The sequence below is a fragment of the Malania oleifera genome, chromosome 2, assembly GCF_029873635.1.
Source record: "Malania oleifera isolate guangnan ecotype guangnan chromosome 2, ASM2987363v1, whole genome shotgun sequence".
Classification (NCBI taxonomy): domain Eukaryota; kingdom Viridiplantae; phylum Streptophyta; class Magnoliopsida; order Santalales; family Ximeniaceae; genus Malania; species Malania oleifera.
In genome coordinates this window covers 23,925,002-24,069,180 of record NC_080418.1, presented here as the reverse complement: position 1 = coordinate 24,069,180, position 144,179 = coordinate 23,925,002, and the positions used below count along the sequence as shown (strand labels likewise).

Genomic DNA, 144,179 nt, shown 5'->3' with positions numbered 1-144,179 from the left:
CACGTAATCTGTGCTGACTGAAATAGCCGACTATTTAAGGCAAACAGTCGACTGTTTGGTGCTAAGAAAATAGTCCCGCGTACTGTTTGAAACTATTGACGATTTGGCCCAAGTCAACGGCTCAGTGGTGCAGACCCCTTTCATAGAATTGTCCCTCGCTTCACATAACTTTCTCCAATACATGTGATCCGCTCCGAATATGAGCCACATCTCCAACAATCTCCACCTTGGTGAATATTCACCACCTTGGAAATCTGAAAGCACAATTGCTGCTCCTCCCGAGCCAAAAGATTGGGTCTGTCTCCCCTCTAACTCTTGGAGACGTTGATCAAGTCCAAGCAATGCTTGAACTTGTCCATCGTGACCGGTTTCGTCAACATATTTGCCCCATTATCAGACGTATAGACCTTCTCAAGGAGAAGTTCCCCTGAAGAAATTAGTTCCTTAACCCTGTGATACCGCACATCAATGTGTTTCATCCTCGCATGGTACACCTGATTCTTCATCAAGTAAATGACACTCTGACTATCACACTATAGACGATCTCCACTTTGCTGGAAACCCAGCTCTCTTACCAATCTCGTAAGCCACAATGCTTCCTTGACAGCCTTAACCACTACCATGTACTTCGACTCAGTAGTAGACAACGCCACAAGTGACTATACCATAGAGCTCTAACAAATGGGCCCCCACACAAGGGTAAATACATACCCCATGGTAGACCTCTTGTCATCCAGGTCTCCTACGTAGTCAGCATCCATGTACCTCACCACTATCGGATCACTCTATTGTGATTCGAACTCTATGCCATATCCGATTGTACTCCTGTACCTGAGAATCCACTTCATAGCATCCTAGTGATGTTGACTTGGATTCGAGAAGAACTTGCTTACCACGCTGGCAGCATGTGCCAGGTTCGTCCTCGTACACACCATGGCATACATCAGACACCCCACTACACTAGCATAGGGGACCCTTAACTTATCCCGAACCTCATCATTCGTACTTGGGCATTAGGAGGTAGATAGCCTGAAATGACTCACCAAAGGCGTGCTCACCGGTTTAGCATTGACTATGCTAAACCTCACCAACACCTTCTCCATATAGCCACCCTGAGATAACCATAGTCTCTTTGCAGCTCTGTCCCTACAAATCTCCATGAAAAGTATTCTTTTGGCTGCACCTAAGTCTTTTATGTTGAACTCTTTTCTCAATAGAGTCTTCAACTGATTTACCTCAGTCATGTCTTTAGCAGCAATCAACATATCGTAAACATATTGTAAGAACCCGACTCGAAATCAGTGTATTAAATAAATGAGGAAAAGAGAAGGTAAGTTTAAAAGGCAAAAATATGCAGGGCTCATCGATGAGACTTCTTTGCTCGTCGACAAAGCCTCTTGTTTAGCTCGGCAATGAGATTAGTAGCTCGTCAACGAGGGGATGCTGAGAGATTTTAGGAAATTTTGAAATCTCAAGCTCGTCGATGAGGCCACCTTGGCGTCGATGAACTTCCTTCTGCAGTCCGTCGATGAGGACGCCGTCTCATCGACGAGGCTGGTCGGGTTAAAGGCTTATAAATATCTTTTTCACTTGTTTAATGGCTAAGAAAGCTTAAACCTTTCTCTCTCTCTAGAACTCGAATCTTCTCTCTCTCTCTCTCTCTCTCTCTCTCTCTCTCTCTCTTTCTCTCTCTCTCTCTAGGATTTCAGGCCGTCAGTTGTCAGAATCAACGATCCAACGTTACCACGTGGATCAAGAGGAGAATCTCTACAATTATAGCGGATTAGAAATTCGTTCGAGGATTTTTGGGTTTTGACCCAAAACCGTGGCAAGGGTCCGATTTCAGTTTCATTTCGGTATATATGCAGTAGTAAGAATTGTAGTGAAGTATAGTTCTTGGATATTTAGGTTTTTGGGACTCGGTTCATAGTTTTGGAGCCGTAGAGTTCGTATTTTGGTATTCGGGAAAAGGTAAGGAGATTTTGTTTATATCAGTTATTTTGGAAATCAGGATCGACAAACCTGTAGTTTACGATCGTATGTAGGTTTTGGCTACTTATTTGGGAAAATCTATCAAGTAAAAATGTGGGATTTTTAGGTTACAGTTTTTGAAAAATTTAGGGATTTCGAGTATCATATCTATTTCTGTAGGAAAAACTATATGTTATATAAAACTGTAGTATTGAGATGATCGTACCTGTATTTGTATTAAACTATATTTCTAGAATTGAAAAGGATATGATTTGTTGTATACTCAAATAAGTGTTGAATGAAATACTGTATGTAAAATGTTCTAGAGTTTTGTAAAACAGCTAGGGGCGGCTAATTACCATATGCTGATGAGTATAGGGACATGAGTTCCAAAATAGTTCTAGGTTTTGTAAATCAGCTAGGGGTGGCTAATTACCGTACGCTAACACCGTGTCTCGGCTAATTACCATGGGCGAGAGTGTCCGGTTCTATATCCAAGGGTGTGAAATATCGCCTGTTTGTTCTGGTTGGTCACCGATGGGTGTGAGTGGACACCGTACTGGAAACGGTATCCCTGTGAGGTTTCCATTATCGTAGGGTTTTGTGTGCTTGAGTGTGACGACACTAACCGTATATTTGGTATCGTATGTACTGGAACTGAATTGTGAAAATACTGGAACTGTATCGTGTTATGTTTTATGTTGAAATAACACTTGTATGCCACACACTGATATAACCTACTTTCTTCCTTACTGAGAGGTGTCTCACCCCGAATATACAAATGTTTTTCAGGTCTTTTAGGTAGCCAAAACTAGCATCCTAGCGTCCGGAAGTGTGGGTGTTAGTTAGCTACATTTAGTACCTGTGTAAGTACAGGTTTTGTAACCAGGTTGTCAGTATTGGGTTTTTGTAGACATCTGGAGTATGTACTGTATTTTGGGAACGTATATTCCAGTTATGTATAGACTCTAGTATGGTATAATGTATGTATAGAAATAACATTTTCATTACGTATTTGATGTGTATGGACATATATGTAATTGTGTATAGGGTTTACGTGCACACCACGGGGTCGTACCCTTATTCAGTATAGCATCATGTATGTTTTAAATGATACAGAGATAGGTTAGCTTACTAAAATCACACCTGGGACTCATCTACGGGTTTGGGGCGTGACAGCTTTGTATAAGAGTAAAACTAGGTTGTTAGGTCTTATAGACTTGGTTAGGCGTAGCTTTGTATACATACCAGAGTATAGGATGTAGGAAATGGGTAGAGTAGGTTGAGAGTTGTTTTGTTTCTAGACAGGGATTCATTGGTGGTGTTATGTGTTTTTCCTGGAATGACGATTTCAGTAAAGCCATGGTAAAACATTGATGGCTTCGTGTCGGTGTGGTAGGACAAACCTGGACCATTGAGAGTAGTAGTTGACATGATTAGTTTTCAATGATTGTGTTAACAATGTAGGATATAGGAATTCTAACCGATTCCTATCTTGTTTTCAAAATGGAGCCCAAGGATAACAACTTGGATAGTAGTTCCGAGGGGACTGCGAGTGATGGGTCTCCTTCTGTGCCTCGGGGTTTGACAAGGCGGGTTATGCAAGAGATCAGGTGAAGTGTTAGAAGACGTGGGCACTCTCCTACTGCTACAGGTTGTACCATAGAGAGGTTCACTCGCATGCACCCTTTGACGTTTACGGAAGGACTCGATCTGATAGTGGCAGAGAATTGGGTGCAAAAAACCGAGAATATATTGGAAGTTCTGCACTGCATCGACCAGCAGAAGGTTCTCTATTCTACCTTTCAGCTGGCAGGAGAAGCGGAAAGATGGTGGATGGCGGTGAGTCTGCTAGAGAAGCAGAGAGCTGGTCCATCTAGTATGACTTGGAGCCGTTTTAAGGAGGTATTTTTTGAGAGATACTTTCCAGCTTCCACTCGTGATGTGAAGGCTGATGAGTTCTAGAGCCTAACTTAGGGAACCCCGACGGTGCAGAGATATGCTACCAGATATATTGAGCTATCTCATTTCGTGCCGTATTTGGTCTCAAATGAGTATGAGAAGGCTCGGAGGTTCAAGAAGGGTCTGAGGAAGGACATCGGCAAGCTTATGGGAATGCTGTAGATTCAAGAGTTTTCTGTTCTAGTGGATAAAGCCACCATAGTCAAGGCTGACCTCCAAGGAGATGAGGTAGTACAGGAACAGAAAAAGATGTCGATATCTTCTGGTTCTCAGACTGGTCCTCAATAAGGATAGTGGAAGAAGAAGAAGAACTATAGTTTGGGGTATCATCAGAATACCGAACGACAGAGTTCTCAGGGGGATCTATCCTCCTCACCATGCACCAAGTGCCATAAATGGTATGAAGGTGAATGCCAGCCGTTCTAGGGCAACTGCTACAATTGTGGCAAATTGTTCCACATATCCCGAAACTGTCAGGCACCGAGGAGCGATATGCCTGCACAGAGTTAGAACCGTGGGAGTAATCAGATGCCTCATGTAACGACCTGAATAATAATGGTATTTAAATAATAAAGAGGGAGGGAAATGGAATCAGTAGTAGAAAAAGGCAGCTGACTTCGTCAACGAACGCTTCGCGTTCATCAACGACATTGCATTTTGGAGGTGATAATTCCAAGAAAATTTCCCAGGTCTCGTCGATGAACACAGGGGTTTCGTCAACGAGGGTTCTTTGGGATCTCATCGACGAGGTTCTGTCTCGTCGACAAGAAGATACCGAGAGAGGATTTTTGAGAAGTCTGAAATTCATCGACGAGGATGCAGGTTCGTCGACAAACTTTCTATAGGACTCGTCGATGAGGTGACGTGGCTCATCAACGAATCCCGCAGTATAAATAGTGCTAAACTCGGATTTTACGCAGAAAATTTCAGCCGAGAAACGCTCTCTTCCTCCCCTATGGTTTCCCTTCTAATTTTCTTCGATTCTGGCCCCGTCGTTCGCCGGATCAATGATCTGAGGCCACCACGACGCTCCTGGCGGAGTTCTCTTCAAGTCTGTTGGGGTGGATCATCAGTGGAATCAAGTTGAATTTCTCCCCAAAATCAAGGTAAGGCATTTTTGTTGAAATTTAGCTTTCCAGCAGTTGTAGGAAATGCTATAGACGTAGAAATAGTGACGTTTTGTTCGGGATATATGGTTTTCAGGGTGTTGAGTGGAGAATCTTGTGGGTATAGGACCCATCTTAGTAGAGGGGTTTTTAGCAGAAAATAGGTAAGAGAAATATGCTATGCTAGGCAAATTTAGTATGATTTTCAGTATAGTATATATATTTGTACCAAATTATTATTCATAGCTGAAATTATACAGTTTATCAAGTACATTTAATATGTTTTAAATTACTGTGTGACTTGAGAATATAGATATAATACAGAAGTATGTTTTGCAGCATTTTCAGAGTATGTTATACAAAATATACAGATAGTGAACATGTTTTACAGCAATTTCAGAATATCATGATTATACAAATTTACAGCTTATTACAGAAATACAGTTGTTACAGATACAGTTTACAGTACCATGACATACAGTTTTACAGTTCATTTTAGAATTACAGTTGATACAGATACAGTTTATTACAGCGTCATGGTTTATACAGTTATTACAGAATCATGATAAAACAGATAATTGTATATAGAGATGTATTATATAGTATCAGACCCTACTGGACCATACAGTTTACAGAACACGGTACCGTAGTTACATACAGTATATAGAGTGCAACCACCTATTTAGATAATACGTGGTATAAAGGTCGATCGTATAGAGCCCACGAGTGGACAGGCTCCCCATCAGATATAGGTTGAGGATGGCTGATCAGACATATGAAGTATAGTGATTTATTCCTTGTTGGCTAGTTAGGGTAGATCCCGCCTTCGGACCGCACAACCCTATCATGAGGGGTTAAATCATGACACATAGTTATCCACCGAGAAGTTTTCAGTTATTACTATGTTTATATAGATTTACAGAGACAGGAAATATATATATATTAGATGTATTTTGTGTAGAAACCTAAAGTACATATATGATAAAAGGGAAAAGGTGATGTGTATATTACTGGTATTGTTTTTACAGATTCTATGATACATGATTATATAATAATAGATTTTCACAATATTGTAACTCAATTGCCACACACTAGCAATAGCATATTTCGTCTTACTGAGCGTTGACTCATCCCATTATTTTAACATTTTTTTTTCAGATGATCCAAGTAGGCGAGCAGACCAGGCTCGCAGTTAGAGGGACCTCAATATTGCCCTGATATTAGAGTGAGTATTTTTGGGAGTGTTTTTGTATAGCCTTAGCCAGTTGAGGGTATTTTTGGAAAACAATCATATATGTATATTTTGGGAAACATTTTAGCACTCTGGTATTTTATATAGTTATATATGGCTATGTTATTTTATTTTTGCTTCTCGCTGCCTAAGTTATTGATTGAGTTTAATCCGGTTTGCTATCAGAGCATGATAAATGTTATAGTATTAAAAAAAAAAAAACCAATTAAATAGCATCTTGTTACACCTCAGGAAAACTATTAGGCAAATACGGCTCTGGCGAGAGTGTACTCCTTTACTCTAGCAGATGCGGAACATGCTGGGAACATAGTGACAGGTACCATGTTATTGCTTTCGAATAGAACTATTGTTTTATTTGATTCGGGAGCAACTCATTCGTTTATATCTACCATTTTTGTGAAACCGTGTGGGGTTGAAACCCAAGTGATGGATGAGTGGTTGTCCGTGGCTACACCGACTGGGAGTGTAACGATCTGTATTAAGATGTTGGGAAACTGCCCAGTGGTTATTTAGGGAATGTTGCTACTAGGGGACCTAGTAGTGTACGACATGTATGGATTTGACGTCATACTGGGGATGGATTGGTTATTCTTTAGTTATGCGGTGATTTATTGTCGTAGGAAAGTAGTAGTGTTCAGACCTCCTGGGGAGCAGGAGTATGAGTTCGTGGGATTGTGTGTGCGTTCAACGCCACAAATTCTATCAGCTATTCAGGCAAGAAGGTTACTCTTGGAGGGTTGTCAGGGGTACCTAGCTTATGTGAAGGAACCACCTAAGGATGATTTGAGACTTGAAGATATCTGAGTGATTAACAAATTTCTAGATGTATTCCCGGAAGACTTACCTAGTTTACCTCCTGGTCGTGAGATGAAGTTCACTATTGATCTGCTGCCAGGTAAGGCGCCGATTTCTAAAACTCCATACCGGATGGCTCCAGCTGAACTTAGAGAGTTGAAGGAGTAGTTTCAGGAATTACTGGACAAGGGCTTTATCAAACCTAGTGTTTGGTATTGGGGAGCTCTAGTATTGTTCGTGAAGAAGAAGGACGGGTTGATATGGATGTGCATTGATTGTCGTAAGATCAACAAGGTAATAGTGAAGAACTAATACCCGTTGCGTCGTATAGATGATTTGTTTGACCAGCTGTAGGGAACGCTGGTCTTTTCAAAAATCAATCTACGGTCAAGGTATCATCAAGTGAAAGTCAAGAAGAAGGATGTTGCGAAGACTACTTTCTGAACTAGATATGGTCACTACAAGTTTCTGATCATGCTTTTTGGGTTGACTAACGCTCTATCGGTATTTATGGACCTAATGAACAGGGTTTTCCATGAATACCTAGATCAGTTTGTAGTGGTATCGGGTACACAGACGTCACTAAAGTAGCACCTCGGGCCCCACGTAGTAGGTTGGGACGTTACAATATACCTTAATTATATCACCTACCCTAAAGAGAAGGCATGCGCCCAACATTAATGGGAAAAATCACCTACAAAGTCAATCGTTCAACCAAGCCCTTTAATGCTGGCCATATATTGATTAGAGTGATCCATACTCGCACTATAATGATCAGAGTGATCCATGCCAAATGCTATAAATGACAGATCTACCAGAGTCAAACCTGGCAAGTATAAAAGGGGTACTACGGAGAGGCTAAGGTATCTCATTTTAAACCCATTTTACTATTGCTTACAACCTCTCTTGAGCAATCCCTTACTTAAGCATCAGAGTGATCCCCTAGAGTACACCACATGTCCTCCAAGTCACGTTTGTTTTTTTTCTTTTTAGAAAATCAAGATCAGAAAGCTTGCTGGAGGTCAGATCAATATTTTTGGCAGCAACAGTTGGCGCCGTCTGTGGGAACGCTTCTGCGAGGTTTTAAATTTTCGATCTTCGATCCCTGCATCATGACAAGAACCACCAATTCTAGGTGTGACCCTGCTGCAGGTGATCAATCACCTCATTTTGTTCATTCTGCACCTGGAGACCGTTCGAGAGTGATAAGGGAGGAATTCCTTGTCTTCCAAAGGAGAATGGAAGCCTCCTAGAAGAATATGGAGGTCATGTTCAACATGCTCTTACAGCGAATGAGTCATGGAGAACTTCCCCCCCTCCGCCAGCAGCTGGTTGATCCTGATTCACAGAAGAAAACGAAAGACCCAAAGGAGAGTAATGGAAAAACCAACCCCAGAAAGAAGGTGGAGGACGCAAATAGCGTGGGAGTTAATGAACAAAGATCGAACAAACTGGAGGAGAGGATCAAGAAGATTGACCAAATAGAAAAGATGATAAAGGAGGATCGTTCCAACCTGTCTTGCAGGGAGACCTCGTTGAAGTCTTTAGATCCACCCTTCATCAAAGAAGTGATGGAGGTCCCCTTGCCAAGTAAGTTCAAAATGCCTACCTTAGAAAGGTATGAAGGCTCGACCGACCTGGTTGATCACCTGGATACCTTTAAGATGTTAATGCAACTGCAAGACGCACCAGATGCTATCATGTGTCGTGCATTTGCCGCCACCCTTAAAGGGAGTGCTAGGGCATGGTACCAAACCCTAAAACCTGGATCCATCAAATCCTTCTCTAAGATGGAACAACAATTTTCCAGACACTTCATTAGCCGCCGCAAGATGGTAAAGACCTCAACTCATCTGTTAAACCTGGTCCAAGGAGAAAGGGAAACGTTGAAAAAATTCATACATCGCTTTGTCACTGCTACCTTAGAAATTCGCAACTTGGATCATGGGGTAGTATTGGCAGCCCTAACCACGACCCTCTAACTTGGGGACTTCTTGTACTTCCTAGGGAAAAGGCCTCCAGATGACATGGGGGAACTAATGGCACGAGCACAGAAGTATATCAATCTGGAATAAGTAATGGACACAAGGAGAGACCGAGTTGATTTAAAAAGAAAGAGCTCAAGGGATACGAGGGAGGCCTCCAAAACAGGGAAGAAGTAAGAAAGTAGCAAACTGCAGAGCAGCCCTAGGGGGTTAGGACATACAAGTAAGTTCTAATTCTACACTCCCCTAAACGTCTCGCGAACCAATGCCCTAGGAGGCTCTGACCCAATCTAGCATGCCCAAAAAGGATATTGTTTCATAAAATTGCACCTCTGTCAGTTATATTTTCGAACATTTTGAGTGCCTCTATTAAATTATCAAACTTTGCATACATATCTATAAGTGCATTTTTTGTCATGCTAATCGATTTCAGCACAAAAGATTAGCACAACTCATTAGGTAAAAGAAAATTGGCCTAATTGACGAGCAACACTTGTGAGGCCAGAAGAATGCCCAACAAATGAGCACTGCTTATTAGGCAAAATCGGCTCAACTGATGAGCAACACTCGTGAGGCCAAAAGATTGCCCAACAAATGAACACAACTCATTAGGCAAAATCGACCCAAATGACAAGCAACATTCCAGGAGGTTAGAAGACTGCCCAACAAATGAGCATAACTCATTAGAAAAAATTGGCTCAATTGACGAGCAACACTCGTGAGGCTAGAAGACTGCCCAACAAATGAGCACAACTCATCAGGAAAAATCGGCCCAATTGACGAGCAACACTCATGAGGCCAAAAAAGTTGTTCGACAAGAATTCCCCATAAAGGGCAGTTTAGCAAGAATGCCCCCACTAAGGGCAGCTCGACAAAAATGCCACCAATAGAGTAGCTCGGCAGTTCGGAAGAATTCCTCACAAGGGACTGCTTGAAAAAAAAAATACCACTAGAAAAGCAGCTCGACAGCTCAGCGGTTCGGCAAAAATGCCACCAAAAGAGCAGCTCAGCAACTTGGAAGAATTCCCCACAAGGGACAGCTCGATAAAAATGCCCACAAAGAGCGGCTCGCCAACTCGACAAGAATGCCCATGTAGAGCCGCTCGGTAAGAATGTCCATATAAAGCAGCTCGGTAAGAATGCCCATGAAGAGTAGCTCGACAAGAATTTCCATGCAGAGCAGCTTGACAAGAATGCCCATGAAGAGCAGCTCAGAAAGTATTCACATGAAGAGCGGCTCGGTAAGAATGCCCATGTAGAGCAGTTCAGCAAGAATGCCCATGTAGAGCTGTTCAGTAAGAATGTCCTTGTAAAGCAGCTCGGCAAGAATGCCCATGAAGAGCAGCTAGACAAGAATGCCCATGTAGAGCAGCTCGACAATAATGCCCATGAAGAGCAGCTCGACAAGAATGCACATGAAGAGTGGCTCGGCAAGAATGCACATGAAGAGCGGCTCAGCAAAAATGCCCATATAGAGCAGCTTGAGAAGAATGCCCATGTAGAGCAACTCGGCAAGAATGCCAATGTAGAGCATTTTGGCAAGAATGCCCATGAAGAGCAGCTTAGCAACTTGGTAAGAATTCCAAATGAAGAGGTAGCTCGACAAGAATGCCCATGGGGAGCATCTCGGCAGAATTTCCATGAGGAGTAGCTCAACAAGAATGCCCATGAAGAGCAACTCGGAAGCTCGGCAAGAATTCCTATGAGGAGCAGTTCGGCAGAATTCTCATAAGGAGCAGCTCGACAGTTCGGCAAGAATGCCCAGGAAGAGCATCTCGGTAGCACGGCAAGAATGCCTCATGAAGAGCAGCTCGACAGCTCAGCACGAATGCTCCACAAAGACCTGCTCGGCACGAATGCCTTATGGAGACTTGCTCGACATAAATGCCTTATGGAGACCTACTCGGCACAAAATGCTTGACGAAGACCTACTCGGAAAATCATCTCAGGTGAGCCGAAAAAACTCGACTCAGCACAACTCGCACACAGAAGCATCGGCTCAAATGAGACGGCATGTTAGTACATTCGGCTTGGAAAGCCACACCCAAATCTAACTCGACAAATCAGTTCGATAAATTCGTACGCCTCCACCTAGGTTCGGACTAGCCAACTCCCCCTTGAGTTTGGCTCGGCAAAGCCAGGAGCGCCACAAGATCGGCTTGGGTAAGCCGAGCATGCCCTAAATCCAGCTCGGCAAGCCGTAGATAAAGAAGTAGCTGAAGAGGGTGTTAAAAAAGTTTTCCCAGGGGTGTTGCCCCCGGACCCCCAAGAGTCTCATCCCTAACATGGACTAAGCTTGAGCAAGAAATCTCCTATTAAGAAACCATGCATCATTACTTTGGATTGGTTCATCATTCGAATTAAACACAACTAGGCTCCACAAAAGCCCAATAGGAACAACTTTCGAACTTTGGGAACAAGGTTCAAAACTTCGAAACTAAGGGGGAGGGCAACTGATATACCCCAAATATATCACCTACCCTAAAGAGAAGGCATGTGCCTAGCATTAATGAGGAAAATAACCTACCAAGTCAATCACTTGACTAGAGCCATTGACGCCGGCCGTATATTGACCGGAGTGATCCACACTCGTACTATAATGATCAGAGTGATCCATGCCAAGCGCTATAAATGACAGATCTACCAGAGTCAAACCTCGTCAGTATAAAAGGGGTACTACGGAGAGCTTAAGGTATCTCATTCTAAATCCATCTTTACTTATGCTTACAACCTCTCTGGAGCAATCCCTTACTTAGGCATTAGAATGATCCCTCGGAGTACACCCTGGGTCCTCTAAGTCGCGTTTGTTTTCGTCCTTTTCAAGTGATCAGGATCAGAAAGCTAGCCGGAGCTCAGATCGACATTTTTTGCAGCAAAAAACATAAATATTATTTAAATATTCCAAAATAGTGTAATTCATCCCTCAATTATGAGGGATGAATTTTTTTTAGATATCCAAATATCCAAAATAAAAAATGCAATCCCCATTTTGTAAAAAGAGAAATGAATATCTAGTTGTTATCATGCCATTTTAAACCCATCAAGGGTAAAAGAAATACAAACCCACCAACTATTTGAAATTCTATTTGCAAAAGAATTTACTATAAAGCTACCTCTTTGCTCAGCAATTTTGATACTCAGGTTAAAGATACTGCAACCATTTCAATTTCCTTCCCATCACATGCACTTATGGAAAGAAGCCAATCAGGAAGCATTAATTCACATGTGTTTATTTATTTATTATTTTTTTTATGACCCTAAACTCCTCTCTAGACAAAGCCTTCTGATCCACTTAGGCAAAAAATCAAACTTGAGATTTTGGAATCACCAAGACTCAACTTCACTCTTATCACTTGAACAAATCTAACTTGACAGTGTCTACGGAGATTAAAACACCATTTTTGGTTGCAAAGGCGTCAAGAAATTACTCTCCCAAGTGGAAGGTTGGGCTATTGTGAGCACGCAAGATTGGAAAAGATTTTTGAGATGGTTGAAAATTACATTTGTCTTTGCTGCCTAAAAAATTCTTGAAGATATCTATATTATATATTAAAGCAGGTTATCTAATTTGTTAACACCGAAGGAGTCCATAGGTGTGCTTGATACACATGGGTGAGCACCAACTTGACCCAAAAGCTTAAACCTATTGGGTCTTGAGCTCAACCATATATATAAGTACTCATCATTGACTCACTTTTTTTCTATGTGAGACAAACTAACAAGTAGAATTTTCAACAATCTCCCTCTTGTAGAATAACAAATGTATAAAATGTTGTAGAATAGAAAATGCCTCAAGGCATGTTGCAATGTCGTTTTCCTTAAAACGTTATTTGCCCCCACCAGATCGGTGTGTATTGAGTCATCAAATACATTTTTAGGATACAATGAAGTTTAGAATATAATCTAATATCAGTTTGCATTATACACAAACGAAAAACTGATCACAAACACCCTTAGATAAATCTAAACAAATTTCTGGAATTCTATTTTTGCAGAAAACAGAACCCATGATTGAATAAAATATAATTTATGAAAGCCTTATGAGAGAAAAAGAAAGAGAGAATGATTGAATATTTCTATATATTCATGGAGTAAATTCTGTCTTTAAATAGACAAAATTATGTCTTTTCTGAAAGGTTACATATGTTCAAATATGTTTCATTAACAACCATTCGCGAAGCAGATTTTTGAAGTCGAACAGGCGTGGACCTAGTCGTGCCTTGGTCGAGCCTTGGTCGACACATTCTGAAAAGTCGATTATTTTTTCATGTTCAGATGATGGTACCATCGACCAGATCGCACTTCCAAGGTCTCTCAATCGAGGCATTCTAGAAAATCAATTATTCTGAGAGTTAGATTATTTATATAGTTCAAATCGTACCACTTGATCTTATAAAAAATATAAGATTAATTTTAAGTCATTTGATCATGATCAACGGTCAAAGTGCTAAGTGCTTATGCGCCAATTAAAGGTGTCACTAGTGCCCTACAACGCATGCCACACACGCGAGCGTGCGTGTGCGTACGGTGCGAACTCACACTAGCACTATTTCTTAACTAACTTTAAGAGATTATTCCACCTTATCATTTATTAAGGACTTTTCCTTTCCCACTCTTTCCAATGTGGGAAAAATCAACATAACATTAAATACTCCTCATGAATGCTTTAGAAAATTCATAAATGGAGGACTTTGAAAACCCATAAAATCTATTATTTTAGAAAATATTTCAACATTTTCCCACCATTTTCAAAATATAGATGAAAAATAAATTATTTAGATATGAAAAAATTTATGCATAAATGAAGGTGTTTTTAGAACTTGACCCTTCACTTAGTGAATACATATCAAAGTTAATTAGGATTACATAGTAGACAAACTTTGAACTAGCAATCCTTTTTTGATTAACCGGATACATATCACACACAAATTATCAGATCTTTGGGTGTTACCAAAAGTCGACGCATGGATTGACCTTGTGTCTATATCCCAGTTTGATAAGTGCTTTAGAGATAAATCCATTTCTTATAGGAAGCGGCACCACTTCCAACACTTATATAGGTAGGTTTATCAAATGTACCTCTGTAATTAAAGTACCTCACAGAACCTATTATAATCCTATTAAAAGCTTAAGCTCAACCTTTACCTTTTCACATTACAGGTGCAAAGCACTATTTTCCTTGGGATGGATTATGTGACACATATAAATTTTAGTGCTTCCAATCACTACATATGATGTACTTTACTCATTGAACTCAAGAGCTTGAAAATTTCAAGTATTGAGTCGAGTTTCCATCATTGATGACTATGGGTTATGGATTTAAGTCCCATCCCCTTTGATGTTTTCCAGACCATGTCTCTTGCAAGTCTTTTTGTTAATGCATCAACCAAATTTTGGCTTCATCTCACAAAATCTATGGTAATTACATCATCAGTAATTACCTGTCTCACATAACTATGTCTTAGGTCAATATGTCTGGATTTACCATTATTTATATTAGTATATGATTGTGACAAAGTTGCGTGTCACAATGCAAAGACATAAGTGGCATAGGCTTTGGCCAAATTGGAAATTCTAATAGCAAATTCCTAAGCTACTCCGTCTCTTTGCTACAAGAAGCTAAAACCACAGATTCTGACTTTATTAATGACTTTTCCTTTTCCACCTTATCATTTATCAATGACTTTTCCTTTTCCACTCTTCCAATGTCGGACAAACCCACATAGCATTAAATACTTCTCATAAATGTTTTAGAAAATTCATAAATGGAAGATTTTGAAAACCCATAAAATTGATTATTTTAGAAAATATTTCAACACCCCTCACTTATAAGTTCCAACTGTTATCCCATGAATGGAAGCTCTCACTTGTGAGTTCCAACTGCTCCCCCTTGAACGGAAGTCATCTTCTCTCCCATGAGACTAATTCTCCAACAGTTTGCTCAAGTGGGCCTTACCACTATGTCTTACGTGTCTCAGATTGTATTCCACGTGGGCCTCCAAACCAATCCTACCTCCCAAGTCTTGACCCTATTTGGATCCATCTTCCAGGCAACCTAAATGATTCTTATTGGCCTCAATCACACACTCCCTCACCCAGAATTATGAACCGTTAACTCCAATATCACTTGTTAATTCTGGAGGAATCTATAGATGTACTTGATACACATGGGTGAACACCAATTTGACATAAAAGTTTAAACATGTTGGGTCTTGAGCTCAACCATGTATATAAGCACTCATCATCCATTCACTTTTTTCAATATGGGATAAACTTACAAGTGAAATTCATAATACTATCCTCATAGGTCTTCAAAACTAAATCAAATTTTATTAAAATTTTAACATTTTTTGTTATATAACTAATGTCTTATTAGTTAGTTTTTAACTCTTAAAACTCTTTTTAACTATTTGCATCAATGCCTCTCCAAGATTTCTTACTTGGTGTGCTTTTGTTCATGGTTTGCAATGTCATGCATATTATTTGTTTAGAAAATTTGAATCTATTTTATGATATGAAGTTTATGTCAACCTAAGCTTCAATTCTAGAAATAAAAAATGGGAAACTAACTATTTTGATCAGGGTGATGATGACAATAATGCCTTTCTTATATGAGGTAATTGATATTTATCATGTTTGTGATTAAATATAGTTATAATGATACTTCAAATTAAAAACTTGCTGTTGCAAGTGTTGATTATAATTAATTTGTATTGTCGTCACTTTAGTAATAATATATGACAAAAAACATGAAAATAATATTTAATTGAATTTACCATTTTACATAAAACTGATAATAGAGTTTTTTTTTAATATTTTATTACTGACATTAATGAGTATAATGTGTGTATTTCACAATCATTTTTTCTTTTTTGATAATACACCGCTATTGAAACTATTGACGTTTTTTATAATAATTTATTATTAAGGCATCATTTTACATAAGACTCATATAACAAAATTAAAATTAAATGATGGTAAGAATTCATCCTTAAAAGATTGAAAATTGACAAAGTATGAGCATTAGAGATATTTGCGGAAGAGAATTATATCGAAATATTGCAACGATAATGTTAAGGTTTTAGTTATGAGAGTATTAATAATTGAATTAATAATTATTAATTGAATTAAAAATATTAATAGCCATTGTTAATAAATGAATTAGTTTATAAAAATAATAAACAAAATATTTAATATTTTTAAAACCCCATAAATCAAATAATTGATATTTTCAAACTTCCCATAAATGTATGATTTAATTTTTGCAACTGCTAACAATAATTGGATTAATATTTTTGTAACTGCTAAGGATAATTTAATCAATAATTTCTCTAATCATCAATAATAATTGATTAATAATTTATGTAACCATTTATAATAAATGAATTTGAATTACTTTATGAAACAATAAATAATTAATATATGATTATTATTATTTTAAAACTCTCCCATAGATAATTGATTTTTATTTAAAATCTCCTTAGTAATATTTTTTAGTCACCATAATACTTATATTATTATATTTTATAACCACCAATAATAATTAATTTATTAATATAAATAAAAATAAATTTACTAATATTATTTTAATGACATAATCCATGAAAAAACTATTAATATCATTTCATAACTATTTTTAAATTTTTAATTGCCTAATTATATAACATAATAAAATATTTTGAGAACCCTCGTAAGTGAATTGATTAATATTTTAAAAGCTCCCCATAAACTTATAATTGAGTTTTTAAACAACTAATAATAGTTAAAATAATATTTTTGTAATCTCTAATACTAATTGAATTAATAATTTCTCTAATAATTAATAATAATTGAATTAATAATTTTTAACTACATACAATAATTTAATTTGAGTTACTCTATGTTAGCTTTGATGTATTCCCAAGAGGGGGGTGACTTGGGTATTTAAAAAATTTGTTCCTAGGTTAACCAATCTAACAACAACATTACACAAACCTAGGGTCTTTCTATTTAATTATAAACTCAATCAACACATATACTACGTATAATAAATCAAGCATACAACATACATGCACTGAAAAATAAAAGTGTGGAAAATAAATTTGCAGAAATATAAATAACACGCACGATATGTTATTGGAGTTCGGCCAACTGTGTTTACGTCCCCGCCTCTAACTTGCAAGCCCGAGGATTCCACTAAAGCTCACTTAGCGGGTGGAGCGCCACCGATTACAATCAAGTCAATTAGCGGAACTGACCTCAACCAACACGTCTTACTAGGATGACCCACCTAACTTTCCTAACCAAATCTAAACCAGTCCGAGACTATTCGACAGGGTTAGTCTCCATCTTCAGACCCGTACTTGGAATACAACAAATGTGTATAAAATTTGTACACGGAAATACGCTTCTTATACAAGCAAATTATGTACCACTAAGTACAGTATAATCAATGCACTTTAAGTATGTATGAACTATAAGCTTGGTGCTTTACGTGTGCAATCAACACTCAATATTATGGATAATCTCAAATATGCACAAGAGTGTATAAACAAGGTTTTCTTTGAAACTCAATATAAAATATTTCAATGTAAGCTTAGGGTTTCAAAGATGCCAATCAGAGTATTCAAATAACCTCAAAAATATTTTCTCAAATGTATCTAGCACAAGAGTTATTTGAAATCTAGTTTTGTAAAATATTTTTGCACATAAAAGAATAAGCCCAAATGAGTATTGCAATGATAATGAAAACTCACTTAGCTATGTGATTTTTCCCAACTAAAGATTTATCAAATGAAATCGGGGGAAAAATCTAGCTCAACCCTCAATATGAAAATCAAATGTGTAATATACAAGTGAGGGTTTCTAGCACAATATAACAAGCAATAAACACTCACAAGGTAAGATCTCTCAAAGGAATGAAGGTATTTGAGTGTTATGGACTTAGTCGGAGAAAATAGGATTTGAAATTTTTCAGAGAATTTTGGATTAATCCTATTTGCTAATCTTACCTTAATTTTGCAAATGAAAAGATATACATAGGCAAAGACAAAATTATGACCGTTGGGGACACCAAGGGTATTATTAAATTTGTTCTAAAAATCATTAAGAAAATTAACCCTATTTACTTAATTTTAACCCCGATAAAAAGTAATTTAACCCACGAGATTCGGGTGCCCGACTCAAAGTTCGGTCGCCAGAACAGACTCAACCAAAAAAGTGCTTTTTTGAAGTTTGAGTGCCCGAGTCTGGGACGGTTGGTTGAACAAAAGACATAATGTTTCTGTCTGCAGTTCGGATGCCTGAAGCTAAGTTCGGTAGCCCGTACTTGCCAATTCGGTCGCTCGAAGCATATTTGAACGTAATGTTCAAACGCCCGGGTTAGTGAAAAGGTGTCAGTTTAGGGATTCGGTCGCTCGTGGACGATGCGGTCAGATATGTTCAGTTGCCCAAATCCAAGTCAACATGTTGACTTGTCCACAGTTCGAGCGCCCGAGGCATTTTGAACGCCACAGATTCGGTCGCCCGACCTCTCTCAAGTTTTTCAATTAAATCCAATTTTTGTTTCAATTAATTTCCATTGACATGTAAGTGATATGAGGATTGTTTGTGCATTTTTTTAGGGACCTAAGGTCTTTCTGTCCTACTGGAAAAATCGGTCTTCCCTAAGGTCTCTCTAAAGTCTTGAGTTTATAAGTTCCTACATGCATGCAATGCAAATTATTACAGGCCTTTGCCTTATGTTACTATTACAGACTCGAATAAGACAATAATATAAAGTACAATAATGAGAAAGCTTCAGAGTCTTTGTTTCTTCAAGTTTTCATGTGCCATCAACTGATTTCGCCAATATGAACCTGCACACAAATTTGGAAAACATTAAATACCAAAAATATTTGTCATTATCAAAACTAGGAATGACCCATAGGATCAACACTCTACAAAATAATAAATATAATAATTATTATTTTAAAACCATCCATAAATAATTTATTTGTGTTTGAAACCTCCTTATAGTTCTATAATTTTATTTTTTAATTATTAATAATATTTGAATTAATATTTTTATAGTTACTATTAACAATTAAATTATTAAATTATATAACCACCAATAAAAAATGTTATTTTATTAATACACTCCAAAAAAACATATTATATCATTCCATAACTATTTTTTAAATTTTCAAATATTCAATTAAAATAATTACGTTCAATTTTGTACTCAGTATCATATAATTATATTTATAAATTTTTAAATCTATGCATAATATAGATTTCTGGTACTTCTAAGTGAATTAAGCATAAGATAGCATTGCAGTGCTTATAATAAAAATATTTGGTCACTTCCATACTTTTCTTGTGTAATTTCTTACATGTTAGTTGAAAATAAGATGATCTAACTCATTCTCCGATATTCGAGTGTTACTTTTACTTCTTGTACTTTTAAATTTGAAATCTCTTTAAGGCTCTTTTTGATAGAAATTGTATCTCTCTAAACCTATGAATTTATTCTTAACAACAATTTTTTAGAATATTTATTTTTTAAAAAATATATCAAATGCCAATAGAGATTTGTGAAATTTTTAGAATCTTAGAAAAGATTCGCATCTTTTAATTAAAAGTCGTGAAAGATTAGTATCTTTTAGTAAGTGCTCATTTTAATCCTATTTTCATTTTTTTAAAATAAAATTTTAAAAGTTTTATTTTATGTTATATGTGCGCGCGTGTGTATATATATATAACTTAAAAACTTTGATGCCAAAGACATGTTTGGTTAGAAAGAATTGAGACTTTGCTTAATTCCAAACTTAATTTTCTTCTATTGTTTAATGATTCATTAGATTAAATCTTTGATGCCAAAGACATGTTTGGTTAGAAAGAGTTGAGGCTATGCTTAATTCCAAGCTTAATTTTCTTCTGTTGTTTAATGATTTATTTGATTAAAAACTTTGATGTCAAATGCATGTTTAGTTAGAAAGAATTGAGACTTTACTTAATTTTAGGCTTAATTTTATTTTATTGTTTAATGATTCATCTGATTAAAAACTTTGATGCCAAAGGTATGTTTGGTTAGAAAGAGTCGAGATTTTGCTTAATTCTAGGCTTAATTTACTTTTGTTATTCAATGATTCATCTGATTAAAAATTTTGATGCCAAATACATGTTTGTTTAGAAAGAATTGAGACTTTGCTTAATTCAATGCTTAATTTTCTTCTTTTGTTTAGTGATTCATCCGATTAAAACTTTGATGCCAAATACATGTTTGGTTAGAAAGAATTAAGGCTTTGTGTTAGGGGGTGACAATGTAATGGGTTAAATTGGGGAGAGAGATGACTTTACATGTATTTTTCAGGGATTTATAATGAATATCTAAATTACTCGTGACAATGCTTGTATGGTTATTCTTTTGAATGAAATAAAACAAGAAGTCCTTTTCATTGTTATGTCTTGTTAACTGAGATGCATCTTATTATGTTATGAATATCCTTTATATATGAATGTCTTGTCTATATGTTCTATTGTCGTTTATATTGACACTGTTCTCATTTCTAGTGGTTGTCGAGACTTATCTAGTACTCATATATGTACAGTTGAACTTGTGACTGTTATTAGCGATATATTTACTTTCCATTTAACACAATATATACTTTCCATTTTTTTCCAATTCTCTCATGTATATATACCCTTGTAATCCTTGTGTTATGAGTGAATTAAGAGAAAAACACTTTTCTCCCAATTTTAACATGGTATCAGAGCAAACCTAAATTTTTTTTTCTTCTCTTTCTTGCCTTGCCGCGCCGCCCCCACTATTGTTGGTCTGTCTCTCTTTGTCGTCACCCTCGCTGTCTTGCTGCCGCCACACCCTTGCCGCAACCTTGCTGCTGCCGCACACATCCAACAAGTTCTTGCAGGTTCCGGCATCAAAGACCACACTCCGGTCGTTCCAACGTATCTCAGTCGCTGTTCATCAACGTCTTCTTCGGTGTGCATTTTTTTACGGCTCGTCTCTCCGACGCTCACAGTCTTCTCAGTCTCTCTTTATCTGTTCTACCTTCGTTGTTCGCCATCACCATCGTTGTCATCGTCTTCGTAGTCATTCGAAACTCCTTCTCCCTGCAGTTTCCGTTGTCGTTTGGAACTCTTTCTCCCTGCAAACGCTGTCGTCGTTTGACATTCTCTCTGTCCTTGATTTCTAAAGCGGATCTGTCCCCTCATCGTTTTTTCTTTTCTTTTTCTAACTATCTCTCAGCTTCTCCACTTCTGTTTTGACATGCGACCGTCTCTCAATTCCTGGCATCATCTTCATCCTCTGCAACTAACTACTCCGGTCGTCTTCTCCGACGATCCCGTATCATTCAGGTCTCCGGCATCGTCATCTCTGGCATTTTCTCAGTTCGGTGAAGTAGCGGTCCGTGCAGCAGATCTCCGACCTTTGGCTCTCTCTCCCTCAATTCTCCAACGCTCCCATATCATTGAAGTTCTAAGTCTCATCTCCGATAGCTTCTCAGTGCTCTCAACTCTCTTTGTTTTTTTTAGAGTTCTCTTGCCTTCTCTGGTGTGTTATCGTCTCTCTCTGTCACACCGCTGCACTCTCTGCACTCAAGAATTTGTCACTTCATCTCCGTGTTCCGGTGTCGCTCTCTGCTCTCTGTCGCGCTTCGTGCTTACAGCAACTTTCGGCCAGAACATCTCCATTCTGGCTGTCTGGGTCTTCTCCACTCCGGTGTCTTCTCCAAAGTTCTCGGTTCATGTCTTCGTCCTCGGACAGTTTCTCAGGAAAGGGCAAGCAGCAGTCTTGTCCAACCATATCTTTTCTTTTTCTAGCTAAGTCTCCCTCACCGATGCTCATTGTATTTCTCTAGCGTGTGCTCAAGCAATCTCTCCGGACTTTGTTTTTCTCTCAATTCTCAGTTACAATTCTTACAATGCAATTATTATATCGAAGGTTCATTTTCTAGTCGTCGCAAAGATCGGCTTTAACTTGATTCGGTAACTTTATTTATCTGAACTATCTGACGTTATGGAAGCATATGATTCTTCAATGGCTACAAATATTGTCACTGGTTCTTCAACCTCTTCTGAGATTGCTATCACTGGTCTCGCCAGTGAATAATGTCGTCAACTCTTGGATCTTTTATCACCCTTAAACACCAACTCTTCCAATTTTGCTGGTAACCTCGCCTCTTGTCATTTTGCTTCTCTTTCTAACACTGAATGGATTGTTGATTCAGGTGCCTCCGATCACATGACTTCCAATTTGTCTTCTTTTGATAATATTCAACTCCTCAGTCGGCCATGCCCCATTAAGCTTCCAAATGGTGACATTGTTTCTGTAACTCATACCGGCACTATGCGATTTTCTCCTGCTTTCTCTCTTTCTAATGTTATTTATGTGCCTTCATTTAAATATAACTTATTATCCATTAGCAAACTTATCACTGATCTCAATTTTGTGGCTATATTTTTTTCTATCTTTTGTGTCTTTCAGGACCTATCAGCAAGGAAGCTGATTGGAACATATGAAGTATGGGACGGGTTTTACCACTTTAAAACTCCCTCTGCTTCAGTTTTTCACTCTCAATGTGTTTCTGACACTACTCTTTGGGACCAACGTCTTGGTCACCCTTCCATTTCATGTATTCCGAAAACCTTACATATTTTTTCTTCTCATTTTCCTTGTGATGTTTGTGCTCGAGCAAAGCACACTCGTTTACCTTTTTCCTTGAATATACATAAGAGCACGTTTTGTTTTAATCGGATTTATTGTGATATATAGGGTGATTATCCTATAGCTTCACTCTCTGGTGCACATTATTTTCTAACAATTGTGGATGACTACTCATGTGCTACATGGGTCTATCTTCTGCGCATGAAATCTGATACTTTCACTCGTCTTAAAAATTTTTACGCCATGGTCAACAATCATTTCAATTGCACTGTTAAGCATGTGCGTACTGATAATGGTCACGAATTTCTATCCACCCTGCTTCAAACTTTTTTCCATGATCAAGGCATTCTTCACGAGCACACATGTGTGGATACACCTCAACAAAATGGTGTTGCCGAGCGTAAATATCATCATCTTCTTAATGTGGCTCGGTGTTTACGTTTCCAAGCCAACATTCCCATCTCTTTTTGGGGCGAATTCATTCTAACAACCACCTATTTAATTAATCGCACTCCTACACCCAGCCTTAATCATAAGTCCCCTTATGAACTTCTTTTTTAGAAACCACCATTGTATACACACTTGCAAGTGTTTAGGTGCTTGTGCTATGCCCAAACCACTCGCCAACATCGATATAAATTCTCTCCTCATGCTCTTCGATGTGTTTTTTTGGGTTATCTTACTCATCATAAGGCTTATCGTGCATACAACCTTGAAAACAAAAAATTTCTCATCTCCTGTGATGTCACTTTTCAAGAGCATATCTTTCCTTATCATCTCATACCTCCAACTCCTACCTCTTCTCCCATCCTTCCCTTTCCTATTCCTGACATACACCCTTCCTACACACTTGCCCCTAGCCCCCTACCTCTCTCTCCTTCTCCTTTGGTATCCTCCCCGACACCCTCCCCCTCGCCCCCTCCACCAACCCCTCCACCACCCCCTCCACCCACCTCCTCACGGCCCAAACGAGCTGTCACACATCCCTCTTACTTGGTTGATTATATCTGCCCTACTTTACTAAAGTCCTCCATGACTTCACAAGTTTCAAGATGCTCCTTAGGTACAGTTCATTGTCTCTCCTCTTTTTTATCTTATCATCGTTTCTCTAATCAACACTTGGTTTTTCTTTCTGTTATGTCCCAACATCCTGAACCCACCTCTTATTCTTAGGTTGTGTTGCACCCACATTGGCGTGATGCCATGACTTCTGAAATCCAAGCCTTAGAAACCAATAATACATGAGTTCTCCAACACCTTCTACCTGGCAAAAAACCAATTGGCTGTAAATGGGTGCTCAAAATAAAACTTCGGGCCGATGGATCCATAGAGCGACACAAAGCTCACTTGGTGGCCAAGGGCTTCACTCAGGTAGAAGGTTTGGATTATCATGACACTTTTGCTCCTGTTGCTAAACTCGTTACTATTAGGTGTGTTCTTGCAGTGGCTGCAACTCGGAATTGGCATCTTCTTCAATTGGACGTCAACAACGCTTTTCTCCATGGTGACCTCGATGAGGAGGTCTATATGCTCCCTCCACCGGGTTATTGCAAACGGGAGGAGACTCGTGTTTGTCATCTTTCGAAATCCCTTTATGGCCTTAAGCAAGCTTCTTGCAATTGGTTATCTAAATTATCTTCTGTTTTACTTGTTGCAGGTTTCATCCAATCTCAGGACGATCACTCTTTTTTCACCCGCTCTCGGGGTCAGTCTTTTACTTTTATACTTATTTATGTTGATGACATTCTCATGACAGGCAATGATCTCTCCGATATTCAGGACGATCACTCTTTTTTCACCCACTCTAGGGGTCAGTCTTTTACTCTTATACTTATTTATGTTGATGACATTCTCATGACAGGCAATGATCTCTTCAATATTAGTTCTTTCAAACTCTCAGAAATTCAAACTCAAGGATCTTGGAAAATTGAAATTTTTCCTTGGCCTCGAAGTAGCTTGCTCTCCTACTGGCATTTTTCTTAACCAACGCAAATATGCTCTTGACATCCTCATTGATAGTGGTCATCTGGGTGCTCGTCCTACCCACTTTTCTATGGAACAAAATCTGAAGTTCAATAATATTGATGGTGATCTTCTCTCTGATCCAAACTCGTTTCGGCGACTCGTTAGACGTTTGATCTATCTCACCATCACTCGTCCCGACATTGTATTTCCAGTCAATATTCTCTGTCAATTTATGCACCAGCCCAGACAACCGCATTATGATGCTGCTATACGTGTTCTTCGATACATTAAGGCTTCTCCAGGTCAAGGCTTATTTTTTCCTATTGCCAACACTCTTCAAGTCTCCGCTTATTCTGATTCAGATTGGGTTAGTTGTCCACTCACTCGTCGCTCCACCACTAGGTTTTTCATTCAGTTGGGCACTAGTCCAATTTTCTAGCGCACTAAGAAACAAACTACAGTCTCTCGCTCCTCCATCGAAGCTGAGTACTAGGCACTTGCTTCCACTACATGTGAACTTACATGGCTCAAAACTCTTTTAAATGATCTTGGCGCATCGCATTCCTAGCCTATGCTCTTATATTGTGACAACCAAGCAGCTTTTCACATTGTCCAGAATCTTGTTTTCCATGAACGTACCAAACATATAGAAATTGATTGTCATATTGTTCGTGAAAAGTTATGAGCTAGCCTCTTCTTCACTAAACATATTCCTACCCACAGTCAGCTTGCCGATATCTTCACCAAAGCTTTGGGTCGTGAACATTTCCAAAACTTATCCCGCAAGTTGGGCATTACGGATCTCCATGCTCCAACTTGAAGGGGAGTATTAGCGATATATTTACTTTCCATTTAGCACAATATATACTTTCCATTTTTTCCAATTCTCTCATGTATATATTCTTTTGTAATCCTTGCATTATGAGTGAATTAAGAGAAAAAAAATTTTCTCCCAATTTTAACAACTATCAACTGACTCGGTTGGGGGAGAGCTCTCGACAAGTGTCGTGCAACCCTTCATTAAGTCTTATTTGGGGGTCCGTGACAGTTGGTATCAGAGCACAATGTGTACGAGCACCATTAGTGGTAGCATGAGAACTTCGAAATTTGAAAAAGGACTACTTTTTTATTTCATTCAAAACAACAACCATACAAGCATTGTCACGAGTAATTCAGATATTTATTATAAATTCTTGGAGAATACATGTAAAGTGTTCTCTCTCTCCCATTTAAGCCATTACATTGTCCCCCCTTAACACTCTACTTAATTTTAGGCTTAATTTTCTTATGTTGTTTAATGATTTATCTAATTAAAAACTTTGATGCCAAAGGCATATTTGGTTAGAAAGAATTAAGGCTTTGCTTAATTTCAGGGTTAATTTTCTTCTGTTGTTTAATGATTCATCTGAAATCTGCAATTTTTTTTACCTTCTCAAATAAACAACCATTCGACAATTCAACTTGAGGTAAATTCAGTCAGTTTGGTTCAGTTAAAAATTTATTCAATTCGGTTTAATTTTCATTTTTATTGAATTTCAGTTTTTGATTTTCGATTCGATTATTTCAATTACTGAATTAACGGAATAGTATAAATTAATAGTAAATAATTATATATATATATTATATATTAAAATATTTTATATATTACATATACTAAATTTTATTTATATTTTATATAATATAATATGTTAAAATTTTGTATATATTATATATTATTTATATTTTATATATATTAAAAATCTATATTATATAAATATATATTATATATATATATTAAAATATTAAATTGACTAAAATCAGTTAACCGATTTAACCGAAATTCGATTTGATTGATATTGAGCTACATATGAAATTTTGATGGGCAATTAATAAAAGTTTTTAATAAAAAATTTTCCATTAATTCGTCAATTATCCGAACTGAACGAATGCCCTGCTCTTCACCGAAATAGGCTCCTGACTTTTTTCCTAAAGACCAAAATGTCCCTTTAACAAAATTTAACTCCTCGCAAAATGTCTCGCCAATCTCCACAGCCGCAGCTTCTGCGTCGGCGGTGGCCACATCTATCTCCGTTCGTCTAGTTTATTCCAGGTGCGTACTATCGTTCTCTCTGCCTCGATTTCTCTCTTTCTAGGTCTTCATTGTAGTTCGACTTGAATCTATGCATTTGCACTCGGACTCCACTTGAATACATGAATCTCTGATTTGTGCTTCTACAGCTTCTTCTTTTTTTTCTCTTCATATATATTCAATCATATATATGCATTGACTTGTACCCTCATTTCAAAAATTTTAATTTAATTTGCTTGTTTCTAGACAAGGTCAGGAAGAACAGTGTATTGCTCTTCACGTGAATTCTTGATGGTATTGTTGTGACTGCATATTGCTTTCCACATGAGTATGAATATTAGTATTAATGGTATTGTTGTGAGTCTTGTCACTGCATATTGCTTTCCACATGATGAATATTAGTATTGATGGTATTGTTTTTATTGCAGAATTGCTCTATGTTACGAGCTAAGCTTGTTTAGGACATTATGTTTGCCTGTGACCGCTTATTTCGTGTGCTTGGGATAGGTTTTCATCATGTAAATACTAGTGTAGGGTTATTTTCCGCTAGTAGTGTCTTTGTATGCCAAATAAGGTAGTATGACTCCTTGGTCACTTTGATGTGTCCTAGTGCCACAATGATAATTACATAAAAACTTCTTTAGGAAAGGGTGAGTGTTCATCAATCATTGTAAAACTCACTAGCAATTGTTAACGTGCTTAGCCTACTTGCCTTCCTCGCTAAATACACCATGTCAACGGAGGATTTGTTAATGAATTACGTTTTCTTCAATGTTTACTGCTTGCTTACCATGACTTTCATGAATTGATTACTGTTTCCGCTGCTATTTGAATGAATGCTAATGAAAGTGCTTCGTGGATGAATGTTGGTAAACGATAGGTTGGCTAGTTAAACAAGAGTGTTTTAGCTAGCGCCGCACGGCCCTTCACTACGGTGCGAAAATAGTCGGACCGTGACACTCTGCAATAATAGGAGCCACAAAGACAGTTATAAAAGGTGCCAAGGTTGTACACAAACAAGAGTAGGGGAACTCTTTGAAGTTATTGCAGAACATAAATCTGTGAGTACTAAGAACCAGTACTGTGTTTTTTGATTGTTTCAAACTTCCAATTGAAGTAAAAAGGAACCAGCACTGAAGCTGATATTTTGTAAATCTTGTTCTACATGAGATTTGTACATTTCATTACATGGGAATATAGAACAGTGGTCTGAGTCTGAAAAAATCTGGGGAAGTAAATTGTTCATTCTCCATTGCTGGGGCTCTAGCTATTATTATACAGAATTACAGATAGGGAGTGAAGATATCCAAAAAAACTTGACTAACCCAATCACTATTTCTCCTAGTTTCGTATTCCCCTTTCAGTACTTTAGAATATGTGGTAGCAGAACTGGAATCAATGAATTTATTGATTCTAGGTGACAATTATAACTATTAATGTGTGTCTGAAACTTCGAATGGAGAATGAAATTTGTTTTGCTAGGAAAGGGGAGATGGGGTTGAGTTACTAGGTTGGAAATCAACCTTCAGACACTGAGGTTCATTTGACAAATTATTTACCAAATGAGTGATAGCAATTAATCTCAAGTAAGAGAGATGGAGAATGGTTGGGTCATTGGCTGTTAACTTGGTTTTGCTGGAGAATCTCTTTATCAACTGCTTTGCTTCTTTTCGAGTTTGTTGAAAAATTTATTCAGGAGCTTTCTTGCGTAGCCTTAATTTTTCATTTAGATCATATTACGAGCATTTGAGAGAGTTTCAAACTTTGTTCTGCGCAATTTCTCTTTTTGTTTGGTTCCAGGAATACTGACAAGGAGAAATATATATATGACTGTAAAGGCAATCTAATCCTATTTTATTTTTTGGAATATAGTGGGTTGCAGGTTTACCTTTGTTGTCGTAATAGCTAGTATACCTTGTCTAAAGGCCTTTTAGTTCAGCTTTATAGGAAAATATTATTGTAAATTATATGCAGCAGTCATTATAAATCAGCATTTGTGGTTATAAAATTTCATCTCATGCTTTAAAGGACTGAGCTTCTCTGGCATACAACGGAATTGGCTATTTTTGTTGGTTTGATTGATGCTTTTTCCTCTGTTTTTTCTACTTTTTTGTTCTTTCTGTTCTGTGTGGGAGGATTTCTTATATCCTTTTTGTACATTCTTTCTTATTTAATGAAATCATTTCTTTTTGTTATGAAAAAGAAAAGAAAAGAAAACAAATCAAAATCCTCTCATGATTGTATTTGAAAGTTTTTTTTTTTTTCCTTTTTGCTCTCTCAATTTTGGACACACTATAGGTAACACAGATTCAGAACTTGGGAAAGTGAAGCCTTTTTGTCTTTGTTTCCATTTGAGGATGTACACGAATTCCAGTTTGAAAATTCTGTAATTAAGCTCCTTTTATATTAAGCATGTATTTCTGTAGCCAAAAGCATTATTGCAAATACTGTGAGCCTGTATTATTAACTAGATTCCTGTGTAAATGTGCTATGTGAAATAATTTATAATTCCATAACTACAGTGTATCTTTCTGATTTTTTAACTAGCATAGGTTTTTTTTTAGAAATTTATTTTTAATCTTTTCCCCAGAATTGTTGCATGAATTTTTGTCTGTCTTGCAGGTTTGTTATAGTTCTTTTCTTTTTCTTTTTTATTTGTTTTTTTTGCAAAATTTCCTAAATTTATGAAAGATATGTTGGTATTACATTTGATCTTCCTTCAGCGGTTTAAGCTTTTTACACATGATCTTTGCTTACCAAATCATATAGTGATTGAAGTTCTAATCTCTAGTTCTTAGTTTATTCTATTTAGAGTTTTATTGTTTTTGTTCCATTGCCTTTACGGGCTGTGGCATTATCCAACCTGATGTTGCTAAATTGTGCTTCGCTTGTTACTCTTGAATAGTTTTTTCCCCTCTTGAATTGAGACAAGTTGTAATCTTTACCTTCTTAAGATGGTTTATTCCAGTCATATCAGAGTTTTACCTTGCTTCAGTTCATGTTTTACGTTGTTTAAATCATGACTATATTTACTGAATTATTGCTTTGAAGAACTCAATAGATGAGATTAATCATCATCTCGGAATATTGTAGTTTAGTTTTGGTAGAATTCAATTGGGAAATGCAAGGTCTATTTTCGCAAGTTGCAAATTTGTTCCTTGTTCTCAACTGTTCTTAAATTTCTAATCTAATCCTAACAGAGGATATTCATGCAAAGGGTTTTGGACTTTTAGGTAGTATAATCCAAGTATCTCATCTGTTTTTTCTTCAATATAGTAGATTGAGTCGATTTTAAAGTACGGGTGATCATCCTTTGCTAATATAAAGTTAATTGGGTCATGGCAATGTATAGACCTCATTTGAGTATTAATAGTGAATAAATTGAGGGATAAACTGATAGTTAGTAGCTTGGTTGGAGATACCTTTTGAAGAAGTGGAAGTGATGGCCACAGTCTCTAGTATGAAGAGGGATAAAGCTCTAGGGCTGGACGGGTTCAATATGGCTTTCTTTCAAGATTGTTGGGAGATGGTTAAGGGTGAATTGCGTAAGGTTTTTAATGGATTTTATGGGAATGGGGGTTTAAGTAAAGAGTATTAATTCCACTTTTATAACTTTAGTGCCGACTGCCGAAGAAGAATATATCCATCGAGATTTTGGATTATATACCTATTAGTTTAGTTTCTAGCGTTTATAAATCATCACTAAAGTTTTACCTAATAGGTTGAGCGGGGTGCTTGGTTGGACTATCTCTAAGGCTTAGGATGCATTTGTGGGGAGTAGACAAATTGTGGATGCCTTTTTGGTTCCCAATGAGGTTGTGGAGGATATTCTGAGAAGGAAGAAGAAGGGGTTCAATTTTTAAGTTAGATTTTGGGAAAGCATACAATAGAGTGAGCTGGAATTTCCTGGATAAGATTTTTGAGAGAAAAGGGTTTGGAGAGAGATGGTGTTGATGGATAAGAGGATGTTTGCATAATGTGAGCTACTCAGGTTTAGTGAATGGTGAGCATAAATCTTGGTTTCAGACTACGAGAGGGATTAAGCAAGGTGACCCTCTCTCCCTGTTTTTGTTTGTTTTAGTGGCTGACATTTTGAGGAGGTTGATGTATAGGGATGTAGATAGAGGTTTAATGAAAGGGTTGGAGGTGGGGAGGGAGGGGGTGATGATTTCACACCTTTAGTTTGTAGATGATGCTATCTTCTTTTTAGAGGACCATAGAGCCTCCTTTTTGAATATTTTGTGTCTTCTCCATATTTTTGAGAAGGTTTTTGGGCTTAAGACCAATATAGGGAAAAATAGTATTGTGGCTATTAATGTGCCTGATGAGAGCATTAGGGAGTGGTCTTTGGTGGTAGAGTGTAGTGTTTTGGGTTGGTCGCTGGTCTATTTAGGGGTTCCTTTGAGGGGAAACCCTCGATTTGTTAGTTTTTGGGATCTTGTTGTTGAAAGGGTCTCTAAACGTTTAGATGGTTGGAAGAGTGCTCTTTTTTCTCTCAGCAGTAGATTTACTCTCATATAGGCTTGTCTTTCAAGTATCCCATTATGCTTTTTCTGTGTTTTTAAGATTCCTGTGGGAGTTGCTAGTAAGATTGAGAAAATAATGAGGGATTTCTTGTGGTTGGGGGAAGGGGGCTTTAGGGATCATTTGGGGGCTGGGAAGTGGTGTGCATGTTTAAATGGGAGGGTGGTTTGGGTCTCGGAAATTTGGTATCTACAAGTGGCTTTCTTGGCTAAATGGCTTTGACATTTTCCACTAGAGAATTCCTCCCTGTGGCATAGAGTTGTCAAAGGTAGCTATGGATTAGATGAGAATAGTTGGATTCTAATTTGGGATTTAGATGTTCTTCAAAGAGTCCATGGAAAGCTATCTCTCAGATTTATTCCTTTTCATTCCCCTTACTAAATTCTGTTGGGTAGGGGTTGTAATATTTGTTTCTAGAAAGATCCTGGTTGGGGATTGGAGCTTGTCCACCTTCTCTCCTCATCGCTTTTGCTTGAGCTCAGGGCAAGATGATTCCATTGCTTCTTTTGTTTTCAATCCTGGTGGTTCTTTACCTTCATGGGATTTTCACATTTGAAGGTCATTGAATGATAGGGGGTTGGTAGAGGTATTTTCTTTGCTAGCCTATTTAACTACCTGTCAGTTTTCCTTGGAGGAGGATCATCGGTCTCGGTCTTTGGATCCTTCAACGGTTTTTTCTTGCAAAACTTTTTGTGAATTTTTTACTAGATGTAATTCTTCTTTTTCACTCTATGGATCCATTTGGAAGGCCAAAGTCCCGTCTAAATTAAGGATTTTATTTGGTTGGTTGCGCTTGATAGAATTAATACCAATAACTTGTTGCAGATCAGGATACCTTAGAAGGCGCTCTCTCCAGCTGTTTTGTACTTTATTTTAACTGTTCAGAATCTGCATCACATCTTTTTATACATTGTGATTATGCTTGGAGGGTATGGAATAAGTGACTTGGTTTGTTAGGAGAATGATGGGTGAATCCAGCAACAGTGGAGGACTTTTTGGCAGTTTGTTTTGTTGGTTTTGGCAGCAAAAAGGAAAGAGCAGCGCTCCGGATATGTGCTTTCTTTGCAATATTTTGGGGGCTGTGGATGGAGCGCAATGTGCATACTTTTTCAGGGAAGAAGTCGCATATTTGCTGGTTTGGGAGAAGGCACATTATCTGGCTTCTCTCTGGTGTGTGAGTCATGGAGTTTCAAGGGGGTGAGCTTTTCAGATATTCAGCGTGACTGGTGGTATTTGCTTGATTATTAGATTGTGCTGGTTTTATTTGTTCTTTTTAGTTTTCAATTTTTCTGTTTTTGGTTGGTTTTTTCCAGCCTTTGCCAAGGAGATGTCTTACTCTTCTTGTTTTAAATTATAAATTGTGAATAATATTTTTATTTTCTATAAAAAAAACTGGTAATTATCACATTTTAGGATATATTTTTCATTTAAAAGTTGCAAGGGCAAAATAGGAATTTTGTAGTGTAATTCATGGTTTAGTCTTTCAGTAAAATTACTAGATTTAATAGGTGGGCTGGATGTACCTAAAATTAATGTGTTGGGTTGAATATGTGTATTAAGTAATTTTATTAAATGGTTTGTGAATGGGTAATAGCCACTTAAATAGGCAGGTTGTGGGTATACTTAAAATTAATTGGTTAGGTTAAATATTTTCTGTACAGAAGGATTTTATTGTAAATTTAATGTAAAAGTGTTAACACTTGATATACACCGTTGGCTTACAACTTAATAGCTTAAGCTTTTAGGTGAAGTGGTAATCCTATGTGGTATTAGAGTTGATTCCTAGGAGGTCCTAGGTTCTAATCTCATTGCGCACATTTATTATGTTGTGTTTGGAGTAAAAAGAAAAAACTGCAATGGGTTTAAACTTAAGGAGGTTGCTTCAAGTGATAATCGAAATTATCAAATTTTTACCAATTTTTTTAGGAAAACAAGAATTGCAAGCACTCCCAGCACCTGTTTGATTAAACTTAAGGAGGTTGCGTGTGGACATACTGCTTGGTCAAAAAAAAAAAAAAAAAAATGTAAAGTCACAAGAAGACGAACACAAACAAGAAGTTAATTCACCTATAAATTTCATGCACATTGAACTCAAGTCTCCTCAATGCTCAATGTCAATGATAAAATTCTTGATCTGGTACATTTGATAAAGGTGACAAGTTTTAATTGAAGCTTAAAAAATAGAGGGTATTTTTTAGCATTTAGGTTGTGATAACAATCAAATTTAAACTAAATTTATTTATTTTTGGAACTTAAAAGCATTTATTTTATGCAATTGAAATCCATGGGTGGATTATATTTGGGGTTTAAAATTTTTTAGATATATTTTTAAATTTTATATGATAAAATTTTCTGATTTTTTTATTTTAAATTTTTATATATCAGTCGCTACAATGCACTCAACCTTTCTATCTATTGAATTAAAATACTAAACCTATATGCAGGCCTATCCTCTATTTATATCAAACTACTAAAAGTTTGCTTCATGGTTTAAAATGGCTGTCACACCCGTTATGCGACTACATTATTTATACAGTTTTTGGGTCCCCACACTTCCCTATACCATTGGGAAGAAAAATCAAAATTGTAATTGTTAGTAATACTGAACAAGTATTATTGTATTTCTTGTGTCTAAGAGTATACATGGGTGTCTATTTATATAGGAGGCACGAAGTGCTGTACAAGTAAATAAGAGTACAGTACAAGTAATAAGAGGTACAAGCAGTATAAGTAATAAGAGTGTAGTACAAGTAAATAAGGGTTGGGCTTTAGCCTAAAGCCTAATACATGTTAACAGCCCCCCTCAAACTCAAGGTGGGTGGGAGACCAGCTTGAGGTTGTCAACCAAAGCATGATGACATCCCTTAGGATGTGACTTGGTGAAGATATCTAAAAACTGATCTTTAGAAGAAATTGAGAAGATCTTGAGAGCACCATGGACAAGATGATGATGGATAAAATAACAATCAATCTCGATGTGTTTAGTTCGTTCATGGAAAATATCATTGTGAGTAATGTGAATGACGCTTTGATTGTCAAAATAAAGAGGAGAGAATGTGGACACACCAAAGTCCATGAGAAGCCATCATAGACAATGGAGCTCAAATGTGGTATCAGCAAGTGCAAGATATTCTGCTTCAGTACTAGAGCAAGCCACAAGGGTTTGTTTCTTACTTCGCCAAGAAATCAGAGAAGTGCCAAGAAAAAAACAATAACCAGTGGTGGACCTGCGATCAGTGGGATCTCCTGCCCAATCAGCATTAGAGAATGCACAGAGAACAAGCGGAGACTGAGCAGAGTAGAAAAGGCCATGAAAGAGAGTGCCCTTCAGATATCGAAGAATGCGCAGAATAGTAGCATAGTGAGCCGAATGTGGAGCAAACAAATACTGGCTCACCTGGTGAACAACATAGGAGATGTCTGGATGAGTGACAGTGAGATAAACTAGGCTGCCAACCAAGTGTCTGTAAAGAGAGGGATTAGACCAATGGTTTCCCCCCTGAGGGAGTCAGATGCGCATTAAGTTCAACTGGAGTGTCAACAGTCTTGCTATCAGTGATTATAGCTCGAGACAAGAGTTCAGATGCATACTTGGTCTGAGAAATGTAAATACCATCTGTGGAATGAGTGACTTCAAGACCTAAGAAGTAGCTGAGATGACCAAGATCTTTCATCTGAAACTGCTAACTGAGAAAATCCTTGAGTTCTTGAATGCCATTGAGGTCATCACCAGTTATGATCATATCATCCACATATAGGAGAAGCAAAATGGTGCCTTTGTTTGTGCGACGAAGAAATACGGCAGAATCATAAGGACTGGAAGTGTAACCCAAGCGAAAGATGGTGGAGCTGAACTTGGCAAACGAAGCTCGTGAAGCTTGTTTAAGACCATAAAGTGCACATCGAAGGTGACAAACCTTGTTTGGTTCAACAGAGAGACCAGGTGGAGGTTGCATATAAACTTCTTCACTTAACTCCCCACTAAGGAAGACATTTTTGACATCCATCTGAAAAAGGTCCCACGTACTAGCAGCAGCAACAACTAAGAGGGCACGAACAGATGAGATACGTGCAACTGGAGCAAAGGTCTCCTCATAATCAATCTCGTACTCCTGTGTAAAACCTTTTGCAACAAAACGTGCCTTATAGCGCTCAATGGACCCATCAGAGCGAGTCTTGATCTTGTAGATCCACTTACAACCAACAACAAACTGTCCAGGAGGGAGAGTAACCAAATCCCAAGTATGGTTTTTAGATAATGCATCAAGTTTCTCTTTCATTGCAATCTGCCATAAAGGGTTAGTGGAGGCCTCACGATAGGTGTGAGGCTTGTACAGTGTAGCAATGGTAGTATAACAATGATAGTCAAGTAAGTGAGTAGGAATGGATCTTACCCAAGTTGAGTGACGAGGTGAAATGTCTTCTACAAGATCTTCAGGCGGAGCAGGAGCAGGAGACCCAAGCTCAGGGTTTGGTAGCCCATCGTCTACCTGTTCATCTTCCACTTGTTCATGAAAGGGTGAACTAGGAAAGTGATCAAAAGTAATTGGTGGTTGGGTAGAGAAGTCTATAGGAGGGTCATGAGCATCTATAGAGGAAACAGGCGACTCATTTGGAAAGATTTCTGACACAGAGGAGGTAGACAAGGAAGAACGAAAGTGAGAGAGAGCTCAACAAAGGATCGGTGTTCCCAAAAGACAACATTATGGGGGACACAAAGAAGATGAGAGACGGGATCATAACACCGATACCCCTTTTGAGTTTCGCCATAGCCAAGGAAACAACAAAGTTTGGATCAAGACTCAAGCTTGTTGTGCTCATGTGGTTGAAGAAGAACAAAACAAGCAGAATCGAAGGAGCAAAGGTGATGATAGTCTGGGGGTGACCCAAAAAGACACTCATATGGAGTTCGATTTTGGATGATAGGACTAGTAATGCGATTGATAGTATGAACAACATGAAGAGCAGCTTCACCCCAAAAAGAAGCAGGAATTTTGGCAGAGAGAAGGAGAGCACGAACAGTGTCCAAAATATGACGAAGTTTTCGTTCAGCTCTACCATTTTGCTGAGAGGTACTTGGACAAGTTAGGTGATGTACTGCCATAGGAATGCAAAATGGCTTGAAAAGCATACTGAGTATATTTAAGAGCATTATCAGATTGAAAAATCTTGATATGTTTGGAAAATTGTGTTTCAACCATTTTTGCAGAGTTTCTATAGTTTGGTAGTAATTCAGAATGAGATTTCATGTGAAAAATTCAACTATAACAAGAATAATCATCAATAAAGATAACAAAATATCAAGATCCACCAATACTAGTAACATGAGAAGGTCCCCAAACATCAGAATAAATTTACTCAAAAATGCTATTAGTGCTAGATTCACTATTATTGAAAGGTAAAGCTGGTTGTTTTCCTTACTAGCATGAAGTACAATCAAAATTGTCTTTGGACACAAAACTTAACAAACCCTTAGAAGCTAATTGTTGTACCCGAGAAGAGGGTGCATAACCAAGACGAGAATGCCAAAGTGCGAGAGAAGGTAAAGAAGAAACCGCAGCAGTTGCAGCAGCAACAGAAACAGGAAGAACAAGTGGAAGATGAAGGTTGTCCATGGGAAACATACGCCCAACTCTAGGACTGGTCCTAAGCTCCTGCCCCGTCCTTGGATCTTGCACAAGACATCCATAATAGTCAAAGGTAAGGCGATAACCTAGTTCAACTAATTGTCCCACTGAGAATAAATTATAGGAAAGGTCAAGTACATGAAAGACCCCAGGAACTGAAAGGTTGGAGGTCGAAACAGACCCTAGACTATTGCCATGTAAAGTGGAACCATCAGCTATATGAATATTTAGAAGGTGTGGTGCAGGATCAAGTTTAGAAAATAAGGATGAGTGAAGTGTCACGTGGTTGCAATAGGTAAAATCAAAGAGCCAAGATTGAGACTTACCAGGCAAGACTGAGAGAGCAGTGGAAAGAGATGCATTACCAGCCATACGAATAGCCTGAGCTATTATGTCCTGTAGTTCAGTTGAGGAGAGATGGATAGAGGATCCAGAAGACTGGGACTCAACTGAAACGGAAGGCATTGACAGAGTAGACTCAGAATTGGCAACAGCTGCAGTGGATTTGTTGCGATGGTAACAAGTCTCAATAGTGTGGCCAGAACACTTACAATAGTTGCAAAACTTTTTGTTGGACTGCTTGCGACGATTGCCAGAGCTAAAGGCATCAAACCCTGATTGCGAAGGTTGCTTTGTGGGAGTAGAGGGAGCCATAGCCAGAACATTCAGCTTGTTCTGGGCTTGAAGGGTTGCAAGACGAGCTTCTTCTCCAGCCAACTCATTTACAGCAATATCAAGAGAGGGAGGAGGACTACGATTAAGTAGTCGACCTCGAATGGGCTCATAGGCTTTGTCAAGTGACATCAAGAACTCATAGAAACGGAATTCATCTCGAACAGCAACATATTGTTGAGCATCTTTTGAGCATGCCCAAGTTGGATTAGAAAGGTCAATTTGGTCCCAAAGGAAGCGAAGCTGATCATAGTAGTCATTGATAGATTGCCTTGGTTCTTGCCGGAGCTAATGCAACTCAACCGTTAACTGATATTTCATGGATCCATGAGAAGTGGAATATCGTTTGGCCAACATATCCCATGCAAATTTTGCATCATCAAAGCTGCCCAATAGATTGGAGATGGAAGGAATGGAAGTGTTCCGAAGCCGAGGATCATACGGTTATGACTATCCCATTCAACTATTCGAGCAGTGAATGCAGTAGCTTTTTCAGCTGCCCCCTTGACAGGAATAGTGATTGCACTAGCACAATATTGCCAAAGCATGCGACCCTTAAGAAAATTGCGCATAGCTTGAGACCAAGATAAACAATTCCTAGTCCCCTCCAATGTCGTATTGATGGGGTGATGAAGAAAAATGTCCTTTTTATTCATTTAGAGACACAATATGCAAAAATAGACTGCAAAAATAAAATCTACGCGAAAAACTGGGTAAGGAGAACCTAGTCTGAAAAGTCAACCTTGGAAAAGTCAACGGCCTGGTCAACGCTCGGGGGGTCAACGGTCAACAGTGTTGACGTGGCAAGCTGACGTGACGTGATGACGTCAGCTAGGGCTAACGTGGCAGGATGAAACAGACGCGTGGAGCGCGTGTAGGCAGTAGGCAATTGGTGCGTGAGGCGCATGGACTCTGAAGCAGAACACGGCGGCAACGTGTGCGGGCGTGTGCGAACTCCGATGACGTCCTCGTTTCCACCGATGAGTAGATCGGCAAACGACGATCTTGATGGTACCTGGAGAAGCTTGATCGAAGTGATGAGCACGACGGCGATAGAGGATGCAGTGGTTGTAGTGTGGTTCCTTGACGGCGGCAGAAGCGTGATAGAGAAAGAGCAACACCAAGAAAACAAGACTGCTAAGAAAAGGTCAGAGCAATGGCTCTGATACCATGTTAGAAATATTGAACAAGTATTATTGTATTTCTTGTACTTAAGAGTTGGTGGTGGGATAAAAATGTACAAAAAATCATAAAGACAAAAAGAATTTGGTATAAAACCTGGCAAAAATGTAGAAACAGAGATAACTTTGAAAAATATAAGGAGGCAAAAAAAGATACAAAAAAGGCCGTTAGTGAAGCTAAATATAGATCATTTAATAGTTTGTATGATAGATTAGGTACAAAAGAAGGGGAAAGAGATATATTTAAACTTGCTAAAGTTAGGGAAAGGAAGAGTCATTGGAGAGCCGTTGTCAAGGCTGCCAAAGCCACCCCATGTCTAAGTTGCAGATTTATAGGGTCGCCGTGTTGAATCGATGCATGAAGTTCTTTAGAGTCTCCTGCTCCCCTTGCCCCATACTCATGAGATGGCCTGTTGTTTTAGCAACTCTTCGGCTACTAAGGAAATGGCCGGTGAACATTTGTTCCATCTCTTGGAAGGAACCAATGGATCCTGGTCGCAGAGTTCGATACCAATCTCTGGCAGTACCCTTAAGGGTGGTTGTAAAAGCTCGATACATGATGGCGTCTGTAGCCACTTAGAGCTGCATCAACATTTTAAAATTATCTAGGTGATCAATTGGGTCAGACAAACCCTCGTACCTTTCAAAGGTGGGCATCTTGAATCTACTTGGCAATGGAGCCTCCATGATTTCTTTATTGAATGGCGGCTCTGAGGACCTCAGGGATGCTTCCCCGTAGTAGGGTTTGGTTCTGCCCTCTTTCATCATCTTCTCTATATGATCTATCTTTTTGATTCTTTCTTCGAGCTCCGTGGATCTTTCCTGGTTGATGTCCACGCTGTTTGCATCTTCTAACTTCTTGTTGGGGTAGGTTTTCTCCTCGTTCTCCACTGGTTTGTTAGCTTGCTTGTCTGCGCTGGGGTTCTCTTGCGGTTGGTGGAGGACGTGCCCTTCTTGACTCTTTTGTTGTAAGAGTTGGTTGAGCATATTCTTCATTTCCTTTTGGAAAGCGAGGAACTCCTCCCTACTGACACCCAATGACTTTATGGGCGTGGATTGGATGGACTGGGATGATTCTTTTGCAGCAGGGATGGAGGTAGAACTGTGTGAGGTCGGCATTGCTGGAATGTCGAAAGTTGAGAGCAAGATATGATCACCTCTTAAAAGCAGGTTCCCACAGACGGCGCCAACTGTTGCGGGGTAAAAATTGCAGGGCCGTTGACCTGAAAGGGGAAGATAAGAAAGGCTTAGAGGACCCAGGGTGTACTCTGGGGGATCACTCTGATGCCTAAGTAAGAGGAATGCTTTTAAAGAGGCTGAATGCAACAGTAGAATAGTGTTGAGTGACTTACCTTTGCCTCGTCTGTAGATTCCTTCTTATAGGGGCTCGAGTTGACCGTAAGTGGGTTCGTATTTATTGCGCGGGGGGGTGAATCCCTCCCCAGTCATAAAGTGCTTGCGCCCGTTACTCGACTATTTAAGTCGCTGGCGTGGATCTCTCCTCCTCTTTATTAAGTTGGAGCTGATCACTCGTCAGAATGTCTGACCCGGAGAAGGCGCGAGACAGGTGTTGACCTGCCCTCATTAGTTAGATTATTTTGGGCTTATCAGGTCTGGATAAGATCCAGTTCTTAGCATCATTGTGGTGTGTTGGTTTTGGTGTTTTCAGAGGAAATAGTTTCCAAGAGATTCAACGAGATTGGAGGAACGTGCTGGCATGTTATTTTTCTTATTTCTGTAGAATTTTTTCGTTTTATCTGGTTTGTTCCAAATTTTCTTTAAGAGATTTCTCTTCTCCCTCTTGTAAATATTCTTTTCCCATTAATATAATTTTCTTTTGCTATAAAAAAAAAGCATTTACTTTGTATTACCACTGTTCATGATTCATAGAGATGACCTTATCAGGGCATTTAGTTCATGGAATCAAAAATATTTCCATGGAATGATATTACTAGGAATCCTTCCTAGTGATGCCTGCGGCCTGCCTCATGAGAATATTTTTATTTGGTCCATGTTATTCAATTCCCTAGACAGTATACAAGATGCCCAGGTCGGAAATAAAAATCAAAACACCAAACCAATTCGCAGAAGAAAGCCTAAACGAACTAAAAAATCAGTAAACTATTTTTTTCAATTCATTTTTGGTTCGAAATTTTTAATTTATTCGTTATCAGCTCTGTTTTGGTTCGGCCCATTCAATAAACTTAATTAACCGAACCGAACCGATACATTATTAATATATACAAATACATTTTCTATATAATATTATATAGCATTTTAATAATTTAAATTAAAAAAAGTTGATTGTGCTAAGATCAACTCAAGAGAACAAAGAACCAGGCTCAAAAGACATGCAGCACTAGCTACAACAAACAAGAAGCCAAGCCAAGCCTCAAGTCCCACCACATGGGTGGGCTACATGAATCCTTTCCTGCCAATTTACATGACTGAGGGCAATTTCCTCCTATAATGCAAGGGTTATTAAATCCTTACTATCTCATTTCAAGCTATTTCAAGTCTACACATACCCTTTCTATTGCCACTAAGGTAGTGTTTGGCAGTATGGACTTTTTGGACCTTGAATTTGGATTTGGGTGGTTTTAAACAAAACATAGTATAAAATTCTAATTTTATAAAAATAATAATAACCCAAAATTTTGCTCATATTTTCAGTCCATGTCTCTAATTTTCCAAATTTCAGCTGATAAATATGGAATCTCAGCTGAAATTCCAGAAATTTTTATATGGAAATTTCAACCAAAATTCAAGACATGCATGTGTTTTTGTGTGTAATCACAAATATACCTTTACTAGGTGTTTTCTTTAAGGAATCACATTCCTGGGAATCCTACACCCATGGAATAGGATGTCATTCCCACAGGAATTCTAACTACCATAAGCTATAAATGAGAATGTTTAGTGAGCTACAGATTCCCAGAAATCCCAGATGGTTAAGCTCTAGTGGTCTACTAGTAGAGATATGCTTTTTCTTCTTAAAGCTTGTCTTGGTTTGCTTCCCAAGTTGACAGGCATCACACACTTTGTCCTTAACAAACTTAGTACTAGGCAAGCCTCTTACTAAGTTTTTCATTGCTAATTTTGACAATAGATCCATACTTGCATGTCCTAATCTCCCATGCCACAGCCAACTATTCTCATTTATGGCTGTGAAGCATTGAACTTCTTGAGATAGCAGGTTCTTAAAATTTATGCAATAAACATTATCAACCCGATTTGCAATAAACAATATTTTATGATTTTTACTATTTTCAACTGTGCATTTGTCCTGTTGTAACGTCCTTCAATAAAACACAACATAATAAATAAATAGTCAACCCAAACCCGTGGGTAACGGGGACTCCTGTCATACACAGCGGAAAACCTAGCAGCATCTAACATAAAAATCCATACATCCATCCATAAATCATAATACCAGAGCTTTCTATTAACGTCAATATACAGTTCATATGTACAATCTCCAAAAAGTCAAAATAACACTAGGACTATGCAACAAAAATCTCCTAGTCCTAGCTCAGGACTTACCCTTCTAGTAGGAAAGCACCAATCACTCAGCGGCGGCCTTGACCCGCCGGTCTCTCTGGGTTTCCTAAAAATTTTAATAATGTTGGGGGTAAGACACTTCTCAGTAAGGGAAAATAAACTAAATACAGCTGTGTGACAACATGAATATTTAGTGTGCTTGTACATGTATAATATATTTCATAACTCTAGAAATAATCATAATATCATACTGGACAATCATGTACTTTCATATTCGTTAATAAATCATAACATACGTATATAAACATCTGTAATAACTCGTAATACTGAAAATCAACCCAGGATGAATAGCTAGTTAATGTCATGTATTACCCCCCATGACGGGTTATGCAGCCCGAAAGTTGAACCCGACAATGGCTGGCCGACCACTGCCTAATCAAATATGTCTGTAAGTACGATGGGTCTGCCGCACCCTGGTCCGGATTGCCAGGTGGACGTTTACACCCTACTGAAAGCCTCATTGACTATCCATCTCCCATCCCCTCGTGGGACGGTAGCACTAATAAGGCCTTGTGCCAAAATCAACCCATAGCTACGGTATCGAGCTCCTGGTCTGAACTAAATTACATCCTGGTTGCAATAACATATAATACATGAACATACATAACATCAACACGGCCTCGTGCCGAAAACATAGATACGGCCTCGCGCCGAAATCATACGTATGGCCTCGTGCCAAAATCATAGTAAATATATATATATATGGCCTCGCGCCACTTACATAAATACGGCCTCGTGCTGATAACATAATAATACGACCTCGCGCTGATAGCATAATAAATACGGCCTCGCGCCGATTGCATGATAAATACAGCCTCACGCCGATAACATCAATACGGCCTTGTGCCAAATTGTTTCAAGTATTTTTATTAAAAAAACTAACTCTTTTACCATATATTTGTCAAACTCAATATAGCATAACTCGTCTTTCCAAAATACCTGAAAATGTGTTTTACACGTAAAAGCATACATATCATATCTCATTTCACGTAAAATAATATTCATGCCACACATGCTCTGTTAAACGTCATATTTCATATTCTAAAATCGTGTTTTTCTATCGTCTCAAACATACATATACGTTTCATCATAATAGCAGTATTTCCCAAACGTACATTTCATCTATAATATACAGGTATATCATATGCTTTTCTAAAAATAAATTTACTCATGATCAATAATAATTTGAATAAAAAATAACTGCTTTGTTTACTCCCTTACCTGGCTACTGAGAAAACCCCCTAAAATCTTAGCTTGACCCTCCGTAAGATTTCCTACTCAATATCCTGAAACTCAAAACTCCCAGTATTAATCATCAGTATTTTCATGCGTACGTCAATTTCTATAACTACCATGAAGTCTAATTTGACTTAAAAAGTCTTACCTCAACTTAGGGATGATTTTCAACTCCGTTTTCCTGACGATCCGTTCCGGCAAACTTGCAGGGAACTTCGTCAGGAGCGTCGTGGTAGTCTCAGATCTTCGATCCGGCTTAAAACTAACCCAAAATCGAAGAGAGAGAGTGAGAGAGCCGAAGAGAAGAGAGAGGAGAGAGAGAGGAAACTTAAAAATGAATTTAAAATTGGATATTTCATATTTATAGTCGGCGGAACTCGTCGACGAGCCCGGTTTTCGTCGACGAGTTCTTCATAAATTTCGTCGACGAGACCCTGTATTCGTTGACGAAATTCAGGCTGCCTCAGAACCCTTCTCAGTATTTTCTCGTCGACGAAGCCGTCTGTTCGTCGACGAAGTCTACAGCCTCCTTCCGTTTCTGTTTCTATTTCCCTCTCTCTTTATTATTTAAATTCCATTTAAAAATTCGGGTCGTTACACCTGTTTAAAGGTTACTTGAAAGTCTTTGTCACTTTGTTGACTAATGCTAAGCAGATTATGTTTAAACCCTTCAACTAAACATCATCAATCTCCAAGGAAGGTTTCTTACCGATTTTACCGATGCCGATAATTGTGCCTTTAACATTGTCTCCAAAGGTGACATATCCACCACCATCCTTTAATGTTAATGAGGTGAACTTGGACTTATTTCCGGTCATATGCTTTGAGCACCCACTATCCAAGTACCATTTATCTTTTCTTGGTGTGGACCTAAAGCATACTTTCAAGAAGGGATTCAATGTGTTACTTTTGGTATCCATACCTTCTTAGGTCTTCTTGAATTTAATATATTTTCAGTTTTAGCTCTCCATACTTTCTTAATTTTGACACTCTTTCTTTTATATGGACATTTAAATTTTATGTGCCCTTTTTCTTACATAGGAAACGTGTAGTGTTTTCATATGTATTGGTTAAAGATGTATCAGCATAATTGTTGGAGGCTTTTACATAGTATCCCATATAGAGGTTTCTTCTCTTAGTGTTCTTAATTCCATTAAAGCCTATTCCTTCCTTGCCCAATGACATTTGTTGAACTCCAACAATTTTGTCAAAGTTCTCTTTTCCTCTAGTAAAGTTATATATGATTTTAGCTTGATCTTCAACTTTACTTTTAAGACTACAAATTTCTATGTGTTTTGCACTTTCACCATTTACTTGTAGCTTAACTAGTTCTTGGGACATCTTATTTATTTTATCCATGAGTTCATCAATAGTTGAGTCCTTTTCTTTTTCAATTAATCTAGAGGATTCTTATTGATTCACAAGTCTTTCATTTTGCTGTCTTAGAGTTATATTCCTCTTGGACACTTTTATGAATCTATTATGTAATGAAAACAATTTAGATTGGATTTCTCTGTAAGAAGGTAAACTTTCAGATGATTCATTACAAGATTCATCACTAGTTTCATAAGATGAGGTTGAAAAGGAATTTACCTCGTTTTCTCTTGTAGTGAAGCACAGGTTAGCCATCTCATGATCGCTTGATTCACTTTCTAAGTCACTTGAACTTGAGTCATCCCAAGTTGCTTTCATTGCTCTCTTTTTCTTCGTCTTTGCATCTCTCTTTAGCTGTGGACAATCAGGTTTTATATGTCCTACTTTCTTACAATTATAACAGGTAGGGGGTTCATTCTTTGTTTTTTTCTTATTAGTCTCACCCTTATTTGTTTTTGATCCTCTGAATTTTCTAGCGAATCTTTTGTTCTTATCAAAGAATTTGCCTAAGCATCTAGTGAGCAAGGCTAGATCATCGTCTCCCTCATCATCCTCTTCCTCACTGGAACTTTCCTTAGGGCTATTGTTTTCTTTTGTTTATTACCCTCAGCAACTCTTCCATTCATCGCCATCTCATACGTGAGAAGCGAACCTATTAATTTATCTAAGTGGTTTTTAGATTTCTACCTTCAGTTATGGCAGTGGCCTTAGGTTCCCAAATAGGAGGAAGTCCTTTAAGCACTTTCCTAATCATCTCATAGGTAAAATAGCTCTTTCCTTGTGCATTAAGGGAATTAATTATATGGGTGAACTTAGTGTACATGCTGGTGATGGATTCTTCTAGGTTCATCTTAAAGGCTTCATACTCGCTGGTGAGCATATCAATCGTACTATCCCTAACATCTACGGTTCCCTCATAGGTAACCTCTAACTTGTTCCAAATTTCTTTAGCTGATTTACAACTCATAACTCTATTGAATTCATTTGCATCTAAGGCACAATACAACGCATTCATTGCAGTAGAGTTAATTTGAATTTGTTTCATGTCTATATCATTCCATTCTTTCTCTTCTTTATGGGCTTCTTTGTTGTCTACAGATTTTGTGGGAATCAAGTCACCATGTGTGACTACTTTCCATACTTTGTAATCCATGGTTAGCAAAAATATTCTCATTCGTTGCTTCCAAAAAGTGTAGTTTTCACCGCAGAAGATGAGAGGTCTAGATGATGATTGGCCTTCACCAAATGGGGATACTGCTAACTTTGCCATAGGGATCTTTATGTAGCTACTTGTTAGGATATACTACAACCTATGCTCTGATACCAATTGAAATAAGGATGTATTTCCAAGAGGTGGGTGAATTGGGTTATTGAAAAATTATTTGCGGAATTTTAAATACTTCAACCCTTAACTAATAAACTTTCCTATATATATATATATATATATATATATATATATAGCAATTAGAACTATGTTAATTACAAGCCTTTAGATATGAATATGGATATACAAACTGAATTTACAGTAAGGGATGACACATTCAGTTGAGCACTTGTTCAGATTATAATTTTCAGCTTAATTCAAGAAGATTCACAATAATGTACGAATAAATTCAATGATTGATTTATGCCTTAATGAAAATCAATATTAAGATCTAACTTTCAGCGCATGTATTTTCCTTCAAAACAGATTTTCTAAAATGCTTGTTTAGCTTCATCACATATACTTCATTCACAAAATATGTTCACAAACAAGTTAATCCTTAGATTATTTATTTTCAAACTCAAAGTTATAAACCCTTTTGAATGGTCGAATCAAGGCTTCGCTCATACAACTAATATATATTTGATTTCAACCAAAATATGTTTAGCAAGTTCACTATGTTTAACAAGATTCCTTTTTTCAATAGGTATTCAAATATTTAGCTCAACCTCAAATATTCAACAAGATTTAATATTGAGCACGAAATAATATTCAGCAAGTTCTTATAAAAATAAAACCATGCACGTAGTTTATAACTTACAAAAAGTAAAAGAGTAGAGAAGAGGAAGCCGAACATTGTTGTTTTATGAGGTTCGGCCGCAGCCTATGTCCTTGCTTCCAGCAACACGCTGGGAGGATTTCCTTTACCAACTTCGTTACTAGGTGAAGTTACACCCTCTCTTAACTCCGCCTCTCTAAAGAGAATCCCCTCCCTCTAGCCAACGATTCAATCCCCTGAATTGTCAAAAATACAAGAAACAACAAATACTTGTTTGTACAAGAAAATGCTCTTTAAACGAGCAGATTAGTACAACGTTAGATTCAAAAATAATACTTCAAAAACAATATGAAAGTTGAAGCTCGAAGTATATCACCAGAACTGATTGAAAGGTATGAGTTTTGAACATTAAATCAGTCTTTTCCAAGTGAAAGAATCAAGAACACAGCAGTAGCCTTTCAACAAAGAGAATACTAGAGAGTTGTACGTGTTGTTGTTTTTTAATTTGTATTCCTTTTCCCTAATGTGCGAGAATAATACGTTTAAATAGAGCACTTGGGTTTCAAAAACTTTCCCTTGACTTTGCTCTCAATTTGGAAACCATTCACGCAAGATTTGGAAATAAGATCAGCGCTATTTAACGTTTAAACACTTGCATCTGTCGCCTGTCCCTGAAGGGTCAATCGCCTGTGCTCCTTTAAAATCAGCGTATTCTGAAAGTCAGAAAGAGGTCAGTCGATTGTGCCTAATAGGTCAATCGTCTGTACCTATTCTGTTTGAATATTATCAAACACAGAAGCACCACAGTCGCCTGATGATTCTTCATCAGTCGCTTGTCCTTTTAGCAAACTTGTTTTTCAATGATTTTTGGTTCTAAAATTAATTTATCCATTTGAAAACTCAATTTGGACTTTGAGAAAATATTTTCGATGAATAAAATCAGGTATCTAAGTCCAATGACATTTCCTAGGAGCTTCAATCAATTAGTATTGAGTTTTGAAGTACTTACATGAGACTTTCATTTGATTTTCCTATCTTAGCATCTAAGTCTTCATGTTGTGAAGCTTCCAATATGTCTTCTGAGCTTTATGCACTGCTTCAACGAGCTTCATGTCTCACATGACTTGAACATTCATGTTTCTCATGTCTCATAGCCTTGAATGTGATTTTCCATTCAGATTCTTCAAGTATATCCACTTGAAACCGTAAGATCACTTAAGTCCTGAAACTTATACTCACAAAGACATGTTAAGTAACCTTGATTTGTTATCATCAAAACAAGATTAAGCCTTGTTAGGCCAACAGTTACGTATTCAACGTTGAAAATAAGAATAATGCTCATATTGGATAGTAGTTCAACTATAAAAGCATTAGGCTTCAAATGATGAAGACAGCGAAAAGAACAAGAAGCACTGCATGTAACTTCTAAAAAAGCTTAGGGTAACATTCAGGACAGATTTGTACAATCACATAGTTACCCTTATTTAATTCAACATGTCTATAGTGAAATTACCCTCATTTAATTCCAATCACCTTAAAAGATTTGAATATTGAGCATTCAGCCCTAAATTGAGTTTTGACTTCATTTTTACTCCTCTCTTTTAATTTCCTAAATTTTTTCTTATTTTCGTAGTTGTTTTCCCTTATTGCATTTTTCAATCATTGTTTTTAGGTCTCACTTTTTTCTTTGTTTACTTGTGTGAAACCCTCTTAAGTTGTGAAAGCTTGCTTTGGATCAACTAACCATGTTGTTTAGTTAAATTATATGAAGAGGTCAAATTCAAAAGTTTAGCTATAGAATCATACCTCATGGTTGCATAAAAATTATTCGGATTTCCTACATTTAGCTATGTAGTTTAGTTAAATTATATGAAGAGGTCATATTCAAAAGTTTAGCTCTAGAATCATACCTCATGGTTGCATAAAAATTATTCTGATTTCTTACTTGAGAATATTGCAAATACTTGTTTATCCTATTTTTGTTTTAAAAGAGACTTAAGGCAGAAAATTGACTGTAATTGCATTTTTATTTTGATTGGCAGAAGTTGATTATCACAAGAACACACACACACTTGCAGGTCTAGATAGATGGTTGTTGCTTGGAAATAAATAAACTAATTCCCTAAGAAATAAATCCTTAAAGGGTTACTTTCCAAAATAGTTTGTCTGCAAAAATTTCAAAAAGAAAAACATGGTCTTTTAGTTGGGATCTCCAATTGCATTCCTAATGTTTTGAAAGCCTAGGAGCATAATTCAATGTGATTGTGGCTATAGACAAATTAATAGATAAATTTCAAAGCAATTCTTATTCATTATTTTAAAATCTCTTGCTTTGCTCCTAAAATTATGAACACTCAAATGCTAAGAAAAGAGTAGTTTACAATCACAACAAGCCTTAAGTCTCACTGGGTGGGGTCAGCTACATGAATCCTTTTCCGCCAATTCACCCTATCCAGAGCATTTTCCTGTATTAGATTAAGGGCTATTAAATCCTTCCTCATTACCTCATTCCAAGTAATTTTAGACCTACCCCTACACCTACCCCTACCCCTTTTTATGCTAGAAACCATAACTAACTCACTCCTCCTCACAAGTGTTCTACTAGGCCTACATTTTAAATGCGCAAACTGTCTAAGTCGCCCCTCCCTTATCTTGTTTTCAACCGTGCTATGCCTAAATTTTTGCGTATATGTTCATTTCGTACTTTATTTTTTAATGTTAAACCACTCATCCACTTTAGCATACGCATCTCAACAACTTTCATTCTTTGTACATGTTGTCTCTTAGTTGCCCAACATTCTGAACCATAAAGCATAGCTTGCCTTGTAGCCGTCTTATAAAACTTTACTTTTAATTTTAAGGGTATTCTACAATCACACAACACACCTAACACATTCCTCTATTTTATTCTACCTATCTTAATTCTATGTACTACATATTCTTCAATTTCCCCTTCACCTTGCATAATAGATCCAAGATATCTAAATCTATCAGTGTTGTTAATCTTTTGATTATCGAGTTTAATATTCTCTCTGTTGCTACTCCTTACATTACTAAAATTATATTTCATATGTTTAGTCTTATTCCTACTTATCCTAAATCCCTTAGACTCTAATGTGGCTCTCCAAAGTTCTAGCTTAGATTCCACTCCGCTCCTACTATCATCAGTCAACACGATATCATCTACGGACAACATACACCAAGGGATCTCATCTTGGATATTCCTAGTAATTTCATCAATTACTCAAGTAAAAAGATAAGGACACACCTATTAAGATTGGGAACTCTCTAGACTCTCCTCCTACAAGCCTGACCTAGGCACTACTCTATATCCTTAATGACCTTAGTATATCTACTGCAAACTCTTGTCTTTTCTAATACCCACTAAAGCACTTTCCTAGGCATTCACTCATAAGCTTTCTCTAGATCAATAAAAACCATATGCAAGTCCTTCTTTTCCCTAAATTTTTTCATTAAACTTCTTAAAAGAAAAATAACTTCTATTGTTGATCTCCCAGGCATAAAACCAAATTGATTTTCTGAAATCTTTTTTTTAATCTTATTCTATGTTCAATTACCCTTTCCTATAATTTCATCGTATGACTCATAATCTTAATTCCATAATAGTTATTACAGTTTTGAATATCGCCTTTGTTTTTATATAAAGGCACTAACGTACTTTTCCTCCATTCTTCTGACATTTTCTTAGTTTTTATAATATTATTAAATAGATTAGTTAATCAAATAATTCATTTATCCCCTGAAGATTTCCAAGCTTCAGTTGGTATTGATTTCCCACTTTTCATCTTTTTTAATGCCATCTTAACTTCAAGAGCTCTAATTTAACGAATAAATCTCTTATTTTTAATATTCTCTTCATTTGTCACTTCCAAGTTCAATCTTTGATTTTAGTTTTCATTGAACAACTTATCTAAGTATTTCCGCCACCTTTCTTTTGTCTTCTTCTCTAATTAAGACATTATCATTCTCTTCCTTTATACATTTTACATATCCTAAATCTTTGCATTTTTTCTCATTTCTTTATTTTGTTTTCAAGATTTTCTATATTTCTACAATTTTTTCATATCTTATACCAATTTCTTTTTGTCTTACCGGGCTTTTGGACTTCTTGATCCCACCACCAACTTTCTTTACTACCCAAGTATCTTCCTTTGGGCTCACCTAAAACTTCATTTGCTATCCTCATGATAGAATTTGCCATTTTATTTTAAATAGTATTTGCATCAACCTTAGCCCCTATTGTCCAATCAAACTCTTTGTTCATTTTATCTTTGAATTTTACTATATTATCCCCCTTCAAGTTCCGCCATCTACCCATCTTGTGTTTGATTTATGCTACTCCTTCTCTTCCATTCTTTATGTATATCTAAAATACTAAGACTCTATGTTGTGTAGCCAAACTTTCACTTAGGATAACTTTACAATTCTTACAAGATAGACGGTCCCTGTTCATAGTTAAAAAAAAATCCATTTGGGTTTTATTATACCCATTCTTGAAAGCTATTAAGTGTTTTTCTCTTTTTATAAAGCAAGTATTCAATATAACCAAATCGTACGACATGGCAAAATCTAAGATTATATCATTGGACTTATTTTTATCTCCATATCCATGGCCCCCATGCATCCTCTCGTACCCTATAGTATCTTTCCCAATGTGACCATTCAAATAAGCTCTTATGAATGTATTTTCAGACATCGGGATCCCTTGTAAAATACTATCCATATCTTTTCAAAATTGTCTTTTCATATTTTCTATTAAGCCTATTTAGGGAGCCTATGCACTAATGACGTTTACTATCTCTAGACCTAAAACTAACTTGATTGTAATGATCCTATCCCCTATTATTTTAACATCTACTGCATTATCTTTTAGGTCTCTATCTACAATAATACCCACCTTGTTTTTATTTTTCTCTTTGCTAGTGTGCCAAAGTTTAAATCTTGATTTTTCAATTTTCCTGGCTTTTCTCCTACCCATTTCGTCTCTAAAAGCAAACTAAATTAAATTCCTTCTAAACATTATTTCCACTATTTACATACTTTTTTCTCATAAGAGTCCATATATTCCAAGTTGCTAATCTTATCTTAGTTTCTTGTACTAACTTATTACTCTCCTTTTTATATTGACTCATTCTATTCCCTTGATCTAAGTGATTTTGGTAAGATTCATGATAAAAAATCTGACAAAGTTTTACGTTGGCTGTCAACTACCTAACACAACCCTGCTCCTTTTTCCGGATTTGGGATCGGCTGTGTGTATAAAGACTTTGTGTTACATAAGTGAAGTACACGTTTGCGTTTTTTTATTCTAGAAAACTTATTTCACAAAGACAATTTTCTAAGTTACACCCTACAACTAGTCGAAACTACTCACACAATACAATGCATTACAAAAAAAATTTTAAAGCATGCAATTTTAAGTTTGTAACCAAATGTTCAGCAAGTGTTTTATTTTTTTATTTTTTGTTTTCATGTTCAAGATTTATTTGACAAACAATTCCTATGTTAAGCAATGTATTGGAAAGCATGAGGCTGTAATTTGATAAGAAAATGTTTGAAAACATACAAGCTTGTGTGACCACAATTCTGGTCTAGATTTCTCAGCTGTAGCCAGGTCGGTAATACATTTGCTCCCTACAACCTGAATAAAAGTGACTTGTAGTGCATTTACTTGCTTGTTTTCAGGTGGCTTTCCAAATAATTAGTTGGTGTTATTGAAACTATATCAACCCCCCCCCCCCCCCTCCTCTTTCTTGAGTATTGTATGACCTATATCACCCCTTGTTTAATACATTAAAGCTATGATAATGCGTTTGTTTATGTTGCTCATTTCTTGTTTCTTTTGTTATATTTTGCAAAAACTTAAAACTAGATTTTATAGTTTTTGTTGTAGTAATTGAATTTTATGGATTAAATCATTTATTTAATAATATTTTAAATAAAACTAAAGTAAAATAAACATTTCAGTTTAAAATATAATTAAAATAGAAATATAAAAAATTAAAAAATTTTGGAGAAAATAATATATCATTTTTACCAAATTTCAATTGTCATGTATAATAGGACTATTCTTGGAGCACTAAAAAGTGAGTTTAAAATATAATGAATAAATAAAATAATTACCTTGGCACAATGGTGGAGTTGTTACTGTGTTCGAGGTGTGGAAATAGCCTCTTGCAAAAACATAAAATAAGGCTGCATATTATAGACCCATTGTGATCTGTCCCTTCCTGGATCTAGATACGCTAGAACTTTGTGTACCAGGCTTCCCCCCCCCCCCCCCCTCTTTTTTCTTTCTTTTTTTCTATTTCTTACTGTAATACATTTAATTTATATTCTTTTATATTTTTTATTTTAATCATATTTTTAAGTTGTATATTAAGGACAAAAATGAACATGACTTCAATTAGGTTTTTAATTTGTTTTAGTTTGGGAAATATTAACCAAATAGGTGGTTAGTTTTCAGCTATTAGGTTTTGTTCCTTGTTTCCAATTTCCATTTTTGGTTTTTATTTTCATAATTTTTGACGGTAACACCCCTAGATTTATTCAATTGTTTAATGATTCTTTAACAAGAAAAATCCCATAGCTCTCAATTGTTTATGAATTCTTGTGTCCTTGAAGGAAGTCATGAACAACATCGAATATCAAAAGACGAACAACGGTGAAGGAAGACGATTGGATGAAGAAGCAGGAGAAGAAGAGGAAGATGAAGATGAGGCAAATGGGCAAGGTCTTGATGCATGGGAGAGGGCTTATGCAGATGAGAGATCATGGGAGTCCTTGCAAGAAGATGAGTCTGGACTGCTTTGCCCTGTTGACAACAAGACCCTCTTCCATGCTCAGTATCGTCGGCGTCTCCGCTCCCTCTCCTCCACTGCAACTGCTGCTCGAATTCAAAAGGGCCTTATTCGCTATCTCTATATAGTTATTGATCTCTCAAGGGTATGAAATTTATTACCTGAGAATTTCTGAGTTACAAAATTGTCCTTTCATTTTCCATTTTCCATTTTCTTTTGTTATTTAAAAAAAAATTATCCTTTCATTGTTCTACAATTTTTCTTCTTGGTGCATCACTTAGTACTAAGTGGAAAAAGGGCAAAGATTTGAAATTTTATGTAGATCTTAGTGTCATAACAAGTGACGAAGGTAGAGGTGATCAGATGGCTTGCATTAGAGTCGGGCTCTGATTATCGAGATAACTTGCATGTGTAGAGAGAGGGAAGAAGGGTATAATATGGATGAATGTGAGTGAACATTACTAAATGCCCATTGTAGTAATGGCGTATAGACTGTATGGTTTGGCAAAGTTGAAGGAAGTCTGCTTACCATTATGAAAAGACAGTATGAAAGTATATGAGTCCCATATTGCATTGAAGCTTCTTTCTTGAAACAAATGTGTCAATCTGATATGTTGAACATGTCGCATTGATCTTAGATCCCTGATTGTAAATGTTATGTAATCAATATGGTTAAAATTTTGTATTTCTATGGTTAATATTAACTCATAACTGATATCCAATTGAATCATTATCTTGACCTTTTACAGTGATATGTTTGTTAACCATACTTCTACCCCACTAAATTTGAAATGGAAGCTAACAACTAAACTACAGATTGTGAATATTCTTGAATGGCAAAGATGAAATCAACATTCTGGATCTCTTCCAGAGGAAAAAGAAAGGTGGGGGCTAGTAGTTGTCATTTCTTTTTGGATCTGCAGTTCCTCTGTTCTGAGGTGATATTTTTATAATCTTGAAAATGTTTCAAATGATATTACAGAACTTGAATGCTTTATCAAAATTTAGGTATTTAGTCTCACCAAGTGTCTGTGAACGCCATGTGTTTATCTGGGCATATGGGCAATGTTAAAAGTCGTATCATAGATATAGATAATGGCTTAGAACACCTGTAGACATGTTTTGGATTTCTGAAGTTATCCTAACACAGTTTTGGAGTGTAGATTAGGCACATGGATTAAAAGTTATAGCATGACGAGGTTATTTGCTTGCTGATTCATCAGTGTTCATTTAGTTTTTGATAGCATATACAATGTACAGGCAGCAGCGGAGATGGATTTCCGTCCAAGCCGAATGGTTGTGGTTGCTAAACATGTGGAGGCTTTCATTAGGGAATTCTTTGACCAGAATCCACTTAGCCAGATTGGCCTTGTAACTATAAAAGATGGTGTTGCCCATTTATTAACAGATCTTGGTGGCAGTCCTGATTCCCATGTTAGAGCTTTGATGGGTAAGTTAGAGTGCTCCGGTGATTCCTCTCTGCAAAATGCTTTGGATCTCGTTCATGGGTATCTAAATCAAATACCATCTTATGGTCACCGTGAAGTTTTAATATTGTATTCGGCTCTCAGTACATGTGATCCAGGGGATATAATGGAGAGCATTCTGAGGTGCAAAAAATCTAAAATAAGGTGCTCTATTATTGGGCTCTCAGCAGAGATTTTTATTTGCAAACATCTTTGCCAAGAAACTGGTGGATCATACTCTGTTGCATTGGATGAGGTAAGATCAGCAAATGATAATCATTTTGGGGAACCACATTATATCGAAATGATTCAATTTTAAGGTATTTGCGAACAAACTTCAGTGTTTACACAGATTCCTGATTATCAAAGTCTTTGAAGCAATAGTTTGAAAGAAATTTAATAGGAAAAATCAGAAGTAGGTTATTCTTAAAAATGGATAAAAATATTTCAAAAGAGGCAAGCAGCTTTAGTTAAATGTTGGTATGTCATAATTGCGCACTTGACTTATTTGAGGGCATGCATGTATATCTTGATTTGTATCTTCTCATGCAGTCCCATTTTAAAGAGTTATTGCTGGAGTATGCACCTCCACCTCCTGCGATAGCGGAATTTGCAATCGCTAGTTTGATAAAGATGGGATTTCCACAGAGAGCAGCAGAGGGTGTTATCTCAATATGCTCTTGTCATAAAGAGGCCAAGACTGGGGGAGGCTACACCTGCCCAAGATGCAAAGCACGTGTGTGCGAGCTACCCACAGAGTGCCGAATTTGTGGACTGACACTTGTTTCTTCCCCCCATTTGGCAAGGTCGTATCATCATCTCTTCCCTATAACACTCTTTGATGACGTATCTCCGTTGCTGTTAAATAATCCACAAAATAGGTTACCAAGAAGCTGCTTTGGTTGCCAGCAAAGTCTTGCGAACCCTGGTAAGTAGTTGCACAGACAATCTGGGTGAGTTTTGCAGTTATTTTGATCATACATGCAAAACCATTTTTCCTGATTTATTTTTTTTTTTGACTTTGCATAACATGGACCTAGAACTGTAGAGACCAGTCATATATAGGTCATGCATGGGCATGTCTCCTTTCAGAACTTCTGCTGTGTTTGGATTGTACAGATGGAACAGAATCAAATCTGCCCATTTTTTTTTCATTTACATTAATTTTATGTTTGTTTGCAGAATGGAATGTGGTAGGGAAGCAATATGAAAATTTGAATGGAAAGCATAACGAAGTCAAAATGATTTGGATTCTATTCCCTCTTATCCTTTCCTATCTTTTCTGCCAAATACACAATGAATTTTTTTATTTCTATTCCATGCCCACGCCATTCTATTAAACATGGCGGGGAAATATTCCATTCATTAACATCTTTTTTGCCCTACTGACTGATCACAGGAAATAAACCAAGCCTTTGTGTGGCCTGTCCAAAATGCAAACAGAACTTCTGCCTTGATTGTGACATTTATATTCACGAGAGCTTGCACAACTGCCCTGGCTGCGAAAGCTTCAGGCATACAAAGACACAACAGTGACTGAAGAATGAAGTGGGAAAAGATGGATTTCTCATGAAAGCTCCAAGCCAGTGAGGAGCTCACGAGGTTCAAGAGTAGCTGGCAGACCCAGACCCAGACCAAGTACCAGCTTTCCATTACCAGCAGCACATCGGATACGGGCTTTGAACCAGTCGTTGAATGTGGGGGACGTTAGAGCATTCAATACATGAAACATTATTTCCTGCCCTGCCATTGAAAATAAATTTTTTTTTTTTCTGCAATGGCATTAACATGACATCAGGCTGTTATAATTATATGTGCAAATGAAATTTTTAACACCTCTAATTTTACACCATATGTTTTGAATTTCTATTCAGGCTTTAAAATCAAGACCTCAGGGAGATGGGCTACTTCCTTTCTACCCCTGCTAGGTGCGGGTCTCAACCTTGGATAACTCTAAAAACGGCACTACAAAATATCAAAAGTAACACAAATGAATCAAAATACAAACTTTAAAGCGCCCCCACCCCCTCTTCCCCCCAAAGCAGCGTAAGCAAAGCCGAAATTTTTTGCCTACTGATCCCATCAACCAAATTTATTTTACTTTCTTACTAATAAAAATGCAGTAGCATGTTGGCAAATACTTAAAAGATATTTGATGCTCTTCTTGAACTGGGTTTCCCTAGAAAAATTACAACACAAACAAAAAGAAGCCAGAAAAGAATACAAGAGATATCATAGGTGTGCTTCAGGGTCCTGCACTCACATAAATGATCCAAATATATTTATATATAATCAAATGCACTAGTTTAAAAGTCCTACTCTTTTCTAAAATAAACAAATGATAATCCCAACAAATAACAGAATCAAGCGACATGCCTGGCAAATTTGTCCACCTGAAAAACTATTTCAATTTTCCTATATAACTAAACCTCACCGGATATAAAGTTATTTACAGGCTATTTGCTCTCGCAGTAAAACAGAGACAAAAAAGTCGGTATGCTGCTGCGAATGGGGGTGCTCCCCCCCCACTAAATCCAATGGTTTATACCTCTGGATTCATTTCACATTCAAATTAACTATCTATTGTACAATTTATCCGCACTGGACCTGCTGATCTTCCTCGAGGGTAAAACCAATAAGAATTTTTGTTGACCCTGTTTAAAAACAGTTGGTATCAAACCCATGGCATACTAGTAAAAAATAAACTAAAATAAAACAACATAATTTGCAGCTCACCAATAGAGACAGATACTCTGCAGGCACCAGCACATTGAAAGCAGAAAATTCCCGCTAACACTGTTCCCCAGTATATGATTGGGTCACTGTAGATACCGAGTTCTAAGGGGCAAGTTTGTCAGCTGCCTTCATCTCCCAAATGCAGAGTAACTGGGAAATTTTTAGATGCAACTGATCTCTAACCAGTTTGGAGATGTTTTCTACAACTGAAGGGGGTACAGGGAGACCATCTCCAACAATTATCCAAAGAAAGCATTAGTTATTCTAGAAGCAGAGTCCCAACTCCTCAATCTGAATCAATTGAAAGATACAACCGTGGTCTTACTGAACGTCGTTGGCGAGGAAATGTGAAGGGACTATCAGATCTTTGCCTACTTTTGTCAGATCTACTATCATTCATACCGAAAAGTAAAGAAGCTGTAAAATGAAAACAATACTAATTCAGAAAATAAATAAATTACAATCATAATAACATTTATTCAGTTAATTGAACCAGAAGACTCCAATGAAATACACTGGAATTCCAAAATCTCAAATATTCAGTTTCTCTAAATATTTGTTTAAAATCATTTGACAAAAGGGGCTAACATAAGCAAATGGTACAACCAAAAGCAGTCCAATTCATCCTTTTGAGGCTACAAATTCTACGAGCAACCTCACAACAGGCTTAAAAGCTCAAACATTCAAGCATGAAGTATAAAAGAATGTCACTCCAATGTAATGGGAAACACACCTGTATCAGCCAAAGAATTCAGGCCATCTTCTTTCGATGATACTTGCTGTCTTGAATCTAATCCATTTGCTGCTGCAGGCTCACCATGACCCCCACTGCCACCACCACCCCCAAGCCTCAGAGAAATCCAATCCTCATTATGAATGCTATTAGAGATATCAGCTTGATCTCTTAAATCAGCCTGCGCTAATGCATCTGAAGGCCTTGTAGGAAGAAATATTTGGAGAGAGGGGTCATCCCGGCCAAATGCCAAAGGATTGTCAACTAAGCCGTCATTTATCGCCGAGTTTGAACGGCCAATAGATGAATCTGTAACTAGAGCAGAAGATCCCATGACAGTCTCAGGAGCCAATGAGTAACCATTCATTGAGGTGGGACAGTTCATGGAACCATGCTGCAAATCAACTAAAGCATCTGAGACATCAGCATCTGATCCAAACAACTGAAAACCAGGCCCAGCCTGTGCACCAGTAGGTAACTGCCAGAGGGGTCCAAATTCTTCCTCATTAGTATTGAAAAGGCCCAGGCATGAGTTTCCACCAGTACCGACTGTGGGATCTTCCGCATATGAATCTGAAATTCCAGGAGGAACAGCATAAGAAACCCCACCAGCATCAGCATGACTGTTCTTGTAGACATTCCCTGAAGAAATCATAACATTCTCTTCCTCTGAATCACTGAGAACAATAATTTCAGCATCCCCTGCTGGCGCAGGAGGATTTTGGTCAGCAAATCCATACACTGGGTCAACATTCATGGAAGCAGAATCAAGTTCAATCCCATTGTTGGCAGAAAATTCAAAATTCCCACCACCATCCTGATTTACACTAGCATCTTCACCATCCCGACCACTTCCAGTGGCACTGCTGCTCATTGGAATAACTTTGTGGCCATGGTTTTCAACGTCATCCTCTAACCTATTGCCAGAAGAAAGGGTGTGCATATCTTCAGGTTTGCTGACTTCCCAAAAGCCATTGCGATTCTTTTTTATTCCGAGTTTCAAGCCAGTATGACCTTCTGAAAGACCTTCTTGCTTGATCTGTTTCGACACTTCTGTTTTTGGTTTAATTTCTCCATCAATAGGAGCACAGACAGTACCATCAGGGAAGTGCCATTGTCCAAGATCACCACTGGCACTCCCATGTTTAGGACGCCAAGAACCATCTGGCTTCACATCAATATCAGTGACATCTTCTCCAGAAGACCGCATCTGCCCCACAAAATTAATACAATGCATGTATAATAATGCATACATAAACACTGATAAAACTAGGGCTATTCTGAAGATCCAATGTTTTCATTACCATAGTTGTGATGCGATTGAAATAAGGGTCTATGATGACATTCTCCAATGAGTAGTTCTTCAGACAAATGGGACATTGCCACTGCACAACAGTAGAATGCTTGCTCTCATATTTAAAATGACTATATGTTAAAAAAAACAAAAAACAAAACAAACAAATAAATTCAAATTATTCTTAATTCCTTGCCTTCCTAGAGCGTTGGTTCAACTCCACAAAGGTTTCAAGATCAAAGCAGCCCATGTGAGCACAAGGTTTAAATCTACCTGCAACTTTCATTCTTGAACCGCTCATCTGCAATTCACATGCACTATTAAACATGCAGAAAATTCAAAAATATGAGAGCATAAAATACCAGAACCAGATCCTACTAATTCCACTTTACTTGTTTTGTCAGAGTTGAACTCTTAGACTAGCCAAAACCAAAGTATAATGTTAACACACAAACCCCCCCCCCCCCCCCCCCGGGTGGCAGGGAATGGATTGGGCCTTCACACATGCATGAAAGAATTAGATTTCTAGGCAACCCCAATGGTATTTAATAATTTATTTGTTACACATGCTTGACATGCAGTACATCTCATGTAATAGTCTATCCGTTGCTCTCTAGACATACTACTATAATTAACATTACAGATAAATTCAGATGAGTTAAATTCAACCCTTCGCTACCTCATTTCGAGAAAAATGAGTTATACAAACACCTGATGTCCTTTTTTGGAGAAGAAAGTTGAATATTCTTTACATGCGCTAATGTAGTAAAAATGCCATGTCTTTTAGTCTTTGATTTCTTTCCCTGAACTTTCTAGACTTGCCAGAAGAAAAAATAGATTCAATTAAGAGTGACAGGTTGGACTAATTTACACACACATGATTGCTGAGGTAAAGCAAAACTGGGTTTACACAGCGTAGAACTTCAATCCAGTGCTAACCCAAAATTGGGCGATATAACTTGCTTTCAACTATTGATGGAGGGTGGCATTGGGCTAAACCATTAAAAATAAAAATTAAAAAATAAAACTAAACAGCTTGGATCAACATGGATGAGGTGGGACGAGCACAAAGGAAAGAAAAGGGGGGACATTGACGGAATGAAACGAGCACAAAGAAAAGAAGAGGGGGAAAGGTCTGGGGAGAGAGGAACAAAGGGAGGCAGCCGCCTTTAGGAAGGATATTATTTATAGGTGACTGATTATGGACATAGCTCCATTCTGGTTCATTTCAGGGTTTCAAACCTGCAATTAATATTAAATCCCACAGTTAGAACTCAACTTTCACCTAATTGTTGTTCTCTGTGTCCTTCAGCTAGATAATAATTATCAGAGAAAAAGATGCAATAATGAACATTAAGCAAGGCACGAGATTACTAACTTTTCATAGACTGAACATGGGCTCTAAACAACAGGGGGAGCTCGTCCTCTATCCCGTTACCCTCAGCAAGCACATTCCAAAATTTGAAACTCAGACCTCCATCATGGATGTCTCACGCTCAAAACTATTGGACTGTCGCTTCAACAACCAAGGAGAAAAATATTTTACAGCACACTCAATGCCTCTTCAAGACATTCATGGATGTTAAAGTTTCATATAAATTACCAGACCTCCATCATGTATGTCTCATACTCAAAACTATTGGACCGTTGTATCAACAACCAAGGAGAAAAAGATTTCACAGCACACTCAATGCTTCTTCAAAACATTCAAGGATTTTAAAGCTCATGTAAATTACCAATGGACTACCAATCCACTAAATGCCAGATTAAAAAACCAAAACAGCATAATCAACATATTGGTAACCCAACAAAATTAATGTGCTAAGTTTGATCGACATCACATTCCTAAAATCACTCAACATCAGCATGGCAATTTATCCTTTTCGGTAGACTATAATGTACCAATGTCATCCAAGCACATTAACAGCATTCCATAGACCATTGCATCACTTACTGGACAACGTAGATTGACAGTAAAAGAATCAGCAACAACTTCGAGGTCGCTATCACTATCTGCATTATCTGTTGCGGTCCCACCACCAATGCAACGGCAGACACGAGCAAGGGCATCCTCAAAACGCTCGCCATCTGATTCCTTGGGTATCAAGTTGAGAATCTAGAAAGAATTTTTAAAAAAAAAATACAAAACAAACAAGCAAACAAACAAAATCAATTAAGGATAATTAACATAATAACAAAAAACTAGTCTTATTTTATTTTTATTTGCCCTCCTGCTGGAGTAATAGGGAGGGAATGTGGTGGGAATGAGAAAACAACAATGAAATTAAAAATAAGGCTTGGATATTTAACGTCCTAATCCAGTGCAACGAAATAGAATAAAAGAAACTATTTTGCACTTGAAGTGTCTAATAATTTTTATGGTATCAAACACCAGATATATACTCAACCAAACCATCCACAGAACCTCAAATAGGCATCTTCTACTGATTGTTATCATGCTTCACAATATCACTGAATTAGTCATACCACAACTGCTGCAGACCAGCAAAGAGCACAAACAAAACATAGTGCTACTACATTGCTACCACGGTTCACACAAAAAAAAAAAAAACAAAAAATAAAAAACATATATTTCATGATGGAAAATACTTTATGAACGTAAAAGTCATTGATATGATAAATTTCCGGTGACAACCTAGTCACGAAAGAATTAGCAACAGATCCAATAAGTAGCATTGGATAACAGAAAATTTTTACAGATTTTTTGCTTTGGGAACTAAATTGATCTGATGCTCAGTAACATATGAACAAGATGGCATAGAATAATAAAAAAATAAAAATAAACATAAAATTGAAAGAAATAGAAAATATGAGGCAACACTAGCTTCTGGAAATTAAATTAAAAGATAGAACTGCAATCAAATACAATGGTAACAAGTAACAAGACAACAGATTCCTTCTAAATTGATCTGGTTCTCTTCTAGATGAGCCTTCGAAGGATCAGCCTTGTAGCTAAATATTATCAAAGATAGATGGAATACCACTATAGATAGTTGGTCTAAAGGCTTGTACATGATAGACAATCATACAGTTCTTTGATTTTTTTGAGGCCCTTTATTATGAGCAATTTCTTTTTTGACATTGTTTTTGGACATGATTGGGGCCCCCTTGATGCCCTTTAATGAATCCTATCATTACCCCCTGAAGGAGCAGCGAAAAAGTCATGCAGGACTGGTAAACAAAATCAACTGACAACTGCAAAAAACAAAAAATCACGAGAAAGAGGAGAGAGAAAGGAAGCACCAACTCAAAAATCAAAAAATGGAATGGAAATGTACCTGTTGAACAGTACGCCGCTTTACAATTCTCACCCCCAAACAAAATATGCGAGCATCACATCCTGTTAAAGCAATCTTATTAATTCCGTCTTTCGTGCATGGTGTGATCTGGCAAAACAGGAGGAAGCAAACTAAGACATAAATAAGAAAATAAAATTTTAAAGTAGAAACTTAAAAAGCAAACATGTATAAGAGTAGAGCCCATAAACGAGCTCTAAAATAAAAGAAACAAGAAATGATAAGTTGTACAGGAGAAATACTCACAACTGGACCATCATCACGGCCATTAGCTCCAAGCAATTGTGAGCCAGGTCTATTAATTGCCCGAACTGGTACACCTGTTTTGTCACACAATAAAATAAAAATAGAACAAAATAATTATTACAATTCAAATTTGCACAACTTCTATAGGGGGCATCATTCATTACTATTAAGAATTCATTACAAGCTATCCACCACATTTGGAAAATACAACAAATTTACAAGAACATGATAACATTTTGCTCAGATATGCGTGACTTTGCTTTATATGTGGGTGGAAAAAATAACTTACACTCAACAGCCCCCCCCCCCCCCCAAAAAAAAAAAATTACATTAAAAGAAAAGAATAAGCAGAAAATAAGATTCAAATATTCAATCCCTAATATTTGGCCAACTAGAATCTAACTCTCATGCAATGTTCAGATCACAGGAATGGAATTGAATTGATCAATTTATTTCTATACATTCATCGTATACATATTTTGTTTTACTTCCATTCTAGCATACCAAATATTACATAAAAGGTTTTGCCTACTCATGCTTTTGTTTTTATTTTCACTGGAATTTGGTGTCCACCAATGTTTATCATGCCACACCCAACCATTGCTTTATTTTCTTATGCAATAAAATTTCCACATGCAAGCATGGGCATATTGATCAGTAATATTAAAGATGAATAAGATACTTCCTTGAAACCAAAAATAAGCTGCACATGCATTAGAAAGACAAGAACTTTCAGGTATAGAATCATCATTATCAAGGATGTGGCTCATTAAGACACAGAACAGGAACATTGAAGTAAGTTTGCATTGAACCTAATAAGGTAGGGATAGGCTTCTTGCTAGTAAACTGTTGAAGCTTATGAACTAAATCCCCTACAAATGTGACAGGGAGCTACGCCAACTTGGGGCCATAGAAAATCACTAAAATTAAGAGGCATAATGATTCATATTCTTCTATCTATATAAACGGTCCATTCATTTACAGTCCAACATTATGGGCATATACACATGGAATGATAACATTCCAACACTCCCATATATTTCATCGGAAAGCTGATTTCCTTTTTCATAAGAAAAGAATTTATAATTAAAAAGGAGAACTACAAGCCAAAATAGGACCAGAAATCCTCAAGAAAAAATGAATAGACAATAAAGAAGAAAACAAAAGACAAGAGAAAAGTGATTAACAAAACCCCTCTTACCCTTCCCATCATAATTTACCAAATACTGCAGATTAGCTCATTCCCATCAGCCCTTCTTCATCTTCATTTCATCCCCATCCAACTGAACTTTCATTACCTCCAATACCAGACAGCCACAAGCCCATCTTATCCAGTAGTACTTAGGTTCTAAGTATCAAAGTGGGCAAAATTCATCCTTACATTGCTGCTTTTCACCCATCCCATCATCCTCAAATATAGGGATACCTTCCAGACCTTCCATGAGCAATGAATGTACATACGATAAATACCCAAGTAAATGAGACAAATCACAGCCATTACCATTTTTGTCCAAAAATTTTCCCAGGAGCAAACCACCATCATGATCAGACAGACTAGTGTCAACACTATCTCTCCCCCAATACATTATGCCATTTTCTTCTCCTTTCCTTTGCTAACCCTCCCATCTATAGCACCCTTCAGACACAAAAGATTCCACAACACAAACTTCCTTCAGCATATTTTTAAGATTTTTTTTCATCTCCCATCATAATCCCCTCATTTGGAATCAGTATCTTTTCTCATATCCACAAACAGCCTCCCAAGCCTGCCTAGGGACAAACTTTACCCCTTCCCAGTAACCTTATCCCTCACATCATCACTATTACTCTGAAAATCCTCCACCCATCATCAATGATTGTTAGTACAACTCCACCTTCCCCCCCAACCTCCTGGTGCATCATTTGCTACTGGCTGTCAGTATCTTTTCCCATACTTCCAAAAACAATCCCTCACCCAAGCTGTATCCTATTTCTACTTGCAAACCCTATTCACATCCCAGACTATTCTTTAATAAACTAGAATATTGGGCCTGATTAAGATGCCTAACAACTTCTAAATTGAACAGGGATTGTTCTCTGTTCCTTTAAAGCCACATAAAGGGCAACTGCTTTATTACCTTCCAGGTTGATCCTCCTTTCAGACTCCTTCTGAGGCCCACCACAAAATAGGTCCTCTAATGGACCCTGCCTTCTATTCAACATCCATGGCTAAAGGTTGAATGTTAAGTTCCAAATCATTAATGATTTATATTTCCAAAAAAGAAAACATTGCAAGCCACAATTGGCTAAGGAAAATGAAAAATAATGACTCTGGATATTAAATGCAAGATCTTACACACAAGTCTGAATTCACTTAATGAGTGCAAAAAAATTCAAGCAGCATACCATTGACCTGAAGATCGGCATATTGTGGCCATTGCATCCTGAATGAAACCTTGTCATTGAGAAGCATACACCAAGCCTGATGACAATATAATTGTTCATACATAATCTATATCTGTAACTGCTAAATCCAGAACAGCATTCATATAAGACATTAACTGCCAAATTATAACCAACCTGGACATCGTATTCATGTTTTAATAACAAGTCCCTGTCTGCCCTTGTAAGTTGAAATGTTCTCTCAACACTCTGTAAGGGGTTTGTACTGGATATTTGTAAATAAAAAATTAAATATTGTACAAGTAAATAAATCACATGTGCACGTATACATGCAGCTGCACCCAAACATGCATACAGAAAGGGGGGAGAAGGAAGAGAGAGGGGAATGCATGATGAAACAATGCCTAAATTTGTTTTGGACTAATCAAAAATAAATATACAAACTGCCGTGTATAATGTCCCTGCCAATGTCAATGACACAAAACACACAACTGCGATATTCATAAACACATCTCACAAACGTTAAATATGTACATAATAAAAATTATTTTCTTATCCCTAACAAGTGGCCGATGCATATTGAACATGAAAAGATGCTCAAACTAGCAAACCCATGTCTGGTTATCTTGGAATTGAGCCGATACTGTTGCTATCATGTTTTTGCATCTTAAATTCTTAGGATAAGCCTTATATATGAAACAACCAGGCTCTCTAGTTTATTACTATTTTCTGATATAAAGATGTCTCTGAGTCTGAATAAAGATGTCTGGGTGGTGCATGTATTTATGGGCCAAGAAAATTTATGAACATGAGAAGAATCATCACTGCACTAGACATAGTGCTTCAGAAACACATAAATTTTCTTAGCATGTATCAACACGGCACTATCATTTTATTTTCATGTTTCATGGACGAACATTTATTTTAGCATGATAAGCTAATTTGTACATGAATATTATATCATGACGAGAACCAGGTTAATCAAGACTCACAGTAAGATATCAATAAGGTTCAAGGGAGAGAGCATCAAGATCAACAGGAGATCCATGCCTTACAAAGTTTCACTGAACAATTCAAAACACTAGTATGAGTTCAGTCAAGTAACCACCAAATACAGGAGAAGAACCCATCTACTTAAAGCAATTATAGGACCTTCAATTTTTTTTTTGCAGGGAAAAATTATTTTTTTTAATAATAAACTTTATTTCTGAGAAAAGAATGACAGGGCCTCTTTGAAAAATAGATCCAAAAAGCAAGTACAAAACACCCAGGAAGAAAAGAAGATTCATAGAAAAAAGAGAAAAAAAGAAAGCCCTCTATGGCATGCAACCACTCAAATACTGTGCAAAGAACTCGAGCCTTCAATGTCGCAGCCAGCTCTGAGTCCCATAAAAATTATGTACTTCCTTCTGTTTTAAACACTCAGGATAATCCCAAAGGATTTGACAAAGAAAAGGGAAATAAGACAACAAAATCCTGACAGTAAATTGTTTGATTATGAACATATGTAACAATTGCATGTCTTACCATCTGTGAAAACATGCATGCGAGTGAACATGCACCCTCAACCAAAACAATTAGAAAAAGGGTTGGACCTCTTCAAAATGCAATTAATATATCATGCAAAATTTATAGAATTAGCTATATATGCTTGTCCACGCCAACTAAAAAAGAAGGATAAACAGACGAGCCTTTCAATATGGATCCAATACATCAATCCTACAATTCAATGATTATTCACTAGCCAAATTCACCAAATCTGTAACCCTTGCACATACCAGTGCAGTAGTTAATGCTTACACAAATAACAAAACAATGGATTCTACACAACCTAAATAAACAATTTCTCACAAATATGGCAATGCAAGTTGCATAAAATCACTTAGGCTAAAAAAAATAATGCACTTTTCATTAACCTTAGAAGAAATATCAGCAACAAAGATTAGCCCAATAATGCACTTTTCATTAACTTAGAAGAAATATCAGCAACAAAGACTAGCCCCACCCCCAACCCTCCAGGGGAAAAAAACACTAAAAAAAGGTTTCTCAAAGCTGGGCAGTTGACTAAGATTTGAATCACAAACAGGAAAGCACTACATATCCAAAACTAGAATAGGTTTAAAACCAACACAAAAAACTTCCCCCCAGCCCCACACCCCACCGCTGGGATCGCAAAAAATATTATGCACTTACCCATCAGTAGGAATATTTGTGGCAGCCAACTTCACAGGATATAGAGGATGTGCAATTGACACCCAAAAACTGTAAAAATTGAAACAGCATTAGAAGCTTCAAAATATCCATTAAAAATGAATCATAAAACAACTAATAATAATGAAAGATAGAGATCATCTTAAACAAACTAATTAGAATACAGCATAAAAATCCAGAACAAGAAATGAATTAGATTAAGACAGTTAAAAAGGATAAATTATTAGAAAAATCAACAGAACTTGCGCCTGCACTCGTAAACAGAGTAACACTAGTGGCAAGTCTCACTCCCACTATTGGCCCCTACAGTCACTTGTAGGAGGTCTGAATATGCTAGTAGCATAATACTGCATGATGTTAGTGGCAATTCCAACTCCCACCATTGATTGCTGTAGTGACTTGTAGGAAATTCAAGTCTAGAATACAATGTTACAGATCTGTAAAAGCTCCAAAATGGTGCAAATTAAAATTATAGATGCTTAAGTGGCCATCATAGCACTGTATCGACCATCGCAGCCCAATACAATGCTATTTCCTACAACATTTTATAGTATGCAGAGCTTTTAAAGGCAATCCTGATAGCACTCCATAAAGATTTTTGGGGTTAAAATGCATTGGGGCGTAAAAGGCGTTAATCCTGTAATGTGTACGCTTTTGGGATAGGGATGTATGCGTCAGCTGTAAAAGTGCGCTTTCTACACCTCAGAATGGAAGGCATGCGCCAACAGATAAATTATTTTGATGATATAAAATATTAAAGAAACGACAAAAGAACATATTAGGGCATCCCTCTTGTTCGCGCATCACTTCCAACAAATAGAACCCCTCTCTCCCTTCAACAAAGAGCCGATAGATCACCTTCAGCAAGCCCCTCTGACAGGAAAGGGAATAGATAAACTGCCATCACCTTCGACGGTTTCATGCAAACAGTTCCTCCTTGACCTTCCTCTTTCTTTGGCCAGCTTCTTCAATCCCTGACCTGCAATGGTTATTGATCTCAACAAGCCCTTCACATTTTCACATTTGATTCTCATAGATGATGTGCATTAGGCGAGCAAGAGAGAGAGCCCATAGAGATGAGGGCTGAAGTCTAGGTTATGAGAATTGTTTGGGGCCTTCTAAAACTAGCATTGTATGTGTTTTATTCTTTTTTTAAATGGTCAGAAGGGTGTCTGGGTGCCAATTTTTTCCTTGGAGGACACATATGGCTGTAAGCCTGTATCTTTACAGTTCATAGGCAAAGACACCTGGAGTTATGTCAATTTGAAGTGTTAGAATTTTATATAACTGATTTCATAATTTATTTAATAAAATTTATATTATTTAAATAAATAACAACACGACAACAAAACCAAGCCTCAAGTCTCACTAGGTGGGATCTGCTACAATTTATTTATATCTATTTAAATAAAAATCAAATTTCCAAAAGACTTTCGCCTCAATGATTTAAGGCTTACACTTTGCCTTGCAGGGGGTAAAATGCCTCATCTTACGCCTTCGCCTTTTAAAACACTGACAATATAAATAAGGGTTTTCCTCCATCCATCCACCCAAAAAATAAACACAAGGCAAAAAAATTGTTCTCTTGAGCTACGTTTCAAAGCTGAAAAAATATGTTGTTTTCTAAGTTCAAGAAATGAATATTTGACCTAAGATTTGGGTTCAAATATTTCAAGTATTGGATTTAAGCTTTGAAAACTTCAATAATCGGCCAAATTCAAAACATGAATTTTTCATATTGATCATCTGAGTCTGCCTATATTTCAGAAAAATAAAATATGGAATTGTGCAAGATCCCATCTCCACGAGAAATCAAATAGGTTGTGCTCTAGATGCTTTCTCAAAGATTCCCTTTTGGGAACTGGCAAGTAGGAGGGTCTGATCTTAGCTTTCATACATACACGCGCGCGCGCACACATATAGCAAAAGAAAATTTTCATTAATTTTTACAAGAGGGAGCATGAGATATCTCCCAAATAAAATCTGGAATAAACCAAAAAAAACCAACTAAAAATTACAAAAACAGAAAAAATAAAGAAGCCAGCACATTCCTCCAATCTTTTTGAATCTCCTGGAAACTATTCCCTCTGAAAAAACCAAAACCAAAACCAACACACCACAGTGATGCCAAACACTGAATTTTATCCCAGACCAGCTCCCAATTTAATTTTATCCCATAGCAAATCCATGAATTATGCTCCATCCATATCCCCATAAAACTGCAATAAAGCCACACCTCCATAAGGCTGCCCAATCCTCCCTTCTACCAAAACCTGCAAAAGAAACAGCCAATAGTTTTTCCACTGATGCAGGGAAAACCCAACTCTCTCCCACAATACCAAAAACTATGCCCTTAAGTTGTTTTTTTGTTGCTAAACCAAATTTCCATAATATGAATGCAGTTGATGATAGCATAAGTGTTGTTTGAAATATGAGTAATTGATAATTTTGCATGAATGGTGCTCATATTTCATTTTAAATTAAAATTACCAAAGTTTTATATATTTATACAATTATACTTGACGAATCCCTGCCATGTCATATCCTCGTTTTTTTTTAAATTGTGGTATCGCCATGTCTCATGTTGGTATCATTGCTTCCTTGGATATTACTCAAAACATACTTTACTGGATTTGATTCTGGAACCAAAACAGATTTGGTATCATTGTCATACCATCGGTCTCTGCCACGCAACTCACGAAGTTATGGTTAACATCCTTGCAGAAAGAATGAAATCCAACCTACCAGATTCAATAGCTCCTCAACAATCAGCTCTTCTTCAGCGAGAAATATTGAGAACAATGAGATCCAGATACAGGCAATCATGCACTGTGGCCCCTTTCTAAAACTTATCTCTTCTGCTACATTCCTGCCATCTGTTTGTCCCTTCTTACTGTGGCCTTCAAGCTTTCATACCAATTGATATAGATCGTTCTCATATCTTCTCTAGTGAAAATACTTCTTGAGGCCTTCAAATCTGAACAATAACAATATGCATGTATGATCAGACAAAGGTGGGATACTACCAGCTTGGTGGGAGGGGAACTCTGGGCATGGAAGAGGATTCGGGTAACCAAGGAGAAGAGAAGGCATCATCTCTTATCCCTCTTGCAATTTTCCGGTGTGCTTGGAAAGAAAGAAACAGGAGTGTGCTCAAAAACTCTCACACCGATTCAGACTAGTAAAGAGCAGTGAATTACTGCTGCTTTCAGCTGGCAAAGTAGGATTGTAAAAAATGACCTAAATGTAATTTAGATTTTCATGACATCCAGCAAGAGGGATGACTCTGTGTAACCTGGGTTGGACGCCCTTTTAATAAAGACCTTTTACTGATTTTAAAATAAATAAATAAACAATATGCATGTATTAGTAGCCCTTGGAAAAGGAGGCCTGATGACCACTATACTAGACCATAGTAGTCAAAGGCGCACGGCGCACGGCGCACCAAGGCGCAAAGAGTACTTGGAGCCAAGGCGCAAGGCGAAGAAAATTGTGTACAATGCCTCTTTTGTGGGTAATTTATATATGAACACATCAATAGTAATATTAGAATTTAAAATGCCAAAACATTCAGAAAAATGTATAGTTTGTATACTGCATTTCCAAACAAAACAGCAGCTAAATTCAGTAAAAAATTTTATATATTAATTATAAGCTTGCATCATGGTTTTAAATCGCGGTAGCGGGTAGCGTAACGTAACGGTAACAGGTGTAACGGGAAGCAGGAGTAGCGGATGTTACATAACGGGAAGCGGGTGTAACGGCCGTGAATTTTTTTGAAGGACGCACAACCTTGTGCATATTAGCGTACTTGCATGTTTTAAGCTTTTGGCCATTCTTAGAAAGGGTTTTAGTGTATTTTGGACCCTTTAGTTCGAGTAACTAAGTTATTTGGTAAGGGCAACAAGTTTACATTTGTTTTAAACCATCATTGATAGAAAATTACGTGTGTGCACGTATTTATACTTCTCATTGTTCTTATCTGTGATAAATTCTTATGTGTGCTAAATGAATTAATAAAATAAAATACATTATACACTCCATTAATCTATTAGACACATAAGACATACGAATAATATAAATATAAAATAGCTAGAAAAGAAAGAAGGTTGAAGTTGAAAAATAAAGAACATAAATATCACATTACTAATATTATTAAAAAAAAAAAATTCCTGACAAGTTAGTATGTTGAAATTGTTAATTAATGCATCTATTGTGAGTATTTAAAGAAAAAGTAAATTTTGTATCATTGTCATCCTCATTATAATCTTTTCCCCCTCTTGCCACTTGGAATATTGAGAATGATATATGAAAGAGAGAGAAAAAGTGAGAAGAAAAAGTAAAAAATAAAATTTTTTTTTGGTGTAACAGTCCTGTAGCGGTTACGTAACGGCCGTAGCGGCCTTTACGTAACGGTCGCGGTCCGTAACGGCCGCTACGGCCGTGATTTTTCTTCCCACCGATTTCGCGGTGTGTAACGGTATCGGTAACCCAAAAAACCTTTACGTAACGGTCGCGGCCTTTATTTAAAACCATGGCTTGCATTGAACTACATAATTAACTACATATTATATCATATTAATTTAGTGGCAGGCCGCAACAGAAAAATACTGAGCTCTGAAGAAGAAAAAGAAGAAGAAGAAGAACTTTGAAGCAGCCTGACAACTCACGAAGACTGGCGATGACTCACTGGCTCAAGGACGAACATTGTGCTGGTTTGAAGGCTCGAGCCTTGAAGACAAAGGGCTCCTGCCAGTTCAAAGGCTCGAAGACGAAGGGCTCCTGCTGGTTCAAAGACTCGAAAGCGAAGGGCTCCTGCTGGGTTTGTGCTGGTTCAAAGGCTCGAAGACGAAGGGCTCTTGCTGGTTCGAAGGTTCGAAGACGAGGGGCTCCTGCTGGTTCGAGTTGAAGGCTCGAAGACAAAGGGCTAGGACTGGTTCAAAAGCTTGGTTCTGGAGTTCTAGTTACATTTTCTTCACAGGTTCAAAAACTTCAAGGCATGACTCACTACGCCTAGAGCCTCTGTGCGCTTCAGTGCGCCTCTTGAAGGTCGCCTCACATCCCCTCTGACGAGGCCCTAGCCTCGTTACCCCAATGCGCCTCACGCCTCAAGCGCACTTTTGACTACTATGTACAAGACATGATAAATGGCATATGACAGGTCTAAATGCTTTTATTTTCATGATAGTTTTTATCTGCAAAACTCACAAACATCTCTAATTCTTTCCTGGTGCCTTGAGCTTGTTAACGGGGGGCCCTCTTGATAGACTTGTGCACAAGAGAGGCTTGTACCCCATTTCATTTGATCTCTAAATGGAGGTGCTCTAGAAAACCAATTCTTCCTCAATTGAGCTATCCTGGACTGCTTTGAAGTCTATAGCACTGTTAGGTGATCAAGTATAAAAATAAATTAGCTAAGGATATTTACTCAATAAATACTCCTACCTTGTTGATAACAATCATTCAAAGCATCTATGCTCCTGAAGAAACAGAATAACAGAAGGAATTTGAACCTCAAGACTTCAAATCATAGTAGTCAAAGGCGCAAGGCACATCGAGGCTCAGAGGGTACTTGGAGCAGAGGTGTGAGGCGCAAGGCGAAGGCACATGCCTCACAAAGGTGGGGTGCACAATTATTAAAATGCCTATTTGGGGCAATTGATATATGAACACATGTAGTAATATTAGAATTTAAAATGCCAAAAAATTCAATACCAAAATTTGAAAATTAATAAAATTTCCAGGTCGAAGACCAAAAGCATCAACATAGTTCAACATCAAAAGAAAAGTGAACAATAAAAGATTTAGAAGTCCAAAATCTAAAATCCTCCTCAATCAACGGTCATCACTCATCAACAACTAAGTCTGCCAAGATATCATCATCTTTCTCTTCATCATCAGAATTTTTATCTCCAACATCTTTTCCCTCTTCTATCTCCTCTAACACTATCCACTTGGATCTCATCCTCATCTACAAGTTCCAACATTGTGGTCCAACCACTAGCACTGCTAGATGAAGCTCTTCCTCTAGAAGATGGTTACATATATGCACTTATTCTTGATCTAGTGTGATGTGGGGGGTAATTTACTCCAGCAGCTCTAGCAACAAAACCCCAAGTCAAAAGATCATCTTCAAACACAAGTTCATCATCCACATCGAAATCGCCATCCATCTTGCCAATCAGCCACTCATTACAATCATCAGCGTCCTTTAGAAGGATGGGATCAATGGTGTCATGCTTGTGGTTTGGAGTTTTTCATTACAAAAATGATTTTTACATTTGAAATAATTTTTGCACATTTGTAAAATCGACGCCTCAAAGTTTGATTATACTTCAAAAATACAAAATCATTCAAGTGTTGCTGGGATAGCCTATTTCTCCTTTTTCTATTAAGCTGCAAAAAGATTAAAGTAATATAGAAAATAATGATTCTAAAAAGCAGTAGACTGGTAGTTCATGATCTTTAATCCATGATATACTAATGACTTACAGGTTGGAATATGCTCCAATTTCTTTTGCAGCCGGTAGCACTACACGTGAGGGTAAGGATTTTCACAACAAACTTTTGCAAGTTTGGAGCCGATGATCCAATTGACATCCACCAATATGCTGTTATAAAATAAATTTTAAATGAATACCTACTAGCTAAATAGCAAAAATACTTTTAGATAGAAAGAGGTAGTAAAAATGCCACTTTACCCGGTGCTTTCATCTTCCTTTGTCTCATTGCCAAATCAATTCCAAAGAGGCCACTAGCGCTACTGTACTTTTCCAACTCATGTAAAACTTTATCTTGGATTTCAAGTGTTGGCACTAACCTTGCAATACATTTGTGCAAACCCACCATGATTTCTTCACCTTGCAAAATGTAGGATTGAATAGAAAAGTTCCGGGTTCAAGTAGTGTGCAGTTGCATGCAAAGGTTGATGGAGTTGGCATCCTCACCTCGTATCAATAATTTCAAATGCCTCCTTGAATTTATCCTCTCTCTCACTGAAAGCCTTAGCTATGGCTTCCTTAGCCCTATTCATTGCTTCATAAATGTATCTCATTGCAAGTTTCTTTTTCCCATCAACCAAATGGAGTACACAGACAAGTGGGTCTGCCAACTTAAGAGCATAGACAATGGTATTCCAAAAGGTAGGCATCATAACAATACTAGCTGCTCTTTTGCCAGCTGCCTCCTTTGCCCATTTAGTAGGTATTCCAATCTTCAGAAGTAAACATCTTCCTCAAATTGTCCTTTTGTAGGTGGATTGAACAAAGAGTGATGAAGGCAATTGCAAATCTTGTAACTGCAAGCCTTAATAACTCCTTTCCTCTAGTGAACAGTCTCATCAAGTTCACCACACCAACACGGTTATAAATATAACCATTCAAAAGTTCTGCCCATTTTCAAAGTTATATGAATTAAATGCAATGGGCAATATCCTCCAATATTAAATCGAGGCAATGGGCACCACATGGTGCCCAATATAAATGTGGCCTCTTTGCTTCCAACAATCTCCCTGTTCAAAAATCAAGGAATGAAGCCCTTAAAATATTAAAATAAACAATATATACACTATAGAATGTAGTTCTAGAAATAAGAGAAACAAGTTCTTACCTGCTGCAACATAGTTTGAAGCATTATCAGTTACTACTTGAATCACATTTGATTCTCCAATTTCCTCCACCATCTCAACATGTAATTTGCACATTCTATATGCATTCTTGACAATATTAGAAGCATCAATAGACTTGATGAACATTGACCCCCTTGGAGAGTTCACTAAGAAGTTTATTATGTCCTTATTAGCAACTGAATCTCTCCAACCATAAGACATAATCGAGCATCCATATTTTGCCCATTCCTCCTTATGGACCTTCATCAACTCTTTCATTCAACTAACTTCCTACTATAGGAAAGGAACTCTCACTTCATGATAGCTGAGTGACTTTATTCCAGGACCATATTGCCCAATGGATTCAAGTGCCACTACAAAGTTGTCCAAACGTAAACCATTAAATGGTATTACAGCATCATACATCCACCTAGCAAAATCTGCCATCGCCTTTTGTCTTAATTCCTTCTTGCACGCCTCATTTATTGACGTTTGCTTCATGTTCCCTTCTTTCCTATCTTGAACCGCTTTCCTTGGATCAGGAGTAAAAAAACAAGTCTATAGGACCCTTCTGTTTTGGTTTTTTCAAGGTGGATTGGTATGAACTTTGACTTTGACTTCCACTTCCATCACTAGGCACTCTCTTTCCACGAGTGTCAATTTCCTGAACTTCATCCTCTTCATCTTCACCATAATGATCTATGTCATCAAAGTCAGACAATAACTCATTTTCTTCCTCCTCTATATCTTTCTTCAACATTATATACTCCCTAATTTCCTCACGAACATGAGCAGGGCACTTAAAAGGATTCTTTTACATTTCGAAATCCTCTAACAATATGTTGTTTTGCCCGAAATATTCCTCCCCTTGTGACTTTGCCAAAAATATTGCAAGTCAAATTATTTCTATTTTTTTTTATCATCCAAATGTGCATACTTTCATGCAAGATCTTTCTTTGCAGAGGAAGAGTTTCCACTTCTAGAATCCATTTAAGATTCAAGGCCTAGTATCCTAACTACAAAAGCAATGTATCATACATTCAGAAAAATGTATAGTTTGTATACTGCATTTCCAAACAAATCACAGTAGCAAAATTCAGACAAAAAAGTATTATATATTATTTATAAACTTGCATTAAATTACGTAATTGATTACATATAATATTATAAGAATAAGCAACAAGCAGCAAAAGAACTGAAGAAGAAGATGAACTTAAGAAGAAGAAGAAAAACTAAGAAAGAAGAAGAGGAAGAAGAAGACTTACTAGTTTGAACTTTGAAGTAGATGAACTGACGACTCACGAAAGCTCGAAGGCAAACTCACAAAGCTTTTGTTGGTTTGAAGGCTTGAAGACAAGCTCGTAAAGGGCTCCTACTGGTTTGAAGGCTCAAAGACAAACGAACGGGCTTCTACTGGTGTCGTGCTGCTTTGAAGGGTCGAAGAAGGGTTCCGACTGGTTTCATGCTGGCTTGAAGAGTTGCAGATGAATCATGTTGATTCAAGTCGAACGAGGGCACGAGCTCGTTTTGGCTATTTCTTTATTAATAGGCTAATAGCTTCAAAACTTTCAAGGCACGACTCATGGCACCTAGCGCATTAGTGCGCCCCCCCCCCCCTGCGCCTCTTATAAAGGTGCCTCACCTCACTAGTGACGAGGTGTTGGCCATGTGGCCCTCTGCGCCTCGCGCCTAGGCACGCCTAAAGTGCACTTTTGACTACTATGCTTCGGATTCCTAGCAAACACCAAAGATGATTGGTGACTTGGTTTCAGAATGTACATGTATCTTAACAAAGCCCAACTATAGAGTTAAGTGTTTTGTGATCAAATCAAGATAAGCTATGGACAAAACAACTCTCCTCAGAGCACCACCGCCAACATTCCCCAACAAATGTTTCGAAGTTATCAAATATTCACCCATCTGCAAAGGTATTCTTGACAATCATGATTTCCTAAGAAAATGTTCTAGCGTGGTTTGAAGACTATTGACCTTCCTCAAAAGCTTGATTTTTAAGCCATATAAGAATCTACCCTTCCCCATTCCCCTCTAAAGTGGTAGACTTGATTGATTGGGATGCCGAAGTGTATGAATCTTAACTTCTATCAAACTCATTTAAAATTTCATCAACAAGATCCTAATCTCCCCAGTTGAGAGGAGGATAATTTGTGTTGATTCCAAAATTTGAATTGTTGTTTTTAATAAAATCAGAGTTCTTGTCAAAACATTCCAGTAGATTCTCAAGAAACAACTCATCCTCTAGAAAATGATCTAAAAGACCGAGACTACAAACTGCATTGCTTGAAATTTCTCTCACAGAGATTTTTTGCAAATGCCTCTACTCTCCAAGCCTTCCTTCCTTCACAAATCCATATCAATAGCTCTCCTTTTTTTTTTCTGTGGCTGCTCTGACCTCTGAAACAGCGGAACACCTCTTATTTCCTGCCATTTTCCAAGATTTTGTTTGATAGTTGGGATCTCAGGGTAGAGAGCTTTTAATCAAACCATAGGGACCACAATCCAGTTCATGCGCATCAATTCGGACAAAAATCAAACTGTACGAACATCAAACTACGTGTACAAATTTGTATTAACCAAATCTAACCTTAATCTAGAGATGGTTAAGAGTGAAGTAGCTGCCCCAGCATTTTCAAAGGGTGCAGAGAAATACAATTTGAAGGCGCACCTACACCTTTGAATGCTGGATTGTGTTTCAAACTGCAACGTTGGACTAATTTGATGAGAGAGACAACAATCAAATGATGTGTAAGAATAGACTGCAATGGTGAGGAGAGAGAGGGACTTTAAAGGCAATGACGTCTGCACAGGTGGACACGTGCGCGCGCGCGCTCGCCTCTGTGTGTGTGTGTGTGTGAGAGAGAGAGAGAGAGACGAGTGTATGAAACTCACACATTTTAAGAGAACGAGTCTATCCAAAAAAAGAGAGATATGCTAACAGTCCCCTAGCTGACATTCAACCCTAAAAAAGGATATTTGTTTTTGAAAATTGTACTGTATTGAACCACTTTATATAATATTGACTTGTTTAATCAAAAAGCTCAACAATTTGCTGACTATAGTATTATTATTTTTAAAAATTAGTAAACTTTAAATTAAAAGAAACAAATTGATTTGTTAATTGACTCAGGTTGTTCATTTATAATTTATACAAATTTAATTGAATAATGATAACAGTGATGTAGTTATGCTACAATTTCTCTCATTGAAAAACTGGAATAAAATAAAATAAATAAATTTTGTAAAACTCTAACTTCATTCTAATAATTATTTTTCCAATCAAATATGAAAATCATTGATAATAACTTTCCATATTTTACTATGTTGATATTTCAAATATATATATTATTTTAAAAAAAATGGAAGTACATTATTCACCTACTCAGCTTTAGCAACAAGAATAGTAACATAATTAAATAAAAAAAATTAGCTCCTATAAACTCCCCCAAAACAGAAAAAAAGCAGAAGGGGAGAGGGGCTCTGAGGACCAACAAATAGTCTGGACAATGACTCCACAAGGTGATCATTATATTTTTTTTTAATGCTGCAATCAGGTCATCCTGTGCTTACACTGCATTACTAGGTATCCTATCCTGGTTGCCACAATAACGTCTAAGGTGCTTTGCTCAGTTTTTTTATGCTGTCAGAGGAGCTATGACAACAATGAGAATGTCAAAATCCTGTATTTGCTCTCCTAGTATACCTGAAGGGGATTCTCAGAGCTTCTTAAACTCCACTAACAATGGCTACCACGACCCCGGCAAATCCAGACTCTCTCAAAAGATATAACCCCTCTCTTGCAAATGGTATCCAGTTGAAGTTCTCTCTCCCTCATTTCCAATTATGTTTAAATTTACAAAAGCTGTGAGAAGTGAAAATGAAAAGAAGACATAATATTTTCTGTCCAGAATGACATAAATACATATACAAATGTCAAAAAAAAAAAAAAAAACATAAAATGAATTATTCTAAATAATATACATTATTAAGTCAAATAAAATCCACCAAGACCCGTGGGAAAGAGATAAAAATATGCTCAGGCATATGACAATATGGAAAAGTTCAGTTGACGATTTTGAGAATTAACAAGATTCAAACAATCCCTGTGAATCACAGCATTTAATTGCTAAGTGCTAACAACGTTAAGAGTCAACTGTCAATCAAACAAAGAAGCAAGCAACAGAGAGGAGAAAATAAATGTTGTTGGCAAGTCACATTCATCAAGTTGCCTTTTTCTATAAAAATAAAAAATAAATGAAAACAAAATGGAAGTTGGATAGGTAGACTGAAATCAATAACATACAGCCGTCATCATTATAAAAGAATCATAGACAGCTCATCCATACACAAATAACTTAAAAAGGAGAATATGGATGCAACATACGGATCAGCCCGACTGAGTCGACAGGTTTCACAGTAGAATGGATCAGGAATTTGCGGGAGACCCTCCATTGGTTTCTCTGGAATCACAACACAACCAATATGTTGCCATACATGGCACCTCGGATCATCACACTGCCAGAGATGAAGAGGAAGGAGGGGAAAAAAAGCACAAAACATAAGCATAAAACATAAATATGCAAAGGTAGGCAGGTAAATATATGACGGGCATATGAGAAAATGCAAAGAGAAAAAAAAAAAAATAGCATAAGTGAACATGCTTCAGGACATCTCTATGACACAGAACTAGGAAATGAATAAGGTGTTTGGGATCAGCAAAAAATTCTGCAGCATTCAGCCTGGTTGCACAAAGAAAATAAAAAATAAAAACAAAAACTAAACTTGCCAAATTGCCACCAAACAGAGGTTACTAACATGTCCAGTTCCCCAAATCATGATTAAAGTTCATAGGAGATAAATAGGTAACATAATTGGAAGCTTCAAAAGCCGTTTTGACTCCCATGATGTCCGTTCTTTTAACTAACAATTTTGTTAAGGGAAAAGGGGCAATGCCAAAGCAGGTGCAAAGCGTGTATGCATTAGGCGAAGTGGAATGAAATCACAAAACCAGGAAATCTAGTCAACAATTAATTGAATTCAACAAAGTGGAATGAAATCACAAAACCAGGAAATCTAGTCAACAATTAATTGAATTCAGCAGTGGAATGAAATCACAAAACCAGGAAATCTATTTGAAAACTAATTGAAAACCCCACAAAGTGTGTACAGGTATAACTAATTCAAAAAAATGACTATGTGATCAATATGAACTCAACACGAATAAATGTTTTTTTATTTCCATCATTCTGAAGACACCAAAAAAATTAATAATATGAACACACAATGCCCCTTTCTAAGTGCATGCTTTTCTTTTGTTTTGCAAATCCACCATTTCCAAAATGCCAAATTCATGGCCTAGCACAATAGATACCAATTTAGCAAAGGCCAGAAGTCCAATCCCTTTAGCAAAAGCAGAAGTCTAAAAACTAAAACAGGAATTATCAAGCCAGCCTCCCATGTTTTCAATGAAACTTCATCTTGAGAAGTTGACATACAAGCACTCAAAGATACAACCCTTCACAAGCAATGGCGATTAAAGTATAACAAGACAAAGCTACACCAACATATTGGCCTCAGAAAATGCATCTCTCAGTTGAAAGTTGAACTATATTACCACATGACACACACTCCAAATGCTCCATCATCAAAAGCATTTATTAAACAATGGCAACACTAGTCATGATCACCATAGCCAACACCCACATCATTACAACCACCATACAGCTTGACAATGTGATGGCACCAAGTCTTAACTTGGTTAAGTCAATGACGCGCACAATCAAATTCATTGGTGAAGTCCTACAAGCGTGTAACAAGAAAATAATATACACAAGGCAACAATGTTTACAGGATCAACACCTCCCAACCTTTATTCAAACATAACATGTGCAGGACACCATGAACAAATTCTCTCCCAGCAACATTACACAATCATGACATGTGCAGCAACACAATGAACAAATTCCCTCTAGTGTCCTGTGTCACCCACATGTCACATTCATGCAACTGACACCCCCAACTATTTAGAGTTGGCAGTTGACAACCCCAACTACCTAGGTTGTACTAGGGGCAGCTAGCATAAACCACCAAAGCATAACCAACTATGTCTACAATTATGTGACTAGAAACATGGTCATATGTCAACCCACGAGTTATCACTTCAGACAGGCCAGCATGTCAGCCCCTACAAGGAAAAACTGTCAAGTTACTGCCCTACTTGGTCAACATGTCAGCATTGAAGCCTTTGTCATTGACACTGCACACAGCCTACGGGCCAACACCTTGTGTCATGCATGGTTTCCCCTTAACCATGACTTATCTCATGCACAAGAAAGCACCATATGTCGACAAGGCACTTGACATATACCCAAGTTAGCCAACTAGCAACTAAGCAACCTTGTTAAAGACTTGGCTGCAACCATGCCCATCTTTAACCATGTCAAGTAGGCAACTTAGCATCTATGTGCTCCCTCCCTATAACAACATAGATTGTCAATTCACCAAATGTCAAGATAACCATGACAGGCCGTCTTGTGCTATTGCCTTGGCACATGAGTTGGCAACACCACATGCATTGGCAACATCAAGATAATCGAGGGTCTGGAAGCGACATCTGCAGTCATCCTTCACAAACTAGCCGCCATTTCACCAGCTCTATATAATTACATCTCAGATATCACTTAGCATTAATTTCATCGTCACTTACATCAGCCATCAGATGGCAGCAGCACACCACTACTAGTTAACAGGGGCAATTGCAGCACACAACACGTAGTCAATTGGGAAAACTGTAGCACAGCACCACTTCTTAAGAGGGACTAAGGTCAGCCACACTTAGCTGCAAAAACCACTAAAATAACATTCAAGGGTGTGGAAATAGAAATCTTAAGAGTGATCAAGCCAAACCATACAAGTTAACTAAGCATACACTACTGGTCCTTCAAGAATTTGAAAATAGCTTAAGGGCCAACAACAAGTTTCTTTCCCAAACTGTAATGAGCTGTAGGGATAGAACTGTATTTTCACAAATTTTAGGAGTATCAAATTTCAAATTTTTCCAAATTCCAATTAATTATGGTGGTGATAAATGATAATACATTTCTTACAAACTTGTGGTGCCATCCCACCACCACAAGACCCAACAAAAGGTACCCTGTATTTACTTCTGCCTCAAATTGTCCACTCTCCAATTTTTTATTACAGATCTTACCTAAATTCTCCTATCTTGGCCTTTCGATCCACACACACACACACAGAGGACAAGAGTCATATCCTCACAGAATAAAAACATATACCATTAGATCCTCACCACACCTCTTGATTCCATACTACTTGCCTACATAACTGTGATTCCACAACCATAATTCCCACTACATAACTTTATACAAAATAAATTATGTTGATTAGTGCTTTAGAAAATTATATTTAATAGTTGGCATACAATTTATATTTGTAAAATCAAACTTGCTATTGTTATTAATTGACTACAAGTTGATATCTAAACAGATGTATTCAATATATTTAAGTGTTTGGATTTAAACATGGTATATGGATGTTTTCCATATACCTGATGTGTATACCTTTTGCACTCTAGACTATACACGGAAGAAAAGTAAAAGTAAATTGTCAGAATTGTGGTCCTACGCAGGATCAAGCGGATAGATTTGTAGGATTCTACCTACTGTGTAAAATAAACATAAAAATTTTGTGTATTTGGCAATTTATGACAACCCTCAATAAGTAAGCCTAAAAACTTGGCTAGTAAGCACAAAAGCCTAAAAAATATGGATGTTTTCCACATACCTGATGTGAATAGCTTTTGCACTCTAGACTATACACGGAAGAGAAGTAGGTTGTCAGAATTGGGATCCTACACAGGATCAAACGGATAGACTTGTAGGATTCTACAGTTTCTACCTACTGTGTAAAATAAACATTTAAATTTGGTGTATTTGGCAATTTATGACAACCATCAATGAGTAAACCTAAAAACTTGGCTAGCAAGCACAAAAACTTATAAAAACAAATTTCAGGAATGTAGCTGACCAGCGGCCCCCAAAAAAACTGAATAATTTAAAACTAAATAATATCAAGAACTCTCTAAGCTCTCAAGAGTGCTTTCAATTTCAAAGGAAGAGAACTATCAGGATATGCTCAGCTGCTCTCACAAACAAATCCCAGGAGATGTTTGTTATTTTGCCATAATGTAAACATATTTGGGGCAACTTGGCCTACTTTTGTGTGTTTATTGCAAAAATAAAGTGTTTGGAAAAATAAAATACAGACAGGAATTTTATCTTTAAAATCTTAAAATGGGAAAGAAAATTCTTATTGGTTGCACAAGTAGGATTAGTAGGAACCTAAGTAGGATCACAATCCTAGGGCCCCAGTCCAATCTCACTGCAGTCTGATGACGTCTCAATTCTTCATGCAATCTGGGCCAATCCAAATCACAATAAGATAACCATTACTGCTCTTCATACCTATATTTTAGTTATGGTGTTTCAATCCTACATCAAGCAATATTATCTCCATCAGTAGATTCCCAAAAATTTATTTGAAATGTCCATATATTACTTATGACTTCATTGTTTTTTTCCCAACAGACACCAAATTTGGTTCTTTGATTTTTTGTAGACACTCAACTGCATCAATTAACAAGTCAACTTTCTATCTCCTAGAGAAGACATTCAATCCTCTGCCCGATACATTTGATACAGCAACCATAACTTCAGATGATTGAATGACTCTGAAACCATGCATGAGATTTTAAGCATCCCTTATCTAGATTATGGTTTAAAACCTCGAACAGTGAAGTATGCTCTCAACTGTTTTCTTTGCATTTAGCAAACCTTTAAGGAGTCTATCTGGAACCAGTGTGTTACCAGACGAAACACCACTGGGCCATGCTAAATGAGGATGGGACCGGTAGTAGTTCCACCACCCAAACAAAGGGGAACAGTTTCCACCTTGTGCAATTATGTCATATTAAATGTTGTATGAGGATTAGGGAGCCGTTGCAAAAATTGTAACACATTTCATGACTACGAGGCTTCCCCTTTGGAGGACAAAAGAGTAAACTGATACCTTCCAATAAGGATTAGACAACTAAAGTATGTAAGAGAGGAGAAAAAGTGATTCATACAATGGCATCTATAAAATGATGCATGATCTATAAATTTAAAAAATCTAAACTCACACAACACAAATTTAAGAACACTATACACCAACAAATTGCATAATTCAAAATGCAACTTCAAAAGTAATCAATCTCACATGTGGCAAAATGTAAATATCTACAAATCCAAGTGCTTCAATCTTATACATGGAGAAGAAAAATATAAATTGAAATCATTACCTGAACAATTGGCTCAGTTTCCAATGAAATTCCACAGGGACAGCGTATTTTCTTGAAAGAGTCATCAAACTCCTCTTTGGGTTTCACATTACTGCTATCTGGGAAACCTTGTCCCTTCGATGCTAAATCAGTGGCCCCAGAAACCTGCATTTTCCTGGCAACAAGAAAAGAAATTTGACAACACCAAATATAGAGGCTAAAAGACAATTGAATACACAGAGGACACACAAAAACATAAAATTAGAGTACAATAATGATTGAAAATATTCTATTGAATCTATAAATTAAGAATAATTCTTAATTAGGACTTAACAGCAAGCACGCAGAAGAGAATCATGACATCGTTTATACAAGCAATCAGGTCATGCAAAAAAAATTGGATCAAAAAACAACTCAAACCTGTAGGTGTCATCCACTAGTTTTGCAACTTCCTCCTTTCCAACAGCATTCTTCTTTGCCCACATCCTTGACACTGCAGACATGATTGAACACTTAAAAATTCATATAAATGCAGTCAAATCAAAGTTGATACTAAGGAATCACCAAACCAAAGTTCAAACATGCAAAAACAATGTACAAAAGCTACTAATGCAGGAACCTAAAAATATATCAGAACACAGCAAATGGAATGCAAGATATTTATCCAGAAACATCCCCAAGCAATCGATGTATATAATACGCACAAAAAAAGAGAGTGGAAGCCATGCTTATTAAACTACAGACACCCAAAAAGAAACTGCAGTGATCATGAATAGGGGATCCTACAGCGATAGGCAGAATAGTTAACTTTAGAGTCACAAAACAGAAGAGACAAATACAAGAAATCAAGAACACAGAGCTATCAACCTAAGAAATAACAATGGCCTGTGTACATAAAAATATAGAACACCCCCTTCCTTCTACAAGAAAAGAAGAAAATAAAATATATATATAAAATCCTCTGTATATTTTATCAACAGAACGAATAAGTTTTTCTCAGAAACTTCAAAAACCAATTTTTTTAGGGTAAAAAATTGAATAACAACTATTATGCACTTGATTTTATGAAACTACCATGGTGAATTACAATTGGAGGATACCTTGTTTCTTCAACAAAAGAAGAAATAAATCAAAACTACTCCCTAGACAAACATTCGACTCTTTTAACAATTAAAAATTCATTAATGTAGTTCCATAGTTCTAAATAAATAGTAGTGAAATCTTCCAATAAGATATATAATAATTTTTTTTATTTTCAAAATTTGAAGCATACATTCGTGTGCACAGGCATCTCTGGACAACAGAAGCTCCTTACAAACTTAATTCTTAGAAGAACAAAATCAGCAGAAAACGAATGTAAACATCACATTAGTTAGAAATTCACTGAGGTAAAAAACTAAAATATCAAAGAAAATGAAGCCAAATCAGACTGTTAAAGGTTATACATAGAGAGTAGCAAAAGACTTTATTCCAACTTCTCCAACCTTCATGCAAACCATAAGAGGTTAATAATTACAACCATAACTGTTTTCTCTTGCCCAACGGTTCACAGCATACATGGAAGCATATGAATGAAAATAATAATAATAATAATAAGAAGAAGAAGAAGAAGCAAATAATACTAACAAATGGTCTAGCATAAATCATTCTTATAATAGAGAAACTTAAAAAGGGCCATTACCTTGTTCATCAGAGAGAATGGCTAATATCCGGTCAACAAGGTCCTGCAAAGTGAAACAAAAAATAAATTCCTTTATCACAATCTAAATCAATAACCTATATAAAACGTCAAATAGAAAAACTATGATAAATGGATTACTTGACCCAGGGTTCGAGTGACTGTAAATATGAACAACATTTAGTCTTTGAGAAAGGTAAATGGCCTTGCTGCCTAAAAAATCTAGATCTATTAAGGTTGAGGGCTTTAGACATATTAATCTTGTTTCTAATGTGTACTAATAAGTTGAGTGCGGTGCTAGCTAATACTCTCTTGCGCACAAAGTGCATTTGAGGAGGGGGGGGGGGGGGACTGTGATACAACACTCATGGCTAATCAGGTGGTAGAGGATTGTCAAAGGAATAAGAATGGGGGGTTGAGGCAAAGTGCGATGCCATACTCATGGCTAATGAGGTGGTAAAGGATTGTCGGGAATAAAAAGAGGGGGGTTTGTTTTTAAATTAGACTTTGAGAAAGCCTACAATAGACTAATCTGGAGCTTTTTGGATAAAGTATTTGTGAGGAAGGGTTTTGGTGAGCGCTAGCATCGTTGAATTAGGGGCTGTCTTTCTAGTGTGTGGTTTTTGGTGATCATTAACGGTAAATCTTAATCTTGGTTTAGCGCTTTTAGGGGCATTAGACAAGGTGATCCTCTATCCCCTTCTCTGTGTGTTCTTTGTAGTGGATGCATTAAGCAATATGGTGGATAGGGCTGTGAAGAAGGAACTGGTTAGAGGCACAGAAGTAGGGAGAGAGAATGTGGTGGTTTCCCATCTCCAATTTGCTGATGATACCATTTTCTTCCTTGATGATCAGAATCCTTCTTCTAGAAATTTTTTGGGTATTCTGCAAATCTTTGAGAGGGTGTCTCGTCTCAAAAGTAATATGGGGAACAGTGGATTAGCAGCTTTGAATGTACCTGACGAGTGACTTAGGAAGCAGACCATTGAAGGGCGGTGTGGCATTCTGAATTGACCTTTGACTTAGAAAGGAGTTCTTTGGGGGAGGGGGGTGCAGGGGAGGGGGGTGCAAGAGGAACCCCTACAACAACACAGAAAGGGTTTTATTTTATAGGAAGGGGATTTTTCTCTTTAGGGGTAGAATTATTCTGATTCAGGCTAGTCTTTCAAGCATTCCACTTTATTTTCTGTCTATTTTTAAGATTCCAATAGGGATTGTTAATAAACTGGAAAAAAATCATGAGACTTTTGCTATGGCCTATCATGGAGGACTATAGGGATCAACCTAGTCAAATGGGATGAAGCTTGTAAGCCGAAAAAGGAGCGTGAATTGGGTCTAGGTAAGTTGGTGTCTACAAACACTGCCCTTTCAGCTAAATGTTTATGGGGCTTCCCTCTAGAAGAATCTTCCCTTTGGCATTGAATAGTAAAGAGCAAGTTTGGGTTGGATCAGAATGGGTGGGACACAAATAGCAATCTAAGACATTCTTTGGGGAGTCCGTGGAGGTCCATTTCTCATATTTATCCTTCCTTTACTCCTCACACTAATCTTGCGGTAGGGAGGGGGTCATGTATCCACTTCTAGAAAGACCCTTGGCTAGGTAACGAAGTTTTATCCATTTCTTTTCCTCATCTCTTTCATTTGTGTGCTGATAAAAACTGGGTCATTTCTTCTTTTTTATTTGGGATTTTGAGTAGTCCTTTCCTTGAACCTTTATTTTAATAAGAGAGAGATGGAGCTGTCTTCTTTGCTATTTTCATTGAATGGAAATAAACTTTCATCAGGGAGGGATATTTGCACTTGGTCCTGGGATCAATCGAGAGGGTATTCATCCAAATCCTTTTTTTTTTTTAATTCTTTATCTACTCTAATTCTTCATTTCCACTCTTTCCTTGAACCTTCTTTCCTATCATTTGGAAGGCCGAGGCTCCCTCAAAGGCTTCCTCTGGGTTGGTTGTGCCTAGTAAAATAAATACTAACAACTTGTCACAAATCAAAAGCCCTCTAAAGGCTCTTTCTCCTGATGTTTGTGTGCTCTATTTCAAGGAATCTGAGATAGCTTCTCATCTCCTTTCACTCCATGACTTTGCTTGGAGGATTTGGAATAAGTTGTTTGGTATAATGGAGGAGAGTTGGGTATGCTCTATATCAGTGGAGGATTTAGTAGCCCTTTCTTTCACAAGTTTTAGCAGAAGGATAAGGCAACCTTATGGAGGTTGGTGTATTCGCAATTTTATGGAAGTTATGGATGGAAAGGAACACATGGAATTTTCCCCCAAAAAAAATTAATTTGGGAATTGGTCTGGATAAGATCCAGTTCTTAGCATCATTGCGGTGTGTTGGTTTTGGTGTTTTCAGAGGAAATAGTTTCCACGAGATTCAACGAGATTGGAGGAACGTGCTGGCATGTTATTTTTTCTTATTTCTGTAGGGTTTTTAGTTTTATCTGGTTTGTTCCAAATTTTCTTTAAGAGATTTCTCTTCTCCCTCTTGTAAATTCTTTTCCCATTAATATAATTTTCTTTTGCTATCAAAAAAAAGCATTTACTCTATATTACCACTGTTCATGATTCATAGAGATGACCTTATCAGGGCATTTAGTTCATGGAATCAAAAATATTTCCATGGAATGATATTACTAGGAATCCTTCCTAGTGATGCCTGCGGCCTGCCTCATGAGAATATTTTTGTTTGGTCCATGTTATTCAATTCCCTGGACAGTATACAAGATGCCCAGGTTGGAAATAAAAATCAAAACACCAAACCAGTTCGCAGAAGAAAACCTAAACGAACTAAAAAATCAGTAAACTAATTTTTTCAGTTCATTTTTGGTTCGAAATTTTTAATTTATTCATTATCAGCTCGGTTTTGGTTCGGCCCATTCAATAAACTTAATTAACCGAACCGAACCGATACATTATTAATATATACAAATACATTTTCTATATAATATTATATAGCATTTTAATAATTTAAATTAAAAAAAGTTGATTGCGCTAAGATCAACGCTTAAATATAAATGACAAATATTTTAAATTTATGAGTTGATTATTATGAAAGAAAAAATATTATTTGTAGTGACTTAAAATTTTAAAATTGTAATTTACGGTTTCGTTCAGTTAACCATTGGATAAAACCAGGTAACTGCATTTCGATTAACGGTTTAGGTGTATGGTTCAGTTAACCAAACCAAATCCCCACCCCTAAAATATAACAGTCTTGGGCCCAACTCCAGTGATGTATCGACTGCTTAGTCCCACAAGCCTCACCGGTTTGTCCTATAAAAGGAATCTCACATAGTTGGAGCCCAAACCATCCTTATAAGCCAAGATTTCCCTAGTACATATCTGATCTGGGACTATAACATTCTCCACTGGCCAATCACTAATACCCTCATTAGAGTGCCTTGTGTATCATGATAGTACCCTCAGGTTACCCTAATATGTAACAGTCTTGGATTGCCCCCCATATTTCAAAAATTTACTTTTATACCCTTGGCATGTGCATAAACAATACATGAAAAACAATCATATTTACAACACAATAATCTACTAAGAATAGATACTAAATTAAATTTCATGTCGAAAAATTTTGAACCATGATTAATATTTTATTAAAGAAAATCACAAAATAATCCAATTAACCAAGATTATAGAGGCAATATGGTTTTAAAATTTCAACTATAATGTCATATTATTACGAAATGATAACATTATTATTTTTTATTTGAGCAATAATAATATGTTGTGGAGGCATTGAAGTCCAATGAGCTCAAACAATGGGGGTATCATTAGGAGTGTACAAAAATTACCGAAAAATCGAAAACTGGGCCGAAATAACAAGCGGTTTGGTTTTTCGATCTCCGATTTCGGTTTTAATTTTCAGTTTAGATTTCAAAATATAACCAAACCGAATAAACTGAAAAACCAATTTAAATAAAATTTATATATAAATTAATATAATTACTTAATATATATAAATTTGGGCTAGGGAGTCGGGGAGTCGGGTTTCATACTTTCATTTCATATTTCACTGCTCTAGTGCTCTCTGCAACTCGCCAACGCCGACTCTGCCTCTCCTAGACTCAGTCTCTCTTCATCTCTCGACTCTCACTCTCTCAGTCAGTCGCCTTCTCGTCACTGCTCTGAGCTCTCTGCGACTCGCCAACCCTGCCTCTCTCTCAAACTCTCAATCTCTCTCCATCTCTCGACTCTCTCTCTCCCAGTTATCGTCGACGGCCAGCAGCCCTACCTCTGCCGCTCTGCCTCCATCCTCTGTCCTCTCAACTCTCAAGCAGCTTAGGACCTAAGGTACCACCGTGCTTGGCTTATTAGTGGTCATTTTTGCTTTGGAATCTGATTATTTACTTGACTTAAAAATTTGTAAGGCTTACGATTTAGTCTAGATGGATTGCAATTTCTTTGCAATAGAATCATTGACTGCCACCATATTAAATATTTTTAAAATCAGTTAAAAACCGAAAAAACCGTAACCGAACCGCCCAACGTTTGGTTCTCCATGGGATAACACATTCGGTTTGGTTTTGGTTTCGGTTCAAGAAGTTCAAAAACCAAAATTTTTTGGTTTGGTTTTCAGTTTGGCCCATAACCGAACTGAACCGAACTGATTACACCCCTAGGTAACATAGTCCAAAAAATAAAATTCCCTCCAATGAGTTTCTCATTAAACTTACCTATGAGGGAGCATGCGAATGGGGATTTCCATGTTTTGTGGGATTCCTTCATTCCTAGGGAATGAGATTACGGCCACATCAAATTCCAGCCCCAATACACAGGAATGTGATATCATCAACATCACATTCCCTTAAATGTTGAAAGTCATCACGAACCAAATGTCCACTATATGATCATGGTTAAAATAGTTTTATGGTCCAATTCACACCCCAAGTATAAAGTTCAAGCAACTATGGTGCAACAATTTCCAAACATGCATCCCGCAAGGATTAAAAAACAAGCACTGGTAGTAAATTTTAATAACGCAATCATAAATTGATACCCCAAAATGCAAAAGAAAAGATTGGTAAATTAAGACAACCAAACTGCCATATAAAATGCGGTCTTCCAAGTGCATGCATGAAGATCCTGATGGAAACCCAATAAATAAGACATAGAGCAATAAATATCAAAGACCTAAAACTAGGTGGGGCTTAGAGTGCATAACCAATAAGCAACAGTCAACCATAAGCCAGCAGAACCAGGAGCTTTATTTCTAGATTGTCCTTCCATGATTAATCAACACAAACAAAGCCACAACTAACATAAGCAATATGTCTGATGTCAAACCTGCTTCTTTCCCTGCTTTGAAAGACCCAATTGAGTAAGGACATCCTTCAGCTCCTTTATTCGAAAGTATACCAATTTGTCCTGCAAGAGTAGACTCGAGTCATATCCATTGAAATTAATAAAGCCAACAAAAGATAAATGATATTAAGTATATAATTTGCACATTAGTTACATCAAAAACTTCCCCAAATGTAAAAAGACAGAGATGTGATGGCAGTTTAGGGCAGTTACTGCAGTAAGAAGAAAAATTCAATGAAGAGGTAGGAGCTAACAAAGCATAAATCAACAAATAAACAATATATTCACAAAATTCCATTTCCAACAAAATTCTACTTAGAAGATCCACAGGTGTACAATATGTGATTGAACAAAGAGCACAACAAGGCTGGAACGAGGTCAGCCTAAGCACAGATGAAGAAACCCAGAAAGGGAAAAAAAAAAAATCCATATCAAACTGTAAAGACAATAATAGGGAACGCTCATCATCTCTGAACTTTCGATCCACTCAAGAGAACAAAGAACCAGGCTCAAAAAACATGCAGCACTAGCCACAACAAACAAGAAGCCAAGCCCAGCCTCAAGTCCCACCACATGGGTGGGCTACATGAATCCTTTCCCGCCAATTTACATGACTGAGGGCAATTTCCTCCTATAATGTAAGGGTTATTAAATCCTTACTATCTCATTTCAAGCTATTTCAAGTCTACACATACCCTTTCTATTGCCACTAAGGTAGTGTTTGGCAGTATGGACTTTTCGGACCTTGAATTTGGATTTGGGTGGTTTTAAACAAAACATAGTATAAAATTCTAATTTTATAAAAATAATAATAACCCAAAATTTTGCTCATATTTTCAGTCCATGTCTCTATTTTCCAAATTTCAGCTGATAAATATGGAATCTCAGCTGAAATTCCAGAAATTTTTATATTGAAATTTCAACCAAAATTCAAGACATGCATGAGTTTTTGTGTGTAATCACAAATATACCTTTAATAGGTGTTTTCTTTAAGGAATCACATTCCTGGGAATCCTACACCCATGGAATAGGATGTCATTCCCACAGGAATCCTGACTACCAAAAACTATAAATGAGAATGTTTAGTGAGCTATGGATTCCCAGAAATCCCAGATGTCTGACATGAATCCCGAAACAAGCCAAATGATTCCCAGCTCATATTCCAAGAATGCTCCAAGCTTCTTTGAAATAAAAAAAAAAAACTAGTTGAGTGGTCGTTTAGTATCGCTGTCAAAAGTTAGAGAAATGAAAACCAAAAAACTAGAAACAGAAACTAAAAACTAGAAACCAAAAACTTGTTTGGTTAATATTTCTAAAACTAATACAAATTAAAAAATGCTCATTTTCATCTTTAAATTGAATAATATTATAAAAATATGATTAAAATAATACACATGAAAAAAATGACTATGATAAAATAAAATTTATTATAATTATTTTATTTAATTGTACAAGTTTCAAATTTTATTTTACAATAAATATTTTATTGGACATGACAATTAAAAAATAGTAAAAATTTTTTGTAATTAACTTTACTACTATTTTTTAAAATTTATGTATTTTTTTAATTACATTTAAATTCATATGATCATTTAATTTTGAATTTAATTTAAAGTATATAAAATGAATAATTTAATCCAAAAAAACTATTTCTGGATATTAAAATTTTTAAACAACTGAAAAACCATAAAATCTGGTTCTTAGTTTTTTGGCAAAGAGCTGAAAACCAACAACAAAAACAAATGCATTTTTATAATCTATTTATTTACTATGGAGAAACAGAAAACAAAAAACAGCAACAATACCAAACAGCTCCTGAAACTTCCATGTTATTTTGATTGTAACTTTTTCTTCTTTTCTTTTTTATTTTCTTCAAAGGATGATTTCTTATGCCCCTTTCACATTCTGTCTTCTTCGATCAATTTTACTTTTTTCTATCAAGTAAATAAATGATGGCAATCATGTATCATCTTTCTCATTCAAAAATGCTCTCTAAGACTAATAGTGTCTTAAAAAAGAAAATCCTACCAACTCACTCTTCATAAATTAACTAGTGACGATAAATTCTTTATCTTCAAAGTAGACCAGTAATAGGACTATAATCCTACAAAACCAAAGCATAAGCCAAGAGAAAAGCAATAGCTACCAAAGACAATGATTTTTTTTAATTAAATAATGCTCAGTAAATATATTTAAATAACATCTCAAGGAAACAAATAATGTCTCATTTCGATCATTTCAGAGTCTAATAATTAACACGTTGTAACACACAATTTTTCCTGATTAAAGTAAACCAACCAAAGGACTAGTAATGAACAACAAATGTAAGCAAGACTTGCAACTGAAAGCAACCATGTTTAATCTCTCCAGAACCCTACAAGAACTAAAATACAGCTTACAACCGACACAATATAATAATCCACATCAAGAAAATTACCAAGATAAAGTTCATAAAACCACCATGATGTTGGCCACTCTCTTTTTTAGACCACCATATGCCCAATGAGGGTTGCAAAGAAAAGGGTAAAGCAATGTTTTAAAAGGCGAGGCGTTTTACCCTCCGCGAGGCGAGGAGTAACCTTAAGGTGTTGAGACGTAAGAATTTTGGGACTGTATTTTTTAAAATAATCGATAAATAAAATTAATTTATAAATAGTAAAAAAATGAGAAAAATTTTAGAATAATGAAGAAAAAAATAAAAACATAATTTTTAAATATCATATAGGCCAATTTTAGCTAACAAACACAAACAATACACGTTAAAAAATAAGCATGAACCATAACATTGAAAAATAAGAAAGAGCCTCCACTCGTCGGACAAAGAGGAGAAGCTTGGAGGACTCGTCGGACGCAATCGTGGAGTTGTTGGAGATGGACGAGAAGCTTGGACAAATCGTTGGAGGCAATCATCGATTGGTTAGAGAGGGAGGAGAAGCTTCGTCAAGAGAGGAGAAGAAGCTTCGTCGAGAGAGGAGGAAGAAGCTTCGTCGAGAGAGGAGAAGAAGTTGTGTCGCAAGAGGAGGAAAAAGCTTTGTTGAAAGGGGTTTTAGACTTCAAATTCAAACGATAGGTTCTGGGTACTTTTTTATTATTTACGTTTTAAACCAGACCAGCCCGAAATGCGTACGCCTTCCAATTTGAGGTGCAATAGACAAGTTTTTTCCCCCAAGGCGTACGCATTTTAGGCTTTTCACCTTTCCACTTATGCCTTAGGGCGTTTTAAGCCCAAAACGCCTCAAGGCACACCTCCTTTTAAAACATTGGGATAAAGGGTTGAGTTCATTCTACTAAGGAATGAAGTCCATGAAAGTTATATAGCATGCAAATTGTGACAAGACTGCTTAATCAAAAGAAGCATGAAGTGGGAGCAGGCTGGGGTGCATGGTCCATATGAGTTCAAAGGATTGGGCATCTAGGAAGCACCGACTGTAAGCATGTGCCAGTGTTTAGCTACAATTTAGCTACAGATAAATGAAAACTTATTTTCTATGAGTACAATATTGAGATTAATGGAAAACAAAGTGGACTCCAAAGAGCGAGTCATCTTAAAACCAGCTAAAATTGAGAACATCTTCCTTTTTCACTTCAAAGGATCCCCCCCTGCCCCACCCAAGCAAAAAAAGAAAGAGAGAAGGAAAGAAAGGCTACAGCATTCCCTCTCTCTCCAGATAACCTATCCCAGAAGCATGAATTTTTTTCTCCCTACGATCAGAGCACCTCTCCAAACCATTTCATGAAAAAAAATTGTTAGAAGTATACACTAAATTCGTTCACTTTAAACTAAAAAAACAGTTTATACTTCCTTTTCTTTTCTTTTTTTTAATGCAACTACCTTACCTATCAAACAAAAAAATCACTTTCTTGCAACATCATGTGCTCCGAAAATCATGTAGTTTTCCACACATTTATATTATTATGCATTACAATAATTAAAACTAAGACTCGCATGCTCTCTCAAAAAATTGCAAGAAGATGGAGCATGGATTGCAGTTCCTAAGCAGTACTACCACCTAATATCTCATATTTTCTGCACCAATAATAATTTGGCAAGGAAAATTAAATGAAGAAGTTTAAACATCATTTTCTATGAAGCACACATTGATGCAAGGGGTCCTTGAATTCAGCATCCTTGAAACACTGATAATATGTTATATATTTTTTAAGCAAAATTTGTGAGGACAGGCCTTGAATCAATGATAAGGTTGCTCCTTTGTGACCAGGTTAGTCACAGGTTCGAGTCCAAGGAAACAGCCTCTCTGCATACACAGTGACAACCCTCCCCCTATCCTCACAAAGCTGGGAAACCTTTTGGTCCATGTCCTTATTTAAGCAACATTTGGTTTGCCAAATAAAACAATAGAGTAGATTTAATATAATTAGTTTCAACCAGTATTTAGTTTCAATTTAAATCATTATATCCCAGTGGAGTTAGCATTGTTCCCAACCAGGGAATAACAAAATCAACTTAAAGGGGGTGTTAGATTGCATTGAATCAAAAATATTCCCACGGAAGACTTTCCATTGGAACCCATTCCTAGGAATGGGATTCTTGTCTCATGTAAATATTTTCGCTTGGTTTGCACAGCAAGATTCCCAGGAAAGTGTTATCAAATAAAATAAAATAAAATAAAAGATTCCCAGGAAGCACCCAAGATACCTATGTTGTACAGCATGAGAATCCTAGCACGAACTTAAAAAAAGATTACCATTGCACCCTGACCTATGTATGAACAACATATGAAGAATAATTATATTTTCAGAAAACTTATAACCATCATGAATGAAAAAATTCAACACATAATAATCCAATTAATCCAAATAATGGAGGGCACATGGTCTTAAAGTGTCAACCATTGTTCATATTATTACAATTTACAACATAATATCATTACATCCATTTTTTTATTGATTTCAATATTTATCATTATAAAAACTAGTATACCATGGGGGCATTAAAATCTAATCAGCGAAAACAGTGGAGGCAATGTAGCCCCAAAAATAAGATACCCATAAGGCCATAACTAAGGACTGCAAAGGAATGAAGTCATTCAAGAACGACTCGGTAGCTCAGCTCTGCAAGGACTCAACTCGTTCATTTGCACAAATAAGTGATTCCAAAATTTATTTTTCAGGCTTGTTCACAATGCGAGCTGAGCCTCAACAAGACAAATCTTGGCCAGTTTAAGCTTGTGAACAATTCATTTATAGGCTTGTTTGGGCCATTTAAAGGCTCAGATGAGGCCTGTTTAGAGGATTGCTACAATACTCATTTAAAGATAGAGATAGGAGTGGCAATTAAGCTGTCAACTTATAATCCACTAAATCTAACTCGCATTTGGTCTTCATCTCTCTCTCTCTCTCTCTCTCTCTCTCTACTTCAAATACCACCCTAGAAGTTTCTATTGCTGATGCGATAGAAGGAAGTTAACACGATAGCATCACCACACCACTCATCTTTATGCTTATGCATGTTCAATTCATGATACCAAATAAATTCGCCTTTAAAACAAAATTAACCAAAGCTCAACAAGAAGCATAGAACTCAGTTAATACTTTGATCAACAAGCTCGAAGAATAATATTCAAGCTCAGTTTATAGGTCTCCTATTCTGCAACATATTATTTGTGTTAACCCTATTAAGCACAACCAACCAAACAGAAGCCTCAAGGCAACTTTGGCCTTCAAAAATTTGTACGAGGCAAAAAGGAAAAATTTAAGTTTGCAAAAAGATTTGAAAAAATAAATCCTCTAACAAGACAAAGACCAAGAAAAACTATCTGCTCCAATGATAATTATTCAACCATCAACAAAAACGAAGGCAGCTCACCACCATCTTATTATTTAAGAGACTACATAAGTGGAAATCCCAAAAAAGGCATACCGCCATCAGAAACCTAAAAGGAGACATTAACAACAACATGCCCTGACTTAAGCAATAAAGATAAGGAAAAGAAATGGACAAAGCAACATTACCCATCATATATCTTCTCAAAAATGGATTTGAGAACCCTCACCCATAACAAACTCACTATGAGGAATGAGATGGGGATAAATCTAAGAGATAGAGCTCCATGAACTTTCTAAAGAACATCTAGATCCCAAGTTTGTAGTATCCCAACCTCTTTATACCTAGAAAAAAAAAACAAAAAGAGTTAATGTCACACCATTGAACCAAGAGGGTAGGGTTTTCAACCACCAAATTTCTAAGACCCAAAACCCCCTCCATTTTAGGCCTATGCACAATATCCAAACTAACCAAATGATTCCTCTTCCCCCCACCCCAAACCAAAGAAGATATCCCATAATAATCTCCAGCTTACTCAGAATCCCCACAAGAATCCTAAAATAGACAAGTAATACAATGGGACACAAGCAAGACAAGCACGAAATAGTTTAATGCAACCCCCTAATGAAAATAACGCAACTTTCCACCCATCCAATAGCTTAGACACCCTCCCCATCCCAAGTCTTTTCCCACCCCTTATCCACGGTCACATCAACACCATCATACTCAAAAAGCATCAACTACTAAAAAAAAAATGCAGAGAGCAAATCTCCTAGTCTTTACACCCCTCAATGCACTAAACCAAGATTTAGGATCACCATTTAATATGCCAAAAGTGAAAACATCACACATACAACCCCATATCCAAGCAACACCACTCTCCCCAAACCCCTTTATAACATCATCTTATCCAAGAAATCCCAATATCGTAAGCTTTTTCAAATTCTAATTTAAAGATGATCCCCTTCTCCTTTCTCCTCCAGACATCCCCCACTACCTCATTAGCAACTAAAATAGCATCCACAATCAACCTACACAAATGCACTTTGATCCTTACAGCAATGGCACTTCAACAATAATATTATACACGCTAAACTACACTAATAGGTCTAAAATCAGCAATCTTGCTAGATTTACTCCTCAACCACCAAACTGATGAAGTTGGAGTTAATGCACTTACTCAAAACCCCGTTCCAATAAAATTCATTAAAAACTTTGAGCCAATCCCCCTAATCACAACTCAACAATCTTGGGGGAAAAAAATCCATGTTAAATTATCCCCATCCATCTCAAACACAACAACCCTCACTTCCTCAACTGGTTTTTCCAACCAAGTTATATGATCTTCAAAAAAGGGGTCCCAATGTAACTTTTTAATCATAGGCCAACAAGCTTCTTCCTTAGCATATAAATTAGAGAAAATAAAAAGACAGTGATATGCAATCAAACAAGGCCCCAAATTAATCTCACCTTGCCCAACTCCAATTCCCTAATCAAGTTCCTCCTCATCCACCCACTAGCAAACTTATGAAAACATTCTAAATCACAATCACCCTCTTTAACCCTTTTAAATTTAATATCCTATTTCCAACTTCTCACTCCCTTAAAATTTAAATCTTCCAAATCACTCTTCAACAAAACCTAACTAACATCCTCACTCTCCAAAAGGCTACCATCTTCTTTTCCATCTAGGTAATCCAACTCAACCCAAAACATTCTGAATCGCAATCACCCTCATTAACCCTTTTAATTTAATCTCCTATTTCCAACTTCTCACTCCCTTAAAAATCAAATTTTCCAAATCACTCTTCAACAAAACCTAACTACATCCTCACTCTCCAAAAGACTAGCATCTTCTTTTCCATCTAGGTAATCCAACTCAACCCAAAACATTCTGAATCACAATCACCCTCGTTAACCCTTTTACTTTAATCTCCTATTTCCAACTTCTCACTCCCTTAAAAATCAAATTTTCCAAATCATTCATCAACAAAACCTAATTAACATCCTCACTCTCCAAAAATACTACCATCTTCTTCTCCATATAGGCAATCCAACTCACCCCAAAACAAACTAAATCACAATCTCTCATCAACCCTTTTAAATTTAATCTCCTATTTCCTACTTCTCACTCCCTTAAAAATCAAATCTTCCAAATCATTCTTCAACAAAACCAAATTAACATCCTCACTCTCCAAAAGACTACCATCTTATTTTCCATCTAGGTAATCAACTCACCCAAAATGCTAGCCTTCCTAATCCTAATATCACCAAACACCTCTCTATTCCACTGTTTCAAGGTCTCTTTAAAACACCTAAGCATAATCATAAACATGTACCCTTAACACCCCCTCTTCAAATCCTCACCCTAAGAATTCCAAACCAAAAACCCAAAAGAATCATGATCCAGCCACATATTCTTAAATTGAAAAGGAGTAGCATGGAAGTAACCTTGCTAGACCACACCATGATAGAAAAATGATGAGACAAAGATCTACATAAACAGTATAGGAGAGATTTGAAAAATCATCTTTCCGCTCACTACAAAACAAAAACCTATCTAGCCAACTAGCAACAGCCCTAGAACCACCCATAGACCAAGAGAAAATTGTGTCACCCGAAGGGTGGTCACTCAAGCCACAATTTCTAATAAACTTATCAAAATTTTGCATGATTGAACCAGCCCTCTCGGCTCCCTTATTCTCCCAAGGAAACCTAACAAAATTGAAGTTGCCACCAGCAATCCACCTAGGGTAACAAAAACAAAACAGCATATAACTTGCCCCAAAGAAGTACAAAAAGTGGATCTAGACGGCCCATAATCATGAGACCCCGCCAATGACTCCTACCTTTCACATTTACCAGAACAAAAGAGGAAAAAATCCAACTAGAGGTGAGCATTCGGTCAGTTTTGTGGATTTGGTCAATGCACCGAATTAAACAAAAAATTTCGGTTAAAAAAACTCATTAACCAAACCGACCGAAATTCCATATTCAACCGAACTCAAAACCGACCGAACCAAGTTTCGTTTAAATTGGTTAACCGATTTAATATTTTGACATATATAAAATATAGATTTTTAATATATATAAAATATAAATAATATAAATAGTATACATAAAAACTTAATATATATAATATATAATAAATAAACAAAACTTTAGTATTTATATAATATATAAAATATTTTAATATATAATATATATAATTATTTATTATTAATTTATACTATTCGGTCAGAACCCAAAGACCGAACCAAATAAATTTTAAACCGAATAGAACCGACCGAATTTACTAGGTTAATTCGACTTTAACCAAATTATGCTCACCCCTAAATCCAGCTATCTAACTCTAGTAATAGAACGGGTGTCCCACGTTATAAGAACGCCGCCAAACCCCGAGAAGGTAGAAACTTCCAAACTTTACATCATCCCTACAAATGCTCCTCACACACACCCCCGGGGGAAAAAAAAAACCAAAAAAGGGGGGAAAATAGTTGATAGAAGAAGCTAATTTTTATGGTTCTTTCTAAAACTCCTCTTTTTTCCTCTCATAGGTTATGTAGGACTAAGCACCCGCGCTCACCTCTTGCCTCAGACTTCATAAGTGTTTTTTGAGCCTCCAAAGGAACTCCTATCACATCATCACGCACTCCCCCAATGATAAATAAGATCACCCCGAATATCAATCAGATTTTGCCCAAGAATGGGGAAAGCAGCCAAAGATCCTTTCCATTCAAGTCTTTTACCTGGTTTTTTGTGTTCTTAAAATGGTCATCACCAACTTTAGCATACGCAATGATCTTCTTAGTATTACTTCCCTCAGCTTGCTTCACATAATATATTCTTTATTAGCTAAAGTTGAAAATTATCACATCATAATTCTATTTCTATCGTCCTTGATCTATTTCACAAAAGAAAATTTCTTCTAGACACACCTTAACATCCTCCCCAAACTATTAAGTCATACATATTTTTCACCAATATATCCACATAAGCATCCCCTAACATTCCACATTTTAGGGCATGTGTTGTATTGCAATCTCATTCCCATTTCATGAATCAAAATGTTATATATTCTAGGTAACCAGATGTCAGGACTCAAAATACCAACACACACACACCCCCAAACTATGTAAAAGCAACAATCATCCCTGTGAACCCTCCCATCACTCGCTAGTTTAAGCCAACAAAGTCAATTCATTAAACTTCCAAATTTTACTTCTAATCAAGTCCCACTTGCATTCTAAATAAATACTAAAACAAAATATAACGCACGTATATGCATATGAATGATGCGTTCAAACAAAGAATTTTATTTCAACACTCAAACACTTGCTCCAATTAAAAGGAATATGAAATAAACAAGCAACTGCAAATATCATGAGACTTTCAAAATGCCCAATCCTTTCAATGGCATTCCCCTGAGCAAAAGATCACTATAGTCTATGATCATTAGGAAAAGGTACAATCACCATCGTGATATTATTGCTAATTTTAAAACATGATCATTTCAAGAATTTTCGAATGGCCACCCAAATGCACATAAAATAGATAGGTTGACAATGAACTAGACAAAGGTAAAGCAAGAGCATTGCATATTTTCATCTAGACAAAATTTAACAAGATATGGGGCTCTTGCATACAATACATCTTAAAGATCAATAACTTTTTGAAAATGCACTCTAATGCATGCATCTTCAACATAATTATAAGCTGACTTCCTGATAATACACATGCTAATCCATACGATAAATATAAACAATAGCTATTTTGCATACCATAGGTCACATAAAGTCAGACTGCATCGAATCATTCCATTTGAAACTAAATTAAGTAATTCGCCTTCACTTCTAATAGCTATTTCATAAAAGAATAGCCTAAAGAATTTGTGATTTAAGCTACTGTAATTATAAGAAAGAAAATGAGAATTATGCATAGCATTGGTCACATAGTCTTACTGCATCAAATCATTCCACTTGAAACCGAATTAAATTCTTCATTTTCACTTCTTTTTCATCAACTGTGCAGCCAAAGCATCGATTAAGTAGATATAACAGCAACCGTAGCACAGCAATTTTACTTACATGGACACTATTTAGATGCCGTTCAAGGTTTCTCTATTGGTGTTCAGCAATATTATATAGGCATATGCCCATTCAGTATTTAGCTACTGTATAAATCAGCACTGGTTAAAACTAAACAAATTAAGTTGGTTTCCACCTACTTAAACAAAAATCCTTAGTTAACTTAGCTCAATACATCCACATTCATATATCAACCCAAACATTAAGGTTCAATGGAGAGTCCCATCATCTACAGTGTTCAAGTACTTTAAAAAAAGGTGCTAAGATTCTTCTACATGATTATTACGTATTAATCCAAGAAGGAACCAATACAAATTTAACAATTCAAATTAAATAATTGCAGCAACATAAACACTTGATCAGGAACATAGTAAATACCTTGCAACTAGATACCAAATCCATCGAGAACCCCTAAATATGAGACCCAAAGCAGAAGTTCTGTATTTCAAACAATGAATAATCAACAACCAAACCCATCAATACGACCCTTTCGGTCTCCAAATAACGATCGATCTAATCAAAATAAGCAAAAACGAAGTTAAAATAACAGCGTATAATTGACAGGAAATTAAAGAGAAAACCTAGCTTTACTCAAAAAACCGTAAAAAAATAAATAAATAAATAAATAAATAAATTAAAAATAATCAAAACACGGAACAAAAACCCTAGGAAGCGGCATGTAGAGCTACGCACATGAGTTGATTGAAGGAAAAATTTGAAGAAAAACAGATTTGAATGCTTATTGAAGGAGAAATCTGAGAAATCGGTGAAGGGCTTGCGAGCTCAGACCGTGGCGCCTACTTCCCCCATCCGCAGCATTCTTTTTTGACCAAGACGCAATGCGAACCAATCAGCCCTGTTTTCTCCATTTTACAAAATGTTCCGGACGTGTTGCTGATTATCCAATCGGGTTTTTTCTCGAGGACGTGTCCGGGTTTGGTTCCGGTGCTCTCTCGAGGGTGTACTGCACGGCATGGGGGCTTTTCGGAAAAGCGGCCTTCGGGTTGGTGGGGCCCCGCCCCAAACATGCCAAGTACCGCTGGCCCGGATACAAAAAGTGCAGATTCAAGGCTGAAAGGGTAGGATAAAATCGACGGACGTGATCGATTATGGTCTTCACGATTGGCGTGGGCGGTGGGGGTCAATTCTACGTAGCGTACCTTCGTTGTACAAGGGTTTGGTCTGAGCATCATACATGATTATTCTCCCCTTAGAAAGATCTAGAGCCTTGGTGAGCCCAGCTCCCCTCCACTTCCCTTCCCACATTTTTTTTATTTTTTAATTCTGGTCGGTAGCATTTTAAGTAATGAATTTTTATTTCTTCCCAGCCAGAGGGCTAAGTTGTAACAGCGGGAATATGGCGAGAACAGCCTCTACCTTAATAATACTTTGTTTTTTCTTTTTATTTATTGTCCTTTAAATGGTGAAACATCTATATCTATTTATATTTGGTAATGTATTTATTTGTTAGTGTATATATAGCATGTATATTTTTAGTATTGTGTCAAGTTATGTATAGGTGTGTACAAATGGAGCTTATTGGCCTCAAGTAACACGCACTACTTTTTTATAGAAGTTATATTTTAGCTACTATAACACATGCTAATTTTTCAAAAAAAAAATATTGTTTAGCTACCATAACACGCTAATTTCTCAAAAAAAAAAAATATTGTTTAACTATTATGGTATCAAGGCCATTTGTTTCTTCTTTCTTTTTTTTTTATTACATAGGACTCCAACCACCAACAAACTCTTCAGACCCCCTAGTACGGCACCAAACTTACGGATCAACGTCCTCCCCCTAGGTCTCACAGATCAGGTAAAGTCCGGAATGTGGAGACGGCTTCCGTGCATCAGTTGGACGTTCGGTCAACCTAACCCTCGGGACACATCTCCATTACCATCCACGGTCCCCGCTGGCTCACAAAGAACTCTCACCATCCACGGTTTCCGCTGACTCACTGAGCAAACTCTCATCATCCACGGTCCTCGCTGGCTTACAGAGTAAATTCTCACCATCCAAAGGTACCGCTGGCTCTATGAGTATATCTATGAGTATCTACCTGGAATTGAACCTCCGATACTCTTTCTTACGTGATGATACCTTTCCACCACGCCATGCCCGTGGGGTCAAGGTCATTTGTTTCTTGATTGGATGTTTGTGATTCATCTGCCACAAATTCCCTCCCTCTTGTGTGTACACAGGGGTCGTAGGGCTTCCCTCCTCCTTGCGACCAAATGATTGCTACTACTACAAATTAATCTTCCATGATTCGATCACTACTTGCACAATGCCTTCGTCAAACACTCCCTCTCTTCTCTCCTCTTCGCTCACTCGCAACAACCATCACCGTTTGATCTCCATCTCCATTGTGAGCATGCATGCTTGATCTCCCTCTAATGCAATGAAGTTACCTTTGTTCTCTGCCCACCATGGTTGTCGTTGCCATCACTACAATGTTATCGGTGTCACCGAGCATTGCCACTACAATTGACGCCCCCTGACACCCTCACATCTATCACCTTTGTAAATCGCCATCAAATTCCCTCCCTTCAATGGATCAAGCTAGACCATAACACATTAACATTGTCACGCCCCAAACCCGTAGGGTCTAAGATGCGACTTCCTATAATAAATGCACAAGTGACGTAAGAAATTAAAATAGCGAAAATAAATAAAATCTCATAAACTTTTATATTAGAGTGCTAAATAATTACAATACACAAGAAATCTCCAATATCAAAATTAACATTCTTAAAAATTCCAAAACATAAAAGCATTTCTAGCTGGTACTATTCTAGTATTTATTCTAAACTACTCTCTCTAATCCCGCCCACATGCTTGCTAAGTCAGATTCTCAACATGCTTCTCAAAGCTATCTGTAAGGTAAAGAGATTAATTGGGTAAGGCGACACTAAATAACTAAGAAAGATTATATCAATGTGTAGTTATAATAAGCTTTATTGTACCATAAATTTGTAACAGTTAACATTTAATATTGTAATTTCAAAACTGCATTTGTAAAATTGTAACTGTTAACTGTAAACTGTAACTGTTTTTCAAAACAGTGAACTATAAATGTAATACTTACACACGCACACGCACATGTGTGTGTGTGTGTACTTTCTCTGATACTTGTTCTGTAAAACATTCCTTAGGCCTGTAAATTTTGGGTCATGTTTGCCCCTATGGTAGGGTTGTGCAGTTTGGAGACTGGACTTAGCCAGCGGCCAACTAAACTAAGTCAAACTTTAACTGTAAAATGTAAGTGAAATTTTCCCTATCAAGTCCTAATTCGGAACTAGGTGTACGCTCCAGAGAATCCACTGCTTTGAAAACCACTATGTAGAACAGTGTGGGTGCACTCTGATCTTTATAACTAAAACTGTAAGTTACGGTAACGAACATCTGTAACTCTGTAATCTCTTAACCATAAGGATTTTTAAAACATACTAATATATAAAATCATGCAATAAAAATATCATCATTGCTCATTGTTTCATAAAACATGTAATGCACTTTAATAAAAGTAAGCTCATGCCACACGATTTTTGCACTGAAAACATTTATTTTTAATAGAATATCATAATGTTGTAAATAACCCAGGAGAAGTAAGATATTTTAAAAAATAAAATAGACTCGAGCATATTTTATAAAAAACTGACATAATCAAACCTACTTACCTTGATCTTTTTTGCATTAAAAAACTTTATAGTATATCCTTAACCTATCACAAGATAACCACAAATCCATGATTTAGAAAATAAATTATAATTTTGCTTTGAACCCCCTCAAGGATCTAATTCTGAACTCGACTATATTTAATAAACCATTATTCCAAAAAAAAAAATGAGACTAATTTGGGAATGATCTTATTTTTATGCTTATAATTTAGAGATAAATTTTGTATCCATAAAGCATCATTTGGTCACTAAACTTGATTTTTGAAATTGACTTTCAGTTCTGCTAATTGAACTATGCATCCCAGATTTCGATACTTACTTTGAAAAATCAAAAAACCATCTTCTCAAACTTCAAAAATCACCAAATTAAATCCATATGTTCTTATAAATGTTATATATATACCTACCAAATTTCATGGTCATATTTTGATGGGAATCAACACGCTTTGACTATTTCATTTGCTGATATAGTGACATATGCACGACCTGTAAGAACCCGACCCGAGATAGGTGTATTAAATAAAATAAGAAAAGAGAAAGAAAATTAAAAAGGTAAAAATCAGTAGGGCTCATCGACAAGGCTTCTTTTCCCATCAACAAAGTCTCTTGTACAGCTCGGCGACAAGTTTCAGTGGTTCATTGACGGGGAGATACCAAAAGATTTTGGGAAATCCTGAAATCTCAGGCTTGTCGACGAGTCCTGTAATGACTCGAAGAATAATGGCATTTAAATAATAAAGAGGGAGGAAATGGAAACAAAAACAGAAAGAGGCAGCAGACTTCGTTGACGATGTTGCATTTTGGATGTAATAACTCAGAAGATTTGCACAGGGCCTCATTGACGAAGTCTGGAAGTTCGTCGACGAGCACATAAAGAGACCTCATCGATGAAACCATGTCTCGTCGACGAGGAGATACTGAGAGGTGTTCTGGGCAGTCTGAAATTCGTTGACGAGGAAGTAAGGTTCGTCGACGAAATTCTTAAGGACTCGTTGACAAGATGACGTGTCTCGTTGACGAATCTGGGGTTATAAATTGTCAAAACCCGGATTTTTCAGTAGAATTTTGGCGCAAAATACTCTTTCTCCCTCTAAAACGCCTCTCCCCCTTTCTCTCTTCGATCCCAGCCCTGTCTCTTGCCGGATTGACGATCTGAAGCCACCACGACACTTCTGGCGAAATTCTCTGTAAGTCTTCTAGAGTGGATCATCGGTGGAAGTTGTTTGAAATTCATCCCAAATTCAGGGTAAGATGTTTTATTCAAAATCTGTTTTCCCTACAGTTATAAGAAATGTAGTATGTAAGAAAATACTAATGTTTTGTTATGGGGGATGTCGTTTTTAGGGTGTTGAGTGGAGAACCCTGCGGGTGTAGGGTCAGAGTTCAGTGAGGGCTTTTTCAGAAATTAGGTAAAAGAAATATGCTATGTTAGGAGATTTTACTTATATTATTAGAGATTTTATATGCATGTATACAAGCTATTATGTTGTTTTATAGAATAATAGTATTAAAGAATGTGTGGCCTGAGTAGATATTATCTGATATAGAATCTTATGCAGTTTTTCTCATAATATCATGTTATATAGTATATACGAGCATATGTACATCCACAGTTTGATTCATATCAGTATATATTCAGATATTTACACAGACAGATATATATACACGTACACAGATGTTTACACAGATCAGTATATACAGTATTTACAGAATGTCATGTTTTCCTAATGCCATAACACTCAGTTTATACAGACATAATATATAGTTATAGCATCAAGATGCTACAGACATGTTATTAAGATATTACATTATTTACAGTATAGAATTATAATATTATTGTTATTTTGGAAACATGATAAAAACAATAAAGATAATTATAGTATATATATTTATATAGTATCAGATACCTGATGAGATATTATAGATAGATACGGTCTACAGAACATGGTACCGTTGCTATATACAAAATAGAGTGCAACCACATATCTCAGATAGTGTGTGGGTATCGTAAAACCATTATCGGGGCGCTCCCCAGTTGGGTTGAGGGGGCTGGTTTTATGAGGTAGCAGTTCCAGTTTCGTGCTTAGGAGTGGATGTAGTTTGATTGGATTGAGGTAGTGTAGAGTATAGTAACTTACCTGGAGGGCCGACCAGCTTAAAGTCTCGCCTACGAGCCGCACAACCCTGTCATGAGGGGTCAAATCATGACACACAGATTTTCAGGGAAAATCATAGTTATATATATATATATATATATATATATATATATACAATTTTATTGCATTTAATGTATATAGTATGATATTAGCAGTACAAAAGATAGAAAGTTCAGATGTTACAGTTATATTTTAAGCTATGATTAACGTAAAATTTATTTATACTGATTTGCCGGCTTTATAGTTTCAAATGTTATTATTATTGATATGCAACTTGGTCGCCACACATTAGTAATAACATATTTCCACTTACTAAGCGTCGACTCATCCCATCATTTTAACATTTTTCAGGTGAGCCAGCTAGGCAAGCAGATCAGGCTCGTGGTTAGAGAGTCCTTTGGTTGCTTTATACTTAGGGTAAGTTGGTACAGGGAAATTTGAGTTTTGGGGAAGTGATACTAGTATATGTAAATATAATATGGAAAATTACTGGATTCTAGTATTGTATGTATATTTGTGGTTATGTGATTTATGTCTTCCACTGCATAGGTGTGCCCACTATCTACAGAAATACTTCAGCGCCTAGTTGAGGCCTGAGAATCTATAGCAGGGATTTTAAGTAATATATATATAATGATATAAAAAAAATGATATAATTTTGAGGTTGTTACAAGTCCACCTTGACGCCGACGAACTACCTTCTGCGGCTCATCGACGAGGACGTCGTCTCGTCGATGAGTCTAGCTGAGTCAAAGGTCTATAAGTTGAATTTTTCATTTGCTTCATGATTAAGAAATGAAAATCCTCTCTCTCTCTCTCTAGGATTTTGGGTCATCTGTTGCCGGAATCAACGATTCGACATTGCCACATGGATTAGGAGGAGAATCTCTTCGAGGATAGCGAATCGAATCTTCATTTTTAGGATTTTTGAGTTTTGATGCAAAACCGAGGTAAGGCTCTGAATCTATTTTCATTTCGGTAGATCTGTAGAGAATAGTATTGCAAGGAAGTATTGTTCTTTGTTGTTTAGGTTTTGGTAACTCGGTTTGTAGTTTTGGAGCCGTAGAGTTTGGGTTTTGGTATTCAGGGAAAGGTAGGGGGATTATGTTTATATCAGTTATTTTTTAAATCAAAATCGGTAAACCTGTAGTTTACGATTGTATGTATGGTTTGGTTACGTATTTGGGAAAATCTATCAGGTGAAAATGCGGGATTTTTGGGTTACATTTTTTAAGGAAAATTGGGGGTCTCGGGTATCATCTCTGTTTCTATTGGAAAATCGTATACTTGTATAAACTGTGGTATTGAGATGACCGTACATGTATTTGTATTAAACTGTATTCTCAAATTGAAAACGGTATGATTTGTTTTATACTCAAGTAAGTGTGGAATGAACTGTTGTATGTAAAATGTTTCAGGTTTGTGAAAACAACTGTGACGGCTAATTACCATAAGCTTAAATGTATACTGATTTGCCAGCTTTACAGTTTCAAATGTTATTATTATTGATATGCAACTTGGTCGCCACACACTAGTAATAACATATTTCCACTTGCCGAACGTCGACTCATCCCATCATTTTAACATTTTTCAGGTGAGCCAGCTAGGCGAGCAGATCAGGCCCGTGGTTAGAGAGTCCCTTGGTTGCTCTGTACTTAGGGTAAGTTGGTACAGGGAGGTTTGAGTTTTGGGAAAGTGATACTAGTATATGTAAATATAATATGGAAAATTACTGGATTTTGGTATTGTATGTATATTTGTGGTTATGTGATTTATGTTTTCCACTGCATAGGTGTGCCCACTATTTACAGAAATACTTCAGCGCCTAGCTGAGGTCTGAGAGTCTATAGTAGGGATATTTAAGTAATATATATAATGATACAAAAAAATGATATAATTTTGAGGTCGTTACATTTTGGTATCAGAGCCTAGGTTGCTAGGTTCTATAGACTCTAAAGTGCAGCAGGAAACAACACTAGAATCTAGGAAAAAGGATTTGAGGTTTTGTTATGTGATCAGGATATAGGATTTCGTGGTGGTTTCTGTGTTTTTCCTGGGGTGACGATTTCAGGAAAACCATAGTAAACTATCAACGAGTCATGTAGTTGGGTTGCAGAATTGGATTTTGAGATTAGGATCGGGAGAGGTGATTAATAGAGGATTTGAAGTTCTAGTTGAATAGAATAAGTTAGGTATATATGGGAAATAGGAGTCTGAAACGGTATTTTGTGTGTTTGCAGGATGGACCCAGGGGGTAGTAGCGCTCACACTAGTGGAGATGATGGAGCGGGTCCTTCTAATGCTGGTGGCGAAGATTCAGATGTTGTGCTACGTAGTGTGGCTTAGCAAGTTATGGCTGAGATTGCTCGGAGCTCTAGGGAACAGGGAGGTCCATCGCTATCTCTAGGATGCACCATAGAGAAATTTATGAAGATGAACCCGCCGCCGGTGTCATCGCTATCATGACACACAGATTTTCAGGGAAAATCATAGTTATATATATATATATATATATATATATATAAAATTGCATAACTAGTTCGATAACTACACATGAAAATGCATACGAACTAGTTAGACTGTTTTATGCTCAAACCTTCTACCTATTATCATATGCCGTATGTTTTAAAATCAAATCTTTTACGGGTCTTATGATATGGTTTAAATTACTTTAGTTTTCAAAAACAGTTATATTTTTTACATGCCCTTTTTGTCAATGCCAAAAGGGGGAGAAATACACTTGCAAAATTTGGTATGCATATTTTTAGGGGGAACTTTATTTGGCTATTACCCATTTTTGCACTTGTATTTGTCATCATAAAAAAAAGGGGCAATTGTTGATTTTTTGAGTCCTATCTTATTTGTGATAATGACAAGTATAAGGTATTTAATGTTTGTCGAGTTTGTGTGCAAGATCAATTGACAATATCTACGACACACAATGACTTGAAGACTTAAAGGCTAAAGACCCAGAAGATTTATTCTTATTGTAATTAATTTTATGCTCATTCGGGTCTGTAATAGTAATATAGGGAATGGTCTGTAATAATTAATGTGCATCATGCATGTAGTAACTATAAAGCTCAAATGACCATAGACAGACTTCGGTCGACAGACGCTAGGTTTTTGGGACTAATTCAAAGACCTTAGAAAGGCCCTAGGTCCTTGCACATACACATAAATTTATCCCCAATATTACATATATTATTAGGGGAAATAATTGAAGTGAATATGACATAAAAGGCCAAATTTGTGAGGTTTTGGGCGACCGAACCCTTGGTGTTCAAAACATCTCAGGTGACCGAACCTTTGACTAGTTAGAAGGTTGACTTGGTTTCGAGCAATCGAGCCAAAAATGACCATAGCATCCATGGGCGACCGAACCTTGATTGTGACTTTTCCCACCAACTCGGCAGCTCGAACTTCACGTTCAAATTTGCCTCAGGCAACTGAACACATACGTTCAGTAGACCGAACTCAGGATCGGGCACCCAAATCGCGGTCTTTTGGAAATCGCCTTCAGTTCAACAAATTGAGCGCATATTCGGGCACTCAAACTTCAAAAATTACTTTTCTGAGTGTGTCTGTTAAGGCGATCGAACTATGGATCGGGCACCCGAAACTCTTGGGTTGGTCCAATTTTTAACCGACGTAAATACAGTTAAATGGGTTAATTTCCTTAAATGGTTTTAAAACAATTTTAATTATTACCCCTATGTCCTCAAAGATCATAATTTGACCCTCTTTTATATATAAGGGCTCATTTGCAAGGATTAGCAAAATAGATTAAGCAAAATTTTCGGAAAAATCCTAAGCCCTATTTTCTTATACAAACTTCATACACTCAAATACTTCCATTCTCTTGAGAAATCAAAGTCTTGTGAGTGTTTGTTGATTGTTCTAGTGTGCTATAATCCCTCACTTGCTCTTACATATTTGATTTTTGTTTGAGGGTTAAGCAAAGGATTTTTCCTCTTGATTTTATATAGTTAATCTTTGGTTGAGAAAAATGTTATAGCTAAGTGGGTCTTTGTATTATTATTGCAAGACTCATTAGGGCTTGTATTTTTGTATGCAAAAATATTTATTAGAAACTTATATTTGAATATCTCATTGTGCTTTGATATTGAGAAAATTATTTCAGAGATATTCTAAATTTCCATTGGTACAAATCTTTGAAATCCTAAACCGTGATTGAGATTTATCTTTACTTAGTTTCATATATTAGCTTGTTAATATACTCTTGTGCTTGATTGGATATTGACATAAGATTGAGAGTTTAGCACACGTATAACACTGAGCTTATAGTTCCTATCTTGTTGATGTGTATTGATTGATAGTGGTACATATCTACTTGTTGAGAAGCATATTTTCGTGTACGCAAAAATTACATTTGTTGTATTCCAGGCGTGGGCCTGAAGAGGGAGACTAGTTATGTTGAATAGTCTCGAATTGACTTAGATCTGGTTAGGAAAGTTAGGTGCACCATCCTAGTAAGATGCGGTTGTAGGTTTATGTCAGCTCTGTTAATTGATTTGGTTGTAACCGGTGCCGCTCCATTCGTTAAATGAGTGTTAATGGAATCCTTGTACTGGTGAGCCAAGGCGGGGACGTAGGTAGTATTAGCCGAACCCCTATAACATATTTGGTATGAATTTTATTTTCTGTAATTTACTTTCAGCACCTGTATGTTTATATTTATTATTTGAATATTTGATTGGGTGTATAATTACATAGAAAGACCCTAGGTTTGTATAATACTGATTGTTGGATTAGTTGAACCTAAGACAAAATTTAAAATACCCAATTCACTCTCTCTTGGGATTGCACCAAGGGTATCAGTATTAGGATGTCTTATAGCACATCTTGAATAATTCTAAAGAGTCATCTTTTATAAATGAGCATCTCCTATTGTAAAATGTTCATCTAATTATAATGCTCAATTTAATATAGGGCTTCTAACTTTGATATGGGTGTTAAACTATTTGTTCCCTAATTACTCTATCAAACTCTTCAGCAACTATTAAAAAAAAAAAAAAAAAAAAAAAACTTTAAGTAGCTAATTAGATTGCACTTGACCTTGGTCCAATAATGCAAGTTAATTTGAAGACTATGCTAATTTTAAGTACTGAATATAGATTTGGTTGGATTTACAAAAAAATCAATATAATTTTGAGTTACATTTATTTAAACTTACATAAATTTAAATACAAAAACTCTCGATAAAGTAAATACAAAGTTATTAATCATTTTTTAAATATTTTTGTTTGTTTAGGACTTGCATTTGCAGTTTTGATTTATAAAGTATAAGCTATAAAACAAATAAGAAAAGTGACCAATAACTAAGCGCAAGCATCATAATTCTTCGTTATGTATAATTGTGATTTTGACCCATATTTAATTTTAATTATAAATAAGTAATTTTACTTATTTACAATTTTGATTAATTTTTAACACCTTTATGTTTTAGTAATTAATATGAAATATATTAAAATTTAAATTTACACACAACAAACCGACATCACCAACCACTACAACGGGTAGGGATAACAAAATGGGTCGAAATCTAACAGGTGACTTGTAACCCGCTCGTTTTAATCGAATTTAAATTTAGCATAAACTTATCCATTTATAAAATGGATCAATTCGAACTCGACTCGTTTATTAAACAGGTTAGGCGGGTTCAGGTTGGTTCACTCATCAGGTGACTTGTGTATGACCCATTTAAAAATTAAATGAATGAGTGTTTAAAAAAAATGTCATTTTATATGAAATATTTAAAATCTTTTAAATTATAATAAATTATTTTTTTGAAGGAATAACCTATTTATGGCCTATTTATTAAATGGATGAATTTTAATTTACATAATAATCATCCGTTAATAAATTAATCTATCCAAATTTGAAACCGTTTACTTCCAACCTTTTTATGATATACTCGAACTCACTCCGTTGACCTGATTTGCCACCCCTAACAACGGCTTAATGTTTGTTGGGGCGGGTTCGGTCCAGCCGGAATTCTGATAGCCGGCACTCTCATACGTAGGCCCGGACAAAACCGGACCGGTTTCCAAGCGGTCAGAGCTGGCTTGTGTTGAGACTGGAGACCTTATATGAGACGGTTTCTTGAGCAGAGGGAAAACGAGAGCGCTTGTTCCTAACTGTGTTTCTTCCCCAAATTCCTTCCTCAAAAGAGATCTCTCATCTTTCACCAAATCCGGAAATGATGGTACGTAGCGAAGGAGAACTGATCATTATTCTATCTATTTCACTTCGGATCCTTGGCTGAGTTATTGATTTTTTTTTTTTTTTTTGCAGTCGATTGATTCCACCAAAGCGCAGTCCAGCTTACTATGCTCCGAAGCTGATTCTCAGAGAACTCTGTCTCTCTCTCTCTCTCTCTCTCTCTCTCTCTCTACAGTCATTACGCATGCGCAGATGCGCCATTGCAACCTAGCCTTGGCCTAGGGCCAGTTAGGGCAAATTGTAATATACCATACATGAAGTGGGAGTTTTGAAAGTTCTAATATTGCCCTTGATGCTTATTTTCGTGCAGGTATCCATATGTTACTGGCACATCTGTGGTCGCTATCAAGTACAAAGATGGAATTCTGATGGCTGCTGATATGGGCGGTTAGAACACCAAAAGTTTCTTTTTATTGTTTTTTAATTGGAGAAATTACAATTTTATTTGTCCTGAACTGAAGAAAAAGGAAAAAAGTACTGCCAGAAAACGGAATGAAAATGAACAAAAAAGCCCATAATGATCTTGAGTGGCAAACTAATCCTTTATCTTCAGCTGCTGAACATCGGCATTAGTTTAATATTCAAAGTTTAATATCCTTTTTACTTTGCTAATTCTCTGTTTCTTTCTGGAGAGCATTTCTTATACTCCATCCATGTAATTATGTATTTCATTAATAGCTCGTTCTGTTATCAAAAACATGTGAAAGCTCGCTGGTGGATTCTTGCATTCCTGTACTACCCTAGATAGTAAAGGCAAGAGTTCCCTGCTAGTTTTTTATATAATTAGATTCAAATTATTCCCTTTTAGGTGTAACATAAATCAGATCAATCCTTACTGCAAATCAACTCCAATCTGTGCTCTTTGAAGAACTTGAATCTGCATATGCTTTGAAAACTGACATCTGATGAATGATACATATTATGGTATGTAGTATCATTCAATATTTCAGAACTTCTATGTGTTGCTTCTGTGCAGCATTGCTAACTTGGGAATTAAGGTTACATTCGGTTCGTTGATTGTCTATTCAACTTTGGGAATGGTCATGGATTATTAAAATTTTTTGCATTGTCATTTACTTTATGATGACAAAACATGTATTTCATTTGTAAGCTATGAAATTATATATTAAATACTCTATTCCTAGGAATAGATATTCTGTGAAGTAAATGTAACATAAATGTTTTGAGTTGTCTGGAAAATTTGGAAATTCTAATATGCATTTGGAAAATGTGGGAAATCCTCACAGAACATAATATAACCTACTTTCATGTTCTGTGAATGCTGTGGTCCCCTTCTTCAAGCACTGCTATCTTAGCTTGCTCTCCAGTAGTTGAATAATAAATGATCCTTCTAATGATAGTTATCTAGTAAGGGTGCAAATTTATCCCACCATAAGTGTTTATTCAATAACCCAGAATATGCTTTTACTGCTTTTATTGGAAACTGGTCTTATTTTCAAAAGCTTCTTTCGAGTCCATGTGCTCTTTGCTGTTGCATTCCCAAATGCGAAATTCATTCCTTTCAGCATATGTTTATTTAGAGGCAACACCAATTGACCCATTTAGGATAAAAACTTAAGCCAAAGATTCCTCAAGGCATGTGCTATGTATTGTTCCTAAAACTTTCTTAAGCTCAAATTTTCCCGTGATTTTGCCATGTAGATGTCATTCTAGCAAGTTGAGCACTGGTTCCTTTGTTGCTGACTCCTTTCCAAAGAAAAGCATTACAAATTCTTTCAACTTCAGATTCTGCTTTTTGGAGGTGAATAAACATAGAGCACCAGAAAGTTTTGATGCTAAAAATCATGGATGGATAAGTTATAATACCAGCAATGGTTAAGGGCCTGCTTATTCATTGAAAAAAATTTTCATTTCCTTTTTAGAGTTTTCATCTCCACTTGTGGTTCCTTTTTCTGTGGAAAAATTTGAAAGCATAGCAAATGCATTGATTTGTTGAAAATGAAGAATTATTTATTAAAATAATATGGAGTAAAAGATGGTACGTGGGTGGTGTGTGGATGGTGATGTTGGTGGCGGAGGACATGGTTGTGGTGATGGTGGTGGCGGTGATGAATGGAGGTGTTGGTGTTGGCAATGGAACAACAATAGCTACAAGCTTTTGTAGTGGTGGTGTTTGTGGTACGTGGTAGATGAAGGGACTAATGGCCCTCCTGTGTAATACTTTTGCTTGGAGAAGTAACCTCCTAGAGAGCAGAAAACAATTCTAAGCTACATCTAAAGTTGGGGCTGTAGTCAATGTTGGGGTGGTGATGCATGTATGAACTCGGTTGATGCAATTTTTGAGGGAAAACACAAGGCTCGCAATACAAAAATAAAAATTATTGAATAGTTGGGTAAAATTGATTATTCACAATGATAAGTCTCCCTTTATTTATTATAATATATGTCAAATTCATTCCAATGACCATAGTACCTTTACTAAGTCATCCATACGAACATAACACTAGCACATGCTAATAATGCTAAATGACCAAAATAACCATTAGGTCTCCGCCTCAAGCTGGAGCATATATATCATGTGCTTCTAGCTTGTTACAAATGAATTTAACACAAGCACAACCCAAGGTGTAAGTAATAAATTAGCAAATTGCTCGGACTTCACATGAGTGGTTGTAATGACTTTAATGTGTTTTGTTTGCTTATGGAAGACCAGATTGGAGGTAATATGAGTAGTATGTTGGTTATCACACATCAATTGCATAGACTGAGAATGTGAAAACCTATTCCTTCCAACATGTTTTCAATCAAACAAGTCCACATGTAGTGTGAGCCATGATCCTATACTCTGACTCAACCAAGGTTGTTATAATCGGGATTCTAAGTGGGATCGTTGGAGGGGTTTGCAGGATCGAATCGTAGAATTGGATCGAGAATCGTAAGATTATACTTTCAATGTAAAATAAAAATTTAAAAAATATATATGTGGAACTTTATGACAAGTTTTAAGACTAAAAACTTGGTTAGTAACTTAGTAAGTATAAGAAGTTAAAAATATAATAAAAACAATAAAAAGAAGAAAAAGAAGAAGAGCAAGAAAAGGAGAAGAAGAAGGAGAAAAACAATGCTCACTATTGAGTCTTTCAAGAAGCAAAAAAACCTGTTTCAAAGCATGCCTCTGCAGCTCTGATCGGCCTGCTGGCTTGGTTTTTTTCTTGGCTGCTGCTGATCAAACAAGAACTTTGTGTTGAATAGGACTGACGTGTTCTTGTCGAGCACCAAAGAAGGAAGAGCACAGAGGACTGAGGGCTTAGTTTTTGTTGAACCCTAGGAACTCTGGTGGTTGAACACCAAAGAATTGTTGATCAAACAGCAAGACCGCTAGCTGCTGCTGATCAAACGCTGGTCACTAGATGGAGGACTCTCTAGTTGTCGAACAGGAGAGAAATTCAGTTGTTAGGTTGTTGAATCTCAATGAGTAGAGGACTGAGGCGTCGAACTCCAGGGAAGTCGGGTGCATATTCTGCTGAATTTGTTCATTGATGGGAGTCTGGGAGCCATTTTGCCCTAGTTCTAGAAGACTTTGGACCCAACATAAACCTTTTTAAGGTTTTTAGGCAAATAAAAACATGTATTGAGCCACATTATTGAAGCTCGAAAAGGGAAAAAAATCACAAACTAGGTAATAGAGTCTGTGCGATTTGACTTATGATTCTACGATTCTACCACAATTCTACTTGATTCCGATTTTTGTTGCGACTTGGATCGTTTGGGTGAATCTGGATCATAGAATCGTATGATCCTACGATCCAGATCGCGAGCTTAATAACCATGGACTTAGCACTTGACCTAGCTAATATAATCTTTTTCTTACTACTCCGATAAATCAAATTACCACAAACAAATTTACAAGACCAGGTTGTGGATCTTTTGTTGAAAGGGGATTTGGTCCAACCTGTGTATGCATATCTTAGAGTATAATTGTGAACCAAATCGTGGTATAAGAGATCTCTTCCGCTCCCATATGCATCGCTGAGATATCTCAAGATTCAAATTACTACATCCCATTGATTTGTTTTCATAACATAAATAAATTGACTTAACACTTTTTTTGAGAGATATATTTGGTTGAGTAACTATGAGATAATTGAACTTTCTAACAAGTCTCTGTTATCGTCCTGGGTCAGGCAACATATCACCCTTGTTTGGCAGTTACTGTTATGATTCATAGGTGTTTGAACAAGTTTGGGTCCCAACAATCAAGTCTCATTTAAACGATCAAAAACACGCTTCCTTTGTGACTAGACGGTTTTTGTACTAAATCTCGATACTTCTATACCCAAAAAGTACTTCAATGATCCTAAGTCCTTGGTTTGAAACTTAGTTTGTAGGAAATGCTATAGACCCTAGATACCTTGATCATCATCACCAGTAATCACAATATCATCCATATACACAATAAGCAAAATCCTACTGGATGAAGTGTGATGATAAAATGTAGAGTGATCTACCGCACACTACGTGAGGCCTAAACCAAGTTCTACAACACTGAGTTAACCAAACCACGCTTTAGGATGTTATTTTAACCATATAATGATTTCTTTAGCAAGCACACTAAGCTTGACACCCCTTGAGTAAAAATCCCAGTTGGTTGCTTTGTATAGACCTCCTTAGATAATTCTGTGGGAAGGTGTTCTTCCTGAGCAACAAACTAGTTGGTTGATATGTATATACCTCCTCATATAATTGTGTAGGAAAACATTCTTCACATATAACTGATGTAGCTAAGGATATGAATAAACATATCGAGGCAAGTTTGGCGATAAGGGAGAATGTGTCTAAATAATTCAAAGTTTCAAAACATACTTCTAAGTATATCCCTTAGCAACAAAGCGGGCCTTCAACTGAGCTATGGAACCATCGGAATTGACCTTCACGACAGCCTTACCACATGGTTTTTAGGTGGAAGAGGTACCAACTACCAAGTATTATAATCTTGTAGCGCATGCATCTCTTTGATCATTATCCTTCACCCCCATAATGGAATAGGGCTTCAAAAAAAGATTTTGGAAGAGTAGCAAAAGATCTGTGCTAACAAAATAGTAATATGAGGTTGACAAGAAGTCATTGTAAACAAAAGTAGAGATTGGACGTTGGGTACTAGTGCATTTATCTTTTCAAACAATAATAGGAGGATCAACATCTTGGGAAATATGATCATCTGATGAGGGAACGAGAGGCATAGAAGTGGAAGCTATAGGAGGCTCTCCTCCTTTGAGTTGTGTGTACACGTGCAAATTGGGATAATCCAGGCGACAAGAAGAACTCAAACTGGATGAAATTTGTAGAGGACTGGGCGAAGATTTTAGGTTAAGATCTGGAAGGCTACCTTTAGGGCTGCAATCAAGCTGATCTTTAGCATGTCCAGGTTTGTTTAAAATTGAGCTCGAGTAGTGCAACCTTGCTTTTGTTCAGCTCATTTATTAATTGAGTTTAAAACGAGCCTAAACGAGCCAAGGCTATTCTTATTAAAAATTTGATCATATATTAATGAACTTTAAGATTAAATCTAAAATTGCTCATTGATATAAACAAACAAATGGTTCAATTCATTTAAAAGATAACGTTAATATTTTAATTGTGTTTAACTATCTTATGTCATTAAAAAAATTTAAAAGATAAATAAAACTATGTGATTAGTGAATAGTGATGACTAAAGGGAAAATATATTTAAATATATATATATATATATATGTAAAATAATATCAATTTAAAATAAACTCTAAATTCAAATATATAAAAATTAAGGAGCCTCCTAAAGTAGATAGGAAAATATATTTTTGGTCGTATATAGTAAAAAATTAATGAACTCATGTCATTACTTAATTTTGGGCCTATTAAACAAGCCTATTATTTGTGTTTTTAATCAATCCAAATTGTCAGCTAGTTAAACGAGCTAGCTTGTGAGTTTAACGAGTCAAGTATCATCTAGCTCAGGCTTTACTTTTGTTTAGTTTTCGAGCTCAAAATTGAAGTACGTGTTCGACTCATTTATCTTAATGAATGAGCTTGAACGAGCTATTATCGAGCCGAACATCGAGTAACTTGTGACCTGCTTGGCTCATTTGCAGCCTAGCTGCTTATGAAGGTCAATGAACTCAAGGAATCAAAATAGTATGTTGTAGACTCAAAAAGGTGATATTAACACAAAGAAAGAATAGACTAGGAAAACGACATTTGATAGCACAAGGATCCAACTTATCCTTTTTTGTACTTAATTGATGGACAAAGAACACACAACTGAATATTTGGAGGAAGTGAGAAGAAAGGAGCTTTTTGGGAAAATAATGAAATTTGGGATTTTATCACTAAGGAGAGAGGATGACATTTTATTGATGAGACACCAAGTAATGAACACAGCATCACTCCAAAAAACTTTGGGCACATTCGTTTGATACAATTGCGTTCGAATGACTTCGAGAATATGTTGGTTCGCTTTGTAACCATATTTTGTTGTGTGTGGCACAAGATGACTAATGGATCATCATCATACCAGAGTTAGTCATACAGGTAGTGAATTGAGTAGTGAAGTACTCAGCATTATCACTATGAAAAATTGGGGCATATCAAATTGAGTCTTTGTTCAATAACAGGCAAAAAAAAAAAAAAAAAAAAAAAAAAAATAGAGAAAAAAAAAGAAAAATCAAAGTGATATTTTGTTAAATACAACCTAGTCATTTTGGGGCAGTTGTTGACAAATGTAACAAAGCACTAAACGTCAGGATGGACTAACTTGAATTTATTGACTTAGGAAGCAAAGGGAACGCAATGATGCTTTTCTAATTGATCAAATTCATAATCAAGATTAGATGAAGAACTCAAAGTAGGAACTAGATGATTTAACTTTTTCAATGATGGATGACCTAGGCCACAATGAATTTGATGTGGTGCAGCAGCAGCCCTGCAGGCAAGAGGAGAGAGTGACTCAAAGTAGTAAAGTCCACCAGCCTCATGTCCCGTGCCTATCATATTCCTCATCTTTAGATCTAGACTAACAAAGAGTCAGGAAAGAAGGTTACATAACTATTTAGAGACTTTGTAATTTTATTAACATACATGAGATCAAAGGGGAATTGAGGAATGTACAAACAGAAGAAAGAGAGATAGAGGGAGTAGGATTTACTGTACCTATCCCCTTAACTGTAATAGTGGACTCATCAGTAAGGGTAACTTGAGGTAGATTTTTAGAATACTGGAGGGCAAAAAAGAAGTTGGTGACACCTATTCTATATATTCAGTTGCAGCAGAGTTGATAACCCAAGGATTAGTGGGAGAGATACCAGACATTCAGACTGTAGGATAACCTTTCTAAGCACAAGATGCAATGTGATGAGATGCTTGTTAGGATGCCTGATACTGATGAGGGGAACACACATTTGGGATTTGGGGATTCCATTCTAATACACACACAACCTCGATACAGCAGCTAATCATAAATACACAGTGAAGAACATGCTTTTGGAATTCTTGAACTCCCTCCCAACACGCACAACCTTCGACAACTGGAGCAGACCAAAAACACACAACAAACGAATCACGAACACAGCAAATACCACTGTTTCAGGCCCCAATGAACTCCATAGACATTGACAAACAGCTTTGGGAAGTATCAAACAATCATTCCCTGGGTGCCGCACATGAGCAACTTTAAAGATGAGATCTTTGGACAAAGAAACATATCCAAAAACTTCAGTAATATGTTTATAGAAGGATTTAAACATTGCTGGAGGAATTTTCAGGCCAGAAACAGGCCTGAAATAACCTTTATGTGCTGGCGCATGGGGTCAGCCCTGGTTGCCTTCGACCAGCGTGTGAGGGCACGTGGGAGGATCTTTGGTGATGGGATTTCAGTATGGGGCAGATTGGCAATGTCTGTGGGTGGCTGTGGTGTTGGTTTTGCAAAATCTATGGTGTTCCTAAACTGGTAGTGTCATCTGGAAATTTCTGAGGACTGCTTTGGATTCTGGATGTTTTTAAGGCCTATGGTGGTGCTTTAAATTCCCCTATGATGGTAGCCATGCAGCGGATTTAGTGTTTGGGGCTTCAGCTTTGATGGTGGCTGTGGCAATTAAGGTTTTAGGTCTGCTCTGACACCATGTTAAAAAATTGAGTAAAATGGAAGACCTAATCACGATAGGTCTCTCCTCTTTTTATGATAGATGTCAACACATTCCAATGACCATAATACCCTTACCCATGCTTATGAACATAAACACTAGCCCCTGCTGATAATGTTAAATGACCAAAAGAATCACTAACAAGAATCAAAGTCTTTCAGAGAGGCAAGTGTTGATTTAGGTATAATCCCAAGAGAGGGGGTGAATTGGGTATTTTAAAATTCTTTGAACCTATTTACCCTTTAATCCCTATTTGTATATTTAACAAATCAATTGTAGGGATTTATGACTGAATTAAATTTATTTTATCAATAAGTTCTTTTTACCCAATTGTGTGTAGAGTTATTCACCATACACATGCAATATGAATAATAAAATGTAGTACAGAAAGTAAAAAGTTAAGGGAAGAGAGAAGACAAACACAATTTTACGAGGTTCAACCAACTCGGCCTACGTCTTCGCCTTGAGCAACCCATTCAAGGATTTCACTATAATCTCTGCTCCTTAAATTGGGACGGAACTTTCCTTACAATCCGCTGCTTACAAGAGGTACAATTCCCTCCTAATTCGCTGCTTACAAGAGATACGACTCTCTCCTCAACCCCAGTTCACAAGCCGAACCGTGAATACAATGTAATCTATAAAACACTCAAAATTGCTTCCAAAAAAGTTAGTGAGTACAATTCAAATTCCTAATACATAATCATATGATGAAACTTGAAGCTCAGAATGAATGTAACGATATAATCGTTATATGCAAGAGTATGATTCACTAATGTTCCCTTTTCTTAAATCTCCCAAAAAATATTTATATAAATCAATACTTTGGAGAACTTAGGTTAAATCTTTGAATACAAAAACAGCTTTGAAGATTGCAAAGATTTGAAACACACTTTGTCAAAAACAATATTTCTCTTAAGATTTCAATCTCAATGTGATCTTGGTAATATTTGACTTAATGTGTATATATATATATATCAAAATAATGAAAATACCAAAGATCAAAAACTTAATATAAGATTTTCAGAAAATATCCTTCAATATATATATATATATAGTTATGCACTTCTAAGGATATCTAATCAAATAGTTTAGAAGTATCCAAAATATCAAGTCTTTAATTAAGAACACACTTGAATGATAACTCTTTAATCAATGGCCAAAGAAAAACTTTTTCAAGTAACGAACTAGTCAAATACACTCTGTATATTGTATATGAAAATTCAATATCAATCTTCTCTAATGATATTCAATAACTGATGATGGTATGAGAATATCTTGAAAACACTAAATGGATTAACCAAACCTCAATATCAAGTTGAAATCAAGATGTATAAGTGAGATCTCTTTTGGTTTTCTGAGTTTATTTGCCCAAGGCAAATGAATATAGGTTGGAGTGCAAGCAATCGTATAGTAGTACGTTCAAAGTTCTCAATTCTCTTTCAAAAGGTGTTCTCTTTTCTTCTCGTTGATCTTGGCTTACACACTAGGGTTTATATATTCAGTATATATAGGTATCTTGCCCTTAGAATAGATCTCAACTGTTGGATAAAAAAAATCTCGCAAGTTCTCTTAATAAAAATTAAATTTTTAAGTTTTCCTGCAAATTCTGGCGACTGAGGTCGATGGCTGGGGCGACTGAAGTTCCTTAAAGTTTCGAAAAAATAACCTGGACACAGGGTTAGGTGACTGAAGTAGGGTTCAGGCTCCTGAAGTGACGAGTTCAGGCGCCTGAAGTTCCAAGTTCAGGCGACCGAAGTGCCTTGGTCAGATTCTGTGTTTCACCATTAATTCTTCAGGCTACTGAACTTAATTTTCAGGCTTCTGAAGAAATTCTTTAGGCGACTGAGGTTAAGTTCAGGCTACCGAAGTGGCCATTTCTTAAATTTTTTTTTGCTAGTTTAAAATTCTGCTTTGCTCTCCTTCTTGGATCTTTTATAAAAATACTTTGCAGGGTTCTAAAACTATTTCTAAGTCCATGAATGTCCCCTAATGATGTTCATGAAATGCATGAGTCCTAAAGTCATTCTAGGGTATATGTTGAGCCTCAAATTAAATCATATGAAAATGTAAATACATGAGTTCTAAGTACCCAATCCCATGACGTTCTTGAACTTTGTCGCTTGCATCTTGATTCTCGTATTCTTTGAGTTCCATGGATCTTACCAAGATATGTATACTTTATTTTATGGCTTCCATGACTCGTTATCCTTTTGTGTATGCTTAATATAGTTCATGTTCACAAACTCAATGCACAGATCAAATATCAAGTGATTTGTCATTATCAAAACCGGATTGGACTCGTAGAGTCAACAGCAAGCACTTGTTAACTCTATTATCCAAGATTTTGGTGATGCATTTATAAAGGATATTGCAACAAGACACGGGGTCTAAATTCACATTTTGACGAGATTAGGAACTTTTGGAACAAATGTTTAAAGGGGTCTAACCTCTTTCATGGCTGTCCATGAAAGCTTGTTCCTATACCCAATGGTAAAAGTGTTTCACTCAATTAAATATGAAGGTGACAAACCTAAGTCATGGTAACAACCCCTCCAAATGTGCAGGTAAGACTCTGCCGTCATGCCCTCCCCATATCTTGATATAGCTTGGGAGCTTTGTGCACTGGATTTTGCGTTCTTTCGTAGGTTTTGGGGATCATTGGTAAATGTATTCAAATTTTATCCATGTGGATTTGAGGTACAAATACTAGTGTGGACATTTAGACATTCTAACGTCTCTCATGGGGAATCTAAGGGTCTGAAACCTTCCTCGAATACTTTAATATCAAACTTCCAATTTTACTTGAAATGCATATTGGAAATAAATTTATATTGAATTTCATAAAGGACTAGTCTAGAGGCCATTGTCTAGTGCAATGATAAATCTCTCGAGCCATCAAGGCAATGTGTGCCCTGTTGAATGCTGCCACTTCATACAAAAGTGATAGAAGTTAGGGTTTATACTCCTAGGTCCTTCATTTGGTGGGAAAATAACTGCAGTAGAAATTTATTAATTTAACTTGTCTCGCTAGATGAAACTTTGTTGAGAATAGGAACAATCACAAGTGAATGTTTGTCTTTTAAGAAAAGGATATGCTGATTATAGAATTCAAAAGGAATAATTTACTTATGCTTCTTTCAATAGGAGGAACAAATTATTTGATCTGCACTTTAGAAAGAACACTGAATTTTTAAAAATAATTTTAAAATTCTGTATATATGATTTTTTGTCTTTTTTTTTTCTTCCATTTTTCTTTCCTTAAAGTAGCTTCTTTGTCACATAATGTTTTTTTTTTAGTTCTTATTATCAGTGAGTTCATTACAAATTTTCTCTGCATGTCAGTGGCGCGTGTCTTCTAAGCTTCTTTAAGAACATCTGCTTTTGCATGTGTTTCTATTATGGTTATTAAACCTGAACTGGACTGGCCAGTCGGACTGGGATTGATCTGACCCAGCAGCTTGGCTGGTCCGGGCATGGACAAGAACTCGATCTTTTCAGAACCCGAGTCATCTCGGTTGACTTGGTGCGAGTTGGTCTAAACCAGGCAAACTCAGTGGGTCAGCTGAGTTGACCAAGTAAGCAAAGCATACTAAAATAAATAATTCATGGCACAAGCAGTTAACCCTGCACACTGAGATGAGAAATGTAGTATGCCACCTGGAAGCCGACGCTCTGTTTTATAAGACAGGATATATTATATTTGAGTACTTTCCTTTTTAAAATAAATCATTAGATCAATATTTATATTAAATTATTTTTATATAAATAGATATGTATACAATATAAAAAAATTATGTAATATTTTATAATAACGTTACCGGTTTGACAATTGGGTTGACCACCGGTCCAACAGGCGACCTACCTGGTGAGCTCACTGGGTTGGTCAGGTTTTAAAACTATGGTTTCTATCATTATCTTGGTTGCCTTTCTTGAATTTCCTAGTGATTTGTTTCACAAATACCTTGTCTTCTCCAATATTTTGCTCTTATGATTGGAATATGTGTTGTGCATACTTCTGCTAGGCACACAGGGCAATTCATATACTGTTTTATTGCATAGGTTATGCAGGGGACTATATAGTGCACAGGACAATTCATGCACAGTACCAACTTATTTACTTCATAAACAATATTTCCATTTCCTGGCCTAACATATGTCTTGATTTCTGAATATTGTTACATAGGCATTGTGTTTTGATCATTTGAATCACATTGTTAGGTTCCTATGGGTCTACTCTGCGTTATAAGAGTGTGGAGCGGATGAAGCCGGTGGGAAAACATTCTCTTCTTGGCGCAAGTGGAGAAATAAGTGATTTCCAGGAGATTTTACGCTATCTTGATGAGCTTATGTAAGTTTTTTCTTTATTATTTTTATTTATTTATTTATTTTTTGGGTGGGTCATTGATTAATTTGAATGAATATGCGTAGAAATAAACAAATGGTATGCAATAGCATTCCCCTCCCTCACATTTTTTTCTCTTTTATGAATGTGTGCATCATATGCTAGTTCTGACAAGCTATTGTTTGTTCTGGTTATCTGTTATTTGCAGCTTATATGATAACATGTGGGATGATGGGAACTCTTTGGGACCTAAAGAAGTTCACAACTATTTGACTCGGGTGATGTATAATAGGCGTAACAAATTTAATCCGCTGTGGAATTCCCTGGTTCTTGGTGGGGTGAAAAATGGACAGAAGTATCTTGGCACGGTAGTATTTGCTTACCTTTTCTGTTTGTCTGGATGCTTATCAATGAGCTATGGTGTTCCAAATATGTGACTAAAGGCTGCTAACTCTGGTCTGCATCCAGGTAAGTATGATTGGTGTGCATTTTGAAGACAATCATGTGGCAACAGGGTTCGGAAACCATCTTGCACGCCCAATACTTCGTGATGAGTGGCATGAAAACTTAAGCTTTGAAGAAGGCGTTAAGTTACTTGAGAAATGCATGCGTGTGCTTTTGTATCGTGATAGGTCTGCTGTAAACAAGCTTCAGGTTTGCTTTATTCTCTACATAATTTGCGTCACTGGTTCATTGGTAACATTCTTGACAAATAATCTTTATTAAGGTCATATTTCAATTTCTCGATATACAGCCTGTGTAAATGCTTCTATGTACCCCAACTTGCATCATTTGTTAATTGTTATATTCGTAGACTTAATTTACACTGGCATTTAAAATTCTGATTGAAAACTTGAATTTCAACAGGTGATTTGAGACCTTTTTTAAGGTTAACATGGCTGTTGCACCATTTTAAGTATTTTTTATTTCAATTTTTAAGAATTTTAATTTGAATGACATTTTTTTTTTTCAGATTTAACTTTATTTTGGGATATTTTCAGTTTAAAATTTATCTTAGTTATGCTTGTTATCAACAACCAAATCACATCTCTCTCCCCCTTTCTCTCCCATCCCATTCCTTTCTCTCCTCCCTAGCCCCCTTCCCCCTGGCAAGAAAAAAAAAATTACTCTATTTCCTTTGTTGATTTAGTGTTCAATTAACATTTGGCAAACATGGTCCAGAATTATTGTGCTTTCCAAATCCTCAATCAAGTTTGTTTTGTGTAATGTGTGACTAATCCGTCTTTTCCCCTTTTCTTTCTTTTCAAATTTTAGAATAAGGGAGGGAGGAAAGAGAAAGAATAAAAGTGGATTCAACTTCAGTAAAATTTGGGTTCAGACTCAAATTGAATTAATTAATAATAAAATTAATTAATAATACAGTAAAGGGAGAATGGAAATGTAAATGTGGATCTGGCTAGAGCAACAGTATAATATAAGATAAATAAAATACTGTCTTGTAAATGGAACTTTAACTACAAAAAAAAATTAAATAGTTGTCCAGGTAGTGTTTTGCTTTGATGCATTTGGTCGTCTCAGTCTGCTTTTATTAATTTAGAGGCACGGTATACAATTTTCACAGCTCATGCCCAAGTGGTCATTTTGCTGTGCAAGGATAACCCACATTTGTATAAGTTGAATTGTTGCCTGTGACTGGAAGTTGAATTTATATATGCTGTGAAGTGGGAGTAGTCTCATTAACTCCAAAATTTGGAAATTGCAGATAGCAAAAATTACAGAAGAGGGTTTAACAATTTCTCAACCATACTCGTTGAAGACTTTTTGGGGATTTTCTGCCTTCCAGAATCCAACTGTGGGCGCTGAGGGATCTTGGTAGTTGGGTTACTGCACTGCAGATATGGTTACATACTTGGAGAACATAAAACAGCTAAGCAGGATCAAAAATGAAAATTCAGCGAATTTTATGTTAATTTAGATCGATTATGGTGCAATTGACTAATTTGTTTGATGACTAAACTTGTATGTTTTGAATTTCAATTCTGAATTATGGTTATTTTTATTTTGTTTTGGTTTCCAAGTTGCTCATCTGCCCACTTGAACATCAAAATAGAGACCATTGTTTTGGATTGCGTTACTTGTTTTTTGCACGTGCATGCCCCACTAATCTGCCATTTGATGTTTTCGACCATTTGTCATTCTGCAGATCTAGATTTTTCCTCTTAGTTATTGTTGGTTTGATCGAAGCATTGCATCCTTATGAGTACCTGCCGATGCTTTTGTTTATGCTACATTTTTGTTTTCCATCTACAGCACTGAAATCAAGAGTAGTCTATGATGCGTTCTTGCTAGGTTGTCCATCAATCTTCCCAGTCCAATGAAATGGAACTTGTCAATTTGCAAAACCATTTTCTGCTTTGATGGACTTGGCATTGTTGTTGGGAGCATTGAGTTTTGTCCAAACCAAATCTAAGTTCTATCGGAACTCCAAGGTTGTGTGTGATAGTGTGAATTTTTGACTTTGGATTTAAATTTTATATGAATTTGGATGAAATTCAATGTAAATGTTGTGTATCATTTTCTTTAAATTCACACATATCTGTTTGAAATCTAATCTCTGTGACACACACACACACACACGCACACGGTGCCTATAGATGTTCCAAGTGGGGTTGCGGTGAGTGAAATTTCAGCAATTTATTAGGTCAAGTTCTATCATTTTTAATTATTAATGGGATATTGCCGTTTTCTGTCCTACGTTGTTTTGGCTACAAATGAAACGTTTACCACTAAAAAGAAAGAAGACTTGGGATGCTCCAGGAGGGGGAATGTTTCTGTGCCCCATCTAATAGAATGGTGTCATGTGATTTATGTGATTTTACAGGGTATATTAGTGGGACAGGGACGGGGGACGCACACAAGACACCGCATGAGCAATGCAGAAATAATTAGAAATACTTGTGAATAATAAGATACATGTGCCTAATATTCATTAGGGCGTCCTCGGGCCATAAGGCTTTCCGCCTTTGTGAAAGGAGAGGATCATTATAGCATACGTAGTCTTATCCCTATTTTTATGTAAAAAAATCTATTTCCGAACCCATGATTGGTCACAAAGGAGCAATTGCCTTGTATTCATTCAATTTTTAAAATTAAACTAATTTCATGTATGATAAGTTCTGTTGAAATACTATGGCAATGAGGGTATATATATGAAAGTTGAGTTTTGGATGTTGGGAGTCTGACACGTGTCCTTCAACTTATTTGGGTGGAACTTGGATATGTGGGTTCACTCTTGACATGTGACACTACCTTTTTTTTTTTTTTTAACTTATTTGGGAAGGGGTCATGTGGAATTCTACTAAATTTTTTATATTTATTTTAAAACACTTCACTTTATGTTTGGGCTCCATTAAATTTTTTATATTTATTTTTAAAATCCTCTCTCTATGTTTGAGCTTACTAAATTATGTTAATTTATTTTTTAAACTCCTCTCTCTCTCTCTCTCTCTCTCTCCTTTTTCCCTACTAAATATTCTTATTCATTTTAAAAATATTTTCTCTTTCATATAGTCAAAGCTGCAGTAACATTGTAACAACTAGAACTACCTGCCTCCCTTGGTCATCATATTTTTCCCTCATACATATATTTTTATGTTTATTTTTTAATTTATATGCAATAGGTTGAATTTTAAAAACACTTGGCGCATAGCACGAGCACATGCTACTATATATTGAACACAATGCTTTAAATGATTTTATGAATTATTTGGCTAGTTGTGAACTGTTTTGGTTATAGAAGGACATTGTTTTCCATCTTTAATGGTTTTGTTAATTGCAATAATGACATTTCACTCAAATTCTTATAACTTTACTCTGTCTTGTAATTGCAAAAAAGAAAAAGAAAAAAAGACATTATAATGGTTTAATTGCAATACTTTATGAATTAGAAAGCTCTATAAGGCGGCGATAATGCTAGCTATGACTGGCATATCATAACATAATTAATCAAATCGCGGCTCAATAGAGCACCATATACGTAATCAAGATCATGGCTCAATAGAGTACCATGTACAATTTTATGTATTCTTTTTAACAATTTCAGAAAATAGTATAGTACCATAACATTTCCAGTACAACATCATAAAAATCCCAACAAGTTTAATAATAGAAATTATTCTCATGCCACACAATTTGACTGATAAATCATAATATAATAACTGCCAGATTTGATTGATAAATCATAATATAATAATTTTTAGATTTGGCTGATAAATCATAATATAATAACTGCTTGATTTGACTGATAAATCATAATATAATAATTGTCTGGAAAAATATATTTTATTGAAAACAAAGGTATGATTAATTTCACTTATTTAATTTAATTCCATTATATTCCAAGAAAACTTGATATACTAACAAAGGTATGATTAATTTCACTTATTTAATTTAATTCCATTATATTCCAAGAAAACTCGATATACTCTAATATTTGCCGTTTAATTTAATTCCAAATTATTCCCAATAATCTGATATAATTCAATCCCTGCAGTTTAATTTAATTGCAAATTATTCCCAATAATCTGATATAATCCAATCCCTACAGTTTAATTAAATTCTAAAATATTCCTCAAAAATTTGATATAATCACCAAAAACCATAATTTTCATATGCCTGAATAATTCAGAAAATCATATATAGTATTTCTGTATCCATATTCTTAATTTAATCGGTTCAATTTCGAAAATAAACTGACATAATATTTTACTTAGCTCAAAATACCTGATTTTTTCCAAATACACACACACACACACACACACACACACACACACACACATATATATATATATATATATAATATACCAAATTATCATTTTTCTATGCCTGATTATTCAGAAAATCATATATAACAATCCTGTAATCATATACTTCATTTTAATCGGTTGAATTTCTAAAAATATTTGACATAATCTATTCCCCTTACCTTAACCCTGGAGTGGTGCTTACGACGTCTCAACGACGAATCCACTCCGGCTAAAACGTTCAAGAGCGAAGTTGGGACCTGTAAATGATGTTAATTTTTCAATTTAGTAGAGAGATGGAAAAGAAAGCTAGAGAGAGAAAGAGAGAGTGAGGAGAGAGAGAGCATTCGGCAATTGGGGGAGGGTGGGGGGGGGGAAGCTTGAATGTCTCGGATCACTATCCTGATTCTTCAGGAAAGTGATTCTTATATATGTATACTATTACTATATTATATTGATATTATATATATCTTATTCCAATAAGTTTTTTTTATCATTATAATACTATTTATTTTATTTATTTATTTATTTAATTAATTTAATATAGTATATATATATGTATATTTTTTTTTTTATATTTCCATGCAGATAATTTTTGGGATCGTTACATTTTAACTAATTTTTAATTGATAATTATATGTTTGAGTCAAAACTATCTCTATCATTTTCTAAAATATGATCTATGCAAGTTAGAAAATTTAACATATTAAATTCTCACATGTCATTCAAATACTGCATCAAATCATTGAGCTTTATAATTATTTGAAAAAAGTTAGCTTTTAGCTTTTAAAATTAAAGTTTTGAAATTGTGACTTTTAAGTTTAGCCCCCCCTAAAGAAAGAAAAAATCTTTGAACAAGAAATTAAAAAAATATTGATAAAAGAGGAGCCCATTGAGGTTGTTGTAAAAATTGTTTACTTTCCCTGTTAGTGAAAAAGGAGCTGAAGCCCCTAGAAGAAAAAGCTGATCTTAGGTTAAAAAAGTTGTAAGGTGCTCAAAAATATTTAAGATTATAAAAATATTATGTATTTTTTATGAAATGTAATTATTGCAATGAGAATTTTATAATATTTGAAAAAACTTAGGACACTCATGCAATAGAATAATTTGTTGAAAAAAGCTAACTTTTATCTTTTAAAAAATTTAAATCTATAACTTTTAAAGTTCCCAAAAAACAAAAGCTAACCTTTTAAAAGCAGAAAAGGTTATTTAGTAACGTGATATATTCAATTTTTCTTTAAAAAAAAAAAAGAAAAAACTGAAGTTCATAAGGGAGCATATGACTACCATATGTGTCGAGGCTTTTGGGTATTTTTTACATGATGTTTTGGGAGCACATGGTTTTCTTCTTAAGGGTTGATCCTGCAGCAGTGGAGCAGATGATTGCTTCGTTGGGAGTTGAAAAAGGAATGTTACCAGTGCGTTATCTTGGTCTCCCTCAACACAAAAAGGCCAAGTAAGGTTGGCTGTCAGGTTCTAATTGAAATGATTGGAGGTAGCATAAATCACTGGGCATTCAAACTTCTCAGTTATGTAGGTAGGCTTCAACTTCTGAAATCGGCACTACATAGTATCTTTTCTTTCTGGGCTAGAATAATTAATATCCTTTGTTCTATCCTCAAGGAGGTTGAAAGAAAGTTTAAATTATTTTTATGGAATGATAATGACTGGAATTCCAAGGCTTGTAAAGTTAGCTGGGGCAGTGTTTGTGAGCATGTCACAGAAGGAGCCCTGGGTTTGAAATCTCTTTCAGATTAGAAAACAGGGTTATGAAGTTTTGCTGGGTTTGAAATCTCTTTGTTATGGGTGATATGGGTTCATACATATAAAATCAAGGGAAAGAATTTGTGGGAGTTGTAGGTCAGGCCATATGACTCTTGCTGCTAGAAAGAGATATTGAAATGCAGGAAAGTCATAGATAAGAAAATCAATTGGATGGTGGGTAATGGTAACTCCATTCAAATCTATTTTTGATAACTGACATCCTTATAGTCCGTTAATTGATCGCTACAACAACTAGCTGTAGTACAACATCAGGATCCTGAGATATACTACTTTATAGCACACTTTATCATAGGGTCCTTATGGAATTGGCCAAGGAGTTTAGAGGAATGCTCCATAGATTTGATTCAGAAGGTAAGATTTCATCCTCTTAGCAATATTTCAGATAAACTAAGATGGGATGGGGATTGGGATGACGAGTTTAGTTTTAGATTAGCTTGGGAAGCCATAAGATAGAGGGGACAAAGCGAGATGGAGCAAAGTACTCCTCAACTAAGGCGTTCTTTTATATGTTAGTTGGCAGCCTTGAATAAGCTTTCGACCAAAAACAAAATCTTTTCTTGGGGCAACATAACTGATGTTGACTGTGTTTTATGTAAGAGCCATAGGGAGATTAGGGAACATCTATTTTTCCAATGTTAAATCAGGAGGACTATTCTGGAAAGCTCTTTGGAGGGCATCACCTCGAATATGAGGAGCTACGGTTGGGAGGATGTTTTAATCTAGATTGAAGGGATGCGTGGCAATATGAGACAAAAGGTCAACACAATATTGGAAACCACTGTATAATTTGCATGGAAACATAGGAATGAGGTAGTCTTTAGTAGTAGTGAGGATCTAGATAGACGAATCAATAAGGCCATTATAAAGATTAGAAGATATAGGTTAGAGTAGTGTTGATGTAAAATTTTGTCATCTATATCTATATAGTTTTCCGTTTGGTATATATGAAGTTTAACTTTCTCCAAAAAAAAAAAAAAAAAAAAAAGGGAGTCAAATTTTCCTTTAAAAATTTTGTAGAAAATTTAAAAATTAATTTTTTTTTAAAATTAAAATAATAATTTGTTTACCAAACACATTATACCTTTTATGGGCAAATGGAGATGTTATTTTAAAAAGAGGCCAAAGAGTTGTCTTTGATGAAGACCTTATTCTTGTCTCAAAAGTGCCTAAAATCTTTTGCATAATTGTATGTCGTCCTAATGGAACTGGTAGTATAGGTCTAGAATCTCCTCTGGGCCTTGGGCTTTAGTAGTCTTGGCCAGTGTATCCTCAAATCATTTCAGATCTACATAGGGATTTGACCCTGGGAAATATTAAGAGTGAAATGCTTAAATTGACCTCTTCTTAGCAACTTAGTCCCTCTAGGAGACTGAAATGCTTTCTTTTTCCCTTTTAGAGAAGTTTTTGGGAGTTCTACCAAAACAACAACAAGAAGCCTTAAATCCCACTAGGTGGAGCTAATTATATGGATCATTTTTGGGACATTAGTTCCCAAATCCAAGTAGTCACTTCCAAGTTGTTCTATCTACTTCGAATACTCGGGACATTAGTTCCCAAATCCAAATAATCACTTCCAAGCTGTTATGCCTACTTCTGATATTTGTGACATTAGTTCCCAAATCCAAGTAGTCACTCCCAAGTTCTTTTTATCTACTTCGGATATTTGGACATTAGTTCCCAAATTTGAGTAGTCACTTCCAAGTTATTCTGCCTACTTCCAATATTTGGGGTATTAGTTCCCAAATCCAAGTAGTCACTTCAAAAATATTCTATCTACTTTGGATATTTGGGGCAATATTAGTTTCTAAATTCGAGTAGTCACTTCTAAGTTGTTCTGTCTACTTAAGAAATTTGGGGCATTAGTTCCCAAATCCAAGTAGTCACTTTCAAATTGTTTTGTCTACTTCGGATGCTTGTAGCATTAGTTCCCAGATTTGAGTAGCCACTTCCAAATTATTTTGTATACTTTGGATACATGAGACATTAGTTCCCAAATCCAAGTAGTCATTTCCAAGTTGTTCTATCTACTTTGGATACTTGGGACATTAGTTTGTAGTCACTTCCAATTTGTTTTGATACTTCGAATATTTGGGATGTTAGTTCCAAAATCTGATTAGACATTTCCAAATTATTCTGTCAATTTCAGACATTTGGAACATTAGTTCTCTAATCCGAGTAATAATTTCTAAGTTGTTCTGTCTACTTTAGATATTTGAGACATTAGTTCCCAAATTCAAGTAGTCACTTCCAAATTATTTTGTCTACTTCAGATATATGGGATGATTGTTCCTAAATCTAAGTACTCACTTTCAAATTGTTTTGTCTACTTCGGATAATTGGGAAATTTAGTTCCCAAATCTAAGTAGTTACCTCCAAATTGTTTTATCTACTTCGGATATATGGGACAATTGTTCTCAAATCCAAGTAGCCGCTTTCAAATTATTTTATCTACTTTAGATACATAAGACATTAGTTCCCAAATCTAAGTATGTAATCACATCCAAATTGTTTTGTCTACTTCAGATACTTGCGGCATTAGTTCCCAAATTTGAATAGTCACTATCGCAACGTCCCGGGAGCCCGTGTGCCCCGGGCGGCGAAATTACAATCAATTTTAATTTTTTCATGGAAAAACATGGAGTGTCGGAGTCGCCACTAACCTTTAGTGCGGTTAGAACACATGATTACTACCCCGTTAGGGGTAGAATCGGTCTACATTACCAGAGTTGGGGCCGGGAGTTCGGTTACGCGAGGGGAAGGTACGAGCACCCCCTACGCGCCCGTTCTTACGAACGGTACCTAATTAATTTGAAATTATCCTTAAGTTAATCTAATAATTCTTTAAATTATTCCTTTTTATGAATTTATAAATACATGTAAAAAAAAAAATAAAAATATATACATATATATATTCCCTCAGAGCTTAGGGTACGTGAAGCCCAAAGGCTAATACCCCCCGCAATTAAAATCATAGGGATAAAAATCAAAAATATTTTAATAAAAATAAATAGTCTAGTACATATAAGACCAAATAACAAAAAAAAAAAAAAAAAAAATAAATAAAAAAAAAATAAAAAAATATTAGTAATAGTAATAATACTAATGCTGATAATAATGATAATATTAATAATAATAGTGATAACAATACTAATGTTAATAACAATAATAGTTAATACCATAATGATAACAATACTAAAAATGATAATAATAAAAATAATAATAATAAATACTAATAGTAATAATAATGATAATAGTAATATTAACAGTAATAGTAAGTAGTACAATAATAATAATAATAACAATGGTAATAATAATAATAATAATAATATTAAAATAATAATAAAAGTAATACGCATATTTTAACTAAAAGACATTTACCTTAATATGAACACGCAATCAGTGATACACTTAATACATACGGAAACAATATTACCAAAACTAAGGAAATAATTTACACATCGAATTATGGAAATCAATGTATGATGAGATGGGAACACTATGAATCAAAATGAGGAAACCCTAAAAAATTAGTATGAAACCTAATACGGACACTAAATACAACAAAAATATAAACTTAAATTTTAAAACATATTTTAACCATAACAATTCTGCGATAACAACAATGATTATTAAATAATACGTATAGCCAAAATACAAACATGGATACTAACTAACAAATATTAAAAATCCTATTACAGTAAAAGTTTAACAAGAAAATTCTATAAATATAATAAAAAATACTACAAAAGATAGAAACATGAATATCAATTATCAAACATGAATGTTAAATAAATAAGTACAACAATGAAATTAAATAAAAACTACCCTAAATGCACAAACATTGAACACACAACAGTAAACAAAAATAACCCCCAAACATGAAAACCGAATATTTAAAATAACTATAACAATAATAAAAACCTACAACATGAATAAAACATATGACCACGTATTATAACATTAAGGATCCTACAATAATAATAATTCAATAAATACAAAAGGTTAAACTTTAAATATTAAGACAAAATCCAACTATAAAAAAACTTCACAACAATAATAATAAAACAATTAACCTATAGAACAAATACAACAAAAAACAAGAAAAAAAAAATTACCATGAACATTAAAAAAACCTATAAAACGAATGGTACTCATTTAATATATATACAACCTAAGCATGCCACCTGCATTTACAATGAAACCCAAATATTAGAATATGTCAAAACCAAGAAATAAACCAAACTGGAAAGAAAAAGAAAAATAAAGAAAGGAAATAAATAAATAAATAAAAATACAGGTGAACGTGTGTGTTTTACTGTGTGTGTGTGTGCAGTGTGTGTGCAGTGTGTGTGTGTGCTGTGTGTGTGCAGTGTGTGTGTGTGTTTCTGTGTGTGCTGTGTGTGTGTGTTGCTGTGTGTGTGTGCTGTGTGTGTGCATTTCTGTGTGTGTGTGCTGTGTGTGTGTGCAGTGTAGTACTGGTTGGAGCAAGGGCGGCTACTTGCTGCGGTTTTGCCGGATTGCTGGAGTGTTGTAGCGGTGTGGGCTGGAGATTGCTCTGCTATGATTGCTGGGTTCTGAGGGAGCTCGCCGGAGTTGCAGCAAAGAAGGTGGCCGGAGCAGAGCGTGGAGACGTCCTCGGATTTCTGGTGCTCTGGTTTGTGGACCACCGGCGACGGCGGTAGCGTGGTAGCAGATGGGTCTTGGGTCTGCTGTGGAAGATGGATGATGGGGCAGCAGGGTGATGGAGAGGATGAGAAAGATGCCGGTCGTGGAGGCTGGGTGCGCCGGCGCGTGTGAAAGAGAAGGAGAAGAAGAAGAAGAACACCACGAGAATTTTTTTAGTTTTTTTCTTCTTTGCTGTTTTGGCCTCCCCCCCTTGTGTGAACCCTTATTGCCATTATATAAAAAAAAAAATTCCAAAACCCTAAAACAACTTTCCTTTTGGGATTTTATTTTTCTTTTTCTTTTTTTATTCTTTTATTCTTATGGTAATAATGAAAAAGGAAATAATAATAATAATAATTATCATAATAATATTAGTATCAATAGGGTAATAATAATAATACTACTACTAATAATAATAAATAATTATAGTAAAAATAAAAACTAAGATACTATTGGTAAAATAATAATAGTATTAATAAAAATAAAGCAATAATACTAAAAATAATAATAAAAATAATAATAGCCAAAATAGGATACTAATGCTAATAATAATAATAATAAAATAATAATAATAATAATAATAATAATAATAATAATAATATATCAAAAACAATAAATGAAAAATAAAAATAGTTATAGTAAAGTAAAAATAAAATAAAGATAATAAAAGTACTAGTAATAATAATAACAATGAAAAATAATAATAATGATAATAAAAATACTAGAAAAATAATAGTAAAGTACTAATAATATAGGAAAATAATAATAATAAAATAATAATAATAATAATAATAATAATAATAATATAATAAGAGGGGACCCAGTGTTTTATTTGGCTAGGGCAAAAATAGGGTGTCTACAGTCACCTCCAAGTTGTTTTGTCTATTTCAGATATTTGGGGACATTAGTTTCCAAATCTTGTAGTCACTTGCAAGTTGTTCTGTCTACTTTGGATATTTAGGGCATTAGTTCCCAAATCCGAGTAGTCACTTTCAAATTATTCTGTCTACTTCGAATATTTGGGAAATTAGTTCCCAAATTTGAGTAGTCACTTCCAAATTATAATATCTACTTCAAATATTTGGGCTATTAGTTCTCAAATCTAAGTAGTCACTTCCAAATTGTTCTGTCTACTTTGGATATTTTGGGCATTAATTCTCAAATCTGAGTAGACACTTCCAAGTTGTATTGGTTATCTCGAAGGCATGTAGTATTAGTTTCCAAATTCGAGTAGCCTCTTCTAAGTTATTTTGGCTATCTCAAAGACATGTGACAATATTTTCTAAAGCGAAGTAGTTGCTTCCAAGTTGTTTTGGCTATCTCAAAGGCATGTGGCAGTAGTTCCCAATTCCTAGAAGCCCCTTAAAGTTGTTTTGGATATCTCAAAGGCATGTGATATTATTTCCCAAATTCGAGAAGTCTCTTCCAATTTGTTTTGGCTATCTCAGAGGCATGTGACATTAGTTCTCAAATCCGAGAAGTCCCTTACAATTTATATTGGTTGTCTTAGAGGGATGTGACGGTAGTTCCTAAATCTAAGCAGTCACTTCCAAGTTGTTTCGGTTGTCTCAGAGACGTGGGACGTTAGTTCCTAAATCTGAGCAGTCATTTTCAAAATTGTAATGATTTATCTACCTTAATGGTACGTGGCATAGTTCCAAACTCTTGGTAATGATCTTTTAATAAATTAGGACAATTTACACTTTACTCTGTAAGTTTGTTGAGTTGACTTAGAATTCATGCATCTTTGCAAATCCATGTATTTTATTTTTTTAGGGTTTTGTTATATAAGACCCAGTCCAAAATTCGTGTCTCTTGTCTTTATAGATTTATTACTGTAGTATGCCAAGAGACAGGTTTTCCTGTCATCTTAAGTAACAAACGTATAAAAAAGGCAATTGTAGACACCCAATTTTGTCCGAGGCTTATATAATAAAAAGTTGGGCAAAATTTATTATTGTTTTAAAATGAGAAAATACAAGGAAAAAAATGAAAATTTTTTTTTTACATAAGTAACATGTGGATAAAATCATAGTTTAATGCAAGCATAAGTTGATCAGTTCAATTTAATTTTGATTGATCAGTTAAATTCTGATTGATTAAATCAGAATTGATTAAATTGATCCCCTAGACCTATAAATAGTGGTCTTCAAAAGGGTACGGGACAAACAGAGGTCGTGACACATAGAAACAAAAAAGGAAGAAAGGAATTGATTCATTGAAAAATTGGGAAAGAGTTGTGAGAAGAAAGGATGAGAGTTTGAGTGATTAAGATCGGGAAGTGAAGAGAAGTGGAGGAACAAAAGGTTTTGGATTGCAGATGTTTAGTAGAAAAGGATTTCATAGGCTTGGGAAAAAGGAGGAGAAGATTGCAAGGTGGAGAATTTAGGGATACACGTAGGTACTTGTTAATTTTGTGCTTAATTTTTAATCCAATTTCTAGAAATGCTGAATTTTGATTCTATAATTAGAGTTTAAATTCAAACGGAATAAAAATGAATAATTTTCCTAGAATTTACCAAATAGGATTCTGGTATTTGATCCGAATTTGGAATATCCATACCCAATTACCCTAGATTCGAACACTCATGCCTGCTTACCCTAGATCCAAATACCCATACCCAATTACCCTAGGTCCAATAACCCAGATTTGATTACCCAAAATCCAATATGGATCCAGGTAAACTTGTCCTGAGTCCTAATCAGTTGACCTGAAGACCCAAAACCTAAGTCCAATTTTAACTTGGGCCCAATTGACCTTTAACCCTTACCCAAACTCGTAACCTTTTGAAAATACCCTCAACCCAATTAGCCTGCAACCTAATTCCAAATTTAGGCCCAAATGGATCTAGTTCAACCTATTCCAACCTAAAGATTTGAATTAAGCCCAAAAGCCTAGCCCAAATCTAAAGCTTAGGCTCCATTAGTCTTGGCCCAATCTTAACCCAACAACGTCAACCTTAACCCTAGTTTTAACCTAATCCAGATTGAAAGAGAATTTCATCCTGTTTGGCTCATTGGAAATTGCAAGAAAAAACTCAAGAAAACAACCAAAAAATTCATAGAAAAGTACATTAAAAAAAAAAAAAAGAATCAAAGAACTTATCTTCACCCAAGTTTGGATTCAAAATCAGAGAGCTCAAAGCTCTTTGCTCATGCTTTCTTTTAACCCGTTCCTGCAAAATGAAGAAGAGAGGGAGTGAGATCTGAGAAGAAAGAAAACAAAAAAAAAAAAAAAAAAAAAAAATTCAAAAAATAGTGAAGGAAAATATCATCGGAGGAAAAAGAAAAAGAAAACATATTGAGATGAGAAAAGATCGAAACAGAGAGAGATCTATGAGAGAGAGAGAGAGAGAGAATAGAAAGAGAGAGAGAGAGAGAGAGAGAGAGAGAGAGAGAGAGAGAGAGAGAGAGAGAGAGAGAGAGAGAGAGAGAGAGAGAGAGAGAGTTTTGCTAGAGATAAGAGAAAATTGAAAAAGATCGAGAGAAGAGAAAGTGAGAGAGAGAAAGAGAGAGAGAGATATGCAAGAGAGAGGGAGCGAAAGAGTGAGGAGCATAGAGAGAGAGAGAGAGAGAGAGAGAGAGAGAGAGAGAGAGAGAGGAGTAGAGAAAGACGGAGTGTAATGCCCTGAACCCGCCAAGTGGGGCTCGGGTGTTATGTGTTCCGTTCACCTATCTCTAATACCATAAATACCATTCACGCAGCGGAAAATAATTATAAATTTTCAATTAAAATACCAGAGTTCTATACCATACATCCCAAAAAGTGTATCCATTCACTTTATATTACATAACCAGGAATTAAACCTAACTTTTAAATACTTCATATCTTACAACCACTCATAATTACCAAAATCTAAACCCTGTCCTGGAGCTGACTAAGCTCGATTGCCAGAAGGTCTTGAAAAATGAGTGGTATATTGGGGTGAGACACATCTCAGTAAGGTAGAATAAATTATTACAGTGTGTGGCAGATGAATTTTAGTGTTACAAAATATACTCGTTTATTAATTAACAACAATAGTAAAGACACGTGCAGATTGTTCTCATACATACACAACCATTATTTATAAGCGAGAGTTCCTGATGATTGGGGAGATTACATGCCCATACATGTAATATCCCTTTGCTCTGATACCATTTGTAACTTTGCCCTTTTTATTTTGGGTGTGGCTACAACGGATAATTATCAGGGCACTCACCTTACTCAGTAAGCCCTTGGGCGGAGAGTTTTACTTCGCCGTAATTTGTTTATGCATTTTAAATTCACACACATGTACTCACACACATTCAACATCAATCATACCTCAGAGATACATGTATACACGTATCATACATCATAACAAAACACATCAATATTCACAACACATTCAATTCACATGCGCGTACTCACGCCCATAGTAAACAATACACAAATACTTCACTTTTGCATTTCACTTTCGGTGGTTCTCAGGGCATCCTTCCCCTTTGTTCCCTCTACGTACTGGAGCGTCCCTCCCCATCGTTCTTAGCATGTACTTCACTTTAGATATACTACACTTTCACATTGACTTATTCATGGTAAATCAGCAAAATGACCTCCTACCCTGTCACGTTTTACCTCATTTATATAAATGACAATATAACGACCTCTTCAAGTCCTGCCAAAGTTATATTGCAATTTATATTATGGACAATATAACGACCTCCTCATGGCCTGCCAATGTTATATTGTGAATTACACGAATAATCTCACAATCACGTAAATACACAAGCTTAGATACCACAGTGACTCACAACCAGTTTATTATAAAGAGTTAATCCCATGCCACACGGTTTGGATGTCAACCATACTGTTATATACTATTAATAAACAATATACCCTACTCACATTGGTTTTTCTCCAAATATGAATTATAATCAAAACCATCATTTTCAAATACCTAACCCATTTAGAAAATTATACATATATACACAGGTTTATATACTCGAAATTAACCGGTTCAAATTTAATAAAAAGTTGGTATAATTTATTCCCCTTACTTGTTCCTTGAAGTGTTGCCTAAAATGAATGGGAGAAGAAAACCCTAACTTTACGGAACCACCGCTGAAACTGATTCAGAAACCCGAGAAAGATAATCGAAGAGTGAGAGTGGCTTCGGGTGAGCGTAGAAGTGAGAGAAAATCACATGAGGGATGAGAGAGAGAGAGAGAGAGAGAGAGAGAGAAGTTCAGAGAGGAGAGAACTTGAGTTTCATAAAAAAAAAAACCCTAATGTCTATTTATAGGTTCTTAGCCCCTGCATGAAACTGCCGACGATTTTTCTATGCTTGATGAAACCGTCGACGGTTTGGCACTTAAACGCTCTAGTTTGCCCTTCAGGAAAATTGTCGACGGTTTTTCTGAGTCCCACGCAACCGTCAATGATTTGGTTCTGGCTATCCTCTACCTATCCTCATCAAAATCCATTCTTATAC

The 144,179-nt window shown here is 36.3% G+C and overlaps 4 protein-coding genes across 9 annotated transcripts; 2 read left to right on the top strand and 2 right to left on the bottom strand.

Moving 5' to 3' along the window:
* Positions 1-26,613: 26,613 nt before the first annotated feature.
* On the top strand, positions 26,614-57,043 carry LOC131149372 (general transcription factor IIH subunit 2). Of its 3 annotated transcripts, none has more exons than XM_058099768.1 (6): positions 26,614-26,773; positions 27,633-27,813; positions 53,559-53,875; positions 54,991-55,452; positions 55,749-56,124; positions 56,596-57,043. In XM_058099768.1, the coding sequence occupies exons 3-6, from the start codon at positions 53,561-53,563 to the stop codon at positions 56,730-56,732; spliced, it is 1,290 nt and encodes a 429-aa protein (XP_057955751.1). In that variant the 5' UTR covers positions 26,614-26,773; positions 27,633-27,813; positions 53,559-53,560; the 3' UTR covers positions 56,733-57,043. The 3 variants fall into 3 exon arrangements, with proteins under 3 accessions (XP_057955751.1, XP_057955750.1, XP_057955752.1); XM_058099767.1 differs by having other exon boundaries at positions 26,617-26,773; positions 53,555-53,875; XM_058099769.1 differs by lacking the exon at positions 27,633-27,813 and having other exon boundaries at positions 26,655-26,773; positions 53,555-53,875.
* Positions 34,362-34,950, bottom strand: LOC131148092 (uncharacterized mitochondrial protein AtMg00810-like). The gene is made up of 2 exons (XM_058097826.1): positions 34,762-34,950; positions 34,362-34,673 (listed from the first exon to the last, which is right to left on the bottom strand). The coding sequence occupies exons 1-2, from the start codon at positions 34,948-34,950 to the stop codon at positions 34,362-34,364; spliced, it is 501 nt and encodes a 166-aa protein (XP_057953809.1).
* Positions 57,044-57,455: 412 nt separating the features above from the next.
* LOC131149860 (E3 SUMO-protein ligase SIZ1) lies at positions 57,456-104,024 on the bottom strand. Of its 3 annotated transcripts, none has more exons than XR_009135312.1 (18): positions 103,638-104,024; positions 103,323-103,457; positions 92,055-92,135; positions 86,755-86,797; positions 85,494-85,566; positions 85,095-85,248; positions 80,121-80,251; positions 68,098-68,166; positions 66,082-66,169; positions 65,908-65,983; positions 63,523-63,596; positions 63,259-63,366; positions 61,914-62,075; positions 60,156-60,260; positions 59,970-60,050; positions 58,666-59,875; positions 57,933-58,349; positions 57,456-57,850 (listed from the first exon to the last, which is right to left on the bottom strand). XR_009135312.1 is itself a non-coding variant. In XM_058100637.1 (17 exons), exons 2-17 carry the CDS (start codon positions 103,344-103,346, stop codon positions 58,219-58,221), a joined length of 2,610 nt encoding a protein of 869 aa, XP_057956620.1. In that variant the 5' UTR covers positions 103,347-103,457; positions 103,638-104,024; the 3' UTR covers positions 57,456-58,218. The 3 variants fall into 3 exon arrangements, 1 of the variants encoding a protein (XP_057956620.1); XR_009135311.1 differs by having other exon boundaries at positions 103,323-103,382; XM_058100637.1 differs by having other exon boundaries at positions 57,456-58,349.
* A 10,722-nt stretch (positions 104,025-114,746) lies between these two features.
* Positions 114,747-129,605, top strand: LOC131149859 (proteasome subunit beta type-4). Of its 2 annotated transcripts, none has more exons than XM_058100636.1 (7): positions 114,747-115,013; positions 115,103-115,167; positions 115,341-115,417; positions 127,387-127,516; positions 127,719-127,878; positions 127,979-128,164; positions 129,234-129,605. In XM_058100636.1, the coding sequence occupies exons 1-7, from the start codon at positions 115,008-115,010 to the stop codon at positions 129,345-129,347; spliced, it is 738 nt and encodes a 245-aa protein (XP_057956619.1). In that variant the 5' UTR covers positions 114,747-115,007; the 3' UTR covers positions 129,348-129,605. The 2 variants fall into 2 exon arrangements, with proteins under 2 accessions (XP_057956619.1, XP_057956618.1); XM_058100635.1 differs by having other exon boundaries at positions 127,719-127,881.
* The last annotated feature ends 14,574 nt before the right edge of the window (positions 129,606-144,179 follow it).

Excerpts from the sequence above, each read along its gene's own strand:
- LOC131148092 (XM_058097826.1), bottom strand. The coding sequence starts at position 34,950 with ATGAAAGATCTTGGTCATCTCAGCTACTTCTTAGGTCTTGAAGTCACT. Across the intron at positions 34,674-34,761 it reads CCTCAGGGGGGAAACCATTG|GTGAGCCAGTATTTGTTTGC; the intron begins GTCTAATCCCTC and ends GTTGTTCACCAG.
- LOC131149372 (XM_058099768.1), top strand. The coding sequence starts at position 53,561 with ATGAACAACATCGAATATCAAAAGACGAACAACGGTGAAGGAAGACGA. Across the intron at positions 53,876-54,990 it reads TAGTTATTGATCTCTCAAGG|GCAGCAGCGGAGATGGATTT; the intron begins GTATGAAATTTA and ends TACAATGTACAG. Across the intron at positions 56,125-56,595 it reads GCAAAGTCTTGCGAACCCTG|GAAATAAACCAAGCCTTTGT; the intron begins GTAAGTAGTTGC and ends GACTGATCACAG.
- LOC131149860 (XM_058100637.1), bottom strand. The coding sequence starts at position 103,346 with ATGGATTTGGTATCTAGTTGCAAG. Across the intron at positions 66,170-68,097 it reads ACAAATATTCCTACTGATGG|TACAAACCCCTTACAGAGTG; the intron begins GTAAGTGCATAA and ends ACAAATATCCAG. Across the intron at positions 59,876-59,969 it reads TCAATCGCATCACAACTATG|ATGCGGTCTTCTGGAGAAGA; the intron begins GTAATGAAAACA and ends TTTGTGGGGCAG.
- LOC131149859 (XM_058100635.1), top strand. Across the intron at positions 115,418-127,386 it reads GATGGCTGCTGATATGGGCG|GTTCCTATGGGTCTACTCTG; the intron begins GTTAGAACACCA and ends TCACATTGTTAG. Across the intron at positions 127,882-127,978 it reads AGAAGTATCTTGGCACGGTA|GTAAGTATGATTGGTGTGCA; the intron begins GTATTTGCTTAC and ends GTCTGCATCCAG.